General features: G+C 36.7%; 1 protein-coding gene and 1 pseudogene across 2 annotated transcripts; both read right to left on the bottom strand.

Moving 5' to 3' along the window:
- Positions 1-64053: 64053 nt before the first annotated feature.
- On the bottom strand, positions 64054-141230 carry LOC131063708 (mitochondrial import inner membrane translocase subunit TIM22-4). Of its 2 annotated transcripts, none has more exons than XM_057997606.2 (5): positions 141054-141230; positions 139821-139977; positions 88477-88667; positions 88257-88329; positions 64054-64463 (listed from the first exon to the last, which is right to left on the bottom strand). In XM_057997606.2, exons 2-5 carry the CDS (start codon positions 139975-139977, stop codon positions 64378-64380), a joined length of 507 nt encoding a protein of 168 aa, XP_057853589.2. In that variant the 5' UTR covers positions 141054-141230; the 3' UTR covers positions 64054-64377. The 2 variants fall into 2 exon arrangements, with proteins under 2 accessions (XP_057853589.2, XP_057853588.2); XM_057997605.2 differs by having other exon boundaries at positions 140978-141213.
- LOC131858102 (probable galactinol--sucrose galactosyltransferase 5) lies at positions 81978-85193 on the bottom strand (annotated as a pseudogene).
- Positions 141231-144179: the final 2949 nt, after the last annotated feature.

The raw sequence follows: 144179 nt of genomic DNA, 5'->3' as shown, positions 1-144179 counted from the left end.
TGAACTTTAGGACTATTTATGGGAGAAGATAGTTGAAAGGGACCACCTTCTTCATCAAAAAAAATTCTAATAATTGTGAGGATTAGTGTCCACATCAATTACTCGATAGGATTTATGATTGTCATTGTAACCTATAACCATCAACTTCTAAATTTTGTAATCCTTTTTGGCCCTCTTTGAATATGGATTCAAAACATATGTTGATGAACCAAAAACCTTGAGATGGATAATTATCGATTTCCTTTGAGATCATAGCTCCTTTGCGGTAATCTTCTATATGGCCTGTGTGAGAGACTAGTTAAAAAGGTATACTCTAGTATACACTACCTCAGCCCAAAACTTCTTAGGAACATTTCCTTTTCTCCATCATAAAATGGGCCATTTTCATAATAGTATAGTTTCTTTTCTCAACAACACCATTCTACTAAGAGGTATAGGGTGTGGTAAGTTGACGCTTAATAAAATGTTTAGCATAGAAGTCGGTGAAATTGTTGGAACATAATTTTCCCTCATTATCTGAGCTAAGAGTTATTATCTAACATCTTGACTCATTTTCAAATAATGCTTTGAACTTCTAGAATTTATTAAACACGTATTATTTTTCCTTTAGGAGAAACACTTACTTTTCCCTACTAAAATCATCAACAAATAAGAGAAAATACCTGGCACTAGTGACCAATGTAGTATTCATTGCTCCACAAACATCCACATGAAATAGTTGTGGGACTTTGGATACTTTTCAATCTTTTTCATCTAAGAATGGAGTTCTATGCTACTTTTGGGCTTGGCAAACTCTGCTTGCATTGTGTGTTTGTGAAGGAACACAATGGACCACTAAGAGGGGGGTGAATCAATGGTAATGAAAAACTTTAACTTATCAAAATAATTTAAACTCTAATAACATAAATCAATAAGCTATGAGCAGAGATATTAAACTAATGAACACACACACATAAGAGGAAAACCCATAACACATGATATATGAGGAAAACCCATGGTGGGGAAAAACCTCGGTGAGAAATGTTGCTGGAGTCTACTGCTCCAATCCAGCCTCACAAGTAAAATTGATTACAATGTTTAGGGAATCAACCCAAGGAGCACCAACCCAAAGGAGCACCAACCCCTAGATTTATGGGCACCAACCCAAAGGAGCACCTACCCGTAGTCTAAGAAACCACTCAGAGATTTACAATGATTTAATAAACAATTTGATACAATGAAAAGCCTTGTTACAAATATGTTTTGTAACACCATACAGTATTTTTGTCGTCTCATTTTGTTATTTTCACTCGAGATTGTGTGAGTCTTTCATGCTTTCAAACTCTATACTATACACTATGTCTTCTGCTATCAGCCCCTTCAACTAACGTTTTGTTCTCTGCTCTTCTCTATAGCCAACTCACTGCTTTCTGCTCAAATCATTCCTCCACCTACCATGCTATCTTCCTCGTGTCTTCACCTCTCTAGTATTAGGTCTCTACAACTCTCTATGTTCTTCTCTATCTGTTACACCTTCTTCTATAACCTATTCTCACTTATCTGCTTCACCTATAGCTACTCCTCATTGACTTGCACACCCTAAACTCATGGTATACTCTTAAATTTGCATCTCCTTACTTTCTCTACAATTGTCCATAGTTGTTTTGATAATCATCAGCTTGCCTACCTTTTCCAGCTCAGTTGTCACACCTATCATTGTCAAATCTGAACACCTGAGAACTATCATCTTCTCGGCCTCTGAGAAGTCATATCTGCTAGTGTTTTTTACTCTCTCCATATTAAATGCATCTTTCATGTCCTCTGAACATTCCCTATATCTAGATTACTAAGTTTAGTAATCTTCAACTCCCCATAAGATCATATATATTCTCCATAGATCATCTTGATCCGCACAACAATCAGTGTGCAGCTTGGTCGCCATTAATGCATTGTTTTCTCTCTTGACTTGCCCTAAAAAGATTGACAACTGCCTCATTTAAATTCATCATCACCAACTTCTGCATATCAGATTTCTTCTTCAAACAAAATGGATGCCACATGTCTTCAAAATAGTCATCCAAGTCACTCAGTTAACATTGATCAACTACCATGTTGATCCTTGTGTCTATCAGGTTGAAAACATGTCCACATAGTCATCAAAACTAAACAAACTGACCTCAGACTGTCATTGTAGGATAGCAGGATGTGCATCATCTCTCATTTGTCTTCCTCTACAAGGGTTCTATCTTTTGGTCTTTGTCATTGTGAGATAGTGGGGGTACACTATCAACTTTTCTTTGAGGTTACACCACATGATCTTATTCCTCTCATCCATCACATCATGGGATAGCGGGATGCCACCACCACCAAGACAAAAAACCCACATTGCCAACCTAGATGAATAGTTGGATGCCACTTGGTAGCCACATCACATGAAGGATTCAGCTCAACACCCAAATCATCATCCATGTCATCTACTAGAGATCAAATTTCAAAGAGACTTCACTCTTCTCTCATGGTCTGAAAAAGTCTTGTCAAAATGGAAAGTTACATCGAAATCCAATGGGTCCCGTATGAAGCCAACAATTGTTTGCCACTTGTCACATAACTAACATGACCTCTCCATGCAAAAATTTGTTTGTTGATGTGACAGTAAACATGTCACATTAGATCCTTTAGTCAACCACTATGGGCTCAAGTATCGGAGGTCAAAGATCACCCAGAAGTCAGAACAAAGAACCAACAAACTTCAACATTTCCAGTAGGATGTGATAATGTCGATAAGAGGATTTTTCACTGTGTTGCCCACACATTTGAAACATAACCAACCCACAGTTGGCACATGCATAGTTGAGCCTAAAGAGGGAGGTCCCCACCAACAAGAAATAATGATTTCGGTGTAGCAAACAAGATCACAGAGAGGGGAAAAGGTTTCACCAAAAAGAAGGATGTCTCCAAGACCAAAATCATATCACACCAAAAGGGAATCATATCAGCATAAATCTTGGTGTATGCAAAGAGCGATAATATTCATACTGAAAGAAGAGGTTACACCGAAAACCAAACATATCGTCGAGAAACCTTCATTGTCACATCGAAAAAGACAACTTCGCCAAGACAGAAACCTTGTCTCACCGAAAAGGGAACCCTATCGATATAGCATATAAATGAATGCATATCCTGAAATGAGTCACAACGATAGACCAATTTACACTAAAATAGATGATTTCACTAAGATAAAAATATGGTCATGCTGAAAAACTGCCAAACAATGGAGTTTTGCATATTTCACTCTGCAACTCACTTAGATCAAATCTGATGGATTAAACACAATATGAGATCAATGCGGAATATGATCCCAACACTGAAGCATGTGAATTATGTTGTCTTGATGATGATGGTAATGTATTCATCATTTGTTGTCATTGATGAAACACTCTCACACACACATATGATTATATTGATTACCGGTGTAACTTAAATTGTTTACTCTGTCAACCGGTATGTTAGAGGTTATACCAAGAGGTTTATCTCTAACCGGTACTTTGTGTCAACCGGTATGTGCATAAGAGATAGTCTGTGATTATACTAAGTTGGCATCAAGATCAAGATCAAGATGGAGATCAAGCGGAGATCTAAGGACAACGGTTCATATGTTTTATTCAAACCGGTATTTGATTGTTCCAACTAGTATTTGGTAATTTTGTGATGAGTTACCACATTTCGTGATGAGTTACTTGCACTGACTGCTTGGCGGTAATTTTTTAGATGAGCTATGATCACTTGTCCAGATACACTACACCTAGGAAATTGTGTTATGATTGCTTAAGGTCGACATGAAATCATAAGGTCTATATATTGACATCACAATGAATTATTTGAAATAGTGAAAAGTGTTATGTGCGAAAGGAAAAAGAGTTAAGTTGCAGAGTATGCAGAAGAGCAGTGTTGAATATGTTTAGAAGGATCTAATTAAACAAGTAGTGTGCTACTCAGAACAGATCAAACCATTCTTGTTGTTTTCTAACCATTATAGCATAATCAAATCCCCTAATCAGGTAAGCTCTAACAAGCTTCAATATATAAATCTTTTAACAGGGTGATCCATTAGTTTCGATTCATAAATCCTCCACCAAGGTTACTCCTAACAGGGTACTACCTTTAACAGGGTATAAGCTTCTAATCAAGCTTTGGGATCTCTAACAAGATTCGCTCCTAGTAGAGCACTTTGTAGATCGTAACCGGTCAGTTATCTATTACTACAGATAGTTAACTTGTGAGTTCCATCTCACTGTGGTTTTTACCTATTTGGGTTTTCCACGTACAAACACTTGTGTTGTGGTGGATGCTTTAATTTTTGTGGATGTTGTTATATCATTTTGGATTGCATGCATTGTATTTAAAATCTATGTTAAGTTCATTTATCGGTTAGTGTTTGAAGTAGTTTTATTTTTGGTGTCACTAATTCACCCCGCCCCCTCCCAGTGTTTTTCAAGTCCATCAAATTCCACATAATATCACCTCTGCAACTCAATCTTTCCTTCATTCCATTTCATTTAATCTTTTATGCAGCCTACAATATTTGTGTAGCATAACATGACATGTTATGCATGACTGCATAATCTATGTGTTATGCACTTCACCTATTTGCAAATGTTCTCTTGTTGACATCAATCAACTCTGCATGCCTATTGCATCTTCATCTAGTAGGTGTCTTGTATGTGTCTCTACATCTCCATTAACTTAGCTTTGATTACACACATGTTGACATCAATGACAACCTCAATGCTAACAATCTCTCCCTTTGGCATTGATGTCAACACATAGACTTCTCTCACCCCCTTTGACAACAATGGAAAAGGGTGGGATAACCAACTACCAACTAAGCATCTTCTCTTGATACATAGCAATGAATGGAACTTACAATTTTGGTCATGGCACATCTGTAATACATTAGAAATTTCCTTTACAACATCTCCCTCAATGTTCCTTCTCCAAGTTGGTCTTCCTCTATGGCATGTATTCTAGATGAACAATTATTACAATATAAAAGTAGTGCTAATACTACTAACAAAAAATTTAGAACTCCTAAGAAATGCAACTACCATGCTGGATGATTCTACAGATTTGCATAAATTCAAGAAAGTGATATGTATGTTATCTATCTCCCCCTAAATCACAAATCTTCAAATCCTTACCAGTACTTCCAATGAACCAGATAATCGTTCATATATCCACTCTGCCTCCACTTCATCATCTTCAACAATAAAATTTCTCATCTCATCTTCTTGATGTCAACACTTGCTATCAATATCTTGATCCCTATGACTGGATCATCCCCCCCTATTATTTTCCCATTCATTGCACATCCAATTATTTTTGTTGTTTACTTGAGAAATGGTCTCCCCCTAAGGCCAATAACCTTTATGCTCCATCTCCCATGATGCACACACCAATATGTTCCATTTGCACATCTATTTTCTTTCATCTCCATTTTTACCAAGCAAACAAATATCTTCTACACACTACATATCAAGTTATATACATATAAACAGTCACCATGCTCATCAGAGTCCTCTCTGTCACTTAATGTCCTTATTCATTTTAAAGAAAAAATTTGGGGGTAAAAGATATGATCATGTTCATCTCCCCCTAAGATCTCGCATCTCCTTAATCTTGAGGAGATATCACTTGTGCATGGAATGCATCATTTTGGCTCATAGAAACATTCTTCCTTTTTCTCATCTCCTTGGCTGCACTTTATTTTCCATACCCTCATAGACATTTTGTTTTACATATTTGGGGCACTACTCCTCTTGTTGTGTCTAGATGGTCTCATTTGGTTTCTCATGTAATCTACATTCATGTGACCAACAAATGGAGCAAAATAGTTTCTTGGCATAACAAGAACATTTATGATTTTGTCCCATGCATGTCTTTGTTTTTCATATGTTCTACCAACTCTTTCATGTTGACTATGGTTGTTATATCTTACATTTTTGTTGAAAGAGTAAGTGTGGGGGTTTCCATATGGATGGATTGATTTTCTCCTACACTCAAGACTTCTATGACCAACTTTATTGCAGCTATAACAAATGAAATTTACATTTCTTGAGGCAGAAAATGGGCTCTTCCTATCATAAATGGAACAAGATCTATGCATGTGTCTACAATTTGACATACTATGTCCATATACACCACATCTATGACAAACTGCATTTCTATTTCTAGAGACAACAACTTGATCTATTCTAGACCTATTTCTACATTCAGTTGCCTTATGCCCATAACCTTTGTAAGAGTAACAATAACCAGAGAAAGGGGAATTGTAACTTACAAATTTATTTTGCCAAGTGTGTGTAGATCTTGCTGACTGGTTATCTCCATTCCTTCTTCCTTTCTTGATGATCCTAGGATGTTCACTTGCAACAGACATATGTCTTGATTTCTTCATGTTCTCAGTCTTGTGTGCAGAAGAATTGATTGATCTTCTATATCTCCTGCTTGGGTTGTTATCTCTGATGAACCCATCTTTATTCAACTTGCCTTTTCCTTTTGAATCAAAATTTTTCTTCTTTGTTCTGATTAATATGAAAAATGAGTTTTAAGGACCAAAACCTTTAACATAGGAGCATAAAATAGCTCATCAAAAAGCATCCAAACCTGCTAGAAATGGCTTACAAAATGACTGGCAAAAAGGCCAGTTAACCGAATGGATGACAAAAAGAGGAACAACAAAGCGAAACAACCAAAGAAAACACAACACAACTATAAAGACTTAAGGAGATATGCCACCTTATTGACCATTTGGTCATAGTTTGCTGCAGCAGCTTTGAGTTCTTCCATATCCTTGTTTGGCTTCTTCTCCTTCTTTTTGCCTCTGGACCTTGTTCTAGGTCCTTGCACTTCTCCCATACCTTCAATGTCAGGTTCTATCTCCAGGGAGTCCTTCTCGTCCTCTAGTTTGCTGATGAGGATTTTGGTATTGTCGGTTGAGGCCTTCAGAATGTTAAAGCTTTGTTCAACAGTACTTTTGAGGCATTTTTCAATTTTGATGAATTTGTTATCAGTTTCCGCTATTCTTTGATCCATAACATTATCATTAGTTTTTCTCTTTGTCAAGTCCTTCTCAATTTGCTTGAACCTAGGGTTGAAGGAATCTCTGATCTCTTCAGCTCTGGAAACAGTTTTTGTCAAATCCTCAACATATTCCACCATATATTTTCCTCCACCAATACTGATTGTTTCCAGAATCTGGACCCTGTGGTTAAGCTTCTTATTATCCTCCACAACTTTCTTGTAACTGGTAGTTAATCAATCAATGGTGTCCACAAAACCTTTGAAACCCTTAGGGGGAAGATTTGAGGGGGGGTTTTCTCACCAAAATTATCCTATTCCTTTTTGGGGAGGTTGCCACCAGTGATTTTATCAACTTTTTCAACAATCCTCTGATCAAAACCTTTCCCAGTGGTCTCCTCCAAATTCTGGTTGATTTCAGGATCCTTTCTCTGCACTTGTTCCTCTAGCTCCATTACACTATCTTCTTGCCTCTTCTATGTGTTCCTTGACTGAATTGAACTTTTGGTTTCCTTTTTCAGAGGACACTGGGGTTCATCCTTCTCAAAATCCTTAGAGACCTCTTCCTCCAAGGAGGAGCGAATCTGAAAAACTTTTTCTTTAGATTTTTCTTGCCCTTCGAGGATGAAGGCCTGGTACTCACTTGTTTTCTTTTCTTACCAGTTTCAGCTTCAAAGTCATCCAAACTCTCCTTTGAATCACTCATCGAGTCACTTTCAAACTCCTCACCCATAGAAAAAATAGAATCTGACCCTTCCTCCTCAAACTCAGAGATAGAAGGCTGAGGGCAGGCAATTTCATTGGATTTTAGGTGGTCATAAATTAATACCATAAGACCTTGATGCATGGTTGTATCACCCTTAGGGTTCTCTTATTGGTCCTTAATGGTAGCATTCATAGAGCACAGCAGAAAATATGGAATATTAACTTTTTCATCATACCTAAAATGGTTAAGCAAAACAAAATGATAGCCATACACTTTTATGAATCTACCATCCAAGGTAACATAGCGCATAATAGCAAATAAGACCTCCCTCCATGGCTTAACAAATGCCCTAGGTGGATAGTAAGTTTTACTTAGCTTTACCAGGCACTTTTTCTCCTTTGTCGTTTCGGGATATCTTTCAATAGCCTTTGTAGACATATAAAAATGACCATATTCCTAAATAAATATTTTATGTTCATTTCCCTATTTAATTAAATCCAATTTAATTAAATTATCCACATTCTTCTATTTTATTAAGTAAATTACTCAATTTATTTAAATAAAATTCATTATACCATTTAATGAATAAATCATTTTATTCAATTAAATCCCCCCTATCCACTTTTAATTAAATTCAAATTTAATTAAATAGTTATCCTAAATTGAATAAATCAAATTTATTTAATTACAACCAAATTGAATGAATTAAATTATTTCAATTAAATCCTATTATCCCCCCATCCACTTGTAAAATCCCAAACCCCTTCCTAATCCCTTCTAGAATCTTCTAATCACTTCTAATTAACCTAACCCTCCTCTAAACTTTGTCACATCCCTAAGCAAAGGGAGGTCACTTCTCAAATGGCCCAAAGTCTTTGATAACCATTAAAGGTTTTCAACCTTCAACCACCAAAACCCTTAAAGTCTTTGAAAACCATTGAAGGCTTCCAACCTTCAACCACTTAATCCCCAAAGTCTCCAATAACCATTAATGGTTAATTCAAACCCTCCCACATGGTTAAAACATTTGTTTTGACTCAACCTCTACCCAACCCAAAGGTCTCATCAGGTCATTAATGCTTTGACCATGATTATCTCTTAATCATTTGCACAAAGGTTTATTCTTGGATTAATTCCTAATCCAGTGGGTAAACCTAATTTAGACTTGACCCTTAGCCTTTAGATAACCATGAGGTCTTCTCAGGCCTTTAATGCCTCCAACCTCTTCTTTCAACCCAACCCTATGTTGACACTTGTCACTATTTCATTGGTGCCAATTGTGCACATGGATCCCCAACTTTCAAACTTGGCCCTTGATTAAACCATTCAATCTTGACCATCCATTGCCCTGTTTGTGCTATAAATAGAGCTCTCATTCCTCCATTTTTAACAATCTATCTTTCAAATTTGAAGCATCTCACTTATGCTCAAATTCTTTCAAGCTTTTATATCATTTTTTATGCTCATCATTTAGCCTCTTTTAGATCATAAATTAGACTAATATGCATGCTTAGATTACTTTCTTTATCATTTTAGCTCAATCATAGACTAAATATAGTATGCTAGGATAGTATTCATACTAATCTTGTCATCTTATCATTTAGTATATTGCATTTTTAGCATCATACATAGCTTAACATCTATTTCATACTAAATCAATCAAAAGCATCTCTCGTTCTCATATTTGCCATCCCTAAACCATTTTTCTCAGTAATCTGAGAGCAAAAACGTTGGTTTGAGGGACATTGTGAGATAGAGAACCATGGGACCCTCCTTGGGAAGCTGAGTAACACATTGTTACTCCATAGCTTGCATCAAGAAGTCCTCTGTGTGTGTGTGGACTAGTTTTTAATAATATTTTCACATATTTAATTCTATCAGCCCACTTTTCCCGCATACATTTCTGGCGCCCACCGTGGGGCTCGACCCCAAATAACAAATCGGTTTTTCAAATTAATGACTTTTGCAGGTCCGCGGGAAACAGGAATCAGCGTGTCGAAAACATTCCTTAGCGCATCCACCTAACAGTTTAGCACTTCTAGCCTACTGTTTAGCGCGTGGGGTCTCTGCTATAGCGCGTGAAATCATTTCTTTAGCGCATAATTTTGTTTAAAAATAAAAAATAAAAAAAAATTTGTAGGTCTCAATGCAGGAAAAATGAATTAGCGCTTTCAACTCACTGTTTAGCGCATCAAGGAAACAGAATAGCGCATCCAGCTCCCTGTTTAGCGCTTACAGTCTACAAACTAGCGCGTGGAAACATTTTTGTAGCGCATAACTCCCTCTAACACTTTTCTTGTAGGTCTCGACGCGAGCAAAACACTATTTAGCGCATCTAGTAAACAGAGTAGCACATCCAATCCACTGTTCAGCGCGTGGAGGCCATCATCTAGCGCGTGCGGTTCAAATATTAGCGCATCAAATTCAAAATTTTCTTGCAGGTCTCAGCGAAACCATAGAACAGCGCTTCTAACTTGCAGAATAGTGCATTCATTGAACAATGTAGCGCATTGGGAAAACAGCTTAGCGCATTGGGGGCACATAATAGCACGTGGGTGCTTTTTCTTAGCGCATCCGTGCAATAGTTTAGCGCATAGAGTTGGCAGAGCCAAAAATTTATGACAGAGTCAAAAATTAGGCTTGTGGGAGGAATAATATATATGGAATATAACATTTAAGTTATATTCCATATATACTTTCAGGATGTTTGAGAGGGGTTTCAGACCTCTAGGAGTTGTAATGCAAAATCTAGTTTTTGGAAGATCTTCCAAATTTCAGACTTAGTCAAATTTCAGGGCATTTCAGGATCAGGATTGTAAAATTTGTAACCAAGACCAGAATTTAGGCTTGTGTAAGCCCACACTAATATTTCATCACTGATTGTGTGTAGGTTCTAATATTTTTTTGTGCAGGGGAAGGAGTTAGTTTAGAGGGTTTAAGTCTCTTTTTTTACATTCTTTCAACAAAAGTTGGTTAAAAAGAACTCACACTCTTCTTTTTTTTTGCACAAGTTAAAATAAACCTCATCATTTTATTTGGATGCATAAAATGAACTTCATGCCTTCCTTTTTGGTGTTTTAAAAGAAAATTCATCTTTCTTTATTGCATGGTAAAAAGAACAACAAAACAAACCTTTCATTCTTGCAAGTTAGTAAAAACACTTCATTTTGGAAGCTCTAAAAAGAACAAGACAAACAATCTTTATTTTGGCAAAAGTTTTAAAAAGAACCTCACCATCCTTTGGTGTTTAAAAGGATTCACTTCACTTTGCAAAGTAAAAGAACCTCATCTTCATTTTGTGCAAGGCAAAGAGGGAAGGTTTTCCCCTATCGACTTTAATTTTGTTGACCAAACATCACGATTTACTTTGTTGACCAGGCTTGTTTTACAAAAGTTTTGGAAATACACACTTTGCTATGAAAGGTTAAAAAGAACATCATGCTTGTTGGAGCAACATCTCCAAATAGAAGTTAGCAAATCATTGTCTTGAAGGCTAAAAAGAACAACTTGATTGCCTTGTCTCGAAAGTGGAAGGTATATGCTCTCCCCATAACTAGGTGGCCAAAAAGCCAAACCACTCTTAAAGCTTTCTTTAATTCAAGCAATAAATCCTTTAGCAGGCCTGCCTTCCCGAGGAGTTGCAATCAACTCTTAAAGCCGTTTATGGCCGGTGTGAAGGGAACGACCTAAGTGGGGAGCAGCTTTGATGCCAAGAATTCCAACCCACTATAATCAAATGTGGAAAGTGACGAAAGTCCTTTTCAACGGTTGCGCGCAATGATTAGCCATCCCCCAGTATCCTCGAGATACGTAAAGCCTTTGTTCTAAAGGTTGGGAAGCTTCCTGAGGGAGTTTATCACTGACAGCCGAACGGGAAGCCTGATTACGAACCATAGAATTAGAAACTTTGAGTTGAGTCAGTAACCAAACATTTGTAATATCATAGTGCAAGGGTGGGGAAGAATCCGCCCCCAAGATTACTCACCATATATCTCCCAAGATAACTACTCAATAGTGAAGCAATTCACTTTGGGTTAACTTCTGGCAAAAGGCAAAAAAACGGGCGCCCTCTAGGGGGTGACAAGGCTGTTTGAACTGACGGAGTATCGAGACTAGTGGGCTATGATATTGTCAATGACCTTTGAATAAAGAGTATATCTGATGTGTCTTTTGTTGTAAATCAAACCAGTGATAACATCAAGGATTTGAACACATCCTCAAAAGAATATACACTCAATGTTTAGCATTAGGATGATCATTGTCTTCATGTGTGCTATGTATTCTTGTCACAAATGCTAAAATATCTTGCAAAGTATCTAACAATCAAACTCAAAAATCAGTTCAAACAAGGAAAAATCATAAAGTGGAGAAGATTTCTATATCCAACAAAACATCTTTTGAGATGGTTATCAACATTTCAACTATCTTTAGGAAAGACTTTCATCCAACAAGATTAGGGGAATACCAAACCAAGTAATCCTTTCTAGAAAAAGTTTTCAAACTTCTTGAGTATCCTTTCAGGTCCAATATCAAATGGGGTCACAAGAAATCAAATCAAAACACCAGAGAAATCATTTCCAAATCAAACAAGTCAGTCTTAGAACAAAAGTTGTCAAATCCAAAACTAGCTAAAGATAAGACTTTATCCTATCAAAATCAGGTATTATCATCACCTTGATCAAAAGGTCCATCATCTAAAGGATTCTATCAAACAATCATACCAAGTTTAAACCTTAAGTTGTCAAATCAAGTTTCCATATCGGGAGACTTTATCCATATCATTTGACACACTTTGTCGTGAGGGGGCATCTAAACCTTCATTTGATAAAAGTGGACTTAAGTTTCCAAACGAAGTATCTCAATCCAAACATCGAAGGAAACCATTGATCATTCGTGTATGACCACTCCTCATATTTTGAGACGAACAAGTCTTCATCACAAAACTAAGTTAAAGAAGAGACAACCTAGTCCTAGGACCCTTATCAACAGGAGTAAATTTCTCTACATCAAACTATCAAAAACATCAACTTTTATCATTCGTATGACCATTCATCATCAAACCGAGAAAAAGGAAACTCAGTCAAAGGAAATAAGTCCTAGCATAAATCAAGATCACAATATCATGACTTCCCAATCTGGTCCCATTTTTGATCAAGATCCCACCTGTCAAGAATCTTATGATGATCCCCTAAAATTTTGGTATTCCATCCACAATGTCCCTCTTTCATCTCAAGAGTAGAGTCCCATTCAACATCCACCTCCTAAGCAAAATCATGATATTCCTTCCATATCCTCCACTATTCTAATTCAAAATCAAGAGGAAAGCACAAACTCAAATGATCCTACTCCAAGTCAAGATCAAGATCAAGGAATCTCTTCATCTTCCAAATCTATCTTAGGTCCTTTCATTCCAAATTCAATCTCTTCATCCTCCAAATCTTTCATTCCAAATTCAATCTCTTCATCCTCTAAATCTATCTTAGGCCCTTTCATTCCACAATCAAACTCTCCATCCCTTTCATCCATTTTGGCCATTTTGGGTCCTTACTTCCCTCCATCCACGAATCCATCACCTCAAATGATCCATAAGAAATATCAACGAGGAGCACATCTTTGAAATTCTTTCAAACCTCTATCTAAACATCTTTCCAAAATATTCTTCTATCATTTCCTCTATCTAATTTAGGTCCTTATGTCCCAAAATTCAATTTTCCTCCATCTCTTCATCACTTCTCAAGTACCAACACTCATCCTGAATACATTTCCCTCTATCCTTGCACAAATCTTCAAACATTCTATCTATTATCCAACACCTCTTTTCTATCCTTCCATCCCTATCATTCAATCCTTTGCATACATCTTTCATCTGTGAAATAGGCATTTGTGTCATTTTGTCACATACTTGCCCATGCTCGAATCTCATGTTCAATCCTTTTCCTAGATATCTATTCATGAAATGCTTCAGAATCCAAGGTTGTTCCTCTTTAACATTTTCTTTTGGTTGGGATACACACTCAATCCAGAAAAGAACCACTTATCGTATCTTGGTACCAACATCTTTTGATTACTATATCTCATACACTTAATTGATTGCTCTAAATCATTGTGATCTCTTAAATTGAAGACATGGCTAGTGAAAAATCTAAAACCTTGCTTCAGCACCACTGTAATTATCAAACCCATGTAAGTTTCATCACTTACAAGCCAATGCAAGAAAAATAAAGAGCAAAAATAAATATCAAAAGCATGAGCAAGAAAATGAATATCCAGAAAAGCAAAATGCAATAAAATGCAATATCAAAATGATTGGCTATGGGAACATGCAAGTAACTCCATCGGGGCTATGGATGCCTGGCTGGCAATGGAGCAATATTTGTGAGATTACAGCGATAACCTCGTTGGGGCTATGGACGCTCGCTGGCAGCAAGGCTCTATCCAGGATGCTTTTGAAGTTAAGGTAACTTATGTAGCTAGCCATGTTGGATTCTGAAGATTACAATGATCATATGAGCCAGAATGAACCCACTTGCACACACATGGGTAATCAAAGAGCTAAGTACCTTGATCCAGTTTGGGATTCTTCTTCCCTTTTGAGTCTGCTTCCTAGTGGCTAGAAATGTTCAGTTGAATTTTCCAGAGGTTCCAAGTGTGGGATGGGTCTCTATCTTTGAAAAGTTCGCGAACACTTATTCAGATGGTACTAAATACTATGACAATCTTACATATCACCTTTTTGCAAATGGAAACCTCTATGCTTGGGGGCAAAGTTCATCTACTCTATTCTTCCTACCATATCTCCCAAATCCTCTATTCCATATCCCTTATCCTATCTAATCATTTCTTCTATCATCCAATTCTTTCTACAATCTTGCTTCACCTCATCCATATCCTCTAATCCATATCCCTTATCCTATCTATTCATTTCTTCTATCATTCAATTCTTTCTACAATCTTGCTTCACTCTAATCCATATCCCTTATCCTATCTATTCATTTCTTCTATCATCCAATTTTTTTCTACAATCTTGCTTCACTCTAATTCATATCTATCTATCTTATCTATTCATTGCTTCCATCATCTAGTGCTATCTATATCCTATCTCTATCCATATCCCCTTTTTCATCCTTGATCTTGATCAAAACTATGGACCAAAAAAATCTATTTCCACCTCAATGGTTCAGTCATCCATTCATCCATTCCTTGTCTTGATATACATTGGGGCAACCAAATACATCTTTCTTCTAATCCAAAAACTCAAAAAAATCAAAATATCCAAAAACTCAAAAAAATCAAAATATCCAAAAACTCAAAAAAACCAAAATATCCAAAAAACTCAAAAAATCAAAATATCCAAAAAAACTCACAAAAATCAAAATATCCAAAAACAAAAATCAACAAAATCAAAAAAAAAAAAAAAAAAATCAAAGCATGAACACATGGACCATCAATCAAATCAGATCAACAACAGGAAAACTCTCAAAGTCTGCAATCAAACTTATCACATGTCTTGATAATCAATCCATCCATCAAACATCATTTTTCATCAAAGCAGAGTAACAAACAAACCATTAAAACTATTTCTCGAGCTAAATTTGTGCTAAAACAAAAGTTGTCAGAATCCTAAACAAATCGCACGATAAAAGATGTCTATCCTATCATAATACAGAAAATTTCATCATCAGTATCAACAGAATCCTTTATCATCTTATGGATTTTTATCTCAAAAACACTTGTTTAAAATTTTCAAATTGTCAAATCCAGTTTCCAGATCGGGAGGCTTTTATCCATATCATTTGACACGCTTTATCGTGAAGGGGTAGCTAAACCTTCACTCTGATAAAGTAAGATTTGAAATTTTTCAAAACAAGAATCAACTGAATCCAAACCAATCAAAGGAAACCATTGATCACTCATGCATGACTAATCCCCTTATTCTGAGAAGAAAGAACTTTTATCATAACATCACGTTGAAGAAATAACAACCTAGTTTTTTCCAAATTCATCAAGAGAAATAAATTTTTATACATCAATCATCAACCAAATCATAACAATGACATCAATCAGTATGACTGCTGGATTTTATTATAGTTAGCCTTATCTTTATCAATGGATAAGAAATACATGTTTCACAAATCATATTGTACATATCATATCCACCCATCTGAGACATCACCAAAAATTCACAAAATGCTTATCAATCTTGGACATACTTAGTGTAGTCACTGTCCTTGGTTTATCTGAAACAAGTATCCAAATAATATCCCACCATGGCTTGGTGATCAGTATACATATCCATATCAAATTAGTATCAACAAAAAAGGGGCAAAATCCTGACCTCGCTAGGGGCATTTCGCCTTCAATATTTTCAACATCAGACCAAAAACATAGCAAGACAACAAGGATCAAAACAACTAACAAATGACAATCGACAATGCAAGAAGGTTGAACATCACGAACTTGAACTGATTTCAACTGAAAAAAGATCTATTTTGCAAGATGTTTTAATTGACAAGAATACATTTCCAATAGCATGCATGATTACTTATGGTTGTTAATTTTTGCTTATCATATCTCCTGAGCACCTCCAGGATGTCTTACGACTAGAGAAGAAAGGAAGGAATGTGATGTTTTATTTGTCTTCTATCTGTGAGTGAAGTCTTTTACCATGCAAATTTGTCCTATGAAGAAATCCGGTGGCATATCACTGAGGACATTTCGGATTTGTATGGGACAAAGGTTAACTCTTGTATGTTTACGCAATATGCACTCAGGTCGTCCTGGTTCAATTATACCTTGACGCTTGTGCTATCTTGCAAAATCAAATATCATGTAAATTTTTCTCAGGTCATTATGGTTCAATTATACCATTATGCTTGTATAAATTTTCAACATATCCTAAACAAATAAATGCTCAATGATGATATCTACAAAGAAAGCAAACAAATGGCTATATCGAATGGCAAATGCAGGATGAGGATGCTCCACAAAAAAAAAAAAAAAAAAAAGCATTAGTTGCATATCATTTTACAATTAGTTGCATATCATATCATACATCTCATTTTCAAAATATCATTCATCATTGATCATTACATCCCTCGCATGCATATCTATCACATCACCATGGAATCTTTCTTCACTTTCATATCTTCTATCATTCTTCCAAACTATCTTCTATCATTCTTCCAAACTATCTTCTATCAGCTCTTATACAGGCGATATCATTCCTAAACCCAGACGCTCGATCATCCATATCTTATACAGGAGGTGTCATACCTGAAACAAGACTTGCTCTCATTCCAATCAATCTAATCAATCTTATCAAACCCATGCATGCCATCACTATCTACTCTTCCATCTTTCAAACAACATTCTTCTTCTTTCGAGAGATCATTCATGCTTTGTGTGCACGAATGATCTCCTGAGGGGGCATTATCATATCAAATCTCAAAACAAATCCAATATCAGTTTCCACATCACAACAAAGATATCAAAATCAAACTCACATCAACAACATGAAACAAATTTGCTCATCTACATCAAGTTCAAAATCCTATCATTTCATATCAACTTGTAACACAACTCAAGTTCTCAAAAACCATATCAAAACTTGTAAAACAACTCAAGTACCAAAATCACATAAACTTGTAAAACAACTCAAGTTTCCCACCCATATCAGCTTGTAACACAACTCAAGTTTCCAACCCATATCGGCTTGTAATACACATCAGGCTTCCCACATCGAACTTGAAATAGAACACACAAATAAATAATATTTTGATCAAAACAACACATTGATATCTACATAACTTGAAATATCTCACATCAAAACAAGTTATACTGACACTCATATTGGACAACTACATAAAATCATGACAGCACGACACAAATATCGAATCTGGGGCATCACACATCAAATATCGAATCTGGGGCATGACTGGCAAATCAAAAGAGTGACACAAAAATTGCATTTGATCATAAATCATGATAAGACATCATTTTCTTTGAAATAACATGTGCACACACGTCACTTCAAAGAGGGGCAAAATGTAGATGTATAAAAATGACCATATTCTTAAATAAATATTTTATGTTCATTTCCCTATTTAAATAAATCCAATTTAATTAAATTATCCACATTCTTCTATTTTATTAAGTAAATTACTCAATTTATTTAAATAAAATTCACTATACCATTTAATGAATAAATCATTTTATTCAATTAAATCCCCCCTATCCACTTTTAATTAAATTCAAATTTAATTAAATAGTTATCCTAAATTGAATAAATCAAATTTATTTAATTACAACCAAATTGAATGAATTAAATTATTTCAATTAAATCATATTATCCCCCCCATCCACTTGTAAAATCCCAAACCCCTTCCTAATCCCTTCTAGAATCTTCTAATCGCTTCTAATTAACCTAACCCTCCTCTAAACTTTGTCACATCCCTAAGCAAAGGGAGGTCACTTCTCAAATGGCCCAAAGTCTTTGATAACCATTAAAGGTTTTCAACCTTCAACCACCAAAACCCTTAAAGTCTTTGAAAACCATTGAAGGCTTCCAACCTTCAACCACTTAATCCCCAAAGTCTCCAATAACCATTAATGGTTAATTCAAACCCTCCCACATGGTTAAAACATTTGTTTTGACTCAACCTCTACCCAATCCAATGGTCTCATCAGGCCATTAATGCTTTGACCATGATTATCTCTTAATCATTTGCACAAAGGTTTATTCTTGGATTAATTCCTAATCCAGTGGGTAAACCTAATTTAGACTTGACCCTTAGCCTTTAGATAACCATGAGGTCTTCTCAGGCCTTTAATGCCTCCAACCTCTTCTTTCAACCCAACCCTATGTTGACACTTGTCACTATTTCATTGGTGCCAATTGTGCACATGGATCCCCAACTTTCAAACTTGGCCCTTGATTAAACCATTCAATCTTGACCATCCATTGCCCTGTTTGTGCTATAAATAGAGCTCTCATTCCTCCATTTTTAACAATCTATCTTTCAAATTTGAAGCATCTCACTTATGCTCAAATTCTTTCAAGCTTTTATATCATTTTTTATGCTCATCATTTAGCCTCTTTTAGATCATAAATTAGACTAATATGCATGCTTAGATTACTTTCTTTATCATTTTAGCTCAATCATAGACTAAATATAGTATGCTAGGATAGTATTCATACTAATCTTGTCATCTTATCATTTAGTATATTGCATTTTTAGCATCATACATAGCTTAACATCTATTTCATACTAAATCAATCAAAAGCATCTCTCGTTCTCATATTTGTCATCCCTAAACCATTTTGCTCAGTAATCTGAGAGCAAAAACGTTGGTTCGAGGGACATTGTGAGATAGAGAACCATGGGACCCTCCTTGGGAAGCTGAGTAACACATCGTTACTCCATAGCTTGCATCAAGAAGTCCCCTGTGTGTGTGTGGACTAGTTTTTAATAATATTTTCACATATTTAATTCTATCAGCCCACTTTTCCCGCATACAGCCTCCTTGCTCAATTTTTTGTCTCTGTAGTAATTGCTTCCTTCCCTACGGAGACCTGTGACCTGAGTGATGAGGTCTTCATCAATGGAGATTGTTTGATCTCCCATCTTTAGAGTACCCTTTCTCCAGTTTTTGCAGATTAAATTAGTAATGGTGGCGTCCCTCCCATGGAGCCTCTCCATAAACTTTGAAAACCCACCCTTCTGCAAAATGTTCCAAACAACCTCCTTTTGCTTCCACTCCTTACAGTTTCTAGGTTCATAATGGCATCTATTTCCTCCCATTTTTTCACTTTTCAAAACAGAAGGCCAAGAGTTGCAGAGAGATTTAGGCAAGAAATTTCTTGAAACTACCACATATACCCAGAAAGCGTGGGAAAAGGTGGCTTGTGTCTTGTAATAAATGGTACTGAAATTATTATAATTACTCATAGCACTCCTATTAATATGTTTCATCATTATTTTGTCCATTTATGATCTTTGGGGTACTATTGTATCGATCCTTAAAAATGATCGATCTGACGTCATCGGGGAGGCCCTCTTCCCCCTTCCATGTGACCATTTTTTTTATTGACCGCCACGTTGGTTGCCCAATCAGCTGAGCCGTTAGCTTCACGATAAATGTGAGGTATGAAGAATTTCTCAAAAGTGTTGATGAGATCTCTAGCATCCTTTATTATGTTATTGATAGTCCATGAAGGCTTAGAGGTTTCCTTTAGGCATTTGATGATGTTGTTAGAATCCCCTTCAATCCATAGATAGGAACAGTTCCATCTTTTGGACAGGAGAATACCTTGGAGAGAAGCCATAGCTTCCACCTTCTAGTTAGTTTGGCAACCTATAGGAATAGCAATCATTTCCTTACAATTACCATTTTCATCTCTAAGAATTGAACCACATCCCCCAAGGCTAGGATTGTCTTTGGCAGCTCCATCGAAGTTGATTTTGAACCAACAACGGAGGGGAGTGTGTCATCTAGCTTCTAGTCTCTTGTTTAGTTTGGGATCAGCACTACCAGCACTCTTCAGATTCCATGAACTTAAAATGTGAGTTTCCAAGGGGTTGGCAAAAATGCAAGGATCCCCAATGATCCCAATGTTCTCCACAATAGCCCTCTGGATTTTCTGGAAAACAATAGCCTGAGTGAGAGAGGTGTCCCTAAAGATACGGTAGTTCCTTTCTTTCCAGATCCCCCACATAATGTAAGGGAGAGATAGCTACCACAAAGATCTCAAAAAGGGGTTAGACCAATGATAACTCCAGGAATGGAACAATTCACTGATAGTGTTAGGAAACACCCAATCAATGCAAAAATTCATAAGAAAACATTCCCAAATTGAAACAATGAAGGAATAGTGGATAGCCAAAATGTCTACAGACTCTTCATCTTCTTTGTTGCAGCAGTCTTCATCTTCATGTTTTTAGCAGTTGTAGTCAGATCTATCTTCTTCCTTGGGGCATTCCTAACTATGAAGGTTTGTCTTTTACCATTCTCACTAGAAGAGACAATGTGTATCTCCTTCTTAGATGTTTCCTTCTGGTAGAACATTGACCATCATCATATCCAACACCTTTGGTATCCTTAGAGTTCTTTTGTTTACTCAAAATATCATCTAGTGCTTTAGTGGCATCATCATACTTCTTTCCTAGACTGAGTTCATCATTACAACTCTCAAGTTATTTTCTTAGAGACACTACTTCTTGTTCTAGCTTTTGACACTCCTCTTTAAATTGGAAATCAGATTTTGTCACCTCATACATCCTTTTAGCTTCATCCAATTATTCTCTCAGATCTGAAATGTTTTGTTCAGACTCCTCGAGACACTTGTTCAATTTGTCTTGTTCTTCAGCAGTAACATACTTAACATTTTTGTATTCTTTCCTCACCTTTCTGAGTTTTTCAAGTGCACTCACAAGATCACCTTCAAGATAAACCTCAGCTTCAACTTCCTCTTCTTCTTCTTCATCACTGTCAAATAAGTCTCGCTTGATGGAATGAGATTCACTATCACCCTTTGAAGAATCCTTCTCACTTTGAGTCTCTTGTGCCATGAACAATTAAGTTTTATTTGTATCTTTATTGCAGCTACGATTTGATCTTCTCTTATCATCTGCACATTTGTCTACACCTTTATTCTTCTTCATTCTATAGTCCAATCCAATAGTGCTAGGATCTTCTCCATAGAATTTCTTAAGTATGTCCCATATGCTCTTTGTTGATCTATATTTCTTGACTTTTGTAGACTGTACTTGACAACCTATTGAGTATAACCTTTTTAGCTTCAACATTGCATTCATATTCTCTTTTAGTTTAAAATTTAGTAGGAGAACCAGTAGATCCAGAGTATTCATTCTTGATTGACATCTAGACATCATACCCTAAGGAGGTCAAATATAATTCCATTCTAGAACTCAAGATGACATAGTTTGTATCATCAAACTTTGGTAAAATAGAAAAGGTTGACTCATACATCACCATTGTGTTTACACACCAAAATCTACACAAGCTAGAGGAAGCTTATCTAACTAGGAACCTAGGGCTGTAATACCAATTGAAGGAACACAATGGACCACTGAGAGGGGGTGAATCAATGGTAATAAAAAACTTTAAATTATCAAAATAATTTAAACTCTAACAACATAAATCAATAAGCTATGAGCAAAGATATTAAACTAATCAACAAACACACATGACAGGAAAACCCATAACACAAGATATACGAGGAAAACCCATGGTGGGGAAAAACCTCTATGAGAAATGTTTTTGGAGTCTACTACTCCAATCCATCCTTGCAATTAAAACTAATTATAATGTTTAGGGAACCAATACGAGAAAAACCCATGGTGGGGAAAAACCTCTATGAGAAATGTTGTTGGAGTCTACTACTCCAATCCATCCTCACAAGTAAAACTAATTATAATGTTTAGGGAACTAACCCAAGGAGAACCAACCCAAAGGAGCGCCAACCCCTAGCTTTATGGAAACCAACCCAAAGGAGCACCTATCCCTACTCTGAGCACCCACATAGATATTTACAATGATTTAATAAGCAATTTGGTACAATGAAAATCCTTGTTACAAATGTGTTGTGTAACACCATACAGTATTGTTGATGGCTCACTATGTTATCTGCACTCAAGATTCTGTGACTCTTCCCTGCTCTCAAACCCTATTATTTGCACTATATCTTCTTCTATCAGTGCCTTCTACCAACATTTTTTTCTCTGGTCTTATATGCAGCCAACTCAATGCTTTCTACTCAAATCATTCCTCCACCCACCGTGCTATCTTCCTCCCATCTTCACTTCTCTAGTCTTAGGTCTTTGTAGCTCTCTATCTCACTCTATGTGTTCTTCTCTATCTATTAAACCTTTAGTTGCAACATATTCTCACTTATTTTCTTCACCTGTTGCTACTCATCATCAACTTACACACCCTAAACTTGTGGTATATGCTTATCTTTCCATCTCCTTGCTCTACAATTATCCATAGTTATTTTGATCATCATCATCTTGTCTACCTTTGCCATCTTAGTTGTCACACCTACTGTTGTCAAATCTCATCACCTAAGTTTGGTACTTGGTCATCTCTGTACCTATAGGATTTCCCTCCAAGAATTAAATCAAACACTAATCTTTTTCGCCTCTGAGAAGTCATGTCCGCAAGCAGTTTTTACTCTCTCCACATCCTCTTAGCCACCCATATTAAATGCATCTTTCCTATCCTCTGAACATTCCCTGTATCTAGATTACTAAGTTTAGTAATACTCAACTCCCATAAGATCATATATCTTCTTCGTAGATCATCTCAAGTTGCACAACAATCAATCTGCAACTTGGTCGCCATTAATGCTTTATTTTCTCTCTCTTGACCTTCCCTGAAAAGATTGACAACTGCCTCATTTAAATTCATCATCACCAACTTCTGCATATCATATTTCTTCTTCAACAAACACGGATGCCACATGTCTTCAAAACGATTATCCAATTCACTCATTCAACATCAGTAAACTATCACATGGATCCTTGCGTCTATCAGGTTGCAAAAGTGTCCATAGAGTCATCACAACTAAACATACCGACCTCAGACTCTATTGTTGCGAGATAGCAAGATGTGCATCATCTCTCATTTGTCTTGTCCTATAGGGGTTCTATCTTCTGGTCTTTGGCATCATGGGATAGTGGGGGGACACTATCCCCTTTTCTTTGAGGTTACACCGTAGGGTCACATTCCTCTCATACATCACACCGAGGGAGGATGCTACCACTACCAAAACACCGAACCCACACTGCCAACCTGGATGAATAGTCAGATACCACTTGGTTGCCATGTCACATGAAGGATTCATCTCAACACACACATCATCAACCACACCATCTACAAAAGATCAAATTTCTAAGAGACTTCACCCTTCTCTCATGGTCCGAAAAGGTCTTTGCTGAAATGGCAAGTTACACCGAAATTTGGTGGGTCCCATATGAAGCCAACAATCATCTCCCACTTGTTGCATAACTGACATGACCTCTCGATGAAAATATTCATTTGCTAATGTGATAGTAAATGCATCACATCAAAGCCTTTAGTCAACAACCATGGGCCGACTATCAAAGGTCAGAGATCACCCAGAAGTCAAAACAGAGAACCAATAGATTTCAACATTTCTAGTAGGGCGTGATATGTCGATAAGAGGTTGTTTCACCATGTGGACCACACATTCAAAACACAATCAACCCATTTTTTCCACATGCACACTTGAGCCTAAAGAGGGAGGGCCCCACCAAGAATAAACAATGGTTTCAGTGTAGCAAACAAGATCGCAAAGAGCGAAAAAGGTGACACCAAAAAGACTACTTACATCAAAAATAAGGATGTCACCAAGACCAAAGGCATATCACACCAAAACAAAAGCATATCAATATAAATATTGATGTATGTGAAGGCTAGTAGCAGTCATACCAAAAGAAGAGGTTACACCAAAAACCAAAACATGTCGTCGAGAAACCTTCACCATCACATCGAAAAAGACAATTTCACCAAGATAGAAACCTTGTGTCACCGAAAAGGGAACCCCATCTGTATAGCATATAAACAACTACATAACCCAAAATGATTCACAACGATAGACCAAGTTACACCAAAATAGATGTTGTCGTTGAGACAAAACACAGTCATGTCGAAAACCTACCAAACAATGGATTTTTTGCATATTTCACTCTGCAACTCACTTAGATCAAAACCGATAGATAAAACACACTATGAGATAAATATGGAATATGATCCCAACACTGAAGCACATGAATTCCATATAAAATCACCTCTACAACTCAATCTTTCCTTCATTCCATTTCATTTCTTCTTTTCTGCACCTATAACATTTGTGTAGCATAACATTGTTGGCTATTTGGAGGAATTAATTATGTGGTGCATTGATGTTTGTCATTGATGTCAACACTAATTGTTGGTTGTTTATCGGCTTCTGGTAAAGTGGTTGGTCTTTTATGTTGATCTGGAGATCATCTCCGGTATGCTCCAGTTTGTGGAATTGGTTTGGACTGGTTATTCATGTTTTCCTAATGTGTATCTCATTCAATTGGTTTGGGACTTGATGATCTGGATGCTATCTTTTGTTCTAGTAAGCCTTTTGGTTACCGGTAAGGGTTTTACCAACAGGTCATTGTTGAAGAAGAATCTGATAAGTGGTGTTGGTGCGGCTTCTACAAGGTTAGTAGGATGTTGATGGTTGTTGTGTTCATGTTCCATTTGATTAGCATTATTGCATTTGGCTTATAACAACCTATTTTAGGTTTGGTTATATTTTGCTAGGTTATGGACCGGTTTATGTAACGTGTTGTGCGTTATCAGTTGGATTTATCAATTGGTTTATGTTGTTTCGGCCTTAGGCCGACTTGGTTTATCATTGGTTTGTGGGATTATGTAATGGATTTATTGTATTATCTTTTAGGTGGCCGACTTAATTGTTTAGGTCTCAGGTTGGTATATATATGATGTAAGATCTCTTTGTAGATCATGGAAGGGATTATGATTATGGGATTATCTATGTGAAAATAAGGTTGTAATCATATGTAGAGATCTTGGTCAATCATAGGTGATCGAATTGGGTTTATGTAAGAGGTTTTAGGCCTCGGGTATTGAGCTTAACCGGAACTGTACTCAGGCATAGGAGATGGTATTCTTGCAGTTCATTCATCTTTCGAGATTGTTGTCTAGATTTATTTTGTAGTCAGTGAGGCTCCTTTGTGATGAGAAGTGTGTTCTAGGCAGTGTGTCTTCCTGCATGTGCAGGCCCCTCTTATTGTATTCACATATTTACTACAAAATTATTATCTAATTGTGGGTAGGCTTCCCACCGTGGTTTTTCCCTTTACCGGGTTTTCCACGTACAAATCTTTGTGTTATGTGTTATGGATGGATGGTAATTGTTCTGTGATTTATGTTTGCACTTCATTGTTGTATCTACTATTCTGATATTTGGTTTATGCATTCTGGTAGAAGGTTTTGTGTGCTTAAATTTTCATAATCTGTTGACAATTGATTCACCCCCCACTCTCTTAGTTGTCCATCAGTTATCCTAACAAACATGACGTGTTATGCACGACTGCATAACATATGCATTATGTGTTTCACATGTCTGCAACTATCCTCTTGTTGACATCAATCAACTTTGCATGCTTGTTGCATCTTCATCCAGTGGGTGTCTTGTATGTCTCGTTGCATCTCCATCAACTCAGAGCTGCATACACACATGTCGACATCAATGACAACGTCAATGCTAATAATTTTTGACATCAATCAACTCTACATTCCTATTGCATCTCCATCCAGTTGGTGTCTTGTATGTCTCTCTACATCTCCATCAACTCATCTCTGCATACACATATGTTGACATCAATGACAACCTCAATGCCAACAGTTTGCTAGTGAATCTCAAGTAAACCTTCTACCAAATTCTCTCAAGCCAATTGAGAGAGGTATGATAGGTTGAGATGCCTATACCACTAATGACAAAGTGTAATGATTGATGAACTATTCACAACCATTGCATGCTCCTAAGACTCTCCAGTATAACCCAACTTATGCAATCCATGGACTTTGAGCCCAACTATAATAATCTACTTGGACACTTTATAAACAATGTAATGGTGTCACATAATCTGACTTATAGAGAGAAAATTGAGCTCCATGATTGAAACATAATATATATTGAGAAATATGATATTTCTCCCACCAAATGTTATATGAATGTTTCCCTTGCTTACACTTTTATACTCTTCACCAACATTGAAGATCACTAAAACCAAGCTTGAGTCGTGTACTCCATGAACAAATCTCTCTTGTGTATAAAATGCCAAGAAGCCCCGTAATCAATGTACTATTCAAACTATTTGACATGATCTACTAGTCTTTTGGCCATAAAAGCATATAAGGCAAACTCCTTCTGCTCAAAATGCTCTACAACATGGGCTTTTTGTTGAAAATCTCAATAGTTGGATTTCTGATGAGGGCAAATGTCGAGACTTAGAAAAATAAAGCAAATGAGACAACAAAATATTGTTTTATTATTATCTAAAATCTATTTTTGATACATGCAATTAAAAATAGGATGATTAAATCCTCACAAGCTGCAACACATAACAACGTATACAAATTTTGGATAACCCTTTCTCAAAGTCCAACTTTTCCCACCCAAAAACTATCACAAGTTTCCCCAAAATGCATCCTAAATAGACTCCCTTCAATTTTGGAGCCAAAAGTACAATTTGAAACTTGAAATTTGGCGATCTGATGCCAAAACTTGAAATTAGAATTTTGAATTCGAGCCAAATTTGAAACTGGAAACTTTTTGAAAAGTTTTCCAACTTCCAATAGACATAACTTTTGATCTGGTGGTTGAATTGATGTTCTGTTTGAACCAGTTGAAATCTATTGGAGTGAAGAATATGCTAAGAATCTTCTACATCAATTCCCATCAATCTTGGTGATATTTGAGACCATTTAGTGCCTCAAGTATGACTCAAAAGAATTTTAAGGTGATTTTCGAGAAACTGAGACTTGAATAACTTTCAAACCGTAAATGATTTTAACCATATTCTTTTGCCAAAGTGCTTTATTTTCTATTTTGATGCCTCCTAGAAATTTTTGTCTCCATCCACCTTCAAATTTGATAGTTGGAATATTTTATTCATCCAAATGGGTATCCAAAAATGTAAAAACATTAAAGAAAACTAACAATAAGGATTTTTTTTTGGGTGATGCAGGATTGCCCTTACACCACTGGATGCTCCTACATCAAACACCTGAGGTAGTTTGAGAAGTGACCTCATCACATCTCAATTGGTAGACGAAAACCCAAATTCTCAACCTCTACCTTGGACAACCATGATGAATCTTCAACAAGTATTTCCATCCATTTCATCAGATATTCCTCGTACTGCCTATTTCTAGCACTCCTTCCCACATGGCTATCCAAGATTGCTTCGATCTCCTCCTTCTCTAAAGTAGATGCAAGTATTTTACATTTCTCCATTAGTGCTTCCTCATTTATGTCACCTTCATGATATTTTGTTAAATCTGTAATGTTGAACATATGGAAAATATTGATTCAATCTAACAACTCTACCTCATATGCATTCCCTAAATCATGCTTCTTCAAAACCTTACAGGGACCAAACTTCTCCATCTTCAATATATTGTAGGTTCCCACTAGAAACTTTTATTTCCTCAAGTGTATCATCACCTTGTCACCAATCTAGAACTCCTTATAATTCTTTTGATCCACTTTCACCTTATACTACAAATTCATCTTGTTAATGTGCTTCCTCACCTCTTCATGTAGATTCTTGATGTGTTCTGCAAAGTCTTCAGCTTTGACACTTGTATGCTTCTCCTTGTCCATATTCCTTAATTTTGAAGCGGTCATTGGACTACCTCCATAGACAATTTAGAATGGTGATCTACCAGTGCTCCTATTGATAAAATTATTGTAAGAAAATTATGCTTGTGGTAAGATCAAGTCTGATCCCTTGGATTTATATCCTACCAAGAATCGCAATAGGTTACCCAGACTCTTGTTTACTACATGTTTATGCCCATCAGTCTGTGGATGGTGTGTAGAACTAAACTTCAACTTTGTCTTCAATTTCTTCCACAAGGTCCTCCAAAGGTATCCAACAAATTTTGTGTCTAGATCTGAAACTATACTTTTTGTTAGCCCACGTAGTCTTACCACCTCTGTAAAAAAAAAATCAGCAATATGGACAACATCATGGGTCTGTTGGCATGGGATGAAATGTGTCATCTTTGAAAACCTATAAACTACCACAAATAGTGAATCATTGCCTCTCTATGTCCTTGGTCAACCAAGAACAAAGTCCATACTTATGTCCTCCCATAGCCTTTCTGGTACACGTAATGGCTAATATAGTCTTGTATTCTAACTTACTCCTTTAGCGATTTGACATACTCTCCAACTTTGCACAAATTTCTTCCTATCCTACGATAACCGAGGCCAATAATTATGCTCAGTAATGATGGTAATGGTCTTATCTTGACCAAAATATCCTACTAGTCCTCCATTGTGCTTCTCCTTTATCAAATTCTCCCTCATGGAGTTCCTTGGAATACACAACTGGCTCCCCCTAAACAACATGCCATCTTGGATTATGAAATCCAACCATTTTGTCCTATCCAAAGTAATAGGTTCTCTGCAAGATTTCCAAGCCTCTGCAAAATCAAGATTCTCGGGACACAACGTCTTGAGTTCATTGAACCCTTCCACTTAAAAATGTATTTTTATCAATAAAATCTTCCTCCTCCTTAAGGTATCTGCAATTCTGTTAGACCTCCCACTCATGTGCTTCAAAAAAAAAGTATTACTTTGCAGATACTCCACCCATTTCAAATGCCTTTGATTATGTTTTTCTTGGCTATTCAAGAACTGTAATGCTTGATGATCAGTATAAAAAACAAATTCTTTTGGCAACAGATAGTGCCTCCATTTCTTCAATGCTTGAACTATTGCATAGAATTCATGATCATAAACATAATAATTTTTCTATGTATCATTTAAATTTTCACTAAAATATGCAATGGGCCTACCTTCCTGGCTCAAAACAACTCTAATGCCATTGCCATTCGCATCACAATCCACCTAAAACACCTTATTAAAAAGGGATAAAATAAGTTCCTTTGTCACCTTCTTCTTCAACATGTCAAAACATTTTGTTGCTCCTATGCTCCACTTGAACTTTTTTCTATCCCCTCTCATTGTTTCGGTTAGGGTTGTATAAATACTATTGAAATTTCTAATAAACTTACTATAAAAGCTGGCCACACCATGGAAAGACCTCACCTCAATAGCAATCCTTGGGGTATGTCATTCCAGAATAGCCTTCACCATCTCTGGGTCCATTTTAAGACTTATGTTGACACAAGAAAACCCAACTACACTAACTCCTTCTTCACAAAACTACACTTCCTCAAATTAATCAGCAGTTTCTCCTCTCTCAACTTTGTAAAGACTTTATGAATATGCATTAAATGCTCATCGAATATCTTACTAAAAGTTAAAATATCATCTAAATATACAATAACAAACTTGCCTAGAAATTGATTTAGTACCTCATTAATGAGTCACATGAATGTGCTCGGTGCATTAGTTAGCCCAAAAGGCATGAATAACCACTCATACAAGCCTTCTTTGGTTTTGAAGGTAGTATTCCATTCGTCTCCTTCTCTAATCTAGATCTGGTGATACCCACTATTCAGATATATCTTTGTGAAGTACTGAGATCCACTCAAATAGTCCATAAGGTCATCCATCCTTGGCAGGGAAAATATGTACTTGATTGTTATCATGTTTATGGCCCTAGAGTTCGTACACATCCTCCACTCCCCATCTTTCTTTGATGCTAGTACTACACATACCGCACATGGACTCGGGCTCTCTCAAATCAATCCCTTCCTCAATAATTCTTGAACTTGTCTATTCAACTCCTCATTTTTTTTTGGAATCATTATGTGGGTTTCCTTATTTGGCAAACTGACTCTAGGGATCAAGTCAATCTAATGATTGATCTTTCTAACTAGTGGTAAACCCTCATGTACATTACTAGAAACAATGTCCTAAAACTCATTCAACAAACCTGAAACTTCTACAAGAACATTTTTACTATCTTCTCTATCCACTCTAGAATTAAAGCATAACACATAGGTTTGTGTTTCATGCCTTCCAAAAAGTATTCCATCAACAAAACATATTCTAGCACTGTTACATACCTTTTCTTCCACCTCCTTCAGAAGGTTCAACTTATGGTGAATTTCATCCTTCGTTAAGGTACAGGTATTAGCACGACCATCATGTACAACATACCTTTCAAACTGTCAGGACTTTCCTAAAAACATATGACATGCATCCATGGGTATGATGGATGTCGCATAGTACCTCATCACGGTAGTTGTTGATCTTGAATTTTACTAGGCATTGTTCATTGACCAAAACTTTGTGGTCCTTCTACAACCAAGCTATCTGATATGGATGTGGATGCCTTTCCCTCTTCAACTTCAATTTGTGACAATCTCTTCGGACGCCAAATTATCAATGCTTCTGTTGTCAACAATCACATCACAACACTTATCCTCACATTTGCATCTAGTGTGAAATAGGCTCTTCCTCTGTTATGTTTCTTTCTCCTCATTTAATAGGTTTCTCCTGACAAATAGGGCCTCTCCCCTTTCAACATCATTAGAGTGCTCAAATTGAGCTTTTGCATCATGTGTATCTCGTGCATGGCCTTCATGCCTTTGTTTGTCCTTACTTGGTGTTGTAGACATTGATAGGCTTGATCCTCTTCTTCACCATATTGGAAACAAGTTCATCTAAAACCACCTCTCTCAGATCCTTGTCCAAGTCTTCCTCTTACTCTTCTTCACTATTCACCATTGCTTTGATAATGGGGGCAATAGAAATTATCACTCTTCTTATTTCGACCGATACCCACATCTTCATTTTTTGTTTGATCCTCATTTCAAATCCCAAAAGATCTTCCACTACCCCTTCCACCTTGACCTTTCCCTTTTTGCTTGCCTTCAAATCTCTTATTCAGCTTCTCTTCCACCTTCAAAGAAAATTGATATGCATCTTCAATATTGGTCATTCTGACCAGGCTTAGCTCCTCTTGAATACTCGGCCTTAACCCATTCAAGTAACATGTGACTTTCTCCTTGTTGGCCTTTGCATGACCTATTCTAATAATCATTTTATAAAAATCCTCTGTATACTCCTTGATAGGCTTGCTACCTTGCTTTATTCCTCTTAATTTCTTCAACAGATCCATCTCGTAGTCAATTGGAATGAACTATTTCTTCAACTTCTCGACCATCTGATCCCATTTGGTGTTCTTTCCCTTTCTTATTTCTTTCTAGTTGGACCTCCTTCCACCAAATATTTGTATGACCCTTCAGCTTTGTTTTTTAAAACTTGACTCAATCTGAATCCTCTATCTCCTAATACTCAAAATATTCATCCATATCATTTATCCAATCAATAAGCTCTTTCGGGTTCAGATTTATGGAATAATTAGAAACTTCAATTATGCATCTCTTCCCAATCCTAGAAATGGCCCTTAACAGTCAAACTTGATTTTGATCTACTGCTTCTTCTACTTCCTCCTTAGATGTATCTTCAATTTCTTCTTCATCTTCACTCTCTCCTCTTCTTGGATTAAACCATCTTCTAAGCTCCTCTTGAAATGCATCAATTTGTCTTTGGAGGGCTCTAAAACCCTCGTCTGCCAAAGCCTTCCTTCCACCAACATTTTTTCCGTGAGCATTTTTGCCATTGTGCATCACTCTTAGAGGCATCTTAACCTTGAGCCCACAAACACAAGTCTTGGTACGAACTACCTCACAATCGGTGATCTATCAGTTGGAGCTCAAAATTGTAGGATGCCAAACTCTAAAGGTATACCAAGCCTTATGCTCAGGCTTAACACTCAATTATGGCCAACTATTCTCTGTACTTTAGGCTCTGCAAGACCTAGACAAGTGTACCTCTTTTAATAAGTAGATTATAACTATATTCTTCTAACTGAACTATTATCTATTCCAAAATGGCATGAATATCTGAAACAGATTGATCTAACTTCTAACTCTACTCCTATATCCTACTTCCATAAAACTGAAATTGAAAGTAGATATAAATGTGATTGTTTTAACTGATTAGTGCCTCCTATCTACTGGGCAATAGAGTCAATATTTTGTTTCTTCACTGGTTGTATACCACTTTGTTAGACAATTTTTAAATTCACAACTTGTATAAATCTATCAATTATTTGGCTCCTAATATATTCAATGAGTTATCTTATTATTATGATCCATCCACACAAATTTAATCTCTCCTTGAGAGAACTGAGCAAATAAATCATACAAAGATGTTTAAAGATTCTTTGACCAATTTGGAATATCCTTATAATATTCAAATAATATAATAAGAAGTTCACAACATACAGGAATCTCCAAATAATCTTGACTGCTTGAGCCAATTAACAAGTGAAACCAAATTAGGAAACATTCAACTGTATTCACTACACAGTATTAAGAAATAACTGAATACATAAGTTATTTTGTGATGATATATTACAAGTGATGATATGATATTCTATTCTCCCCGTGGTCTTGATATCCCTTCTATAATGTTAAGGGAGACCGTTACATCTTTCGATTAACAAACCATTTATTTAAAATAAAAATTCATTTGACTAGCCATCCAAACCAAGAGAGACATAATAATTAATCACTCAAAATGAATTAATTCATTTTCTCTTGCCTGTTTAGTATAAACTAATCAATTTGTATTCATGTTTTAATGTTTCTTTCCTTGTCTGTCTTGTGTGAAATATATCATTTTGCAGGTTATTCTTAACCATAACTACTATTCCCACAAAATCATTCTCCACATAATGAAAATGTTTTCACCCCATCGATATTCTTTGTAAAAACCTCTTCACCCTTTTGAGTGCAAACATTTCACCTAGCAACTATATTTTTACCTATCAAAACCCTTATAGAAGTGTCTTTACTTTCATCTGAAATCATTTTTTCTGGATGGAAATTATTCTATTATAAGTCCACTTTTACATTTTGATAAAATAATTTCCCACAAAAAAAAATTCTTACCCATTCATTAACAAACACCCACTATGAAAGTATTTCACACATATCTTCCAATGCAGATTTACCTTATTATCATTTTAGTAAAAAATATTCTCATTGATTACCTTCTCCAAGAATAATTAGTTTTAGTGTGTGTATATTTACTTGGATGAAAATCATTACCCACTTCTTTGCCATTACACTTTCTAGATATATTGTAATAAAATTTCCTTCATAAGAGCGTAATGTCCATAGTAATATCTCTGTGAAGCCTACCATGGCAACCTCCATCCTTATCGAGCCAAATGACATGATTCATTGGATGTTCCTTCCCTTTTTAAAGTTTGGTAGTATGTTATTGTTTAGAGTATGATAATTAGCTATATATAATAGTAATCTTGGCCTGGAATAGCAATTTTGTAATTTGTAAGAATTTTTGTTAAGCTTCAAGGGTGGGCCCCTACACAAACCCCAGCTATTCTTTGTAAGAAACAATACTCCAACTTTACCAAACATATACATCAATAAATTTGTTGTGTGAAATTGAGGTCCATATTAATTAGTGCTACGGAACTTCATTACACATGACCAAAGTGGCATAAAAAACTAGTATCTTTGAGGTTGGCCCATGTTGGGTGTATGAACACATTTAAGTATGTTCCAAGGTTATCTACACATAAGAATAAGGCCCCACACCTTGCCCTCCATGATGTTTGATGCAATCCTTAAGATCGCCTGGGAATCAAATTAATGTTTTGCATTAAAGTTCAAGAAAATGTGAAACTAAGAAAGATTCTCCATTTGAACATGGACTATCTTGTACACTTCGCCCAAGCAGCATGGGGCATATGGTATACACTTGTTTTCCAACATTTCTTGCTTGATTCCAAAGACATCTTGGTATCACAGATGTTACTAAAGTCTTTTAATTCATTTCATTTCACTAAGAGGAAGAGACAAATGTTAGAAAGACAGGAACAAGAACTGACTTGATATATAGTTATGTAAGCATGAAAATATTTTTGTGTGAGCTTAGAAAGGGAAGTAACTTCAGTAATATTTTAACAGATTGGAAGCCTCTAAATTGAGTTATGCATTCTATAGGATGACATATCTTTGATATTGTTAATAGTTTTTATTTGTGATTTCACATTTTGTGTGCACATCTATTAGAGAATTTTAACCAAAATGTCCACCAAAATGTCCACCAAAATAGATTTCCTTTGCGCCATTTTGCAATCATTTTGTTTATGCGACAAAGTCCTTCAAACATTTCATATACATTGTTTAAATGTTCCTATTTGCATCGTACAAGAAGGAAATTGATAAACGTTGAATTCATTATCATCAGGGTATGATCATTTGAGATGTGAAACTGGTAGATGGAAGGTCTCCAAAGAGGACTTGGAAGAAAGGACGTGCATTTTCTGTAGTAAGAAGGCAGTGGAGACAGAATGGCATTTCATCAAAGAATGTACAGCATATGATGATATCTGCAATCAGTTTGTTAATGAATTAAAGGTGGATAGCTTGAATGATCTTTTTGAACAAACAAGAATTCATAAAACAATGAGTTTCCTAATAAAGATCCACAGTATGAGAGCCAACATAGAAAAGAACTTGAAAACGGGCTAGCATGTTTCATCTTGGTCCCTTGGACTGTTGGGTCTAGTGGACGTCATTAAAATTCTTTCATTCATTCATTCATCTGTTTGGAAAATCATGAAGCCTATTCATCGAATCCATTTTGTTCTTATCGGGCAATTCCATGAAATATCGTTGCCACTATTCCCAACTTTCATTATAGTCAAGCCGGTATTACTAGTAAGTGTATACACCTAAAAATGGTCTGAAGATAATTAATTAAATAAGCAATTATTTAATTAATCGCCCTCCCCAATTTAATTGAATTCATTAGCAATTTGATTAAGATCTCCCTTTCATCTACTTATTAATAAATCTAAGGATTTATTTAATAGGTTCATTTCAATAGTCCCCTTTGATTAAATAATTCAAATTAATTAATCCTCCCCCTTTAAATTCATTCCTTATAATCCTCTAATTAATTAAAACAAATTAATTTATGAGTTGTTGAAAATTAATTAGTCTTTTCCTATTATTTGAATTTTAAAATTCAAATTAACCACATGCCTCCTAACGTCTAACCACCTAACCTAAACATCCCTCTAACCTAACCCATTTCACCTAACCTTTTGTTTGCCTAACCCTATCATATCTTGCACATCCTAACCTCCTTATCCTAACCTCCTATTGTGTGGATATTCTTCCCTTGAGACACATGGCACTTAGGCCACATGTCTCCTCTCTTGGACACTTGCCCTCTTGTGAGCAAGGCTCCTTGACACTTGTCACCACAGAGATGACAAGTGTCCCTTCCTCCAACCTCTTCTCCAACCTCCTCCAATTTCACCCTTGATATCTTCAGACTCAATCTTGACCGTTGATTCCTGCCACCTCATACTTGGCCTTGGAAATCCTATAAATATCCTCCATTTTGGAGCACAAAGGATCCCATCTCATTATCAATTTAGGCATTGTTACTATAGGCATATCATTTGAGCATTGTTATTATAGGCAATTGCATCTTAGATTTAGTTTAATTTGATCATTTCCTAGCATAATTGTTGAATCATGTAGCTTAATCAATCTCTTTTCTAGCTTAATTGCATCATCATCATAGCTTAATCATGCAAATCATTAGCTTAATTAGTCTCTTGGATCAATCTAGCTTAATCAATCTCATCTTTGCATATCATTATCATTTCAAATCCTCCATCTAGGTGCAATCAAGTCACTGGGATTGCTTATCCAAATCTGAGAGTAAATCCATACTCGCATCTCTTAGGAGACAATAGGTCACTTTGTCATGGTTTTATCTTTCTTTTGCTTATAATTTGCTAACCATGCTTGTAATGATCTATTGAGTGTTTTGTGTTGCAGCTGCAGGTATCACACTTCACAGGCACGACAGTAAGAAATGTAGTTTTTGATTTTGCATTTATCACTTGTGTATATGTGAAAATCTTTAAATTCTTCTTTGAACCACTCCATATCTACAAATCTCATCATATTCAACGCAACCACGTCTTATTGTAGGCTTACCGCACACCCGCAATATTTCTAGGGTTTCCTCAATTTTTTTTTTTCGGTGAGACATTTCATTTCGGGAAAGTCTTTTTCTTGTTCTAAAGAGATACCTTGCCTTGTCGAAAGATGGTTCTCGCTTGGAATTTTGGGGTCCCCATAGTGATTTAAATGAGAACCCCCTTTTTAAAAAATATTACATATTTGTCAGCATTATTTTAATCAGTGAGACACATATTTATTATATCCTTGATCCATTTGATATCCTTGAGAGTCATAATTGGGGTCCACGACTTTTAAAAAAGCTTTCGCGATTTTTAAAAATTACTTTATTAAAATAATATTTAAATCTTGTTCTAAATCATTTAAATAAATGATTCAAATCTTTTTGTAATCTTTATATTTCCATTTCCATTGGTGTATATCTCTTTTATCAATATATACTAGTCCCCTCCATGGCATCGCCCCATTGTTTTGAATGACTTTATAAAATTTAATGACTTCATATTTGTGTTCATCACTGCAACTTCATACAACTTTACAATTAAAGTCCACCTCAAATCTGAACTATATGCTAGGTTCTACCCTTATGGGAGCTGCATTTACCCCATATAGTGCGAAAATTCATAATATTAAACTCTGGTAGCATTTAAACCGTCTCTTCATAGTGAATTCAATTTTAGGGTTTTATTGATTTTTCTTATTTAGGAAACTCTAAATTTGCAAAAATTTAGGGTTCCAACACTATCCACAAGCTCAGGAACAACCTGCTCTAATACCACTTGATGAGGGTTGATCCCAAGACTTACAAAAGTACAACAAATGAGAGAATAAACGATTATTTCAATATTATCTAAAATCTATTTTCAATACATGCAATTACAAATAAGAGGATTAAATCCTATTAGGCTACAACACATAACAACTTATACAAATTTTGGAGAACCCTTTCTCACAGTCCAACTTTTCCCACCCAAAAACTATCACAAATTTCTCCAAAATGGGTCCTAAATAGCCTCCCTTCAGTTTGGAGCCAAAAGTACAACTTGAAATGTAAAATTTGGCGATCTGGCGCCAAAACTTGAAATTGGAATTTTGAATTCAAGCCAAATTTGAAAATTCAAAACTTTTCGAAAAGTTGTCCAACTTTTGACATCCATAACTTTTGATCTAGTGGTTGGACTAATGCGCCATTGGAACTATAGGAAACTTCTCGGAGTGAAGAACATGCTAGGAATGCACTCTCCCGATTTCTGCCATTTTCGGGGCTATTCGGGACCGTTTCGTGCCTCAAATCTAACTCGGAAGAATTTTCAAGAGATTTTCGGGAAACTAAAACTTGAATGAATTTCAAAACATAAATGATTTTAACCAGTTTCTTTCACCAAAGTGCTTATTTTTTTGTTTTGAAGCTTCCCATAAATTTTTGTCTCCATCTACCTTCAAATTGGAACTTTCTAAAAATGGCATGTTGGCTAGAAAAAACAGCTGGACAATTCTGACAGTTAGAATTTCTTATTCATCCAAATGGGTATCCAGAAATGCAAAAACATTAAAGAAATCTAACAAAAAGGAAAGTTTTTTTTTTGTGATATAGAATTGTCGTTACACCACTGGATGCTCTTGCATCAATTGTCGATCAACCAATCGCATCCTACTATATATTTTAGGTGACCAAGATTACCACAATAATGGCATGTGATATTCTTCTTGGAACTCTCCTTAGATTTTCCTTGCCTTTGCCTTTGTCTTTGGCAGTAAAAGTCTATTTCACATTGGTTGTCTTGCTATTGTTCCCAAACTACTTCTTCCACCTGTCCTACTGCAAGAGGTTGTTGCACCATTCATCAAACTTCAATTCAACATTGTTGGATGTAATGTTGATATTTTTTATGAAGTGCTCATACAATCATGGTAATATTTTTTTATGTAATAACCACCATATCCTCTTCTTCCATCTTGTGACCAATGGCCTCTGATTGATTGTGAATTTCTTTGATCTTCATGAGATGATCGTGCAAAGACATCTTGTCCTCCATCATAATCAAGAACAACATATTCATAAGGAAGAATGCTCTACCCTTGTCTAATGTTTTGTACAAGTCTTTCAAGTGAGTACAAATTTGTGTAGCAGACTTGCCAGATAGTATTTCTAGAAGTATTTCATCAGTCACATATAACTTGAGCAACACAATAGCCTCACAATTTTGGTCATCAAAATTGTCATGGTCTTTAGTCGCAATTGTGGGACAAGTGTGTGAACCAAGAACAATCTGGTCAAAGCACAAGTACTAAAAAATGGTGAGAATGTGTTGTGATTTTTACCATAGAATCTTTAATTCTCATGCAGTGTGATGTTGGTCAAAGATGTCATCCCTCCCATTTTTGAAAGACATGAAAAAAGAGGTCAAAGTCAATTTCAGCAATGGACTTAAATTTTATATTGAAAATGTAGTCACATAAATCTGTCCAGTTTAATTAAATGAATATTTGCTATTTATTTGATTAAAAATCCACTAAGCCATCAGTTAATTAAATTAATATTTAATTAATTCATCTTCAAACATTCTCCTATTAATTAAATAAATTATTCAATTTATTTTAATTAATTCATTAAACCAAATTCACCCTCAATTAAATGAATAAATCATATTTATTTCATTTAATCCCCTTTTCCTCTTTTAAATAAATTAAATAAAATATTTATTTAAATCATTTATCCCCCAACTTGCATTTTCCTACAAATGCAACTTGCACACATTTATTGAAATAAATTAATTTATTTTAAATAAAAATCCTATTTTCCCTCACCCACCAAAACTACTTACAAGCCTAAACCTCTTCTAGATTCTTCTAAACCCTTCCTAATCAGCCTAATCCATCCCCTAATTATTGTCACAATCCTAAGCAACTTAAAGTCACTTCTCAAAGACTTCAAAGTCTTTGAAAAGCATTAAATGCTTTGTGTGTTCAACAATTTAACCTCCAAAGTCTTCCAAAACCACTAATGGCTCTTACATGACCATTTATGGCTCTTACATAACCATTTATGGTTATTTCAACTTGCACTCATGTGTCTCCTCAAGCATTTATTGCTTTGACCATGGTTATCCCTTTTGCCTTTGCACAAGAGTTTTTTCTTTGGATAAAAGCTTTATTCTTGGAATAAAGATTTTATTCATTCAACCTAACCTTGACCTTAACTCCCAAGTTAACTCTCAGGTCATGTCAAGCATTTAATGCTTATTCCCTCTCGTCTCAACCTATCTTGCATTGACACTTGTCATCTTGGGATTGGGTTGAAAGCCTTCACATGCATTGAATATCATTCAATCCTGACCCTTGTTGAGATTACTCAATCTCAACCATCCATTGCTCCATTTTTCCTATAAATAGAGCTCATTTCTTCATAATCCAGATCCTGAAAACTTGTATGCATCTAAGTTATAGAGAATTTTAGAGAGCATTTAGCATAAATCACTAGTATCTTGTCATTTTGGTTTAAAATAAATCATTTTAGCATCATAGCATCTAGTATTAGCTTTTTATTCACATTTAGAGCAAATACTTCAATCTCAAACCTCCATAAGCATCCATAGTGCAAAAAGTTGTTGAGAGCTACACTAGTTTGGAACTTGGAGAAGAGACGAACAAAGGAGAAGGAGCTAAGAGCATGTTAGGAGGCATTTGGAGATGCCTCATCATATTTACTTTCCTAATTAAATATTCTCTCATGCTTTTAGTATCTCTTTTGATATGCCTGTTTAGAATAATCTTTTGTTGCTAACACTAACGTTTTTTCTCTTGTGTGTATGTTGTCATCGAACAGATTTTCTAACCCTCTTTTTGCAGAGCATCATTTGGTGAACCCGACGTGAATCCAAACACCTAAAAACATTTTTTTTAACACAACTAACATGTTTGAATGTTGGGTTTGACACACAGGTTGCGCTTTAGCGCTTTTGATCGCGTTGTAGCGCTATTGCAACTTGACATTCTAGCGCTATTTTTTTACAATAGCGCTTTTGTCTCACGTTTGGTGCTATTGACCTTTATTTAGCGCTTTTGTGCTTATTTTGGTGCATTTGTGCTTGTTTTGGCACTTTTGCATTTGTTGTTAAAGTTTTACTTTTAGCGCTTGTGTCTTTGTATTAGTGCGTTTGTGTTAAAATAGCGTTTCTGTTTGCACACAGAATGGCGCTATTGTAACAGAACATTGTAAAAAATGCACCATGTAGCCGAAAAGAAATTTTTCTTAGGCTTGTGGAAGCCCTCCCTATTTTGGATTTTACTAACCACTTGTTCCTTGTGCAGGTCTAAACTAACTTCATTTACTTGTTTAAAAAATGAAAATTTTACATTTGGTGCTATAAAATTGAACAAAAACAAACTTTCATTTCCTTGCAAGTTAGGATCACTTCCTTTTGGTGCTTTAAAATTTCACAAAAAACAAACTTTGTTTTCTTGCAAGTTAGGCTCAATTTTCTTTTGGTGCTTAAAATCAACAAAGCAAAATTATTTCTTGCATCAAACTAAAAATTCACAATCAACACTTCCATTTTGGTGCAAATAAAAATTCACAATCAATTTGTCTTACCTTGCAAAACGATTTTTACTTCATGCAAACGTGTTTTTCATTAAGTTGACCAGGATTTCAAATTCTAGTTTACTCAAACATATTGCCTTTGAAGTTAAAAATAACATCATGGTTGTTGGAGCAACATCTCCAAATAGATAGAAAATCATTGCAATGACAAGTTAAAAAGAACAAGTGAATTTTGTGTTTGGCACGCTTGTGCAAAGTTTGTCGAGTGGTCCTACTTCTAACACACACTATCCTCTCCCTTGGCTTTCGTGGTCCTAGGTGCAAGAGAAAAATGTTAGTAACACTCAAATTTTTATCTTTTTAAGAGAGGCCTGCCAAGAGACACATCACTCTTGGGAACAACCTTGCACTACAGAAATCAGGTGGGAGCAAAAGTTGTAGCCTTGGGTATAGTTGTTCCTACAGTGTAACTTGCCGAAAGGACAAATGGGCCCTACCACAAGTTATAAGGCTCTTACGTGAGTCACTGCAGAATGAACTTATGTCCAAAGACATTGAAAATTACTAAACACCTTTAAGTAGTAGCCCACCTATTCTATTGATTGAGGATATTTGTGATATAATTCAGTGCAAGAGCATAGATGGTTTTGCTCCCAAGATACTCACCATACATATTTCCTTAAGTAGAAACATAGCTTTTTGAAAAGTCACTTGTGGCTTGATGAAAGTGGTGACTCCCCCATCATAGGGATCATCTATTTGTTATGCTCGTGCATGACTTGGTATATCACATCAATACCTGCCACGGCGGGATTCATAAGGTATGTAGTACCAAAGTCAAAGAAATATCAAGATGTGGGCTGAATTTATTGCAACTGACCATTTGACCTTAGGGATAAAAAGTGTTTGAAGTGTTTTCGTTTTAGTCAAGTCCAAGTACAAATTGAGTCGACTTCAGGCTTTGGAAAGAAAACACCTATAAATAAACTTAAAGGAAAGGGTCATAAAAAGGTCAAGGATTGGGTTGATCTAGACCCATACTTATTTGTTCCCTTTGATGCAACATTCTTATGTTTGTGTGCTTGCTTTGTTTTCTTGTCAAAGAAACATCCTAAAATCCAAAAATCAGAACAAGTATTCATCCAACCAAACATTTTTCAAAACAACCAAACGATCAAAAACAAAGAGAAGAGTATCAAACTATATGACCATTCTACACATCTTGAGAAAGAAGAATCTTCATCAACACATCAACTTGAAAATAAGACCATTGAGCTCAAAGGCTTTGATCAAAAGGAGGAAATTCTTCTATCTAAATAGACAAATATTTGTCTCTCATAGAGCTTTTTTATGTCACATGCGACTTTATCTTCAAGGAAAATCAAACGAACTTGATCAAGAGTCATTAAACTGCAGAGCTTTTATACAATATAGAGCTTTAAGTTATCACAAAAACCAAGGAGGCAAGATCAACCCTAACTTTTTTCCAGACATTTTTATCACATACAACATAGCTCGAGAAATGCCACCAACTCCCGAAAGAGAAGAGGTAGAATTTGTCCCATATGTGACACAAAAAATTTATTGAAGTTAAACATTTTATCCATTATCTCATTCACACATCATCTCATTCATTTTCAACTCTCAAAACATTAAGAGGTTCTTGTCATAAGTTCTCTTTTTAGATATTGCTTGAATCAAACAGAACAAATCACTTTTAGATTGTTTCTACATCTAGGATAAGCTCATCCTAAGAGACATATCTACGCAGGTTAAAACTTGTCTATGAGTGAATCCTCTCATTACTAGGTAGTTAAGTCTGTAACACATCTCAGATTTCTCTAAACCTTATCACATCAAACCTTATCAAAAACAACAAGCAATTCAAGAAGAAATCTTTGGTAACATCCACCTTTAAGTGCTAGAGATCCATATGCAACACACCACACCAACCATAAATCTTTCATTTCATCAAACAACTCATCATCATTTTCACCCAACTTCAACAAAAATGCATAAACAAAATGGCTCATACCCAATCACGGTCAAGGCAACGAGAAATAGAAATTGAAGAAGAAGAGGAGGAAAATACCAATGAATTTCAAGGAGCCCTTGGAGGAAACGTCAATGATGACAATCCCAGCACTCCTACTCCTGTGGCAATAGAAAGGGCACAACACAACCCTCTCTTCAATAGGCTTTTTGATGAGATACTCAAGAGTATTGTTGATGCTCACTTTTTAAAACTTGCTCAAGAAGGAGCCAAACTACCCTCTAACTTTGACCTGGCACAACTAAGACAAGCATCAGAACGCCAAAGTTGTAATGAGGATGAAAGAGGTCGAGAGCACATTAGATACAACTTTCATCAAGTTAATCCACCACCTCCTCCTCCAAATGAAATAGACATGTTGCGGCAACAAGTCAAAAATCTTGCCCAACAACCTCATAGTGGTGTGAAAACTAATCAATTTTCACTCAATGGCATTTGTCCCTATCCCTTTGATAGGAATCTTCATATGCCACCTTTCCGTGAGGGTTTGAAACACCCAAGTTTGAAAAGTATAGAGGAAAAGGATATCCTCGTGATCATGTCAGAGAATTCCATTCAGCTTGCCTCAAAGTGGCATACGAGGACACATACCTAATGTGACTTTTTCCCCAAAGCTTGGGAGGAACAACCACATCATGGTTTTCCCGATTACCAGGTGGCATTAGGACCTTTGAAGAGCTAGTTCAGAATTTCTTGGCACATTACTCTCACAACATTGAACGTGATATCACCATGGCTAATCTATGTAACACTAAACAAAAACTGGGTGAGCTATTTTCAGTCTTTCTGCAATGATGGTGTCAAATGTCTAGCAGAAATTCTCTTCAGTTACCTGAACAAAAACTAGTGGAAATATTTATTTCCAACTTAAACGAAGAAATGGAATTTCACCTGGACGTCAAAGACACAGACTCTTTCAATGACATGATCACAAAAAGCTTAAAATGTGAGCGGGCTCTCATTAAGAAAGGACTTATCAAAATCTATAATGAGCCAAAGGATTGTCCTCGCCCACGCTTCAATAGTGACAAACCAAGCTTATGGAACAAAAACAAAAATATTGTCAACAACGGGGTTGTGGATGCAAGAACTATCAAAAGTGCACAACCTGTAGTTCAATTTGCAGGACAGAATCCCCCACCTCAAACTAAGACAGTTGCTCCTCAAGGCTGCATCACATCTCATGAGGAACCCAGACCGCGTCAACAAAAACCAAAGCGAACATACACTCCGTTAGGGGAACCCATCGAAACAGTATTATGACAACTGGTTTCTCAAAATCTGGTAACCCTACCCAAAACATCAAATTATGAACCTCAAGTCAAACCTTCATGGTGGAGGGATACTGAACATTGTGATTTCCATCAAGGGAGAGGACATAAGACAAGCAATTGTCATAGATTGAAAGATCTTATTAAGGATCTTATTGACCGAGGTGAAATTGAAATTGAAGGACATGACCCTAAAACAATAAATAATGATCATCATATGTTTAAAAATCCACTTCCATCATAAGATCAAAGGGGTCCTTCTACTTCAAGGAGACACACAGATACCACCAATTATACGCAAGCTGCGTATAATTATACTGTGAATCACCTATACAATGCCAGTGAACAAATTACAACTATAACCATCAAAATTCCCAGCTCAACTTGCAATGTTGTTACACGTCACGGCAAGATTACCATAAAAGTATCTCCACAAGGTACCCCATCAATCCCAAAGCAATATAATCTTGTGGAACAGTTAGACAAAATGCCCACACTAATCTCTATCTTAGAACTATTGTGCCTATCTCCATCCCATAAAACAATCTTGGATCAAGCTCTCCAAGAGGCGTCAGTCCCTGCAAACCTAAATACAGATCAGTTCCAAGCCATGGTTGGAAATCTAAGGTCATCACCTTGTCTCACTTTCTCTGAAAGTGACAACACATCCTTCCAGCAACCTCATAACGCCTCATTCCACATTGAAGGGTTTATCAACCAGCATAGGATCAAGCGAGTCTTGATCGATAATGGAGCAGGCCTGAATATCTGTACTCTACAATTAGTCACAGGTTTGGGATATGCAATTGAATCAGTGGATCCCTGCAAGAAGATCACAATCAAAGCCTATGATGACGTCGAGTGTTCATCCAAAGGAGCTGTGGTACTACCAATCTAAGTGGGCCCTGTGGCGAAACACATTATCTGTCAAGTCCTGGACCTTCCTCTGCCATACAATTTATTGTTAGGAAGACCTTGGATACACGCCATGCAAGTTATTCCATCCACCTACCATCAATGCATCAAGTTCCTGCATAATGGTGTAGAGATCACAATCCTAGGCGATGCAAACCCCTTTGCATATTGTCATAATATAAGTCATCTCCTAACAATAGAGAAGCCATCTCCTCCACATCATACGTAAGTCCAGCCTCTCTTTTCAGTTCAAACACCACTATACCCAAGCAAGAAAGGCTTAAGATGAAAATAACAAAGGAAGGTCCTAGGGAGTACAATTTGAGCGAACTCTTTTATGTGGGACAAATACCTACTTCTCCTAGGACACATGGTAAACCTCAATGGTTACTTCAAACACCACTGATCAAGCCAGCATGTACTTTGACGCCTTTCATCCTTGGAAAGAGTCAAGAAGAAGAAACCAGGGATGAGGACTTAGCAGAATGGATCTATAAAAATCCCATCACCGTAGATATTCCACAAGCTAAGCTTCCCACAAATCAGTATGGCAAAGGTCTTCTCATTATGCAAAGAATGGGTTATGAGGGTCATAGTGCTTTGGGACCTTGCAAACAAGGAAGACATTAACCGTTGCAGCCAGAATTAAAGCCCAAGGATAATACAGGACTAGGCTTTCAAAAGGAGATCCTTCCTAAGCTCATATTCAAAGGAAAACCCAGCAAACCACTATATCAACCTATTACAAAGAGGTCACCTTTGATTATAAAAGCAGCATCAAACACCATCACAACTGTCCCATTGAGGCTAAAAATCCCAGCACGACCATCTACAATACCCATCATCCCACCAATCAAACCAATGATCCCATCAGCAGCAGCAATAACATCAATAGCACCATTAGTAGCAACAACTATATCAGAACCCACAACAGTATCTACAATACCAGCAGTTCCAGTAGAAGCAGCAGATTCAACACTACCAATACTCCCCGTATCAGATTCATTGATCCCCATAATCCTTCCTGCAGCACTGATCATTTCATCTACAATGGTACATCAACCGATCACACCTACAATATTTAACTCAAAGGATATCCCAGTATGGTACAGTAACCGATTACTGGAAAGTGACTCAGAAACTGACTCACATGAGTGGGAATTTGATTCCATACAACTTAATACTTCAGATGAGGAAGACACATCACTACCTCCACCTCGCAAAGACATCCCTATTTATGGAGAAGCACAGATAAAGACCTCTTGGGTTCCTAAGCTGGAAACATCTTCCATAGACCCTACATCACATCCTACGCCCGATTCTGATAGGGAGAGTACCATCAACGACCTTCACCATAACGTCTTAACCCTCACTGACACATCTAACGAACTTAACCTAATCGATGAGGTAATGCCCATTATCCATCCTAAACTCATCGATTGGAACCAACCTAATCCCCCATGTCTTGATCATTTCCAAAATGATGAGGTGATCATTGACTTTTTGGAACTACGGGATAACATACCAAGTTAGGATCACAAAGCTAGATTTGCCATAGAACTTAATAACGCAGCATACTTTGGGGTGGATGCCAAACCTTTCAGCTGCAAAAATATAACAATAAAACATGGATCTTCCAATGAAAACCACACGTTGGCACTGTTTGATCCAACAAAAGTAAAAAGAAAGAGTGTATCCAATGGTGAAAACCTCTCAGAGGCGCCGGCGGATGAAAGGTTTAACATTCTCCCTACTAGTACACAACGGGAACGATCAACGATTCTCATCAAGGAAACAAAAGAATACAACGTGGGGACTCCTGAAACTCCTCACCACATACATCTGGAACCTCTTCTAACTTCAGAGGAACAGCCTAAATTTATAGAGTTCTTTCAAAAGCATCAGATCAACTTTGCATGGTCATATGCAGACATACCTGGGCTTGATCCTGATTTAGTCATGCATCACCTCACCATAGCAGAAGGAGCCAAAGCTGTCAAGCAAAAGCTTCGTAAGATGCATCCTTAGATTGCAGTACTAGTCAAAGAAGAACTTAAGAAACTCTTGGATGTTGGTTTCATTAGACCAATTGATTATGCGGATTGGATATCCAATATTATGCCCATCGGCAAGCCAAATGGGGGCATCTGTATTTGTACTGACTTCAGAGATCTAAATAAGGCATGTCCTAAGGATGACTTCCCCCTACCAAACATCGACATCATAGTGGACCCAATAGCAGGACATGCCATGCTTTCACTCATGGATGGCTTTTTAGGATACAATCAGATAAAGATTGCACCAGAGGATCAACATAAGACAGCCTTCACATGTCCATGGGGCACATACTGCTGGAATGTAATGCCTTTCGGTCTCAAGAATGCAGGAGCGACCTATCAACGAGCAATGACCACCATCTTCCATGACATGATGCATACTATAATGGAAGATTATGTTGATGACTTACTAGCAAAATCACTCACCAGAGAAGGTCATCTAGACATATTAGATAAAATCTTTGATAGATTGGAACAATATCATGTTCGACTCAACCCAAAGAAATGTGTCTTTGGAGTAACCTCAAGAAAACTTATAGGATACATTATCTCAAGCAAAGGTATTGAGGTCAATCCAGCAAAGGTCAAAGCAATCATGGACATGCCACCTCTAAAGAACATCACTCAGCTAAGGACATTACAAGGACGGCTACAATCCATCCAAAGATTCATTGCACAATTGGTAGATAAGTGTCACCCCTTTACACATCTGCTACACAAAAACATCCGCTTTCAGTGGGATACCAGATGCCAGTAAGCATTCCAGATACTTAAAGACTATCTCATGAATACACCATTGTTGATCCCATCAGATCCAAGTAGACCTATGTTACTCTATATTTCAGCAACAAGTACAGCATTGGGGTACTACTGGCTCAACACAATACAGAAGGGAAAGAGTGTGTTGTTTACTACATCTCTCGCACACTGGTTGGCTATGAACTCAACTACACACCTATTGAGCGAGCTTGCCTAGTAGTAATCTTGGCAGCCACTAAACTGAGGCACTATTTGTTAACACACAAGGTACAACTCATTGTGAAGATTGATCCACTCAAATACTTACTCAATAAAGCAACATTGATAGGCCACTTGGCCAAATGGGTGATGATTCTCAGTGAATTTGACATCGAGTACGTGGACCGTAAAGCTATCAAAGGTCAAGTTATTGCAGATCAGTTGGCTAATGCACCACTCATAGGTGATCATCCTCTCATTTCCAATTTTCCAGATGAAGAGATACTCATGATCACAACAGCACAACCATGGAAACTGTACTTTGATGGTTCATACACTAGGCATGGCTCGAGGGCAGGCATTTTGTTTATCACACCTCAAGGTGACAGCATCCCAAAGTCTTACAGGCTCACATTTTCATGCACAAACAACATAGCAAAGTATGAGGCCTTGATCACAAGACTCAGGCTAGCCATACAATGGAAGTTACAAGAACTACAAGTATATGGCGACTCCCAACTGGTCATTCGACAAGCAACTGATGAATATCAGACTAAAGATGACAAACTCATGCCATACAAACAAATGGTGGAAAAATTAAAGGCATCATTTACTACTATCACCTTTGAGCAGATACCAAGAGATCAGAATCGAGTTGTTAACGCTATGGCTACCATCGCATCTCTCCTAGATCTTCCACAGAATTCAACACGCTACGAGTTCTTGGTAGAACAACTTTGGATCCCCGCTTATGATATCCCCGAATCTGAGATGATATGTCACCTTATCAGTTCTGAATCCCCATGGTATAGTGAGTTCTATACCTACCTCCACAACCACACACTTCCTCCTAACCAATCGAATAATCAACGTAAAACCTTCATTCGCCAAACCGCTCGATACACCATCATTGTCGAAACCTTATACCGACACAGTCTTGATGGTACTCTCCTTCGATGTTTGGAACAGGATGAGATAACAAAGGCCTTGGAAGAGGTACATGAAGGAATTTGTGGAACCCATGCAAGCGGTTCGTCACTAGCCAAGAAACTCATGCGCACTGGATACTACTAGCCATCTATGGAAAAAGACTCCTACTACTTTGTCAGAAAGTGCAAGAAATGTCAAGTTCATGGAGACCTAATACATGCACCAGCATAGGAATTGCAACCAATCACAACACCATGGCCTTTTTGTCAATAGGGTCTTGACCTTGTGGGTAAAGTTCATCCATCTTCATCCAATGGCCACAAATTCATTATTACCGCCACTGAATACTTCACAAAGTGGATTGAAGCTGTTCCACTTACCCAAGTTACCAGCAAGCAGATCGCCTCATTCATCCTCAATTACATCATCTATCGGTATGGTGTACCCATGTCCATCATCACAGATAACGGACTTCCATTCAAAAATCAGGATGTCCGTGAACTCTGTGAGAAGTTTCACATCCAACACTGCTTTTCCACTCCTTATTACCCACAAGGAAATGGTCAGGCCGAAGCATCAAACAAGAACATATTAAGAATCCTCAAGAAGACAGTCAATGATGTCGGTCATGATTAGAATGTTCAATTGAATCCAGCACTATGGGCGTATTGAACTAGCATTCGAACCCCTACAGGCGCAACTCCCTACTCATTGGTCTATGGTGCAGAAGTTATTTTACCTATTGAGGTCGAGATACCATCACTACGGGTTTCCTTACACAATCTCAGAGATGATGAAGCATACAAAGTATCCCATCTCCAAGACTTAGAGCTACTTGATGAGAAGTGACAAGTTGCATACAATCACCTCAAGGCCTATCAACAGTGCATGAGCAGAAGCTATAATCATCGAGTTAGACCTCATACATTCAAGGTAGGTGATCTTGTTCTTTGAGAAAATCCTCGTAACCAACCCAACCGCGAACATCAGGGAAAGTTTGAATCAAACTGGTTGGGTCCATATGTTATCATTGTTGTATTTGGGTCAGGGGCATATCAATTGGCTACTTCAGAAGGAGAACCGCCAGCAGATCTGATCAATAGCATGCACCTCAAACGGTTTTATACATAAGCTGCACAGAGCATCAAGCTCCCATATATACTGGCAAAAATACCAAAAACATCCAGTTAAAGGTCCTAAGGAAACATATAAAAACATCAAAATAGTAAAGAAAAATCATGCATCCAAACGGTGAACAACCACTCTGGTGGCACCTTAGGTAAGTGCGATGGTGAAAACTTGGCGAACAGGCGCCACTCGTAGCAGCTATGGCTCCATTTTCTTTTAGACTTGTTGCGATCACATCCACTACATTCATTCATCCATCCATCCAAACCATGGCTCGTTATTGATCTACAAATAAGGATAGTCCTTCATGCGTCTTGCATCCCACTTTTTCATTGTCATGTCTAAACTAGGGGCAATGCCCTTAACCTATTGATGGAAGTGGATTCTACATTGTTTTGTGATTCATTGAGATCTTCATTCAAAAATATCTTGCAAAATACCAAAAACCTTCAAAAATATCTCACAAAATCCAACAACATTCAAAACAATCATCACAAATCCAAAAACATTCAAAATGTCTCACAAAAATCCAAAAACATTAGAAAACATCGAAAATCAAACAAAAAAACATGGCAACACATTGTACATACTCATCCGAGCAGATACCAAACAAGTACTGAAAAAAATACTCACATGATGATCACTTCTCAAAATCAACCAAACAATCAACATCAACACTCAAACTGTCTTCAACAAGGATGCATCCTTCCTTACCAAAACAAAGACAAAATGACGTTTTCTTTGACAAGAAAATTTTGTTTAAGCTATCAAATACTTGGTTGATTTGTGGGTTATTTATTCAAATCAGGTTCCTACAGCATTGTTTGTGTATCTTCAGCACATTATTCTGATGAAGTTTTGGGGCATGTACTAATGGTGTCTACGTGGGAAGTTCACTAAGCTACATGATCTTATGCAAAATGCAGTCATAGATCACTACAGCTTGCTGACTATAGTGTATACCTCGACCATATGAGCATGAACCATTACCAAGGATCCATATTCTTTATTCTTTATGTATATACTATCTACTTACAGGTACAATGCTCTTTCTTTGGTTCCTCCTACCTCATCCAAATTCGATAAAGGTTTTTGTCTCTTATTACGGTATGAACTTGTCTCAGGATATGATTAGCCCAAGATCAAGGAGGATGATCCAAGTCATGCATGAAAGGGGACAATCCTTGTCTATTCCGCAAGCAATACTCAGGTCAACTTGACCCATTATATCAAGTTGTTTGTATTAACTTGCTATATAAAAATCCATGTAAGGAATACTCAGGTCATCTTGAATCATTATGTCAAGTTGCTTGTATTTTCTTACAACATTTTAAAGCTCGATGATGAAAAATAATGTACTATGGATCGTCATTTCATCTCATATGTTTATATTGCATTCCCTTGCATACCGTCCATCCATTTACTCATTTATTTACATAATTTTGCATGCAAGTGTGAACAAAGTTAAAAATGAGCAGTTATGTGAAAATTGCGTTGGTTTTGGATACAAATTGTGACGGAGTACTCTGATACGTCATCAAGTGCATCATGCAAAGTCTAAACAACCTTGCATTCATCTATCATCATCATTTCATTACATGTTAGTTGCATTATTCTTTAGCCATTCATTAGCATGCATTTATTCTCATTTAGTTGCACTTACCCCATCTAGTTCATTCTCATTTTACTTGCATTAATATCATTAAATCTTACCATGATTAACCATTACCTATACATTCATTCAAACATGCGTTAGTGATCATCATTTATCATCATTCCCACACTTATGTATCATACATTTGTTTAGTTTTCCATAAAAATTGCATACATTCATTTATCTATTCAAATAGTTAAAGTGCATTCATTCATCTATTTTATCTCACTTAGGATTCATTAAATTGCATTTATTATCCCTACGGTGCAGTTATTTTATTAAACATGAGTTGCATTATCATCACATTATCATTTTTCCTTCATCATATTTAGGCATTTAGAATCGTAAAAGCATTTGTCTCAAACACTGGCTCATACATTATACATATGCATTCATTTAAACATTTGTACTTTACATTTGTTTATCCACATATACATTCATTTCTTAACCATCTAGATGCATATCCATAAATAAATCATTCCTTCAAAAGCATTACATTAACATCATTGCATATCGTTATCATTATCCCATCATTGTGCTAATATAAAGTACAAACTACTATCTATTTTGTTATGCATACATAAAACATCATGGCATTGCATACATCCGACATTTTTATCCCAAATACTTCAAAAGCACACATACATTAACCTACATCCACATGTTAGTATCCAACATCATACAACATGCATATAGACATCATGTAAGCATAAATCATCATAAAAACATGCATATAGGAATCATCTCATAAACACATACATATAGCAAAGTACAAATATCCATCTAAGCATAAAACTCCATACATATCAAAATGCATATCATCACAAAAATATGGGATCTCCTCATATATATCATCTCATGTATCAGAGTACAATGAAGTCTACAAAATCGGCTACCAAGAGCCATCCAAGACATAGTCCAAAATGACAATATAAATACATGCATGCAAAATGCTCTCTCAGATGCCACTCTGACCAGATGCTGCACCACCATCACCACCTACTCCCCCACTAGTCCCTACACCATCTGACCTATCTCTCTGTGGAGGCCCCATCAAACCCCCACTAGCTCCTACACCCCCTGACCTATCTCTCCGGAGAGGACCCATCGCACCCCCACTACTCTGCATCCTCTGAGATTGCTCTGATCTGGCCTACCGCATCTGTGAATAGCTCAGTGCTTGCTGACTAGCTGGCACCACCTGCTCATATAATCCCCGCCACTACTCTATCTCAGCCTGTGCCCGTCCAAACTGTCTCATCACCTCCCCAGTAGGACCTTATTCTCCTACTCCAACCCAGACTCTCTCTTGCAGCTCCACTAATCTCTCCACCGCACCATCCCTCTCCCGCAGCACTACAGTCAGCTCTGACTCTCGTGCAAATAGCTGCACATCTCTAGCTGCAACCTCCGCCTCCAGATCCTCTACCTGTGTCTTGGCTACTGTCAGTCGAGTCTACAAATATGCTAGCATATGATCCCGAAGATCACCACCTCCTATCGCTCCCTCCCTTGTATCCATAGGTGCCTCACTTGTAGCTCCCTCTCCAGTGGCTCCCTCCCCTCTCTCCATCAGTATCTCCCTCTCCATACCTCGGCCACCTAATCTGAGTCCTCCCGACATCAACGGTCCCTGTGATATCCGCAGTGGCAAACCACCTCTCCCTCTCCGCTGGACTCGACCACCTAAGCCACCTCCTCCGCCACCTCCACCATCCCCCTCTCCTCCTCCTCCTCTGCCACCTCCTCCATCTACCATCGGTCCTTGACCTCCTCTCCTCCTCCGTCTTCGTCCCCTCTCCTCCTCAAAATCGGTAATCGACTCTGCTCGATCTAATATTTGAGGAATCGGATGAGCCGCCGTATACTGCGTATACTCCTCTGATACCCCTACATCTACCACCCTCAGTCGTATATCCCATGGTCTCGCCTGTAACATCTAGAACTTTGTCAATGCCTGATCATAGGGTAGTACTAGCCCCCATGCATATCTCTCTCGCACCACCCTAGCATACTCCCTTGATCCCCTAAGCAATCCCTGCTACCGCCCAAACTACCTCATAACTCTGCCTGGCACCTGTCTTTCTACATGGTAGCATGTCCTCCCAATAAGGAATCGGGTCATGAATATATACGACAACACCTCCACATCATCCTCCCAAGGCTCATACTCTATATACGGTCTCCAAATAACTACATCCATGTCATCCAACACCCGCCGCCACCACTCTAACTTCCCCAGGTGGGGCTGACTCATCATACCATTGTACATGAGCATATAGGGCTGGTCAACTGCTTGGAATCTAAGACTCACTAGTCACGTAACTGGTAAGTGCTCCCATGCCCATATATGCAGCAGTGTCACTCCCACTGTCAAGGAGCCTCTCTCGCGGTACACTACCTCATGCAGCTCCTGATACATGTGTGCTAACACGCATGATCCCCAGGCAAATCGGGTCCCCTCTATCATCATCTACTCTATCACCTGCCCCCAACCAACAGCCAGACCATGTGATCGTCTATCCAGACACAATAGCCCTCCCACGATCCCAGACAAAACTGCTAGTAATGGCTTGTACAAAGCAGCGATATCCTCCCAGGCTATCGAACCGTCATCAATATACACATCCTCCTCGAAGAATCTCTTCACCGCTAGAGTCCCCCATGATCTATCATATGTGACCAACTCACCCCGAATGGGAATATGCAAGATGTGCCACACATCCTCTAGTGTCACAGTCATCTCCCCCTGCGCTAAGTGAAACATGGATGTCTCACTATGTCAGTGCTCTGCCAAGGCTATAATCAAATCATGATTCATCTGAATCACGGGCATATGCATCACATCATACAACCCAGTAGCTGCAATGCAATCAATCTCGGCCTCTGTCAGTTGATCACGTAGCCCCTGTGTAGCCGGATGTCTCTCGCGCAACTATAAGATGCGTAGATCCTCCTACACACGTGCATCAATCAATCATCATTAGTTGTTTTGTTTCAAACTTTCTAAAAGTTTAAACCTAGACTATCAACAGATACTTTGATCAAGTATCTTTGGGTCTCAATAGGTAAGCAATCATGGCACACCTAGACTTCAACATGCATTTATCCTAATGACCTAAGTTTCATCAGAGTTGCTATGGTTCAAAACAACTCTCACTTCACATCCCTATCCATCTATCATTGGCATCAGAAGATTTGTGTTCACACAAACTGGGGCATCTATTTTCCTAAACAAAAGCGGTATCTTGCAAACAATAGCACTACTTTCTAAACAATAGCGCTAATACCTTAACAAAAGCGCTTAATCAACCATACAAAGCGCTCAAATTGCAAACGTGCTACAACGCCTATGCGATAGCGCTGCTTCACATCAAAAGCATTCAATTGACCCCTCAAAAGCGCTAAACACACAATAGCGCTCAAACATGCATACAATAGCGCTCTTATTTTCACAATCGCTCAAACAATAGCGCCATTGCAGCACAAAAGCGCTAATTCATTGGACAACAGTGCCAAAACATAGTTTCAGCGCTATTGTCCTGACTCAACTTGGACTCAGCAAAAAACACATCAAAAATGCATAAAATTCAAAATTTCAAATTTCCCTACCGCTGGTTCGTAGTCCTCTAGCCGCTGGAATCGATGGACTCGCTCAAATCGGTGCTCTGCAATGGGTACCGGCATCCTGACTGTTGCTCGCTCCTCCAAAATGTCACTATCAGAGCTCTAGTTTCACTATGGTCGCGGATTCAAATGACTGTTTTCACCCCTTTCTCCCCATATAAACCCTTCGTCGTACCCCTAACTTTCCCCCACTCACCATCATGGTCCCCATGAACTTCCCGAGCCTCCCATTTCTCCATTTTATTCTCGATTTCTTCTATTTTTCACCAGCATTGTCAAATTCTTCTCTTCTATCACCCTACCAATTTTCATTCTTTTTTGAGAGATCGCCCGATTTTTCAAAAAAAATTGGCCCATCTCTCGAGGGGGCATACCACCCATTAAATTATCATTTTATGGGGCATTTCTTCCCACCTATTTTTTTTCTTTGAAACGACGCGATAAACCGCACCGTCTCAAAGAGGGGCAAATGTAGTCACATAAATCTGTCTAGTTTAATTAAATGAACATTTGTTATTTATTTGATTAAAAATCTACTAAGCCATCAGTTAATTAAATTAATATTTAATTAATTCATCTTCAAACATTCTCCTATTAATTAAATAAATTATTCAATTTATTTTAATTAATTCATTAAACCAAATTCACACTCAATTAAATGAATAAATTATATTTATTTCATTTAATCCCATTTTCCTCTTTTAAATAAATTAAATAAAATATTTATTTAAATCATTTATCCCCCCACTTGCATTTTCCTACAAATGCAACTTGCACACATTTATTGAAATAAATTAATTTATTTTAAATAAAAATCCTATTTTCCCTCACCAACCAAATCCACTTGCAAGCCTAAACCTCTTCTAGATTCTTCTAAACCCTTCCTAATTAGCCTAATCCATCCCCTAATTATTGTCACAATCCTAAGCAGCTTAAAGTCACTTCTCAAAGACTTCAAAGTCTTTGAAAAGCATTAAATGTTTTGTGTGTTCAACAATTTAACCTCCAAAGTCTTCCAAAACCACTAATGGCTCGTACATGACCATTTATGGCTCTTACATAACCATTTATGGTTATTTCAACTTGCACTCATGTGTCTCCTCAAACATTTATTGCTTTGACAATGGTTATCCCTTTTTCTTTTGCACAAGAGTTTATCCTTTGGATAAAAGCTTTATTCTTGGAATAAAAATTTTATTCATTCAACCTAACCTTGACCTTAACTCCCAAGTTAACTCTCAGGTCATGTCAAGCATTTAATGCTTATTCCCTCTCGTCTCAACCTATCTCACATTGACACTTGGCATCTTGGGATTGGGTTGAAAGCCTTCACATAGATTGAATATAATTCAATCCTGACCCTTATTAAAATTACTCAATCTCAACCATCCATTGCTCCATTTTTTCTATAAATAGAGCTCATTTCTTCATAAGCCAAATCCTGAAAACTTGTATACATCTAAGTTATAAAGAATTTTAGAGAGCATTTAGCATAAATCACTAGTATCTTGTCATTTTGGTTTAACATAAATCATTTTAGCATCATAGCATCTAGTATTAGCTATTTATTCACATTTAGAGCAAATACTTCAATCTCAGACCTCCATAAGCATCCATAGTGCAAAAAGTTGTTGAGAGTTACACTAGTTTGGAACTTGGAGAGGAGAAGAACAAAGGAGAAGGAGCTAAGAGCATGTTAGGAGGCATTTGGAGATGCCTCATCATATTTACTTTCCTAATTAAATATTCTCTCATGCTTTTAGTATCTCTTTTGATATGCCTGTTTAGAATAATCTTTTGTTGCTAACACTAACGTTTTTGCTCTTGTGTGTGTGTTGTCATCGAACAGATTTTCTAACCCTCTTTTTGCAGAGCATCAGAAAACATTGATAAAATAGTAAATTTTCTATAAAAAAAAATCAATCAAACCCCAGACTCTCAACTGGCCCAAAACCCTAGGCACAGATCAGAACATAAAAACCATTGATTTGTCAAAAATTAGTCAAAAAGGAGCTACCAAAAATCAAAATTTTTCAAATCAAAAAATGGAAACCTTACTTGTGTGGCAAAAATCAAAGATAGCCCACGATTTTCAAAAAATCGTCCAAGAAAAATAAAGAAATATGGCAAGTTGGAGAAACCCTCGTCTCACCAGATATTGAAAAATGGAGCAAAAACCCTTATATAGAAGGGAAAATGGGCCCTTAACACGGCCACTACATCAAAAAAACCCTATTTGTAGGACTTCAAAAAACCCACAAAAAATTCAAAAGAACACTTTGTCATCACGCGGGAAAAACACAAAACCAGTTGCATAAAAAAAAATAAAGCATTCGTGAACTATTATACCCTTAAAAAAACCCACATTTTTTCTTGAAAACCCTTGGCATGACGATTTAGAGCAAAAAATGATGCAAGTTTTAAACACACATACCCACGCGATCTTGCAAACCTAAAAAATGCAATTTTCACACTAAAATAAAACCTACAATTTTTACAAAATAGGTTTTGAATTTTTAAATGAAAAAAAGCTCTGGATTTTTGTTAAAAAATGATTCAAAATATTCTGGAAAAAAATTTCCAAGTAAATCACAATTTTTATTGAAACAAAAATTTCGCCAATTTTCTTTTATAAAAAACCTCTACTCTGACACCATAAAATGGTAATTGCATATTTTACAAAGGAGATGAATTCTCCTTCAATGAGCTACTACAAATGATCTTTCTATAACATAAACGATTGACAACAACGAAAGCAAATAACTCAAATAAAGTTTCTAAATACAGACTTACTATCTAAAATGGCCATTATAGATTAAGTATAACAAAAAAATTTAGTACATGTTAAAACAGAACAGGTTCTCAACCTCTTTAGCATAAAAATATTCAAAAAAGGAATATGTCATGCAGTTCCAAGTTTCCTACAAATATTACAAATATCCATGCTAGAAGAGGCCATAAGACAAGGTAACTTTTGTAAAATAAACAATCATTTTAAACATGTCTTTTTGGGCTCTAATACAATATACCACAAAAGCTTGAAAATATTGGGTCATTGTTTATTAGACAAATCCAAATTCCAACTATTATTAAGAAAATAAATTCATAGATAAAACTCCTTAATTAACTTATAATAATGTGAATATAATTTCACACTAACCCCCCAATAAGTGCAATAGGAAAGTTACACACAAATTAAAAGGAAAGATGAAGATGGGTATTGCTAATAGGACCTCATCAAGTATCTATTTACAAGAAAAAAATCTCTCATAATACATGAGAAAAGGAGAAAACCTAGTGGTAGAAAGAGAGAAAACAACATATGTGTACAACCCCATAAAAAAAGATGCATAGAGAAGGTCAAGGCAAGCTCCCACCCACTCCCCCACAAAAGTGAGAAAGATGAATGAAATATCCCAGCCTCGGATAATGCTTCATATCTAATTTGGGTTTTCGTTTTTGCTCATGTTTTGTTTCATCAAAATATAATATTGCGACATGAAAATTGAACATGCAAGATGAACAATATAGATTTTCAAGGAAATCAATCAATGAAATATAGAGTATAAATAAGCCAATGGAATTCTTTTGATATAGAAATGCATTGTTGCTTATGAATGCATGTTGCTATTACAAATTAGAAAATACCTAATGTCATCAAGACATAGCTAGAATGCTTCCATGAATAAAATAACAAACCCTCTAAAAAATCTGTGAGATAGATCGTCAAATCTCCATAAAAAAATAATCAATGATGGGGAACTATGAATCCTTAGATGAATTCACTAAGTGTGTTGATCTGGGTTTCCATCCAAATAGTCAAAACCTCCAAGGTTTTCATGCTAGGGTTTACTGAACATGCAAGCTAAGCTCTCAAGCTCTCAAGCCCTCAAGGAAAAGTTTCTTTCAAAATAACAACTCAAGAATGAATTCTCATTGGACATTTTCCTCCTTTTATAATACTTTCCCTTTTCGAAAGCAATACTTTATTTTATTTCTTTGTTAATTTACTTTTCCCCTCAAAAGTGACTTCACTTTATAATTTGTCATGACATTATTATAAAGTTACTTTATAAAATAAAGTATGTCCAGCTGCTACTTAATTAAATTTAAATAATCTCATAGGACTTCGATCTATTTAACATTTAATTAATCAATTATCACTCGAAGAAAGGGGGGCATTACAAGGGAAGCCAATGTGAAAAAATACTACCTCAATTTCTATGACATTGATTTTTATTAATTTCTTTTCTTAAGAATTTTTAATTTGACATGGTCTATGAGAAGCCTTAAAAGAGCAATTTTATAATGATTGAAATGTCTTGAACAAAGTATCAAACTTTTAATAACAAATACATCAAAAGTTGATTCTGAATGGTCATATTTATTTTTTCAGACTATGTTTCTAGTTCATTTTATCGATAATTAAAATCAAATCATTCATTTTTTCCTTTGGGCTCCTAAGGTGTTGTCTATATCTCCATTTTATAAGATTCTCACAATGTTAAAAAGGGTGCTCTTTGAACAACCATATATTTAATTTTTTCAAATTCAACCCCAAATTTATTGGATTCAAATTTGTATTTCATACTTTTAGTTAATAACTAAGACACTAAAACCTACAAAATTTGTGTTAGTTTGGGTGGCTTCATTTCAAAAAAAATTACTCTACATATATTTCTTGCTCCGAATGGAGACAGGGCAACGTTGGGGGCGAAGCCACCCAAAGGAGAGTTGCGGGGGCTGGGGGAGTTTCTTTAGAAGTGGCGGCGGGTAACACGGGGCTCCCCATAGGGGTCGGCAACAGCTGAGCCTTGTGGGTCACGACCCACAGTGTGGTTGTTGCTACCCACAAGGAACGGCTGAAGCCATTACCCCTACGGGTTGTAGCCCACAGTGCGATTGCGGCCGTCGCAGTGGGACGCCGCCCACAAGGAACGGTTGAGCCGCTTCCTCTATGGGTTGCGGCCCACTGCGCGGGCAAGCCGCCCTTTGGGTCTCCCCACAGGGGCCGAAGCTCCCAACGCTGCCCTGTCTCCATTCGATCGCCACCTCAATGGCCACTGTACCCTGCAACACACGCACAACACACACACACACTCAAAAAAAAAGATAAACCCTAACCCAGTTTCGGGTTAGGGTAAAGGCATTACAACAAGATTAAAATTTTAGTTAGATAAAATATGCAACCCTAATCCAATTCCGGATTAGGGTTTGTATTCAAATAAAAAAAAAGAAGTATTAGGGTTAGCATATGAAAATTATAAAATAACGGTTGATATTTTTTAAAAATAAAAGAAAGATATTAACTCTACCCTAATTAGAGTTCGAAAGTTAAAATAATAATTATAATAAGAAGAGGGGGAAATTTGTTTTTAAAATTTAGAAAAAAATTTCCCCCCATTTAATTTTAGCTATATGTTATTAATTTAAAACTCCTTATTTGGTTAGGGAGAAAATTAATTTTAATATAGTTTTTTTATATATATAGGATTTAAAATGGAGATTAATGTTATATAGGTACATTAATCGCATAATTGATTTAATTTATTTAACTAGGGAAACTATATAGTTTTTTGTTATATATTCAATTAAATATAGACGTTAAGTTAAATTTAATTTGAGGGAAATTTGTAAATGAAAATTATTAATTATTTTATATGCACTTTTAGCCTATGAGACCAATTTTGGCCAAATTATTTAATAGTCGAAATTTGAAGGTTTAAGGCAAATTAAAATTGGCTATAGTATAATTTAGATTTATTTGATAAATAACATTATTGAATTTGTAACCTTATTGGTTAAATTTAAATAATGAATTTGCATGTGCCCAATTAATTAATTTTAAATTTAAGATAGCATTATCATTTGTTTCGACCTGGGATGTCTCAAATGCTATTGAGATATTTAAATACCCCTCGACTTTAATTAGCGGCAATTTAATTAGGTTAATTAAATTAACTAATTAAATTGCGATAACCCTCCTGGGAATAATTAATCTTCATTGATTAATGTCACTTAATTGAGTTAGTTAATTAATCCAACTTTAGAAAACAGTTGTATTTACATCCTAGTTAAGACAAAACTTATTTGATTCCACTTTAAATGTAGATTATTTTGTGAGTTTATGTTGTTCAAAAAAATTTGTTATTTCGTTTTTGCCCAAAAGTTTGAGCACGACATTTTGCAAACATGGTACATGAGTATTGTGAGAAGAAAAGAAATACAATAGAAGAATGTATGTTGAACAAAGTTTTTTATTTGAAACTTTGAAAACTCCATCAATTAAAACAATTTTACTTTATCAATGGCATCAATTGCTTAATTATTCAAACCCAACATTTGTAGACATCTCCTAACAAAGTTTTTTATTTGAAACTTCAAAACATCAATTAAAACAATTTTGCTTTATCAATGGCATCAATTGCTTAATTATTCAAACCCAACATTTGTAGACATCTATCACCTATTACTTCGTTCAGAGGTTCCAATGCTTCCTTGCAACAAGATATCTTTAGTTTTCTAAATCTATCACATTGGGACACATTTCTACAATACATAGCATGCATGTTTATAAAATCACACTCATCTTCTCTAGATGTGATTGGTCATCATCCTATTTTGTCATTGTTTGACAATGGATTGGTCAACAATTGGTAGAACCTTTGTTGTTCTTGCATTATGTACAAAATTCAAAGATATCAATCCTTCCTACATGACATTCCTATCTAGAAAAGAAAGATATTTTGCACATGCAATTTTGTTTCTTCTCAAGGTGTAGAAATGTTGTTTGGCATTCATGGATCATCTTTAGCATCTAATGTCAAGCATCTACCCATATTGTAGAAGGCATCTTGAAAGATTGTTACACGGTTGCTTTTCGTATTCCCATTTTAGGAGGGAGCATTTCCTTCCATAAGGTTCCATCATCCTCACTTGTAGGGCAAGGACGATGGGGGTGTGAGGTGGGGGTTGCCACAACCACCTATGTGCATCCTCTTTTGTGAGGGGTTACATACATGGTGTCCTCTCTCTTTTGGAGATGACTATTATCCCATTAAATTCTTTTTTTCTCGTTGTATGATGTATGAGACATTCTTGCTTATAAATGTATACTTAGATTATACCTTCTCGTCAATACTTATATTCATATTCATCTTTCATTTTTAATGTGAAATTGTATTCATGTTACCATAAATTGATTATGGGTCTTATTTAAGAATTTATTTTCCTCTTATATAAATATAAAAAATTACTTTTTCAATTTTATGTGGATTGTATTTAGCATTGTAATTACTCATTTGATAATTTAGTACACATGATTTGCAGTTATTACAAATTTATCCTCTTTTTGATTATCAATTTTGTAGAAAAAATATTACAAAGAAATCCTATTTCTACCCATTAGCATTGTTGATCAACCTCATCATGAACCAAGGATTGTTCCTGCAACTAAAATAACCTTCCACACAGTAAAATAGCAATGAGATTGCTCAGTAAGCTAAAAAATCATTAAAAGTAAAAAAGAAACAGAAAATCTCGTCATAAAAACCAAAATGAAACTCTAATATACTAACATCATGACAAGTATTTTTACCTTGAGTATAGAACACAAAAAGTAAAGAAAATCTCGTCATAAAAACCAAAATGAAACTCTAATATACTAACATCATGACAAGTATTTTTACCTTGAGTATAGAACACAAAAAGTAAATAACCTAAGTATGTATATGTGAATAGGACACCAGTTGAGTAATATATCATGTTCACAGCAACAAGAAAAATCCCTTACAATTTTGTCTTTATCGGAGGGGTAATCTTGACCCAAACAGGTCATAAGCCAAATCAAATCACACAGTGTCCCCACTGACTGGCCGACTCAAATCAAGAGTAATCATCACAAACAAGATAAGCCAAGAATCGCATAGGTTGATAATTTTCTTTAGCAATTATGGTTTCTTTCTCTTCAAATACATGTTGTCAAATGGTACAGAAGCAAAATTAACAAAATACGAGAGGATATCTGTAGTGTGCGGGTACAGATAAGGCATTAAAATTAGGATAGGTGGTAAATGAATAAGGTTTAGGTTATATTATCTATAAATGTAATCACCAATATGGAATGAGGTGATGGTTAGGCCTACACTATAGAACTGCTACAATGGCTAATATTTCGTGGAAATTTTCAAAATACTTAAGCAAGCATTTCTGACACAGCTAGTTCATATTTCTGAAAAAACACGTAATACAAAATGCATATCATATGAAAAAATTCAATTGGAAAAAATAAAGAGTTTTAATTGTAAACAAAGAAATAAAGAATTTTTGTTGTAAATAGAGACACAGTGTCAGACATAACAAATTGACATGAATTACCTGTCCTTTATTCCAAACATTAAAATGCAAACAAATATGGGCAAAATTTTGGAAGGCCCAAGTTTGCTGCATTCAATATAAATATTGTTGGACTCCTAAAAGCTGTGAAAGCAACACTTCCTCTGCATGATATTGGTTCAAAGCTTCAACCAAAAGAAACTTTGCAACGTAGGAAAAACCAACCATTCCATCGTAATAGCATAAAAGAATAGTGAATCCTCAAAATAATTAATAAAATAGAACTGAAACTTGTGAAGTCATATTTAATTCTACTTCCAACTCCATAAGAAGAACAATAAACATGCAGCCCCTAGTCGGTTCTATCCAAGAATTTCTCAATCAAAACTGAGAAGGCAGCAAAGCCTGCACACCCAAGGCAAGCAGCTTGTGGACCACCTACAAGCAAAAATACTGAGTTAAGCAACAGAAAGGGGTAGGACCATAAACACTTATAATCATAAATATCAAACGTTTTTTTTTCTTTTCCTGCAAAGTTTAATGACTTTATATCAAAGGTCAAATAATCATATTGAAATTCAAAATTGAGAAAATAAAAAAGATGCTGAAATATTTGCTTGAATGAAGCCAAACCTTTGCTAGAATCTAATGTCAAAAGCTCCATTTGAAATAAAGAGCTACAGTGTTCTCTAATTCTTGTGATTCTAGGTTTTACACATCAAAAGCTGCTTAAGAATAAATGTACACTCCACAGATGTATTAGACATTCCACATGAATTGGCTTACTTAAACAATAGATCTTTCAACTCCACTATAAATACACGATGCTGAGTAAATGGACAGAAATCAAAATAAGCAATTATATTTTGTAACATATATTTCCGCTGGTTGAAAAACCCATTCCCGAAATTCCCCTATAGTTTTCATGGAAATTTACAAATATATTTGTAGAATTTATTGATGTAAGATAAAATTAATTGTTGTGTGTACATTTTGGTGCATATTTAATATTCTCAAATTAGTTTTCTCAATATTATAAAGCTAACAATAAATGCCTTTTATGATTTATCCATAATAGTCTTGCAGTTCTATATTTTAATGCACTAATAAATCTCTGTTTGAAAGATCTCAAAAGCATAAAGCAATATTAAAGCTAACTATGAAAGTTATCATGGCATATTAGAAAAACAAATAAATTATAGACATTTTATTGAGAACAGAATAGATTTTTTATTTGCTCAATTTGTAATTCTTGTATGAATAACTTTCTATACTTCAACATCACATTTTTCGTTAGAAAGCATATTTTGGTGGTTGGTCTATCATGCTTTATGTGGCATACAGGTTAAAAGATTATAGAATATATACATGCACACGACATTGATTGCACTTAATTCTAATCAGAGAAACGGGACTCGCTCATGCTTGGCGAGTCCGAGTACGAGTCATGCTTGGCGAGTCCTAGGAGCTCGGACTCGGACTCGTCCGAGTCTAGAGAGTAAAATCGCCAAACTCGCCGAGTTGGTGAGTTTGGCTCAAACTCGCCAAACTCGGCGAGTCTTGAGCCCCAAACTCGGCGAGTCTTGAGCTTAAGTAAAATGACAAAAAAAAAAAACATTTTAAAAAGTTGTTTTAAAATGAATGGTCTCGTCTTTGTTCACTACAACCTCCGCCTGAGAATGAGAAAAATTAGGGTTACAAAATGTCAGCCAATAGAAAAATAACACCCGCTGCCCCTTGACCCCGCAAGGGGCATCGCCCCTTGACCCCATCTTGGGGGCACTGCCCCCAAACCCCCATCGAAAATTATGGGGGGAAACTGCGTCGATAGAAGTAGGGAAAATTTAACCTCCGAGTCTGACACTGATTGAATCGACCAAGTAGATATAGAGGCTGAGACTGTAGCCATGGCAGAGGAGGAGCGGAGAGCACGAGCACAGACTAGAGATTCAAAGGCAGATAGTGACGCGAATGTTCCTGATGTTGGTGAGCATGGCATGGTGTCACAGGGACCGGCCATGGCTGTCCAATCATCCAGGACCTACCTTAGATGCCTTCGCAAGGGGTCGGGGCCGGAGGGTGCTGCCGTGCAAGCTCCTCTGAGCCATAGGCTTGTAGTTGTATTTACCTTTGGTATTTGTATGAAACATTTGATGATGATCATATGATGACATGCATTTTTTATTCCATGAGTTTTGTAACATTGTATACATTTGACAATATTTATATATCTATGTATGTTATTTTCTTCAGCTACAATTTGCGTTTATGCTTGATGTATACTTGTGTATGTAATCAAATGAGCCGATTTTGATGATGTTATTGTGTCTTTAAGGTGTATTCAATAAAGGGTGTCTGAAACAAGTTTTAAATCTTTAAAAATCTCTAAATTTCTTGAGTTTTTCACTTTCCCGAGTCCAGTCGAGTCTGGAGCCGAGTCTGAAGCCGAGTCTTGAGTCCGAGTCCGAGTCCGAGTCAGCCTCGCCGAGTCCAAGTCCTGTTTCTTTGATTCTAATCAAGAATTGTCATTAACAAGATAAACAAAGAGAATTACAACATTCCCAAAGGATTAACTGCACAGTTTTATTTGGTTCCGAACTTTTGGGCCACACTACTAGACCAAGCATCAAGGAAAAAGGAAAATTGATAACACAAAAACTGACTTGTAAGGGTAGGACAGTTCCCACTAGAAACAATTCTTAACAAAGAGAATTACAACATTTCCAAAGGATCAACTGCATGGTTTTATTTGATTCTGACCTTTTGGGCCACACTATTGGACCAAAAGTATCAAGGAAACAAGAATATTGATGATGGGAAAATTTGACTTGCAAGGGTAGGACAGTTCCCACTAGAAACAATGCTTGACAGGATGGGCTAGGTAGGGCTGTTGGACGAGGAGAAGGGGGTCTGCTCAGAGACTTAGTTTTCCTGGTAGGTGGAAATGCGGAAGGATTTATGACTGAAGCAAATCAAAATCAGGATTGGAGATACCTTTCTTTTGATCACCTCTAGCGTATCTTTTAGAAGCTAGCTTTCAAATCAAAATAAAAATATAGAGTCGCCAACCTTCCTCTAATTATTTGGGAGAGGATTTGGTTGATTATTTGGCTGGTCTCAAGGTGGTACTTGGTTTCTTCTATGGATTGGGTTTCTCAATACAACTACAACAAGGTATCTCCTTGCTCTACGCACTACCAGTCTAGGGTTTTGGACTAATTGTTCTTCTTCTTGTAAAGCTCAACCGACACTCCTATAGTCTTCGATGTTTCTCCTACACCTCCATGCCAAAGAACTCAATTGTGTGATTAGGTCTTCTTGTTCATCTCGCCAACCCAAATTCGATTGAAGGACTAGAAAGACATCCTCATGTGGTAGTACCATCTTGATTCATCACAGACAATAAATTCATTAACATCACCATGCAAGAATTTTCCCTAGTAGAGTCGCCAAAAATATGTTAGTTCACAAATTTGCCACTTTAACTCTGTATTCTCACACTCTAACAAATGACAAATGAAACTACCAGTTGAGACAAATATAATGATATTTCATATTTGCTCTCCGGTTATCTTACAAGGCGCAACTACCTTCTAATAAGATGCAATGAATGAAAACCATGTGTGCTTTTAACCATAAAGCAAATGAAAGTTGTAGGTTTTGAAAGAGAAAAAAAAAACTAAATTTAGAAAGAGATATAGTACAAATATTCTATACTGAAATAACCAGATCACAACAACTTTCAATTAAGTAGTTGTTATATCATCAACACTCACCGAAAACTCGCAGAGTTTTTGGCGAGTTTTTTAGCCTGGCGAGTAGATTTGACTTCTACTCGCCAAATAGGTGTGCTGACAACTTAGGATTTAGCAATGTAGTTCTGGACTTAATTCTTACTAAAAAAATGGGCCAAAGGAATAGGTTTCAAAAAATCTATTCTAAGCCTAAGAATGTAGGAAATGATGAACAAATTTAGTGGAATCAAACTAGGCACGGTCTCACAAACAGGTATTGACACAAGCTTAGTGCAATCATCTAAGGTATACTTATGGATTTTCAAATTATTACCATCAAACATTGACACCATCCAAGTTGACGCTTGTCAAGGGATGCATAATAATTGAAGTTAAGCTTACTCAAATTTCCAGTTGACCACACAAGGTGCACTTACGAACGGCAAGAAGCTAGTGGTATGGATTAAAGATTCCACACAAATATATTCAATAAATCTTCCACTCAATCTAACAAACATGAAAACAAATTATAATCTAAAATTATAATCTAACTTGGAGGAATTGAGAACCACGAATGCAAAGACAACATTTGAAGAGAAAAATCACCAACAAATTGAACAATGATTTAGATTCAAATAGCTGCAGCATATACCAACAATTTTACAAAAATGCTCTTACAAATGAGAGACAATGAGGTATATATAGAGTCTCATACAAAATGGATGGCCAAGCTTAAAACTAAATCAAGGGCCAAGATCATGCCAACAAAACCCTAGAATTTCCCTAAGTAGGGTTTACATCAAAAATGGTGCCACCAACATATGGCCCAATAGAAAGATACCTAGTCATCAAATAGAGAATCTTCTAGAAGATTCCTCCCTACATCTCTCTCTCTCCTAGCATACTCCAAGAATCTAGCCAATACAGAATCTAACTCCCCCATGGAAATGCTAAGTAAGGTATCTTGTTGCAAATCAATCACGTCCAATGTATCCGAGCAAGCGTCCAAAGTGTTCTCCCAATCTAGCATGAGCTTCTACAAACTATGAACATGAATCAACAAAGAGACCAAATCATCCAGCTGGCTCTTCTTCAAAGAGTCCAACTGACAAAAATACATAAGTTTCATCTTGTCTCTTAATTCGGCTAAGTGTAAACCACTAGCATCACTAACATCAACACCCAATAACTCCTCAATTGAGGCAAGGATCTTCAACTGAATACCCTTACTCTGTACAACTTAGGTGGGCGTTCTCATAAGTTGATTTCTTCATGGCCAATGAACAATAACAGCCATGGAAATCGTATCTGTCTCCACTATGCACAATATTCTCCCTGATCAATGTGGACTTGGCAATCTTCTTCAAAGCTTTGAGGTGTGGAATAGTGCTCTCCTGGATAGGCCGGAATTCCTCCCAAACTCCCTCCAAATACTGGATTCTAAACATGAGCCATGTTGTTCTATCATATGCCTAGAGAAACTGAGTAAGGAAATCAACCGCCTGTTTTCTTGCACTTTCATTCCATTTCTCCACCTCCGAGAGTGTATCTCTCATTGCCTCATAGTGTGAATGTAGTCCATGATCAACTGCAATAGCGAGAAATAAGGGTGGGATTCTCACGCCTCATCCCTGCAATGTACTCTCTAAGTCTAATATTTTCTTCTTTGTACTTCTCCTTCTCTTCAATCTCTCTATCTAATCTTGCGTTGATCGCCCTAAGGTTATCACCAACCTCCTGAAACTCTTGCTCTCTTGTAGTACGGCCAAGGGCAACTGAATTAATCTGGAAATCCATAAGAGTCGCAATGTTCGTCGTCACACCTCCAATAAGAACAGCCACCTGCGCAACCCGCATTCTTGTCTCATCTCTAGCTATATGTGACAAGATCTCATCTCTCTTGGGTTTTTTCCCCTTACTACTCCTAACTAAGTAGCCATCAATGTTATTGTTATCACAAAAGCTTGCACCCTTGCTGAGCTATCAACTCGGCAACCTTGTGAAACATGGAAGCAACCCCGAAGTGTGGGACCTTGCGCAAGAGGGTTGAATCTCCGGAGAAGGCAGACTTCCTTCTCTATCTAGGTGCAGGTGTTGAACCAACTCAACACTTCAAAGCTAATTCCTAAGCCTACCCTAACAACTTGCAAAGGAAAAGAGGAGAGAAATTGCTTGAAATAGGGGAGGTGATGCACCAAGAAGAGATAGTTCCTCTCCCTACCGAAATGACACAAGGGATTAAGTGAAAAACCCTGGAAAAGCACAAACTTCAATTGCATAAGTGGCCCAAAAGCATGTATGGAGGTTAGAATTTTGTAAGTGTCAAGAGGGGAGAAGTATTCCCACAAGTCACACTCATAAAACAAGTTAACACAGCACATATGGAGAGAAAAGCCACAAGAAATGCACCTATGATGAAGGTAAGAAAGCATACACAACATATATAAGTTGAAAGAAAGCAAGAATGGTGATCTTCAATTAATTCAAGGCCAAAAGCCAATCTTACAGTTGCAGAAATGCAAGAGATTACAAGTCTTCAAGAGAAGAGAAGAGCATAAGAAAACTCAAGGCAGCAGGGAGAGAACCCTTTACAATGAAGCTTAAAAGCCATTATATAGAAAATGGTCACAGGGGTGATCATGACCCCTGCATGTCGGTCTGGAAGTGCAGGGAAGTGCATGCACTTGGCTTGTACATGCAAGCAACCTAGCCATACCTCCAAAGGCAATTCTGAGGAAGATAGATTGACTGACCTTCCAAAGTCAAACATGACAGTCATGACACAAGCATGGCCCCATACCTCCCTTGATGGAAATCCTACCAAAAACATTAAATGCACCCCTGTGGCTCCACAAAAAAGTGCATAAGTCACAAAACTGTCGGAGCATTTAAAGCCTTGAGTGTAAATCACGCCATCCGGAAGTGTTGCAAGTCAGAAGTAGTTTGGAAAACTTCGGAGACCGGGGTCTTCGTAGTTGGACAAGGAACTTCAGAACCTGGGCGTTCTGGAGTTCCGGGGTTGAGGGACTAGGAACTTCGTAGACTGGGGTCTCCGTAGTTGGGTAACTTCGAGGACCGGGGTTTCCATAGTTGGACAAGGAACTTCGGAACCCGAGGGTTCCGAAGTTCCAGTGTTGAAGACTAAGGAACATCGGAACCTGGGGGTTTCGGAGTTCCGAGGTAGAAGACTTAGGAACTTGGGGAACTTCGGAGACCGGGGTCTCCGTAGTTGGGGAACTTCGGGGACCGGGGTCTCTGTAGTTGGAGAACTTCGAAGAACGGGGTCTCTGTAGTTGGACAAGGAACTTCGACACCCAAGGGTTCCGGAGAGGAGAACAAAAGAAAAGCTAAGGGAAGGAAGGGAACTTCGGAAACTTGGAGTTCCGGAATTCCGGAGTAGGAAAGAAAGAAGCTAAGGCAAAGAAACTCGAAACCTCGGGGTTCCGAAGTTCCGAACTAGAGAAAGAGAGGGCTAAGGAACTTCCGACAAGACAACACTTCAAACCATGATTTCACTGCTTTTCTCCTTGATCAATTGGGCAGCGCTGGTCCATAGAACATATCTCTGATCGGTTCTCACTGATGGACCGAGGGTGTCATAAAATGACAACAGTTATCAATAGGTTGTACCTCTATCATCTTCTTACTTTTTTCCATACTCTTCATCAGCCAATCAGGAATAGCGGATATCTCCAAACCATCATCGAGACACATCTCTCAATCAAACCCTCTCAATGCCAAGATAACCTCATCATCACCAGGATTGCTCCTGGTCAAATCATATACCTCATTTCCTAAACTAACTTCTAAAAGGACAGTAGGGGATCCCGACTGATCATCATTCTCATTCGATGGAGCAGATGTCGATGTGGCATGTAAATCCTAAATATTCTCCGGTAATATCATTGTGTTGGAACATTGTTGGGTCTCCTTGTTCTGCTCTGTCATTTCAACTTCCTTAATTGATGAGACACTGAGAGGGGGTGAAGGAATGATAGTCTTTTGTTTCTTCTTCTTGACCTCCTCAATCTTCTTCCCTCTAACCTTGACTCCTCCTGGTGTGTTTATCCTTCTCTTGCAAGTTTGACTCTCTTCATCCGCATGAATCATGACATCATTGATAGTCCTCCGATCATCCTCGAAAGCAGATTCTTCCGGCTTCATCTATTCATAAGTGAAGCAAACACCCATATCAACTAACTTATTCATCTAAATATCCACCCATGCACGGGAGAAACTCAAGACCTCTCTCATCAATATCTTCAAATCTATCTCTTCTGATTATGACAAATTAGGCAATAAGATTGCCTTCTTCATTTCATTTTCATAATGTGGATGCGTATGATCTCTGTCGTCTAACACTTAAATCAAGAATGAGGAAAAGCCCACACTTCCTCGTGAAATCCACTGACATCCTGGACAACATTCGTCTCTTCACTGCATGCTCATCCATCAGGTTGCCCCAATTATCTTTTATGTCTGCCTTGTGGATGAACTTCTCTCCCCTGATCCTTCCAACTTTCTTATCTGGATCAAATCTTTCTCTTTTCTTGAAGGTTGCAAATCGATAGAATGCAAGCTCCTCACTCGCAGTGTTGGCAGCTTAGGCCAACTGGCAAACCTCCAACGTCTACCAACTAAAATAGGGAATGTCATGCCTATCCTATGCTTCTTTTTTTGAATGGTATCAAACTCTCGGAGTTGTCTCACCACTTCCAATAAGATCATTATGTCGGAAGGATACCTAGGAAGCCTATAGGGTTCAGATTGAAACCCATGAATCCTAAGGTACGTGAAAGTGGGAAACTGTATATAACACGATCCATATTTCTCTATCAGCTATGTTGCCTCCTTGGACAACCTTCTGTGGATTCCGCCTTCCAGCATTCACGTGATGTACATTGTGAATACATCATTCACTCTCATATAATCTTCAATTCTATACATGTTCAGTTGGGGATAGCACTCATAACTCCTGAATTGTCCTTGCCCATTCCCGACTTCACCTCTGCATATCAAACCTTTGTATGTAACAAACCGTGCAAGCAGGTACACCAAGTAGGAAGTCATGGCGAATGACGTGGACCGCTCCACATTTCTCAGCTGAAAGTCCAGAATGTCACCTATGATTCTAGACCAATTTATCAACGTTCCTCTTAGACAATCCTAGATGAGATAGAACATACATCCATTGTATATTGCACCCTACGCCATCCCCATTACTCGGTTAAGTAGGAATACTAAATCACTATATTCCTCTTTGAAGTTTGTGCACGTGTGTCTTGGGAGCCTTGGAATGATGAGGCCTAGGCTCCATCATCCACTCCTTATTCACCATGGTCTTACACGCATCCATCTTCTTCTTATATCGATCTTTATATTCATCTTTAGTTACATCCTTAATGTCTGCTCCATGTGGAATTCCAAACACTTCAGCAATCGCATCCTCAGCAAGGTAGTCAATGACGACGCCCTTAGGAGTCTTCATCATTCGGGAGCGAGGATCATAACATCGTGCACACTCCAAGATAAGCTCACTACACTGTATGGACTGTGGAAATCCAGCGGCTTGTAAAATACCACTCTTCATAATGTTCACATACGCTGGGGAAGGAATCTGGCTTCCAATTCCGAACATCCGTCGCCGCATCTGGTTCAGGTTCAAGAAATGCATGTTCATGTCCGTTATCTCCTTCCCTCTGGATGACATCTTGGATTCAAGATAGAATCTAGTCTCAACAATCCTCTGCTGTTCTCTCCTTTCCTTAAGTCCGGACTTCGATATCGCACTTGTACGAATCTTGAAGTTAGAACTTAGAAAAAATATAATATTCTTAAAAAAAATTCCTGACTTCTTAATGATGTAGACTAATTAGGGTATGGAAATCAAGAAAATAATCAACACTCTAGGTAGATTTCAACAATTTAAATAGAAAATGTGACAAGGTTAGGGTATGAAACCCTAATGAACACCTCCTTATACTCAGAAATTTCGTGCAAATCAAAGTGCAAAGGAGTATACTGGATCAACAGTGACTAAGAAAAGGCATGAAAGATTGTGTTTTCACACAATTATGTCTGAGGACACCTTCCGCAATCAAATTTGAAGACAACCTGCAACTAATAAATTAACCTCTCAAAACATGTTGCAATCATTCAAAATTAGCACAAATTCGATGAAAATCAATCATGATGATGGAAACAATCAAACTAAGGAACATAGGTATGGCCGGTAAAAGTTAAATTTATGAGGACAAGCAGCCAAAACGAAGTTGCAGACCTGTGACAGCTCTCAAATGGTCTGAGGATTGACTGAAAATGATCCCCAAAATGCCTCCAAGTGTAAATTGCTGTAGTTGTGGTTCGCTGGGCAATAAAATATAAGTTTGGAAATCGATGATCAGCCAACAATGGAGGTCGAACTAGCTGTAGTAATGGCGTCAAAACTCAGATCTGAAGTAACCACAGCGAATGGGAACAATGGCAGCCACCAAACATGAAGGGAATCCACCAAAATATGGCAGCAAACCCTTGCAAAACCTAAATCGAAATTTTCCCGCTATAGTGTGAACTCACACAAGTCTGAAAATGTCATCAAAGGTATTCCAATCTGCCAACCTAGGTCTGAGAACAGCAAGCAAGGATGGCAGCATCAATGAAAATCGCCCAAGTTGGAGAAAGAAACTCCAAACACAAAAAATCGCCCTCCTTACCAAAATCGCTACCTCACCAAAAATGGCGAACTTCACCAAAAATCATGGCATTCAATCATCAATGGCAGCCACCAAACATGTCGCCAAGCTGGAAAAAGAAATGGCAATGAGGAAAAAGTGGCAGCAAGAAGAGTCTTCAATCAATCACTTTACTTGAACACTTCCTCCAAAATCGCCAACTATGGAGAAAATCGCCCTTGCATAGGCACACTTGGCAAACTAAATAATAAAATAATGCTGGCTCTCTCCCTATTTCAACTCACTTTCATCATCAAATCTCATCACACAAGCAATGTGGGATAAAATGCTTGTTCTTATTCTTGCTTGGTGAAACCAATTTGCTTCTAGAAGGTTGAAAACATTAAATGCTCATTGCAAATCATTAATTGCTTTTTATTTATTTTAAATAATCATTGCCTTTCATTAAAAAACAATTAAATGGGGCTCACTTTATTAAAATATTTCAATTTAAATCCAAAAATGGCCAATTGGGGAAAATTGATCCCAGTAAGGATTAAAAAATCCTCACAAAAAAATCACTTGAAATCATAAAATATCCCCTTAGGGGAAAATCGATCCCAATAGGGATGGGAAAATCCCATTGAAAATCATCAAATGTGCATGAAATGGGGGTCTAGGGGAAAAACGATATAGGTGTGGAATGAAAATTCCACTTAAAACTAAGTCATCACAAAAAAATACCCCTCTGGTGGAAAAACAACCCTAGTCTGGATGAAAATCCGGACTCAAAACATTAGAAATCTCTCTTAGTGGAAAATCGACTAGAGTCGAACCTGAGAGTCTACACAAAAATCCTCAAAACTTGTCACAAAAGACCTGGTGGAAAATCGACCCAAGTGTGGAATCAAAACAACTGTCATTCGCAATCCCATCCATACTCCCCGATGGAACAACGTGAGTAGTCATGATAAATCCTGACACTTAGTCAAAATTTAATGCATCCAGGGGAAAAAAGACCCTAGTATGGATTCACAGTGGTGGAAAAATGGGGCATGTATAGATTTCAAGGGAAATCCATGTCCAGTCTGGATTTTGAGTAGGGAAAACCATGGGTAGTCAGGAATATGTGGGGAAAAGCACCTCCAATATGGAATTTTGACCTTTAAACCCTTAGAATATCGATTTTCATTCGGAAAATGATGATTTTTCCACTCAAAATCACTAGGAAACTTCGAAACTCAATAAAGCTCAACTGGAATCAAGGAAATTCATCAAAAATTGGAGCGTAACACAAGGAAATCTATCGGGATAAAGTGTGAAATCAACTTGAATAACTTCCTAGGAGCGAGAAAACAACTCCAAAAGGTTTAAAAACACCTTAGCACTTAAAATCATCGACAACGACATTCAAAAACACGTTAACGCTCCAAAGGGTCTACACTCAGACAAAACTAGGATCATTTAAAATTCTCAATTTTCACAAGCTTGATCTTATAACCTCAAAAATCCTAGAAGACACTGGGCATGACCAAAACTCCGAGACTCGGGCACAGGAAACACAAAATTGCCCACTAAGCTGCCAAAATCCTAACCTAAACACGCGAAAAGCAAGAAAAGAGGGGGTCCCCGTTGGCAATGGGGCGATGTGTGAAAAGGTCACAACATCTGGCGACGCCACGGAGGAAATGTTCCACAACATTTCAAGAATAAAGCTCAATCCGACTCTTAGAATCTTCAATTAATCCTTGCATAACATAGCAAAAGTTAGAAAACACATTTGAAAGGATGGAATCCAAGAATTGTATCAAGTTACTTAGTTATTGATTATCCACGTGTGTGCAATTGTATTCATTACCTTCACGAGAATATTGTCAAGTCAAAGGATCCAGTGAGACTAGCTATGTAAGATGTCCATACTTCGCAAGCGGCCTATTGTAACCTCACGAATATTGCTCCACTGTCGGCCAAGCGTCTATAGCCTCGATGGAGTTACTCGCATATTCCCATTAGCCAATTCAGATTTTTCATTTCTTTGCATTTCTTTCTTCTTTCTTTCTTTTTGATGATATTTCTTTTCATGTACTTTTCATATTCCGTCAATTCCTTTGGCTCGTAAGGAATGAAACTTACTAGGGTTCGAGAATTACAATGGCATTGAAGCAGGAAATAAAATTTTTAACTACTCACAGATTCACTTGAAAATCTACAATAACTCGAACAAAACTAATGTGTAAAATTTAATAATCAAATGATGTCAACATCAAGGTACAATAAAAGTTTTCCAATCTTGTCAAATACGGATTCAACCTATGATATACTATACAAAAACAATCTCCAATTCAAAGAACTTCATGAGGTATCATTCAAGAAAAGGACTGAACAAAACCTAGTGAAACGCAGAGTGTGTCTTAACAACAACTCCCACATCACAAGCGGATATCCCTCGGAACTAACATCTAAGCAAAGCCGACCTAAAACCTAAAGCAGAACCGAGAGCAAACCTAAACTAAGGCAAACCAAAGCAGACCTATTCTAACTATGATACAAGGGGTAGGCTTCAGAAGAAGCCTAAGGTTGGAAGTAATGCTTGAGGAATTGTCCATTGACAGGCAACGGGACATCCTCACCAGTTAAGGTTCTCAGCTTGAATGCATTTTCTCCTAGTATCTCAGCAATCTGATAGGGGCCTTTCCATAATTTGTCAAATTTGTTGTGATCTCCCCTTCTCTCATGGGCTTTGTCCCAATACAGCACCAGGTCAGAAATCCTAAATGCGTTTGCCCGTACTTGTTTGTCAAACCATCTCTTAACTATGCCCTAATGTTTGGCGAAGTTCTCTAATGCTTTTATCTCTCTTTTCTTCTTAGTTCATCAACTGTGTCAATCTTGTTTGCACTCTGTCTTCGCCTTCCATGTAATTTTGGATAAATCTCAACGTAGAAATTCTTAATTGTACGAGGAAGACAGGCTCTTGGCTATATACCAAAAAATATGGGGAAGTCCCCAATGAATTCTTCACTCTCGTTCTATCTGCCGAAAGGGCGAATCTCAATTGCGTGTGCCAGTCTTTTGGATTTTTCTCTAGCAACTTTTTAGTCACACTCAGCAAATTCTTATTTGCCAATTTGGCTAACCCATTACCCTGAGGATAATAATTCGATGAAAACTTAAGGGTTATACCATATTCAAAAGCCCAATTCGAAAATTTCAATGATGTAAAGGCAAAACAATTATCACAAACAATAGCATGTGGACAGCCAAACCTGGTAATGATGTTCTCCTCTAAAAATTTAATCACAGCATCAGTTGTACATAACTTCAAAGCTTGAGCTTCTGACCACCGAGTACAGTAATCAGTCGAAGTTATAATGTACTTGTGTTGCGCATGGGAAGGTGGATTGATCATACCAATGAAGTCGATACCCCACATAGCGAAAGGTTTGGACTCAATCACGCGCTGAAGCGGCATAGCTGGATTCTTCTCTCGAACGGAAGCAACCTGGCATGTGTGGCAAGTCTTCACATGTTCATGAGTATCTCGGAACAAAGTAGGCCAGTAATAGCCTCCTCTCAAAATTTGGTGCGCAGTAGCCAAGCTTGCACCATGACCTGTCCCAAATCTGTTGTGAAAATGTTCCATAATCTATTTAGCTTCATCTTTGCCAACACATCTCAAATATATTCCTTCGTGATTTCTTCGATATAAAACCGAGCCTTGTAACATAAAATGTTGACACTTCAATCTTAATGCTCTCTTCCTAGCAGGGCTCATACGTGCGGGGCATTTTTGGTTTAATAAATAGCAAACAATATCTCTATACCATTCATCTAGAGTGACATCCTCAATTGCATAGACTTGTTGGACCAATCCGGGTGCATCAACTGCTAAAGTCTGCACTAAGGCTTGACCTCGAACAAGTCTCATTGGTTGGATCTCGATGTCATACTCCTGGATAGCGGCAACCCACTTTCCTCTCCTTTCTCCTAATTCGTTCTGCATAAGGAGCATCTTAACTGCTACATCTGGGACTATGGCATAAACTTTTGTCCTCAAAATGTAATGTTTGAATTTCTTTATTGCTTTCACTAAAGCATAAGCTTGTTTCTCTACATTTGGATATCTTAGTTCCACATCTTTCAACGGCACGCTCATAAATGCTATAGGATGTTCATCTTTATCTTCGTTCTTCTGTGTAAGGACTACAGCACAAGTATGTTATGAAGCGAATGAATACACATAAAAAGGTCTTGCATAATTTGGACTGACCAAAATGGGAGCCTCGGCGATGATGGACTTGATCTCTTCAAATGCTTTCTTTGCTTTTGTCGCCCATTCCATCTTGGCATCTTCCTTCAACATTTCATTCAGTGGTTGTATTATCTCAACAAATCCAGAGATAAATTTCCTCACAATGTTAATTTTAACGAAGGACTTCAGTTCTTTCTTACTGCATGGGAGGCTTATCTTGGATATACCTTCAACTATTTTTGGATCAATGGATATTCCTTTCTCTGAGATAATATGTCCTAACAATTTAGCTTCTATAACCCCGAATATGCATTTCTTGGGATTAAGAGATATCTCATACTTTGTGCATCTTTGAAATACCTTTCTCAAATCTTCAATGTGATCTTCTCTTTTCCTTGAGAAAATTGTGATGTCGTCCATGTAAATAATGATGCATTTTCCAATCAAAGCTTGAAATGCAATATCCATAGCTCTCTGGAACGTGGCTTCAACATTGATTAAGCCAAATGGCATCCTTCTGTATGCAAATGTACCCCACTTTGTGGTGAAAGTTGTCTTTAATCAATCTTCATATTCTACCATCACCTAATTGTATCCTGAATATCCGTCCAAAAGGGTCATCATTTGCGATCCATTCACAATCTGTAAAACCTCGTCCAATGACGGAAGTGGGTAGTTATCTTTCTCTAATGCTCTATTCAAATTTCTAAAATCAACACAAAGCCTTATCTCTCCACTCTTTTTTCTAACTAGGACCAAATTGGCGACCCACGTCGAGTGTCGCACCGGAAAGATAATCCTTGCTGACAACAATTTCTTCACTTCTTGATATATGAGAGGCTCCAGCAAAGGGTTCACTTGCCTCTGTCTCTGTCTAAATGACTTATTGTCTGGTTTCAAGGGAATAGTGTGTGTAATGATTGATGTATCATATGTCTTCAAATCATCATATCCCCATGCAATCACATCGGGAAAATCTCTCATGTTCTTCGATATGCCTTCCCTTTCACTCGGCGTGCATGCTTTCCCTATGAATACATTCTTAACTTCTTCGTCATTTCCCAAATTCACCATTTCATAGGTACTTCCACTTGAGTCATATGATCTTTCTACTTTCATTTTATCTCAATCAAATATTCTTTCTAGCTCTATCATTCCCTTAGAAATGAAGTTTGCCTTCAAATCAAGGATACCATCTGAATCATATTCTGCTTCTTCGGCTTCCTCTTCATCAATAACCTAACTCGAGAAAATATCTGTATTTGTCAGAAAATCCAATATATGCTTATCATCTTCAAAAACTTGGAAATTGGTGACATTATCTGGTACGGATGGAACTGGTGTGAGTTCCACTATAAATTTCTTCAATCCTTCCATGGCGATGGGTGCCAAGGAACTAGCAGCCTTTGTAAGTGCATTTGCCACTTGGTATTGTGATCTGTATATTGACTTGATATTGAAAGCATCAAAGCTTTCGATGAGATCCCATACTCTATTGCGGTATTTTGTCAATCTTTTGTCGTGGCAGACATACTGCTTCTGCACTTGTCTCACTACAATCTATGAATCTCCAAACACATGTACAATCTTCACTTTCTTCTAAATGGCTAACAGCAACCCATGAACTAAGGATTCATACTCAGCGACATTGTTTGTACATTGAAACTGTAATCTATGAGAGGCCAAATAAGTTTCCCTTGAGGGACTGATCAATTCAAATCCGGCTCCTGATCCTTTCTTTGACTTTGAACCATCAAATCTCAATGTCCAAACTTGATTTTCGTCATGTATTTCCTCTTCTTTAGTTGTATCTTAAATTTTATCTGCAATTTCCTCATCTAGCATAAGAGAGGCCTCTTTAATCTCTTCAAGTGTCAAAATCTCAAGAATTCTCGTGTATCTGATTCAAAGCTATCTTGCACATCATGCAACAGAATTCAGAATGAGCAGCATTGTGAATTTGGCACCAATTAGGCAACAATAAATCTTGAATGCGAGCACAGTTGCCTAACTCGAATCCCTGCTGAATATTCTAGAATACAAATCTTCTGAAACTTTCAAACATATCAACTTCTTCATCTGTATCATGATCACTCTCTACTACAACTTTTGTGGAATTCATAATCTCATAGCTAGGGAGACCTTCTCAAGATCCGAGATACATGGCTGCTCATGTTCTTCAATATGAATTAATACCTCCTAATAGACCTCAAGTCGGCCATATACTTTTAGCGCCAAGGATAAGGTCAGACCTATATATTACAAGTTACATATGAGTCTCCCTTAGTTGCATGTTACATTTAACTTAATCACAAGTTACACACAAGTGGTCCGCCCAAATAGGGCCTGACCAAAATTAGACTCGTACAACTAAGATATCCAAATGCTAAGGCTGACAGGCCACTTCGCATTTTTGTGCACTAGGTCGACCCTAGAAGGGATCCGACCTAGCTACACAACAACACTTCCTCTTAGCTAGGGAGGATTCCTTTTGAATAACCAAGTCACATAGTGACTACCACCATGGCTACTCCCATGAATAATACGTTCACCATAGCTACTCCCAGAGGGTGAATAAGCACATCATGGAATTTCTTTCATGATACCCACCATACCTACTCGCAGAAGGTGGGCTCACCATGCCTATTCGCAGAGGGTGGAAGAGGGCTTTCACCTCAACCTTCTCCCAGAGAAGGGTGCATTACCACCATGCCTACTCGTAGAGGGTGGAACAAGGGCTCTAACCTCAGACTTCTCCCAGACAAGAATGCATCTCCACCATGCCTACTCGCAGAGGGTGGATCCACCATTACTACTTGTTGAGGGTGGAACGAGGGCTTTCACCTCAAACTTCTCTCACAGAGAAGAATGCATTAACAAGGGATTGCACCTCGAACTTCTCCCTCACAGAGAAGAACTCATAACACAAGGGATTACACCTCGAACTTCTCCCTCACAGACAAGAACTCATTAACAAGGGATTGCACCTCAAACTTCTCCCTCACAGAGAAGAACTCGTTAACAAAATTTCATGACGACATGGCTCCCTCTGAAGCTGAAATGTCAGGCTCTCTGTGAAGCTGAAATGTCAAGCTCCCTCTGAAGCTAAAATGTCAAGCTCCCTCTGAAGCTAAAATGTTAGGCTTCGTCAAGCTCCGTCTGAAAATGAAATGTTAAGCTTCCTCTAAAGATGAAGCGACAAGCTCCCTCTGAAGCTGAAATCAATCTTCTGACCTCTTCGTCCAAGGTTACTTCAGACGATATGTCAGAATTCCCCTGAATACTGATTCTTCCTCTACGAAGAAGTGCAAGCAATCTTCCTTCCTTGAATGCAATCTCTGATTCGTCCAACACGACCGAGAGTGATCTGCTCAGTGCCTAGATACACAACGTCGTTGCAGTGCTCCATACTAGCAATCACTCCATTTCCCTTGAAGTACTTCCTCACGGACTTGCTCAACCCATTAAAATAAGCCTTAGCCAATTCCACCCCCCCCCCGCCAAGACCCTCGCTTAGCAACTCCAAAATATGAATAATGTCGCCCTTCACGCCATCGATCCTCGCCCGGGACAAATATGAGTGCAATGCATCATAAAGTTCTGCAGCACGCTCTGGCGGAACGAGGCCCACACCATTGTTAACGATCTTATCAACAGCCAGATCTTCCATGGTAGTTTCCAAACCTGGCGAAAGCCTTGGGGTCAAAATTTCAAACAACAATTTTATACTCCTAGGGCGCACACCGCCCTAGTAACCACAAAAAGCGTGCCAGACATACACATAATCCAAACTATGAAACTCTATTTTCAGATCCCTCACAAAAGCCCCCATTCCCATCTCCTTTTCTTCCTCCACGCTTTCCTGAGCCTTGTCACGCAACGACCCGCCAACATAACCAGCAATTTTGTAATTCTCTTTGAAGCTCGTCAACCGGCAAGGCATTTGTTTGCCTGCAACAGTGAGAGCCATGGCTTCTTTTGACAGATCGGCATCATTAGAAATTGACTGCCATCTGTCATCAATGAGCACAAGACCAGGCGGGCATCCACCATTAGCGAGCGTCTTCACGCCTTCCCACACACCAAAGGGTGCAACAGTTAAATAAAATGTATCCTAATTTATCCACAATGCCAGGCAAGGTCTTTTCCTCCCGTCGGCGGAAAGTTTTAAGATGGACCTGCAGAGCCTGCAAAGCGTCCTTCATGAGATCGTACAGGTCTGATTCGGCATGCACGTACACATGCACAACACTCCTGAAGCTCGAACCTACGACGCCTTTGACACAGCTCTCCACACAAACATCCACGATGTTGTCCTCCCCTGGCTGCAACGAGGCCCTAAATGGGCCCTCGATTATGGGAAGCAAGAGGACGTATGGGTGGGGGCTAAACCCTCACTGGCCGATTTGGATGGTGTTTCCAGAAGCACAAATTGGGTCTCGGTCTCCATGTCGGAGCTCGTGATTCCAACCCAATGTGTCATCCACCAGACCTTGAAGCAGAAAATGCTGCAGAACCTCATGTCTTTCAGCTTTCCCAATGAGGTGACAAGGCGGCTTTGCGAGGTCTCAGTAATCGACTTTTGCCTGCAGTTAGATTTCTCAGTCTGCAAATTACTTTGATTGAACTCCCTCAAAAGCACAGGATCTACCTTCAAGCGGTTAGGCTCTATAGAAGAAACCCGCTCTAATACCATGTTGATTTTATGGTAGTGCTCGTTAACCACAGGCAAACATCAGATCTGTTGCCTTCCCAACCATAGACGATAAGCTCTTATCGTCACCCCTGAGCACACTACATGTCCTTCATGTTATTCAATTCATGACCTTGCATATATATGAATCAATACCTCCTAATGGACCTCAAGTCGGACATATACTTTTGGCGCCAAGGATAGGGTTAGACCTATATATTACAAGTTACATATGAGTCTCCCTTAGTTGCAAGTTACATATGATGCCCAATTAGGGCCCAACTATTAATGTCTTCTAAGGCCGGCAAGGCCACATGCATGCTAGGCGAGCTAGGTTGGCGCTAGAAGGGCTTCAACCTAGCTACATACATCAACATAATCCAACACAAAGATCTTGTAATATTATAGTATTTGACAAGGAGTTGGGGAAGACAGCCAAGGAGCATTTCCACATCTTTGGTCACCACTAGTTATTCCAAATTATATCCTACACTACTTGTTTAGCATTTCCACATCTTTGGTCACCACTAGTTATTCCAAATTATATCCTACACTACTTGTTTAACTTCTTTGCAAACATTTTCTCATATAGATACATTCCACATATACCAAAAATACCTTGTGAGCCTGTCCTCCCTTTCTTGGTTATAATCTACTACTTTCCTAACTGCTTATCCTATTTATATTGCCATCTTCTAAGGTTTTACATACCAACACTAGCACTTGCTTAAACCCAACCCAACTTCTTAAAAGGAAATTGTTTACTCTTATGAAGTTCACAAATGCATACAATAGTCGACACTAACACAAATAGAACAACAAAATATCATGTAATAGAAGCTTTATTCAATAGAATTTTCTTACATTCATGTTTATTGGGGAACCCCAAGCCAAAATTAGACACCTTCTCTATCTATGAGAGTTCATTTTATAAAGCGCAACCAACAGTTGTCAGATCAGACAAGCCTGTCAGAACTACTATAGTGACTCATATTAGATCATGGAAGCCCAAGCCAAGATTAGACAACTTATTTTTCAATGAGTTCAATTTATGAAGGGCAGCGAACATTTATAATTTAAGACAAAGCTGTGGATACCACTACAATGAATCATAATAACTACAATGAATCATAATAACTAACCAAAGCTAGATCTAATGACTCCATCAGCCATCTTGAATCTGAAGATGATTGTATTAAACATTTTTGCTCCAGACAATTTCTTCAAATTGTCCCAAATTTCCTTAGATGATAATCTATATGATGTAACTCAAAATCGTAGAGAGAAAGACCAATTATGGCAATAGCTTTATCATCTTTGCTTTGCCAATTTAATAATTTATTGGCATATGTAGGTGGTTTCTTGGTTTCTTACTCCCATTAACTAGTACCCACTAATTCCTGTGCATCAACTGCATCTAGATTTTTACTTTCCATGTGTGGAAGTTGAGGTTTGAATATTTAACAAATGGAATTTTTCATTTCCAAAAAAAAATTCCCAATAAATTTGTGGAAAAGTTCAAACCCTGATAAAATTATTGGAAAGAAAAATAATAAATTGGTGGCAAAGTTTTTAGACTTTGAAAGGAAATTTAAAACTGAGAATACCTCCAAATAATGCACTAGCCATGACTAAAATTCACAGCCTTTGTTTGCAGCCAATAATATTTGTGTCAAATGACGTAGAAATGCAAAACAGAACCAAGAAGCAAATCATGCAAAATCATGACCAGAAGCATGACAGTTCAATAGCAACCCACAACCCACGGTCATCCGCAAACTGCAGCATGGCTTCATTCCTGTCATACTGCTCCTTCATTGATATGTTGCAGTAGAAATGACAGCTCCATCCTACTCTAAATACCATTTTGAAAAAGACAACACAATATTAAATTATTTGATATTACAGAGAGTATTACAATGAGGTTCATCCCAGTATTTAGAGTTTGAGTGATGTAACCAACAATACATAAACTTGACACTCGTTGAAGATTCTATATGCTAATAATGGCAACACTGACAAACCACTAAGCCTTATATCCTACCACAACATACATTGTTGATCCACAACTTCTAAACTTTCTTCTGCATGCAGAGCTTCAACATTTCCTTATGAATCTTAAACAAGCCATCAATGCCTTGAAATTGCAAAGGATCTATGACACCATGACTGGTTAGAGAGCTTGCTTTTGAACTTAAACCAAAGAGGCAAGTTATATTTTTGTTATTCCTACAATAGGTGCAAAGAAAATGTAATTTTCATTTATGCTACAACCAGCAGAGTCAAATGATACCAAGATTGCCACTTTCCATGCCCAGAACTTTTTTATCCAATTTTTTCCTTACTTGAGAGGATCAAACCTAAAGGATGGTCTCACTTCAGAGATTCACTGCCTGCATTAATCTCTTCCTTCCATTGCATTCTTATAAGAAGGGCAATATTTCAATGATTGAAGCAGGTGGTTCACTTACAACTTCATCCTTGACAAGCTACTTATTCACATGCTGATAATGATGTGTGCAGATCTTAGAAGAATAACTGTCTTTGGAGGACTCCAGACAGTAGAGGTGATTTGATTCTTAAATGCTCTAAATCTATTGCAAAGAAGGTAGTTAAAGCAAGTTTAACCGAACTTAAGTGGCAATGGATACAAGTTAACAAACAGGAGAACATCACCGAAGGATCCAAGTTGTGATTTCATTATTGAGATACAAAAATATGCTACAATGGAAAATTCATGAAAGCATTTGGGATAGAGTCCACCATATGTGTGAGGTTTATGACAAACTTTAACTTTGGGGCAAAACTAGAGCTAGTACTTTAAAGTTCAACTTTCAGTTTTGGACTATGTTACAGGACCCTTCATATTTGACCCAGGTACACATGTGGGTCCAGTAAAGGTCCTGGTATGGTGCAGGTTCATGCCCAGCAGGAGCCACGCAGCAGTCTAAATCACAGGGCTCGCCGAATTTCAACCATGAAGTTCAAAATTCGGCGAACTCCAAAACATGATTAAAAATTCATTCAAATTCGCCTTAGATTTGTAAGGCTGAAGGGCATAGTTTTTGCTTTCCTGCCTTTGTCAATAACAAAACCCTAAATGTGGAGCGGGTTGAACTTAGAAACACCGCGCAGAGAGGAAAATCAATGTATTACAGTTTTTTTCGTCTTTCCTTCGTGCCATGGTTACTTCAAATCTTTCCTTCACACATGATTCTTTCAATTCTTTCCTTCGCAAATTTTTCAGGTTCTTTCCGTTGTGCTCGCGTGCTCCTTCCTCTATCGACCTCATCAAGGATTTTTGCAAATGAGCCTTTTATATTTAAGTTTTGTTTTTATTTTGACCTTCTGTTTTTTAAAATAAAATTTAGTAACTTTATATTTTATAAAAATAACCAATGACATTCGTTTATTAATTTTAATTTTTATAATATATTTAATTTGATTTTTAAATAATAAATAATAATTAATAATATATTTATTATTATCTTTAAAATTATTTAAATTAAACTTACAAACATATTTATATTATAATATTTTAAAAATTATTTATAATTTATTCAAATAAAATATAATATTAATTATTTTTTAATTTATTATTTATTTATTAAATTTATTCATTTTTTTTAATAGAATTGTATAAGGCAAATTTAATGCCGATTTTTTTTTCAAATTTTTTACCCTTGTCGAATTTCATCCAAATTTCATTGTTGTCGAACTTGAACTCGAATTCAAACCTTGTGACTTAGGCAGCAGTTACAAAATCAGCCCATGAAAGAAGTATGACGCCATTATTTACCAAATATGATATTGTTTTCTAATGAATTCCTGTTTAAAGTTAAAATTGTCTTGGCAGATTGAGAATTTATAACCATCGTTTAAAAAAAATTAGGGCTATTGTTTTCAATTAAACATGTTTAGATAGCATTAATTGATCCTCAAGAACGTGTTTTTCCATCATTCACTCTCTCATGTGTAGGAGGGGGAAAAAGACAATATTTGGGCCAGATTGTAAATCTGACATCATTTCTGAATCAGCAGACCAGACCTTCAAAATTGACCCTCTACACCTGCTCCTGCATTAACCCTTGTTTGATTGACTTTTCCTAAATGTGGTTATCTGACAGTGTTGACCAAAGAGCTCTGCTATATTGTGACTGCTGACCAAAGAGCTCTGCTACATAGACAGCATAAACTTCTGTAACACTTACATTGACTATTTTGAATGCTGATTACGCTGCATTGAGTGCAATATTCTACTTTTCACTGAATCATGATCAATATTGACCAGGAAACTAGTAAGGTAAGCAGGCTTCTTTGAGCTTTTATTTCTCTATTATATTTTTAAAAAGGGAATCTATTACTGTACATATGAAGTGATCACGAATTGAACTGTTATAACTTACTATGTTAAAATTATGCTGTATTCTATTTATAGGCAATTATGGGTATCACTGTGCTTATAATTTATAATTTTGAACATATTATTATTATTATTATTATTATTGTTATCATATGCTACCATACCCATACCCAAGGGAAAAATAAAATTGTTGTCCGTCATACCAGATTCCCAAACCTGTACTCAAACCAGTGACTTACGTTTTGGATTTATGTATCTTAACTATTTTGGTACAATTCATGTGGAGGTTTCACAGGTAGGTATGTTTACCTCTAGCTTTGTCTTTCCATAATTTTTATTAGTATTAATAGCTCCCAAATCCTTTTCAAAGGCTACAATACATGTAAAAGGTTCTCTACATGGACCATCTCTCTGTCCCAAAAAACAGACCAAACTAAAAGCCCAAAATTAACAACAAATAAACTCAAGCTATATTCTAATGAAAGTAGTAATCTCATAATGCTAAAAAGAAAAATTACCTTTTGCAGATAATGCTCCTCCAGTAACACATCCAGCAACCATGGTGTTAGTAGTATCATGTTTAGCCCTTGCCTGTGAAAAAATTTAAATTGAATATTTGTTTTGCCCAGTATAAAAAGTATTGCTTCAATATGAATTCAACCAATGCACAATGAAATCTTAAATCAATGCGCAAATAAAGAAAAAGATATTATTTTCTTTTCTTGCATTTTAGTTCACCTTCTCAACAACACATTCTACTCCTGAGAAAATAACTCCCATGATTGCGAATGCCTTGGCTGAGCTCAAACTCCTGCCTCCCATCTGCTTTGCCGTATAAACAAATTGTTGCCTAGCTGTCATTTGTTCTTGCATAAGTGGATTGTCCAGAGCACCTAAGAACAAACCCATAAAAACTCCAAGTCCACCTCCTTCAAACATGCAACAACAATTATGTTAGGTACAATTCACGTCTAATAGTTTATATCAAGATTTGCATACCATGAAAAGCATTAGGCACAATTGTGAGTAATACAAACTTTAAATTTAAATGGGCATTAAAAAGCAAAACATAGTATTGCTGCAATTCTAAGATATCAGCAAATTGTTGAAGCCATTAATATAGACTTGAAATGTATATAATGTTTGATCCATATAATGATACACATATGCGTTCATATAGGAGTAGAAAGCATGGACTCAAAAGGCTGTACTCAAAGAAGCGCGCACGCACACACATGCACGAACGCGCACGCGCGCACACACACAGTAACTTAATTAGAATTGGATATAAACAAAATACTTCAAAAAAAATTGAAAAAAAAATCTGTATAGAAATGTGAGTCAGTATGGTGGTGTGTAAATTTCTATATGCATGTTCAACTTTTCAAAAGAATTGAAAAAGTATGGTAGGTAGTGCATACACCAAAAATGGGTACTCACAAATATTCACGTTATTTGGATGAGTTGGCTCTCGTTGCTGCAGACATGGCAGGAATTGGTCTGGTGGAGGGAAGAGTATACAGTTGATTTAATTGTTTTCCTCTCTAGGGAGTAGAAGGTAGATGATCGGCAATAAAGGCACTGTCTAAACAAGCTATGGGGTTCTTGTGATCCATTTAAAAGGTGATGTTTTTGAATGGACAAAGGATGTTTTCTTGTTCGATGTTTTCATGGCAAATGATTTCTAAGATGGCTTCCTATTTATGGATTAGAGCAAGAGGGTAGGTGGAGTCTCTCCTAAGATCTCCCTTACTAGATGGGGATGCAGCCCAGGTCATATGCAATGGAATCATAAATGGTCCCACAAGAGCATTCGAGTGAGTTGACGTTTTAATAGATTGCTTTATTGTTAGATTGTTGGTTTTGATTGTTCAAAGGCTGGTGTAGAGTTTGGCAAATTGTTGGATTCGTTTGGTTTTGTTGAATGTTTAAATGTTTATTTGTTTATGATTTTTTTTGTGTTTTTAATTGTTTTGTATGTTTTTGTTCTTTTGCAATTTTACATGTAACAAATAAATTAATCCAATTAAATAAAGCTTACAAATTTATTTTTGGGGTTTTTTTAAAATTTTAATGAATGAATAACTTATTCAACAGATTGATTTAATTATTTCAATAATTAAATAAACTATGTTAGAGCAATTAGATTTCTCTAATTTATTTAATATAACTAAATAAACAAGTAATACTAATTAATTGATACAATTAATCAAACCTTGCTGCAAAAGTATAACTTCTTTTGAATTCCTTTTCCAAAAATAAATGAATAACATGAAGCAGAAACAATATTTTCCGTACAAGCTTATAGGTATGTGAATAATGTATTGTTTCTTTAATGATCATCTAGTTGTCTTATTTAGTTTAGGAAAGTTTACTTTTCTGCATTCTGTTAGAAACATCGTCTCTTGTAAATCTTTATATAGAGCTTTCATCTCTATTGTTTAATAACATCGATTTACCATAACAATAGGCATACAGAGAATTGAAATTAATTTGCTCTTTGAAAATGACAAAATGACTGAATTTAATGCTTTTAATTTTTGCTTATTGATTAGGGAAGATGCTATTGATTTTTGTTATAAGGAAACTGTTGGAAATGTTGTCATTGATGTCAAAGAAATAAAGACAAAGTTACCATTGATGCCTCTATTACCATCAAGATAAATGTTCCTATTATGTTCAGCTACCATCATCATTGAAAAGGTTGATTGTATTGTCTAAACTAAAGATTTAGACAATCATTGGTTTTGTGGTTGATCCCATACTTATGACACAAGAATACTTTATGAAGAAGAAGACATACTTTATTAAGAAGAAGACATTCACAATGTATATATGTGCGATTCATAAAAGATGAAGTTGTTATGACCAGAGAAGCAATAAGCTGCAAAAAATCACGATTATACCCGATTAATCCTAAATCCTAGAGCCAGCCGATTTATTCCTCGAAAAAATCTCGATTAATAAAAAAATCGTTGACCCAATTTTCAATGATTTTTTGCATTTAAATCACGTTAAAATCATGTTAAAAAACCCCAAAAATGGCAAAAAAAGTGAAAAAAATCATTGTAAAAACTTGCAAAACCCTAGAAAAACTCATTAAATTACTGAATTGCTTAGAAATAGGGTTGATCTGAGATGGAGTCAAAGTCAATGTGGAATCAACGTTCAAAAAGTTAATTATTTTGTCCATTTTGGGGGGGTTCATCATTCCCCACACTTCACTTGTTCAAATCCACGAGCTTAACGATCCAACAAACCCAGAAAGCCCGCGAACTCAATGGCCCAACAGGGGTTTGAACCGTGGTGGCTACCTCACCAATGAAGTGTTTCTACCACAACAATAAACGTCTGAAGACGTGTATATATATATATATATATGATTTTTTATTTTTAATTGATATAGTTAATTTTTGCTCAAACAAAGACATACAATTCATTATGTGAGCAATATATCCAAAGTGCTCCACGAAATAAATTTGAATGACGACAAACAAGCTTCCACAGTTGTAATAAAAGAGCCTCCAGCCACAATCACTAAAATTTGTCTCTACCTAAAATAGTAGTTGCAAGCTAGGTATTGCCAAAACCAATGGCTTGCTAATCTTTTACTTCAGCTAAACAAATGCCTTTTATTGAATTCTACCCCATATAAAAGGCTTACCAATTGCCATCAAGGAATATAAAGCATTGCGACTATGGAATATGATTTGATAAGCCTTCTCAAATATTGAAATACCCCTAGAAAACTCCTTTCCTCGATCACAATGAAAGACTTGGATCACTTCAAAATGGCTTCCACTTCTACGAAATTCCTAACAATAGCTGGATCTCTGTCTGATAAATTTTGATCTCAGCACTTCATAGACTTAGCTAATTTTTTATCTCAGACTTAAGACAACTATTTGGTGGATTTGGTGACTGCCTTTTTAAAAAGTTAATGAATATTTGCCTATGTGATCAGCAATATGAATATAAACAACAAAAATCTATTTGCCCTTAAGTTTTAATAAAAAAAATAGTTTGTGTCTATTTTTCTATAATTTTTTACGATTTTTTAAAATCCAATTTTTGTAGCTATGATATAAAACATCACAATTGTGGAATATGATTTGATAAGCTTTCTAAAATATTGAATTAACCCTACAAAACTCCTTGCCTCAATCAAAATGAAATTCTTGGATCACTTCAAAATGGCATCCACTTTTACTATTTGTCTGTTAACTTCTCCTTGCCTCAATCAAAATGAAATTCTTGGATCACTTCAAAATGGCATCTACTTTTACTATTTGTCGATTCCATAAGAATAAAACGATTAATACTTGTCAAAAATAAAAAACGGTATGTCAATTAAGTGTACAGCGATTTATATGATCATAGTGGGGATGTTTATTAAATATCAGCGATTATATTAATACAGCAAATTTGAGACAATGATGAATCAAGGAAGAGTACAATCATCACTTCGAATGTTATATCCAGTGATCACAATGATTTATATGGTTAATATAATAATATATGAGTATCAATACTTATATGAAATGTTGGGCATGATCAATAGAGTTCTTAAAAAATGTGGTGATTTGTTTCGAACAGAAACAAAGACTAACAATGTAGAAAATGAACAGCAATTACAACTAGCACCAGTTGAATACAGCAACTATACTAAAAGAAGAATCACGGACGGATCAAAGACTATATTACACAGATATAATTTCCAGCTTACCTTCAAAATTAATTAAGTAGACAACAAAAATTTATCCATTGATTTGACATGGAGGATACCGATGCTATTAAAATGATTGGAAGTCGATGAATAAAGAATATGAAAATGTTTATTGATAAGCATACGTATATACTAGCGACTTTACCAAAGTCGATCAAAGTGGCTGGAGAACAACACTTCTTTAAAGAGGCATTTTCATTTGTCTAAAACAGCGGCTCATTATTGTCAATATCTAGTCGAGCGGGATCATCAAAAGTAAGCAACTTAATGACTTTGGAAATTTCTGAATAATCGATCAAGAAAAGTTCTAGTCACTGATGTAATAAGCAAAGAATTGTTAATGATTTGTCATAAAGACATTACTGACTTCAACAGCAATTATGAATTGTAATTTACAAGAGCAGTGTTTTGAGTTATACAAGGCAGCGATCACAAGTGAAAACATATTATAATCAAGAAGCGAAGTTCATAACAAACAATATATTAATATTATTAATTTTCTAAATTAAGAAACAGCGATCTCTTCCAGAATATCGATTTGGACATATCAACTTCAAGAATTTGACCACTGCCTGTTGCCAAAGACTCGTAAAATTATATAGTGCGTAAAGTTTATTAGAGACAGAAGAATCGATGGAAATTAAAAGATAACAAATAGTAAATGACCTCTTTCAGTGATATATTAAGGAAGACAGTATTCGCCGACTCTTGTTTGGCTTGGTCAAAGAAATATGAATACATATGCAGACGATAAAGGAACAGTGATTGGTTTGATTTAAAGAATAAAGGAATTACAGTGATTCATTGATAATGTGCAGCAACTTCATAATCAATATGGGCGACTTTATAAAACAGCCACTAAAAAGATGACTTCATGGTACATATTGATCAGCAATATAGGATAATTTGTATAAGACTTTAAGAATATGAGTGCAATCTGGTATGAGAAGAAAGGACAGGGAATTAGTGAAGAAACAATGACACGATTTGATTAGGAAGACGTGGTATTTGAAATCATAATAATTCGAAATATACGTGGCCAAAGAATGAATAAAACACTTGGTCTATTCAAGATAACAACTCATTATGATAAACAAAGAATATCTTGTTAATAGCCAAAAGGTGCAAATTAGAAAGAAGACCAATTATATGAGTTGATTCATATTAATTACAAGATATTAAAAAAGATATATAAGGTACGGTTAGAGAAGCAAGCAGATCAATTAGCAACAAAGAGATATGATTATGGTTTAGAAAAATCACAACTAATTGGTTAAAAGGATACAACCTTTCATAGAAAGGTTACGTGAGAGATGTATATGAGGACTGAATTTGTAGTAGCTGTGTGTGATCGTGTGTGTAGAGTATGGATTAAAAAGGGGAAGGAAGATCTTTGAGATGTAAGTGTGCAGTATATGAAAATTTTATATCAGATATACATATGAAGAAATATGAGCAGTTAGGATAGATCTCAAGGCAGAAATGTATATGAAGAAATTGCCATATTTATAACAGAATTGAGAAGGGAATCGCAGCAGATATTGAAGAAGAATTTGTAACAGATTTATGAAAAAATAAGTGCAGATTTGAGAAGACCAAAGTGTACATCATCAGTTGTTATAGCAACATTGTCAAAGTGGAAATTCAGAATTATATGAAGTGGGTTGGTGCTCACTAATTCTGGATTGAGGAGTTGGTGCTTCCAGTGGGTTGGTGCTCACAAAATCAGATTTGGGAGTTGGTGCTTCCAGTGGGTTGGTGCTCACAGACAAACTTAGGGGTTGATGGCTCTAGTAGGTTGGTACCTACAAACATTGTAAAAGAAGAATTATTTAAAAGCATTGATTTGCCGTGGTTTTCTCCCGTAAGTGTTTCCACGTATATATCTTGTGTTCTACTTATCATATTAGTTAGATTACATATGAATGATTGTTTGCAATGAATATGTTTATGAGATAAGTTATATACTTATGATTTAAGTTGAAAAAGTTAAAATTGGTAAAAGATTGTTGTTATACTGATTCACCCCCCCGCCCCCCTCGCAGTATAACTGTGTGCTCTTCAGAAACTAAATCCACTAACGAAAAGTTAGCGTGCTTCTTTAGAAATTGAATATGATATTTCTTTTTATTGTTTATTCTTAAATTCTTTAAAGATAACTGAATAAAGAGATTTGAAGAAGTAGCAGCCAACACAGACGATAAATTAAATCTAATCCTTCCACTCAAGTCGTAAACCATAAATTGTATCCGATTACCACAAGCAATCTTTAGCAGAAAATTCTAATCTATGAAAAAATATATCTAACCTATAAAGCAAATAAATGTCCACACCTGGGGCTATAAATGCTACAGATGTGGAGCAGAATTGAACTTTGTCTGCAGTGTCCCCACCAGTAGTAAATCTCCAAGGTAGTAAGACGAGTAAGGATTTCTAGAATGGAAAAAAGAATGTGGAGGATTAAGCAACAACTAGCAATGGTGGTTGATGGCAAGCTATACAGATGATAGAAAAGATAAACGACGAAATTGATCTCAAATTCTTCAATTTCATGGTCTGAATGAATGATTCTAAAAATTTGGACCCCTAATCAATCAAAAGGAAGGCTAGCTGGAACTAAGCCTTTTGTGAGTTTCAGAGATTATTTTTTAAATTTGAATTGGGTAAACCTAGGCCCAGAAATTAAAGAGGAACTTGTGGATTTGAAAAAAATCAATGGTTTGCCACTTTGGCAAGGAAAATTTTCATCGGGGCAAACTTGTAACTATTGGTAGAATATGTCATTTCTAATAAAATGAAAAGGTAAACACTCGTAATGAAATAACTTGCATAAAACAATCATATAATATGACATATGCTACAAATGCTTGAGAATTGCAGCCACTTTGAGGAGGCAAACCTCCAAAAGCATCCAATAAGAACACAATTTGCAATATGATGATAATAACCAACCACTAGCTCCTATATATACCTAATTAGATATGTGTTGATGCATCATTTGGCACACTAACACATAGGGACAAAAATCATTCCTCTGCTTTTTAACTTCAAGAGTCTTCTGTATGCATTTGTAGGCAAGCAATTTGGTTGTCCTATTCAAGGGACTCCAATGGAATACTAAAGGACACCTACAAGGTCCTAAGTTGTTTGGCTGCGAAATTACCCATTTATTGTCCAAAAGTGCATGCAATCACAAGAAATTCCATTTTTATACTACGACAAAAATTCCATTTTAGACTCAAAGACTAAATAGAGTACGTAAATTTCAGATTATAATCCCCAAGTAATTTGTTAATTTACACAATTTTGCCAATTTCCTGACAAAACCATCTTCTATATGTTTAGAATAGTGAATAATTCAAGAAAAAATATTTCAATTTGCTGATTTAAACATGGATATACATTTTTTTTAAACTGATTGAAGAAAGATTTGTCATTTGCATCCCAAAATTGTTCATAATTAACACTGATCTAATAATGTGATAAAAAAAATTAAAAAGAAGCATGAGAGAGAAAAGATAGAAGAAAACCTAAGCTTGTCAACCGTATGCTCCAATTATCATTCAACAAGTAGACAAATCTGATACATCCATTCTTTGCTTGACCCAAAAAAATTGCAACCAACACAAAAGAAAAGGCAATCACCTATGGAAAGAAAAGTGCAAAAATAATAAATAATAGCCACCCTATTCTAGGCACAGATTGAGGATATGACACCCATAGGCAAAGGTGCGAGACAAATATTTCATGTTGCAACTAAACTAAGGTGCTCAGATTGACCAAGCAAAAAAAATTGCCCTCGGCAAATTCTCAGTGGTAAAACACTATTCAAATTTATCAAATGCACATGAACCAAATGCAAAAGTACAAGAAAACAAACTTGGTTATTGGAACCAGCCACAACAACAATAGCTTCCACGGACATTCTTTTAGTGGGATCATTCTCAAGCATTCTAATTTTAAAGAATATGAGAGCATCATTTACCCTCTTAAAATGCTTTGAACTTTTCTTTAACTCAAGTTGCAAATAAAATGCATAAACCTTATATTGCCCAATACCCATGCTTCCCTCTAGCTTTAATCCTATAAACAATCCTCTGCTTGCCAAAAAGTACACTAAGTATGAGGTCATGTAGAATCTCTTTGATTCATTGACATTGATAAGTTGATCATAGAGGCAATCACTAACCAATGTAGCCCAATCCATATATTATTTTTCTTCAAGGATCATGGCCACACACTGAAACATCCAAGAGTGTTTCCATCTCCAAGGCCTATAACCCTGTTTGCGAAAATGATGATATCATTGATTTCTTTGTGAAAAAGTCAATCCTAAGCGAGGCCTTTGAAAGTGTAGTTGTAGATGTCCTTGACTCTTTCAACCAGTTCCTATTGATTATAAACAAACATTGATCTAAATTAAGCTCATAAAATTGCTTAGAAGCATTGGTAGTGACATCTGCATATCGATCCTTGGCTGTCATGTCCAACATTTCCTCAATCTATTGTGGCAAAATTTGTAAAATTGCATGTATTTTTTTAATTCTAATATCCCTTGTATAAATATTATAAAATTTGGCACACAAGTCATCATTAGGTCCATTGATTGAACCAAAGCGGGGAACTTCTATGAGGCCACTCTCAATCAATTGTCTTGCCTTTATATTTCTCTTCTTGCTCTTTGCAATTCTCTTGTGGAACTCCTCTAGGTTAACATGGCCTCAATCTATATCTAAGATGTTCGTCAATTTAGAGAAAAAAATTGACTGAAGAACCACACTTAAATTCATACTTCATTTTAGCAAGAGAAGATAAAACCTTTAGTCTTGACCTTTCACAAGAAAATAAGACAAATTAGTACCAAAATACCTTATAGACAGTCCTTCAAAACCTTTTAACTCTGCAGCCTTGTCTAACCAAGAAAATCTTATTAATTAGTCAACTGGCAAGGATTTGGGGTTTCGGAACAGCTCTATGGGATTGCAAGAAAAATGAAAAATTTTGCTCATTATAGGTGCCAAAGCTTCAAGATTTTTTAGCAGCTCTACAAGGTTGCAAAGATTGTTGCAACTAGACAAACCTTACAAGGATTTTATAAGGGTGAGCAGCACCGGTTCCCTTATCAAGCACCCCACCCCAAGTTGGATTTCTTGTGGGCCAAGAGGCCGAATGACTCAATGGCTCATTTTGTGCCCTTGGGCTTGGTTAAGGAGAACAGTCTCCAAGGCACTGTATTATGCTTTCCCATTGCATTCCTAATATGGTTGGCTGATGGAAATAAGCTATGAAATGGATCCATATGAATTTAGAATATTTTGTTTTCAAAAGCGATTATTTATGATCATAATGCTTGGTGTTATTTACAATTCTCTCTAAGTTTAACTGCAATTATGTAATTTATTTATAGAATACTATTTATGAATAAATAGTGTGGTTGGAGTTGCTATTTTGGGCAAAAAACAGGTATATTCCCAAAAGGGGACATTAAATGTTACTGCAGTCTGATCTTATTATCAGAATATTATATCAGCTTGTTTCAGTAGTGTACTTGTTAATTTACTATATTGTAATGCATCTCATGCATGTCTTGCATACGCAGATGGTAATACCGCCAAAGGATCATATTTTTGTATGCATTTCATTTTGTAAGATTGGACGGTTTAGTGCAAATTGCTATAGCTTATCATTCAGCCTGTTTAGGCATTGAACAAGTTGGCATTATTGACCATTTTGTTTTGAGTCAAGTTTAGATGTTCTACCAATGGCTTGCATTGCATCCATGCAGTCCATCAAATAAGTGTTGATAAGGTTGGCTTTTCCGTCTACATGTCATTTTACATAGCCCGCCAAAGAGGTGTTGATTAGGTTCACTCTGTCACCTGTGTATTCTAGTCAGCTTGCCACCATATCATTTTGTAACTGCATTCATTTAGAATGGCTGTACGATTGGAAGCACCATAGCTCTCACCTTGCCCATTCAGATCTCAGTGATTAGAAAGTGTTGAAAACATTGCATATACATTTTCTATATTGTAAAAAAATAAAAATGAAAAGGTAAGGTGGGTTGTTACAATTTTCCATTACAAAAAACTAAAATTGATGTTCAACTTGGGCGTTTCATTTCTTAAATATTAAATGCCAAGCTGACTTAGGATACCAACCCCTAATTTATGTCTTCCTCCAAAGAAGTGCACATCTGAAATTTGCCAAACATATGGTCATTTATTTTCCACATCTACCAAGTTTAAGAGACCTCAAGTGGCAAAATTGTCTTTCAAAAAGGTTTTAAAATTACATGGGTTGCCAAAAAACATTTAAGTGATAGAGATAGTTCATCAACCTGTTTTGGTAGAAACCCTTTCACTAAACAGAAACTAAGATATCTCCAAGTACCCATTACCATCCACAGACTAATGGACAAACAAAAATAGTCAACAAATGAATTGAAGGCTATTTGTGAAATTATGTAGCCAAACCTCAAATAGCTTAGATAAAATGGCTTTATTTGGCAGACATTGTTACAATGCTACATATCATATGTCCATTGGGATGACACCTTTCAAGGCCTTATATGGTTATGATGCTTTAAACTTTGTGGATTTGCTTTATAATAAAGCAAAGTCAAGAACTTTTGGAGTCTCTTCATGAAAAACTACAAAGAGCACAACGTTAGACAGCTCGAATAACCAGAGGACAACTGAGAGGGGGGGGTGAATCAATTGTCACCGCATTATAGAACTTTAAGCATTCAAAACCTTATTACCGGAACACATATACTCAATACCGGAATGCATAAACCAAATACCAGAATAACAGATATAGCAATTAAACATAAATCACAAAACAGTTACCATCCATCCATAACACATTACACCAAGATTTGTACATGGAAAACCCGGTAAAGAGAAAAACCACGGTGGGAAGCCTACCCACAGTCAGAAAATACTTCTGCAGTAAGTATGTGATTACAATATGAGGGGCTTGCGCATGCAGGAAGGCAACCAACCTAGAGCGCACTGCTCATCACAAAAAGGAGTCTCACTGACTACAAAAACATTGGACTACAATCCGGAAAGAAGAGTGAACTGCAAGTATAGCATCTCCTATGCCTGAGTACAGTTCCGGTTAAGCTCAATACCGAAGGCCTTAAACCTCTCTTACAAACCAAATTCGATCACCTATGATTGACCAAACCTTCTGCATATGATTACAACAATATTCGCACACAAATCATCCCATAACCTTTTCCTATGATCTACAAAGAGATCTTACATCATATTTATACCAACCCGGGACCTAAACAATTAGGTCCGCCACTAAAAACATAATACAATAAGTTCATAACATAAACTCGCAATCCAATGATCAACCAAGTCGGCTTAGGCCGAAACCAATGTAAACCTATCCTTAAATCCCGTCGGTAACACATCAAGAACATCCTCCAACACGTTACAAAAACCGGTCCATAACCTAGATAACACAAGACCCAAAATAAGTCACCATAAACCAAATCCAACACCACCGATGAACTGGAACACAAACAAGATAATCAACAACATCCTGAAAGCCATTTAGAAGCCACACCAACACCACTTATCATGTGCATCAAAAGATATCTTGATACAATACAAATTGCATTCATTATATCTAGTCTAGTCTGAGTCAGATATAACAAACCACCAATCATAGACTTGTACCTAGTAGGATTTACCAGTGTAGATGCATCATTCTTTGTCAATTTCTCACTTGTAACCATCAAAGTACTAACCGGTTTACAATTTTCCATACCAAATTTCTTCAACAACTCTCTAGCATACTTAGTTTGAAAGATGAAAATACCTTTATTAGTTTGAGTAATCTCCAAACCTAAGAAAAATCTCATCTCCCCAATCATAGACATCTCAAACTCATTCTTCATATTGTTAGAGAATTCCATACACAACTTATTTTCACCTCCAAAAATGATATCATCAACAAAGACCTCAATAATCAATGTCATCATCAGTGATCTTATAATATAAATTACTGTCAGCATTACCTTTAGTGAAATAAATATTCAAAAGATATTTATCAAGTCTTGCATACCAAGCTCTAGGAGCTTGTTTCAATCCATATAAAACTTTCTTTAACCTACAAACCATGTTTTTGTCATCTAAAAGAGAAAATCCATCAAGTTGCTCAATATAAACTTCCTCTTCAAGATCTTCATTCAGAAATGTACACTTAACATCCATCTAATAAACCTTGTAATTCTTATGAGCAGCATAAGCAAGAAATAATCTCACAGCTTCAATCCTAGCTACCGGTGCAAAGGTTTCACCATAATCAATTCCCTCCTTCTGAGAATATCTTTTACAAACCAATCTAGCTTTATTCCTCACAACTTGTCCATCATCATTCAATTTATTCCTAAAAACCCATTTAGTTCCAATAACATTCTTATTTTTAGGCTGAGGAACTAAAGTCGATTTGTTATTCTTTTCTATCTGATCCAATTCTTCTTCCATAGCTTTCATCTAACTTTCATCTTTACAAGCTTCAATTACTAATGTCGGTGCAACTCGAGAAATAAAACATGCCTCATCAATTGTCAATCTTCTTCTTGTCATCACTCATTTGCTTTTGTCTCCAATGATCTGATCTTCTAAATGATTCAACCTTACATACCTAGGAGTCTTATGATTTTTTGTTCCTTTGTCCTGATCTTCAGTTACAATTTGTAAAATTCCCTAGCTAGGATTTGATTGCAATTAGTTGTATAACCAGTATTAAACAGGAACTTGTTTATACAGCACAGCTAATGGTGGGAATGAACATCTTTACACAGTTTTAATTTGGAATCTTCCTTGTTTGTTCAACGCATAGTGTTTTAAATTCTATTTTTTGTAAGCACTGATAAACATAGAAAACTTGAACATTCATTATTCATAAACATTGATACCAATTAATTAAATATTCCATCAAGGAGCAGGAAGGGAATATCTTTTTAAGATGCACCTGATAGGTGAACTATGACTGTCAATGGTAGACTTCACGTAACGCTAAACTTGTTGTAGAATACTACCCAAGGACCTTCAAAAACTCCCCATGCATAAGCCAGAATAAGATACTCCCGGGTGCAGACGATTCACCAAAGCTTTGTACTATCGGGACACCATATACGTCAATGCTGACATTCTGAGTTTTCCACGGTGTGCGGAATGCTATCAAATACTTCCCAATTCCCGCCCATTGTAGACAATCTATACTCCGCAGCACAACCAAACCACGTTCTTCGCGCACCGCCGGCTCTACACCACATTGTGAACATCACAGTCTTCATGTTACAACCCGATATCGGGTTGCAGGGCCACGGTAGGTGGTGCTCGTTGACGCCATGTCTCGGGTTTCAGAAGCACGGGATGTGTGTTGACACTATAACTATTCCTTCACACTTCGTTGAACGCATTTGCAAACTTGCGTGTAGGTACACGCTTCCCGCAACACACACCAAGGGATCTGCCGTCGGAACTACACTCTGGTTTATTCGATAATGATTCTTCTTCAGAATCGAGCAACCAATAGGCCAATTCAATGATTGACGAAAGGCTAGTTAACTTCGTGATGTGTAATAACACACACATGGGAATCCAATCTTCTCTTCCAGGCATACTCGTTCCATCTAACGCCATCCTCTTATTCACCAAATAAGTTGGTTTTATTTCCCGTAGGAAACTAAATAATAGTTAAGAACTATTAAGTAAATAATTACGGTGTTTATTATAATGCTTTAATAATATTAATTATTTATATTAATGAATGGAATATTAATATAAAATAATTAATATTGTTTCAAATTTAATTTTTGGCAACTTATTTATTAGGGGACATTACAGTCTCCGCTGCCCAAATGTTGCTTGCCCGCAAGCAACATTAATTTCGGATGCTAAAGAACCTGCTAATTTTCCTAAGTAGCATCATCTAATGGTAAATTTTGCCATTTAATGAGATATTCCCTAATTGTCCTATTCCGAAAATGCCTGTCTCGGGTCTCCAAAATCACTTCAGGTATCATCGCTAATTTCCCCTCCTCAATCAGTGGTGGTAGATTTTCTGAAACTTTCACCTGTTGACCCAAAGCTCTTTTGAGACAAGATACGTGGAACACATTGTGTATTCTGCTTTCGGCAGGTAACTCTAATTCATATGCCACTGCACCAACCTTTCGAAGCACCTGGTACGGCCCATAAAACCGAGGCTTCAATTTCTCAGCCCCACTACGCTTGAGGGATGACTGCCTATAGGGTTGTAGTCTGAGATACACCAAATCTCCTATGTCAAAGTGTCGCTCAACACGCTTCTTATCTGCATAAATTTTTTGTTGATTCTGTGCACATTGCAAATTTTCCTTAAGTGCTTTCAATATATCTTGGCAATTCCTGAAGTACATCACGAGATTTGGGTGCATTACTCTGATCAAAAGCAAGATCAATAAAAGATAGTGCATCATACCCATATAATGCTCTGAAAGGAGTCATACCCGATAGATATATGATATGTAGTATTATTGCAGTATTCTCCCAAATATAACCAACAGGCCCAGGCTTTCTGATGTCCGGATACATAATTACGAAGGTATCCCTCAATCCACTTGTTTACTATTTCTATTTGTCCATCGGTTTGTGGATGATAACTCGTACTGTGATTCAACTCTGTACCTAGCAATCTGAACAGTTTCCCCCAAAATATACTCAAAAATCTGCTATATCGGTCGCTGATTATATTTTTTGGTAAACCATGTAAACAAAACACCTCTCGAAAGAACAATTCTGTGAGCTGGACAGTTGTGAATTCTGTAATGATAGATAAAAAATGTGCAAATTTAGTTAATCTATCAACCACAACAAAAATGCAATCTTTACCTTGAGATCGCAGTAGGCCTGTAATGAAATCCATTGATATACTTTCCCATTTTTGTTCTGGTATAGGTAATGGCTGCAATAGACCCGCGGGATAAGTATGCTCTGCATTATTTTGTTGGCAAGTGATGCATTCTTTGACATAACGAAGGACATCGTTTTCTAGTCCTTTCCAGGTGAATCTTTCCCTTATCTGCTAGTAAGTTTTGAAGTATCCGGGGTGCTCTACTAAAGGAATATCATGCACTGATTAGAGGATTTTCTCTTTCAACTTCGATCCTGGAATCAAGTAAATCATGTCCTTGTAATAGATAACATCATTTACAACCTTATATTTATCATCTTGTGTATTACCATCTAGCAAATCACAAGCGAAAGAATCCTTAGAATATTCAACAGGCAATAAAGATTTCCAATTAGCTGTTACTACAGATAATGCATTTATTTCAGGCCTTCTAGATAGTGCATCTGCAACAACATTGTTTTTAACTTTCACATATTCAATTTCAAAATCATAAGCTTGGATCTTACTGATCCATTTTTGCTGCTTGTCATTCAAATCTTTCTGTCCCACGAAATATCTCAAACTGTTATGGTCAGTTCTGACTACAAATTTGCCACCAACCAAATATTGTCTAAATTTTGTCAGTGCGTGCATGATTGCCAACATTTCTTTGTCATAAATAGAATACAATCTCTCTAGGTTATTAAGTTTACTGCTTTCATACGCTATAGGATGTTTACTTTGCATTAAGACTGCTCCTATTCCCTCACCAGATGCATCACATTCCAAGACAAAAGGCTGATTAAAATCTAGAAGCGCAAGTACTAGGCAAGAACTCATTACCTCTTTCAGTTTCTCAAAAACTTGTTGTGCCTCCTCTGTCCATCGGAATGCCCCCTTTTTGGTAAGATCTGTCAACGGTGCCCCGAGCTGTGAAAAACCTCTGACAAATCTTCTGTAATAACTACATAATCCAAAGAATCCTCGTAAATCTATAAGATTTTGTGGCAGTGGCCAATCCAAAATGGCTCTTATCTTTTCCTGATGAGCTTGTACACCTGTAGCACTGATCATATGCCTTAAATACAAAATTTTTGTCATTCCAAATTCACATTTAGAAGCCTTTGCATAAAGTGATTGAGATTCCATTATACCAAGAACTATATCAATATGTTTCAAGTGATCTTCCCAAGTTTTGTTGTACATCAATATATCATCAAAGAAAACTAGCAAAAATTTCCTCAACTGTTTGTTAGAAGTATGATTCATACAAGACTGAAATGTTGCCGGAGCATTTGTTAAACCAAACGGCATAACCAAGAATTCAAAATGACCATAATGAAAACGGAAAGCAATTTTGTGGATATCTTGATCTCTTAACTTAATTTGATGATATCCTGACCTTAAATCAATTTTAGAAAAATAGACAGCACCATGCAATTCATCTAACAACTCATCAATTCAAGGAATTGATACCTGTTTTTGATTGTCTTCTTGTTAAGAGCATGGTAATCGATACACATGCGAAGAGTTCCATCCTTCTTTTTGACCAGTACTACTGATGATGCAAAAGGACTAGAACTTGGCCCGATATGCCCCATATCCAACAATCCCTTAATTGCCTCTTCTATTTCATCCCTGAATGTTTTAGGATGTCTATAAGGAGTTGTGATAACGGGTTTGACACCTTCTTCTAATTCAATGGTATGTTCAAATCCTCTGTCAGGCGGAACTCCTGGGGGTATATAACTGTAAACCAAATTATGTGAATCTAATACTTTTAACAAATCATCTTGATAATGTTTAAATTCAAATCCTGATACATTGTTAGAGATTAAACATTGTGATGACCATGCCACATCTCCATGTATGAAAATAGCTTCCATTCTTTTAGCACTAACGATCCTGGGACCACCGTTAGACATACCACGAAGCACTACTTTCTTTTCATCAATCTTAAAAGAAAATTCCAATCTTTTAAAACTCTGAGTGTACTCATCTAATGTTTCCATCCATTGAATGCCCAAAACAACATTAGTATCAGCCAAATCAATCACATAAAAATCATCAGTAACAGTATAATTGCCAAGAGTAATACTCAATTTAGGAACTTTATGAGTACTAGACAAATTAGTTCCACCTACTACTCTAAAATCAAAACCTTCATGTTTTTCAGTTTGCAATCCACGTTTTTCCACAAGAGCTGCATCTATAAAATTATGAGTAGAACCACTATCAAGCATCACAACCACACGCTGCCCATTCAAAACTCCTCTTAACTCTGAAAATATTATTATGAGGTGTTCCTCTCATAGATGCTATTACCCCTTCTCCATGTTTAGTACCTGTCTCCGATTCTGTGTTTTGTGGCGCAGGTTCTATGTTAGGTTCAACATTCTCTTCATCATCACTGTCTGACATAACCTCAATGTAATGAATTTTTCCTTTTCCTAAACATCTATGTCCTGGTTGCCATGATTCTCTACAGCTGAAACGTAGTTTTTTCCTTCTGAGTTCTTCCCTCTCTTCTTTATCTAACTTGTTTTTAGGGAAATTATCTTTATTGAAAAGTTGTTTGTCTTTTTCAGGTTTAGGTGATGGTGCTTTATTAAAAAATTTCCCTTTTGAAGATGGTTCCAATTCCCTTGCTCTTTTAATAGCTGTTTGTAAAGTAGGAGGGTTCAAGGACTTAACCCAACCTTTAGGTGAATCAGACAACCCATCTATGAATATCACAATTTTGTCTCTCTAAAATTTCAGTTACTAAAACTGTCAATTTTGCAAATTCAAAAATGTATTGTTCAACAGTTCCAAATTGCTTAAGCTGAGTTAAATCTTTTAGATGAAGTTCAAGACCTTTAGCATCAAATCTGTCAATAATTTTCTCAGTGAATTCAAATCTGATTATGACCCAAAGTTACTTGCCCATGGTGCCACCATTCGTGTGCTACACCATCAAGATGTAATGCTGCATATTTGATTGCTTCATCTTCCAACATAGGATTTAATTGAAAGTAGGTGTCAAATTTTCGCACCCAAGCCCTAGCTGCAGTTTTCCCTGACCCATCAAAGTAAGGGATAGACATCTTACCGATTTTCCTCTGTTATTCCCTCGTTGTTCTCTTGGCCTATGTTTCATTCTGACATCCAAGTACTCTCTAAATGTCATTGTTGACCTAAAATCATCCCCTGATAATAACCAATCGTGGTGTATCTCATCTTGTAATTCTCTAATTGTCGGTTCGTTTTCTGGTTGCACATTCCTAACAGTGAAAGTTGGCATAAAAGGTCTAGTTGTTCCTGTTCTTTCCGACTGATTATTATTGACTGAATGCTCATCTCTACCCCCATTGTTTGCTCCAACATTATGGTGTTGATTATTTCCATTATTTTGATGTTGATTAATAAATTGGGTCATTAAATTAGTCATTTTGTTGACATTGTCCTGCATATCTTGTTGACTTCTGATTAAAGCAGTTATGAGATCCCTATTGTTTTCAGGGTCTCCCATATTGTTTGTTTCAAAAATAATCTCTTCGTCAGTTACTATATGGTTGTCTTCAATTTCAAACTGGATAGAAGAGCTACTTTGTGCTAAAGGCAAGTTTTGATCTCTACACATAGAATTTTCAACTCAAAAACACCCTACAGGGTGGCAAAATTTCTAAGCTCTGATACCAATGTAAAACTCCCTAGCTAGGATTTGATTGCAATTAGTTGTATAACCAATATTAAACAGGTACTTGTTTATACAGCACAGCCAATGGTGGGAATGAACATCTTTATACAGTTTTAATTTGGAATCTTCCTTGTTTGTTCAACGCATGGTGTTTCAAATTCTATTTTTTGTAAGCACTGATACACATAGCAAACTTGAACATTCATTATTCATAAACATTGATACCAGTTAATTAAATATTCCATCAAGGAGAGGGAAGGGAATATCTTTTTAAGATGCACCTGATAGGTGAACTGTGACTGTCGATGGTAGACTTCACGTAATGCTAAAATTGTTGTAGAATACTATCCAAGGACCTTCAAAAACTCCCCATGCATAAGCCAGAATAAGATACTCTCGCATGCAGACGATTCACCAGAGCTTTGTACTATCGAGACACCATATACGTCAATACTGACATTCTGAGTTTTCCACAGTGTGCGGAATGCTATCAAATACTTCCCAATTCCCCACACGTTTTAGACAATCTCTACTCCACGACACAACCAAACCACTTCCTTCGCGCACCGCCGGCTCTACACCACATTACGGACATCACAGTCTTCATGTTACAACCCGATATCGGGTTATAGGGCCATGGTAGGTGGTGCTCGTTGACGCTATGTCTCGAGTTTCAGAAGCACGGGATGTGTGTTGACATCGTAACTATTCCTTCACACCTTCGTCGAACGCATTTGCAGACTTGCGTGTAGGTACACACTTCCTGCAACACACACCAAGGGATCTGTCGTCGGAACTACACTCTGCTTTATTCGATAATGATTCTTCTTCAGAATCGAGCAACCAATAGGCCAGTTCAATAACTGACAAAAAAGGCTAGTTAACTTCGTGATGTGTAATAACACACGCATAGGAATCCAATCTTCTCTTCCAGGCATACTCGTTCCATCTAACGCCATCCTTTTATTCACCAAATAAGTTGGTTTTATTTACCATAGGAAACTAAATAATAGTTAAGAACTATTAAGTAAATAATTACGGTGTTTATTATAATGCTTTAATAATATTAATTATTTATATTAGTGAATGGAATATTATATAAAATAATTAATATTGTTTCAAATTTAATTTTTGGCAACTTATTTATTAGGGGACATTACACTATTGAATTTTCTGATACTGCTAAAGTAACGGGTTCAACATTTTGTTACGATGTAAGTGTTATCGGTTCAGTTATGATCATTTCCACTGTCGGTTCTCTCTCAGAGGTTCTGATTTGACTTTTGTTTTGCTCATCCACTTTGACATTTCTCGTCTCCACAATTCTCTGCAATCCTTTGTTATAACATCTATATGCTTTGCTTTCAATAGAATAACCAAGAAATATTCCTTCATCACATCTACGATCAAACTTTCCAATATCATCTCTTTTGATATAGCATTTACTACCAAAGATTCTGAAATACTTAACTATCGGTGTATGACCAAACCATAACTCATATGGTGTCTTATCGGCATCTCCGTCTTATCGGTATCTCCTTTGATATGAATTATGTTGATTGTGTATACCATAACGCTTATAGCTTCTCTCCAGTAGATATGAGGCAGATTAGCTTCCATCATCATAGTTCTAGCTGTATCCAAGATAGTTGTGTTCTTCCTTTCCACAACTCCATTCTATTGAAGTATCCAAGGTGCAAACAACTATCTCCTAATCCCATTCTTCTCACAATAGCTGTTAAATTCACCGGAAGTGAATTCTCCACCATGATCTAACCTTAAACATTTAATTTTCAATCATGTCTTTGTCTCAACTTTAGCTTTAAAGATTTTAAACTTTGCAAATGCTTCAAACTTCTCCCTTAGAAAAGTAACCCACATCATTCTAGAATAATCATCAATGATTAGCATGAAATATCTATCACCCTGAAAACTTTTGATTCTAGCAGGACCACACAAATCAGTATGAATAAGATCAAGAACATCATTAGATTTGTCTTGTATACTCTTAAAAGAAATTTTGACTTGCTTTCCCATTTGACATTCCTTACATACCGGATTATAGGGCTTTACAATCTTAGGTATATCTCTAACTCCCTTAGCAGAACTGATCTTCACAATGCAATCAAAATTCACATGACACAACCTCTTATGCCATAGCCAACTCTCATCAATTTGTGCAATCAAAAATGTCTTCTCACTGGAGTTCAAATAAAAGATATTACCTTTAGTCTGTGTACCGGTTGCAATTTCCAATCCAGATCTGTTGATAATCTTGCATTTTCCATCCTTGAACTGTAACTGAAATCCCTTATCGACCAACTGTCCTACACTCAAAAGATTATGCCTTAAACCTTCAACATAATAAACATTATTAATGTTATGCTTACCATCCAATGATATTGTTCCTTTTCCCTTGATCATACATGCTTTTTCATCTCCAAATCTAACTAGACCACCATCAATTTCTTGCATAGATAAGAATTTCCTTTTATCTCCAGTCATATGATGTGAACATCCACTGTCAATTATCCATTCATCCTTGTCTTCAATTTTAGCGGCAAGGGCCTTCTCTTCAAGTACCGGATCATCTTACTTGATAGCCAAAAATACCCATTCCTTTCTATTGCCGGATTCACTAGCTGAATATTGTGTCGGTTCATCATCAGAGTTAGTCACACCTTCCTCATCTACATAGTAGCATGATTTGTCTTTGTTTTTCCTGTACTTTTGCTGGTTCTGGTAATCATGGTTAGGCCTAAAAGATCTTCTAGCTCTTTCTTCGAATCTTGAATTCCTTTCAGGACATCTAGATGCAAAATGACCTATCTTATTACATGCAAAGCATTTGAAAGGTGATTTTCCTTCATACTTACTTCTTGTCCATCCTTTAGGTACTCTTCTAGCAAATAAGGCTTCAAGTTGCTCAACCTTTTCATCTTCTTTCTTCATATCATCTATTTCCTTTGCATATAAAGCTTTCCAATCACTTTTGCCAGTAGATGATGTAGATGCATGAAAAGTAGGTTCAAATTTCATAGCATCAGAAGGTCCAAATTCCTCAAGCTCAAAAGCAGATAACTTCCCAACCAAGGTATCCCTATTAATAGAGGTGTTTGCTATAGTTCTCAACTCATTAATTGCAGTAACCCTCATCTTATAAGCAGGTGGCAAAGCTCTCAGTACTTTAGAAACTATTTCATCTTCGCTCAAAGATCCACCACAACTCGAATTCTCAAAACAACCTCATTAACTCTCTCAATAAAAGCAGTAATCCTTTCATCTTCTTCCATCTTCAGGTTTTCAAACCTCGCCGAGTAACCATCAAGTTTAGCAATTTTAACAGTAGGGTCACCTTCATTCAGAGTCTCCAATTTGTCCCATATAGCTTTTGCAGTTGATTTGTCAATTAGTCCCATTATTTGTTGATCAGAAAGTGCACACAAAAGGGCTTCTCTAGCTCTATAATCATTCTCAAGCTCTTTATCCAGATCTGCTAGAGGAGGATTGCCAAATGTCAAATTAAATGATGTAACATCATTCTCGATGATCTCCCAAATTTCTTTTCCAAGACATCTCATGTGAGTCTCCATCGGAATCTTCCATACCCTGTAATTTGTTCCATCAAGCCTAGCATCCTCTTTCCGGAAAACAGCCACAGATGTACTTAATGAACTTGAAATGCCAGATGCCATAGGATCTTCCTCAAGCGGTTAAGTTTCTATAAAGAGGACCAAGCTCTGATCCCAATTGTTAGATAGCTCAAATAACAAGAGGACAACTAAGAGAGGGGGGTGAATCAGTTGTCACCAGATTACAAAACTTTAAGCATTCAAAACCTTAATACCGGAACACATAAACTCAGTACTAGAATGCATAAACCAAATACCGGAATAACACATATTGCAATTAAACATAAGCATAAATCACAAAACAGTTACCATCCATCCATAACACATGACACGAAGATTTGTACGTGGAAAACCCAGTAAAGGGAAAAACCACGGTGGGAAGCCTACCCACAGTCAGATAATACTTAAGCAGTATGTATGTGATTACAATATGAGGGACCTGCACATGCAGGAAGGCCAACAGCCTAGAGCACACTGCTCATCACAAAAAGGAGTCACACTGACTACAAAAACATCGAACTACAATCCGGAAAGAAGAGTAAACTGCAAGTATAGCATCTGCTATGCCTGAGTACAGATTCGGTTAAGCTCAATACCGGAGGCCTTAAATTACAAACCCAATTCGATCACCTATGATTGACCAAACCTTCTGCATATGATTACAACATTATTCACACACAGAACATCCCAGAACCTTTTCCTATGATCTACAAAGAGATCTTATATCATATTTATAACAACCCAGGTCCTAAAAAAAGTCGGCCACCAAAAAGATAATACAATAAGTTCATAACATAAACTCACAATCCAATGATCAACCAAGTCAGCTTAGGCCGAAACCAATGTAAACCTATTCTTAAATCCCATCGGTAACGCATCAGGAACATCCTCCAACACGTTACAAAAATCGGTCCATAACCTAGATAACACCGGACCCAAAATAGGTCGCCATAAACCAAATCCAACACCACTGATGAACTGGAACACGAACAAGATAACCAACAGCATCCTAAAAGCTATCTAGAAGTCGCACCAACACCACTTATCACGTGCATCAAAAGATCTTCAACAAAGCTCTGTCGGTAAAACCCTTACCGATGACCAAAAGGCTTACTAGAACAAATGATAGCTCCTGAGTCATCAAATCCCGAACCAACTGATCGTAATACACATCTAAAATAACATGAGCGACAGATCCAAACCAATTCCACAAACCAAAGCATATTGGATCATTCCAGATCAATATCATAAACCAACCACTCTACCGGAACCAACCGGAAACCGGTAAACAGCCAAAACAACCAGTGTTGCCATCAATGGCAAAACATCAATGCAACACAATCAATTCCTCCAAATTGCCAACAATCTCCCCCTTTGGCATTGATGGCAACACTAGATGTGAAAAACATCCAAGTGCCAAGAAATGTCAAACAAGTCTCCCCCAATGGAAGATAGCCAACAATCTCGCACAAAATGATATAGCAATGAAGTTATGAACCAAACTCCCCTTTGACTGATATTTTGTTAAGCTTTGTTTTTCACATATATCTCTCCCCTTTTGACATCAATGCCAGAAATCTGACATAATCATCAAAGAAAAGTCATAAATCCTCTAATTCTTACAGCTGACTACTCCCCATGAGTAGTAGCACCACCACATCAATCCGGATTGAATAATAGCTCTGATAATTCATACCGGACTGATGCCAATCAGCATCACTCAAGTCTCTACCGGAGGGGTAGAAACCCTCAATCTGTCTCTAAAGTACTCGAATGATTCTTTAGGCAAAGGTTTAGTGAAAATGTCTGCAATTTGCTCTTTAGTGTTCACATAAACCAATCTGACTTCATTTGCTTCCACCTTCTCCTTCAAAAAGTAATACTTGATAGATATGTGCTTTGTCTTAAAATGAAATACTGAATTCTTTGATATATCAATAGCAGCAAAGTTATCACAGTGAATAACTACCGGTTCATTACAATCCACCTTTATATCCTTCAACATTTGCTTCCTTCATAGAACTTGTATACAGTTAGTAGCAGCAGCAACATACTCAGCTTCAACAGTAGATAAAGAAGTGCATGACTACTTCTTGCTGATCCATGAAACAAGTTTCTTTCCAAGAAAGGAAGCTCCACAGGATGTGCTCTTCCAATCATCAACATCTCCAACCCACTCTGCATCTATATATGCACATAACGTAAAGTCATCATTTTTAGGATACCACAAACCATACTCAGGTGTTCCCTACAAATACCTGAAAATCCTTTTCACTGCACTCTCATGATTTTCTCTAAGATCACTCTGATATCTTGATACAATACAAACTGCATTCATTATATCCGGTCTAGTCTGAGTCAAATATAATAAACCACCAATCATAGACTTGTACCTAGTAGGATTTACCAATGTAGATGCATCATTCTTTGTCAATTTCTCACTTTGTAACCATTGAAGTACTAACCGGTTTACATTTTTCCATACCAAAATTATTCAACAGCTCTCTAGCATACTTAGTTTGAAAGATGAAAATACCTTTATCAGTTTGAGTAATCTGCAAACCTAAGAAAAATCTCATCTCCCCAATCATAGACATCTCAAACTCATTCTTCATATTGATAGAGAATATCATAAACCAACCACTCTACCGGAACCAAACGAAAACCGGTAAACAGCCAAAACAATCGGTGTTGCCATCAATGACAAAACATCAATGCAACACATGATCAATTCCTCCAAACTATCAACACACAAACCAACAAAACTTATATGCTAATCAGCATAGAACTAAGAGAACATTCGAAGTAGGGGATATGGTCTTCTTAAGGTTACAACCTTACAAACAATCTTCCTTAAAGAATAGTGGAACAAAGAAGTTGAAACCACAATCCTATGGCCCTTACAAATCATACAATGTATTGAGGAGGTAGCATACAAATTGGAATTATCAAACAACAATAAGATTCATAATGAATTTCATGTCTCTTGCTTAAAAAGGGCATTAGGTATAGTTAAATTGTTCCTTCAATAGAGTTACCTCCACTAGATGATGAAGGGAAACTAATTTTGATTCATAAGGCTATTGTAAATTTTAGAGAAAGAAAGCTAAAAAGTAAAACAATGATAGAATATACTGTTCAATGGAAAGATAACCTTCAAGAAAATGCTACATCGGTGAGTGTAGTAAATTGTATACCTTTACAATTTCACACTCTTTGTACTCACTTTGGTGGTTGTGCCTAGTGTACCTAATTCATGTCCGGTTGTGCTCAGTTTTGGGACCATTTCTAGAAGCTTGGTGCAATCCCCTACTCAACTACCTTTGTTCTAGCTCAAACTGTTGGGACTAGGGCACCCAACACCCTTGTCTTGGTGGACTAGGGCACCCAATGCCCCTATCTAGAAAGTTTGGCCCCAAATTTGAAACTACAATGGTCGGCTTTGTAAGTTACAAGAAAGTGTTCCCTAATGCTAGCCTTCCTCAAAAATTAAATCCAAAAAGGTGTAAGTTGCATATCAAAACAAATCAATCTCACTCCTAGTTATCATCAAACAATTTCTATTGAGAATTCAATCAAGCATAATTGAGTACATACCTACAATCAAGGATTCAAGATTTCAAGAATTCAAGCTTCAACAATCACGATCAAGTTTTATGTGTTCCTCCATGAAGAAGGCATATGCATTAAAATTAATCAGGCAACATGAAGCCTTATGTGCGACTTCAAGCCGAGGGTTTCATATCAAAGGTAGCATTTATCATTTCAAGCATTTCCATTTAATCCTTTCTAAGGACAAGCTCTCTTTACATCAATCATTGTTCTAGTGGAGGTGGAAACACCAACACGGGGTTTGACTTAGGCAAGCCCCCATACAGCACAACATTTTTCCCATTTTCATGTGTGCAAGTTCAGATCCGACCAAAAAGAGTGCTATAGGTGTGCAAAGCAGGCAAAGACATGCGATCTTAGACTTTGTACAAGTGGAAACACTTGGACTAGGGCGTCCTCCAATAATGTCTGGCACTTTTCAGCTGGTTTTTGGATAAAGAGATCTACAAAGCCTTCTGATCAAGAATCTGGAACTCATTGTTAGATCAGACACCCTCAGATTGGGGCGCCCTCCAACCCTATTTGTCAATTTTTGCTCTAGATTGCAGTTACATGTTCTTCTCTGTCTCCTATTTCCAGATCTGAGCTATTGTGTTGATTTCCAATCTTGTATCTTACTATTAATACTAAAAGTTATCATTTTGCTATTATTTTACCTATTCTATTCACAATTTCATATACATTGCAACACAAAAAGGAATCATAAACCCACAAGTGCTCAACTCTCCTATTAGGACTGTAGCTGAGCCTAGTTTAAGGCTCCCAATGTTATGTAATGGCCATTTGAGATCTTAGTTTGTATTCCTAGGCAAGGATCTCATTTCCATAGAGTTCAATGGGAGAATGCAAAAATTCTTCAGCATCCAAATTTGTGATTTATTCAGGACCAGCAATCTTGAGAAGGGCAGATTGTAATGCCCCCTCTGTCATGTCCTTGCCAAAACAGAACACAAACCTACTCAAAAATCGCAAGTTTCACATGCAAACTGCTTCATCTTTTTGAATCAGTGATGCACTAAATCTGAACAGCCAGTAATTTAGATCAGTTCCAAAACTCAAGGATCTCACAATTGTCAAGAACATATTTGCTCATGCCTCTGCCCAGTACCAGATCACAACCCTTCTGAATATCTTTCTAGACAATTAGGAATTAATAAAGGTGGCAGCAATTCCTAGAATAAAAGAATTTAATTAAAATTCAATTAAGAGTTTTAAGGGCAGCAATTGGTGTTGAAAACCGATAGCTAGATCGGATTATATGAGCAAATAAATATGAACAAATGTATCTACATTGGGCTGGGCCCAAATTTGTTTTATTGTAACTTGTAAATAGGGTAGGCCCAATCTGGGCGGTAAAACACATGTGTATTTGAATTGTTTTTGGCGACAAGATACAAGGCCAACTTGGAAGATAAGAAGACTTATGTCTTGTATATAACAAAGGCACATTGATGCATTACAACACAATCACAATCAGCGAATGATCTCTGCATATATGCGATCTGCCATCAGCGAATTCCTTTCAGCATATAATCACCAAATTATCTCTCCAAAAGCAGCGAAGCATATACTTAAGGCAGCGATCCAATTTCATGAACAGCGATCCAAGTCAGGGGGCAGCGAATCACATTCTTGATCAGCAAATTTACTTTCATGATCAGCGCATGGTCTGCAAGATAGTGAACAGTCTTCTTTGATATTGCAGATAAGTTTATACTATTGTTCGTACCCTAATTCAAAATCGTCATACTGCTGTTTCTGATTTACATGCTGCTTCAAGTGGTAAAAACAAACTTGTAAACTGATTACCGTCTAATATAGATTAAGATTTGTTCCTGGGTTTTTCACCTCCAAGAGGGAGGTTTTCCCAAGGTACCCTTGTGATCTATCTGTTCATTGAATGGATTTTGTTATTTGCTATCAGTCTGATTAAAAATTAACATGGTATCAGAGCTTTAGGTTCATTATAAAGTAATCAGATTATTGGTTATCCTTCACTTTCAGTTTGCTGTTTTAGTTTTTGCAAGATGGTTACAGGACTGAAGGTTGAGAACAGACTTGATGGTGCTCTCAACTTTACTTCTTGGAAATTTTGTATTCTTCTTGCCCTTGAAGAGATTCAGCTGTTACAGTTTGTGGAAGACAAGGATCTGCCTGAACCCTCAAATCCAGATGAGTTAAAGCAGTTCAAGAAGAATGCTCTTAAGGCAAAGAAGTTTTTAATTGATTCTATGAAGGATCATCTTGTTCCAGTCATCTCCAAGTTACCTTCAACCAAGGAGATGTTCAAACACCTTGAAGAAATGTTCGAAATCAATAACATCAACCGGGCTCTTACTCTCAGGCAGCAACTTCTTCAAATCAAGATGAGCAAGGAAGATTCAGTCATGTCCTTCTTCATGAAAATTTCAGAATTGAAGGACCAGCTCAGCTCCATTGGAAGTGAAGTAGTGGACAAGGATATTGTCATGATTGCATTAAATGGTCTCCTTGATTCTTGGGATCCATTTATTCAAAGCATAAGTGGAAGAGCTGAATTTCCCTCTTTTGATCGCCTCCGGTCTGATTGCATTCAAGAGGAATCTCGCCTAGCTGCAAGAGGAATGCTCAAAGGCACTCATGGAGGTGACCATCATATGCTTGCATCTCAACATGTCAAAAGAAAGGATGATAATTGGAAAAAGAACAACTTCAAAAGAGATAGAGACTTCAGATCTCTTTTTGCTTACGATTCAAGGAAGAAGCCAAGGGATCTCTCACATGTCTGTTGCTTCAAATGTGATAAGTTTGGATACTATGCTATAGAATGTCAAAATCTGTCCAAGCAAGGAGAAGCAAACCTGAATGAAGTTGCAGCTTTGAAAGATAACGAAGACTTCCTCTTCATTTCTATCTTATCTAGCCATGTGCCAACTGATAGCAACATTTGGTTGATAGACAGTGGTGCATCCAGACATATCACGAGATACAGGGAGCACCTCTCAAACTTAATGGAGAAAGAGTCCAATCTTCATGTGGTAATTGGTGATGATGCTCAGTATTTGGTAAGAGGTTTTGGCAATACTTCCTTAAATTTGGAATCTGGTATCTCCTTGCATCTTAGTGATATTTTATTTGTTCCTAGAATTAAAAAAATTTAATCTCTATTTCTGCCCTAGAAGATAAAGGTTATCAAATAGCATTTTCTGAGGGTAAAGTACTTGCTTGGCCTAATAAATCTAGTTTTAAATCTGTTCGTGTTATTGGAAATAGATATGATAGTTTGTATAAGCTTTCAACTAATCTTGTTCGAGCACTCATCCATGAAGCTCCCGAATCTAGCGAGCTATGGCATAGAAGGCTCGGCCACCTTCACTTCCAGGCACTTCCCTCACTTGAAAAGATGGTTAAAGGTATGCCTAAACTTAGTTATTTTCATGATGATACTTGCAAAGGTTGTGCATTAGGTAAGAACACTAAGAGTCCATTTCATAAAAGTGAAAGTAGAGCTAAGGAAAAATTAGCACTTGTTCATTCTGATCTATGTGGACCCATGTTTGTTCCTTCACCTAGCGGATTTCTATACTATGTTACATTTATAGATGATTTTTCTAGAAAGACTTGGATTTACTTTCTAAAATCTAAAGAATTGGACGAAGTGCTAAGTAAGTTTAAAAAATTTAAAGCCCTAGCTGAAAATATGTCTGATAAAAGGATTAAAGTGTTAAGATCTGACAATGGAGGTGAATACACCTCAAGTAGTTTCAATGATTTTTGTGTAGAGACAGGAATTAGGAGGGAGTTTTGTGTTCCCTACAATCCTCAGCAAAATGGTGTGGCTGAACGAAAAAATAGAGCCATTGTTAAAGCAACTAAAGCAATGATTCATGATCAGGATCTGCAGACTTCCTTATGGGCCGAAGCATCCAAGACTGCAGTATACATTCAGAACAAATGCCCTCACCGTGTCCTGAAGAACATGACTCCTGAAGAGACCTTCACTGGAGTCAAACCGGATATCAGTCATCTAAGGATTTTTGGAAGTCTTGTCTATGTTCATGTGCCAAAGGAAAAGAGAACTAAGCTAGAGCCATCCGGGAAGAAAGGTATCCTTGTTGGATACATTGAATCCTCCAAAGCATTTTGTATCTACATTCCAAGACAAAGGTATATTGAGGTAAGTAGAGATGTTACATTTGAAGAAAATATTGCTTTTAAAGGTTCCCTTATCAATAATGATAAAGAGGTTAATGATGATCAAAAAATGGATATTGATACTAACCTTGAGATTCAGAATGAGTCTATTGAGCCTCCCGAACCTATTGAGCATGGTGATCCTCCTGAGCCTCTGGATACAACTGATGGACCTAAAGATATTGAAGTTAGCAAGAAAAGGCCACTTTAGGTTAGGAGCACAATTCAAGAAGCAGAAAAGTTTGCAGCTCCTAGTGGCACTTTCAAAGAAAGTAGGAGACCTCAAAAATTCTCCAACTATGTTGCAATGATGTGCAACATAATTGAGACTGAACCATCCAGCATAGAAGAAGCTATGAACCAGCAAGCATGGAAATTAGCTATGGACGAAGAGTATCAATCCATCATCAAGAATGATGTCTGAGATATTGTACCTAGACCTAAAGGTAAATCTGTTGTTTTTTCTAAATGGTTGTTTAAAATTAAACATGCTGCTAATGGTAGTATAGAGAAATATAAAGCTAGATTTGTAGCTTGTGGCTTTTCTCAAAAGGAAGGCATAGATTATGAAGAAACATTTGCTCATTTTGCTAGATATACTTCTATTAGAACTATTATGGCCATTGCTGCAGCTAAGGGTTGGAAGTTCCATCAGATGGATGTATAGACTGCTTTCCTTAATGGTGTCATTGAGTAAGAAGTCTATATTGAGCAACCAGAAGGATATGAGACTCATAATAGAGAATCACATGTATGCAGATTAAAGAAAGCTCTTTATGGCTTTAAGCAAGCTCCTCGAGCTTGGTATGAAAGAATTGATAAGTACTTGGTTAGTTTAGGGTTTTGTAAGAATGATGTTGATCCTAACCTTTACTTTAAAGTACTTAATGGTGAAATACTAATTTTGGTTTTATATGTGGATGATTTATTCCTAACTGGTGGAGATAGTCTCATCATTAGGTGTAAGAAAGAATTAGCTATTGAATTTGAAATGAAGGATCTAGGTCTAATGCATTACTTTCTAGGGTTAGAAGTGTGGCAAAGGCCTAATGAAATTATTCTAAGTCAAGGAAAATATATTGTTGATATTTTGAAGAGATTTGGAATGTTGGATTGCAAACCTATGTCTGCTCCTATGGAAACTAACTTGAAGAAATTGAGTTTATCTGCAGCTAACTCTGATTTTGCAGATCCTTCTGAGTACAGGCAATTGATTGGATCATTGATGAATCTAGTTAACACTAGACCAGACATATGTTATGCAGTGAGTGCACTCAACCAGTTTATAAGCAAGCCAAAGCATGTTCACCTTGTTGCAGCCAAACATATTCTAAGATACTTGCGTGGAACGGTTGGCTATGGGCTAGCTATGGGCTAAAGTATCCAATCAACACTACAGTTACCTTGGAAGGCTACTCAGATTCTGATTGGGAAGGAAGTGTTACTGATAGGAAGAGCACTTCAGGTATCTGTTTCAGTTTGGGTTCTGCTATGATTTCTTGGGCCAGCAAGAAACAATCCTCAGTAGCCTTGAGTACTGCAGAAGCTGAGTATATTGCATCGAGTGTTGCATCGAGAGAAGCAGTGTGGCTTCGAAAGCTTCTCGCTGGGTTGTTTGGACAACCTTGGGAACACACAGTTATTCATTGTGATAATCAAAGTTGTATTAAAATGTCTGTTAATTCTGCGTTTCATGACAGATCAAAACATGGGGAAACTCACTGTCACTATGTACGTGATATGGTACAAAGAGGTGCCTTACAACTGAAATATGTCAACACTGATGAGCAGGTTGCAGACATTCTCACCAAGCCCTTTGCTCGTGTGAAATTTGAATACTTCAGAGATAGGCTTGGAATTGTGGAGAGTCCAGTTATGACTGAGAGGGAGTCTCAATCTCAGCGATGCATTAAGTTGCATCTTCCACCCTCTGTGGGCAATGCATGGTGGAGTCACCCTCTGTGGGCAATGCATGGTGGAGTCACCCTCTGCGAGCAATGCAAGATGACAATATTTCCTTCTCTGGGAGAAGGTTCGGGTGAAAGAACTCTTCCACCCTCTGCGGGCAATGCAAGGTGGATCCATCCTCTGCGGGCAATGCAAGATGGAAAGTTTTGTTGTTTTCTTGCAGGTTACATTTCATCCTCTACGGGCAATGTAAGATGAAGTCCACGATGCATGATTACACTATTTGCTAGAATCCTCCCTAGCTAAGAGGGAGTGTTGAAAACTGATGGCTAGATCGGATTATATGAGCAAATAAACATGAACAAATGTATCTACATTGGGCTGGGCCCAAAATTGTTTTATTGTAGCTTGTAAATAGGGTAGGCCCAATTTGGGCAGTAAAACAAATATGTAATTGAGCGATCATTTATGTAATTGGGCCAGGCACAAACTCATGTAACTTGTAAATAGGGTAGGCCCAATCTAGGCGGTAAAACACGTGTGTATTTGAATTGTTTTTGGCGGCAAGATACAAGGCTGGCTTGGAAGATAAGAAGACTTATGTCTTGTATATAACAAAGGTACATTGATGCATTACAACACAATCACAATCAGCGAATGATCTCTGCATATATGCGATCTGCCATCAGCGAATTCCTTTCAGCATATAATCACCGAATTATCTCTCCAGAAGCAGCGAATCATATACTTAAGGCAGCGATCCAATCTCATGAACAGCTAAACAACTCAGGGGGCAGCGAATCACATTCTTGATCAGCGCATGGTCTGCAAGATAGCGAACAGTCTTCTTTGACATTGCAGATAAGTTTATACTACTGTCCGTACCCTAGTTCAGAATCGTCATACTGCTGTTTCTGATTTACATGCTGCTTCAAGTGTTAAAAGCAAAGTTGTAAACTGATTACTGTCTAATATAGATTAAGATTTGTTGCAGGGTTTTTCACCTCCAAGAGGGAGGTTTTCCCAGGGTACCCTTGTGATCTGTGTGTTCATTGTGTGGATTTTGTTATTTGCTATCAGTCTGATTAAAAATTAACATAAAATTAACAATTGGAAGGTTGTGAGTTAAAGGCAGTGATCCATTGGTGAAGAGTTGTATCCCTTACAAATTGAAGAGTTGTGACTCCTACCGTTGAAGGTATAAAAGGAAGGAAGCCTCATTTGTTGAAGGCATCCATGAAGGATCAATTAAACAGAAATAAGCATTTAATCTGAAATCAGAAAATAAGACAAATATAAGCAGAATCTGACCTAATATTATCAGCCTGAATTTAGTAAGTTTATGTATGGAAATGTGGTATGAGTGTATTAATGCAACATTTATATTTTGCTGAAATATATAGGGGCAATCAAAAGGGAATAAGAACAGATCAGCAATCCAGATTATTAATAAACTATGTTACCCAAAGTTTTCAGGTCGGGGACGGCAGGGGATGGGGGTACGTGTTTCCAGAACTGATTTTTTTAGGGAAATTTAAAATATTCATATGAAAACATGGATAAAGCATGCACATGTACATTATAGAACCTTAACATATATGAACTAGCAGAGTTCTTATGCCAATTTTTTGTTAAATTGAAGTCAAAGTCAAATTGCTTATAGAATTCATTGTCAATATGCAGAATTTTTGGGGACATCCCCTAGGATTCCCCTGTCTCCAGGACGTCCCCGGGACGGGGACGCATCCCCGGGTAACATAGTTAATAAAGGATTAATCAATAGTAATAGTTTTTTGCCTTTTTAATCACGCTTTATTTATTCTTAAAATATATGCATGCCCTGCAAAGACAAACCTGGTTTTTAAAAAAAAGACAGCAACCAAACCAAATCCAATGGAAAGTGGACTGCAAAACCCAAAACCCTAATCCACTTGATATCAAATACACAATTTCGGAAGCAGCAGCTTGTTTTCTTGCTAGATTCAACAGTTTAAACTCATTTGCTGGAAGATTCTCTCGACAGCGATCAATTGACGGAAGAGCTGAAACAAAACTCCAAACAAAGGCCAAAATAAAAGAAGCCATAGGAGGTATGTTAAGTTTATAAAATCCTTATCCTTCTAAAGTTTCAACAGCCTGACCCCCCGAGTGTCTGGAAGTATGAAAAGTTGTCGAGAAAGTATCAGGACTGTAATTTTACAGAGAGAATGATGTCTGACTCGCTATCAGTTGCTTTTCTTCATGCATATTGTTATATGATTAGGCTCTGATGATCAAATGAACAGAATTGTGATAGAACAGGTGTTTTCTTAATTTTTAATTTTAATTTAGTAAACTGTTTTAATGCCCTTTACAGGTTCATCCAAACTTGATATCAAGATTTTGTATTGTGGCCCTTGATGTATTTTTCTACTCCATGTATTCAAACATGCTCAGTTGATCTTTTGTAGAACCACATTGTAGCAAAGACAAGAAAAATAACTGGACACAGATAAAACATGAAATGTAAACGGCTATTCTTTTCAACAAAATTAACGAGCTGCAAATGATACCATGAGAGACAGTATTTCATAGGTCAAAAAACCAACACACATCCAGAATAATTCAAGCATCACGATTGTTATCATTTGAAGTGTTCATAATACGCTGCTACTTTTGGCAATTATTCGCTTTTAGGTATGTTTATTGCATTTCAATAATCAAGAAATAACTCAACTGACGCAAAGCAAACCTGTGAATCTGCAGGAGAAGGATCACCCAATAGCAATGCATTGGTGCCTTCTCAATCTTACTCAATCTGGCACTCTCCTCACAGGACAAAACACTATTAAACATTTAACATGGCAGATGTCAAAAATGCATATTTATAGCGCTAGCAATTATGTGCTCTAAATGTCATACCTTTTCTGTACATGGGCTCAATTTTCTTTAATTTTTAAAATGAAAAAAAATAGAAGGATAAAGTAAAAAATTTAAAAATCCTAAACTAACCCTAGAGGTAACAACCTAATTATTTCTGCTATCTATCCTATCTCAAGTTTAGGGCATATTGATGCGATTTCTCCAGGAGCTTGGTGTGCTGTGCAAGGGAATCGTGGGTTCTATTGGCTTCAAGGCATGAGGCAGACACCTGTGTCGAGCTGGCTGGAACCATTCTTTTACAGCATCTAATGTGTTCGCAATTGTCGGTCATTGAAGAATAGAAGATTTCTGTGCGTGGAATTCCCATCTTCAGTAATTGTAAATGTCCACTCAGGGCTAAAGGAGTATCGATTGGATTTGGTCTGCAAACAAGAGTATCTTCAGATATTGCTGGCTCTGCGAAAACAATTCTATCCTAGCTTGGCGACTTCCAACACCAAGGATTCATCTCTGTACACCTTCAGCAGTGAACTAATTAATGCAATCTGTTCAAGGCATGAGGCAGACACCTGTGTCGAGCTGGCTGGAATCATTCTTTTACAGCATCTAATGTGGTTCGCAATTGTCGGTCATTGAAGAATAGAAGATTTCTGTGCGTGGAATTCCCATCTTCAGTAATTGAATATTTCCACTCAGGGCTAAAGGAGTATCGATTGGATTTGGTCTGCAAACAAGAGTACCTTCAGATGTTGCTGGCTCTGCGAAAACAATTCTATCCTAGCTTGGCGACTTCCAACGCCAAGGATTCATCTCTGTACACCTTCAGCAGTGAACTAATTAATGCAATCTTATTTTCTGGTAAAAACTGTGCAAGGTCAGGATTTCAATTGTTTCTGTGGCAGTGTCATTATTTATAAAATCCTGGTTGAATAAAAGATTGCAGATTAGATTATTTTCCTATCCTGGTTTGTTGAAATTAGCAATCTTTACTTCCTAAACTAAAAATAAGAATGCACATTGGAATGATTAGTTGAACTCGATGCAAATTACTTGTTTGAATTTCTGAGAATATTGCTGTATTTTGAACAGACTGTTTTGATTTACATGAATTATCAATTATCAGCCTTCTTTTGAATTTAGTTTTGTATAATTTGTGCAAATTTTGGCTAATTTATTATTACTTTTAATTTATATGGCTGTACCAAGCTGTACTGAACTGGGGAAAAAATATATTGGTGAACCAGCACAACCCGATGCTGAACATACACGTATTGCCAACTTATAATTGCACTTGCACTATTTATTTTCTTGTCAGACATCTTTAAGACAGCTTGATTGGGAGCTCAGATCAGTACAACATCACAAATATTTCTGTTTCAAAAAATATTGCAAAGGCTTGGAAAAGATTGTAAATTTTACATTTGGGTGGACTGAGGAACCTTTTGACCCTAATATGAGGTTTTGTTCCAACTCTTAAGGTTTGTAGATATAAGTAGGGTACCAATTTAAAACCACCTTGGATTCTGGAATAACATGCAGTTGAGGGCATATTTAATTTCTGTGCACGTACTATTCTCTCTATCTAAGAAGTGACATATTACAGGGTTCCATTTATGTATCTCTGATGCATAATAAGAGAAGGAAATAGCAAGTTTTGATGGTTCTTCAACTTCACGTGTTCATGAAATGATTGAGAATGCCTCTTTGTAGAGGTAGGGATATGTGATAGAGGTCTCAACTATGAAGGTGGTGAACTTAAGAGAGAATGATTCTACAGAGAAATGTAATGAAATGTTCTTTACACCACAAATTTTCTTTTCCTCTTGATTCTTTTGTTGATGTTTTAAATCATCCATCTAAGCATTATCAGTACAGAGAATGGAAGAACCTATTTATTGCATTACACCTGGTACTGTGATTACTAGCTGGGAATGGGTCCTACTTATAATGTCCCCTTTTCCAATGCCCTAGTTTTTTACCCTAAAATTTCAATTTCAAGTACAGTAAGGAATGAAATAGTAATACCATTTACCAATTATATCCTGGTTGAGACCCCTCAATCATGTTAGATATAAAATCAATCATTCCTGTCAGAATTTTCGTCATTGATGTCAGGATACCTGAACTTTGCAGAACCTGTTGACTGATAAACATAGATTGATTGATAATGAAGGATCAGTTGTTGCTGTGTTGATACCTGCATTTTCGTTAGAATTCAATTGAGATTAACAGAGCATGTATTGTTTCTAGGAAAATAAAATCTTACCTTCTGTTGAACATATTATTTTCCAGTTCGATGTTTGGTCTCCTGTTTGATGACATGATTGATCACATTGTAATATGTTTGTATTCAATCTGTTTTTTTAACTTAAGGTTGCATCAGTTATTGGTTTAAGGTTCGGTTGGGAGGTAGTAGTTATTAGATTAAGTTTTTGTTTGAATAACACCAATACAACTAATCACAACCGATGCTCTCTTGAAGACTATTTCATACTTAATTGTTTATTTGTTAGTAAGTGGTTATTGCTACAGTTGCAACTGTCTAATCAATTGTAACCATTCAACCATAAGTTTGTGGTAATTTAAATATGAAGGTCCCCGATGAAGTTTTCGAAGAAAAAAAAAAGAGGCGTACAAGAGAGATCCACGAGAAAGAAGGTGTTAATGTTTAAGTATCAATTTGTTCAACGCGAAGGCCTGGAGATAAGTGTAAAGTGTTTGAAGTTCTGAAACTGTATGCGTATAACAAATTTGTGCTCACTAGCTGTTGAAGGCTGCTGCATGACGAATGAAGGACAGTAGAAAGGAATGATATGTATGTAAGAGAGGGAGTCCGTATTAGGTATTGTTGAATGTGCTTTGTTTCAGATACTCAGGTATAAGTTTTACAGATGTTCATTTTGTGATTGATATTTCTATTGATTTCCAGTTTGGTCTATTTATTTCTAGTAAATCATCCTTGTAATTATCATGGTTAGTTTGTTAAGGCAGCGTTGTAAATAGAAGAGGAAGACTTTCTTGACTAGTCGCCCCATTTCATAGAGTTATCTCTCTTAGTAAGAGTCACCTCTATACAACAAAGAGAGACAACTCTATGATATTTTATACCTTATCACCCCTTAGTTTCTCTTATTTGCTGCCAAGTTAACTAGAATATTAATTGCTGTATGCTCGGTGCAGATTCAGGAGTCATTGCTGCTCATTACATTGTAATGAATCGCTCTATAACTTGATTTATTTGTTTGATATAAACAAATCCTTTATGCGAGCATCTTCTCTTGAGAGAAAATCACAAAGTATCATAAATGAGATGATTTTCTGATATATATATATATATATATATATTCTTGAATTTTATTTATTATTTTATTTATTTCTGATTTTATTGACATGTCAATGAATATTTTTTTCATATTTTATTTGCCTAAATTCATTGTGACATGATTTGGGGCATGACACTACCCTATGATGGGGCTTAGCTGGTGCATATAAGGTTGTTGGGTATCCTTCTTTAGCAAACATACATGGAATGGGTCTAGCAATTAGAGCCTTACCTAACTGTACAAAGGAGATGTTTGTGGAGAATAGCTAGACCTGCAGTGGAGTTGAGCCCTCGAAGAATATAGATGGGTGAGGTGCCTCAAAGTTCTTTGGGATAATGTTGCCCATATTCTTCCTCAGCATGCCTGCCCTGGAGATGGAAAAGGGCCAAGGTCACATTGGTAAGTTGGAAAAACAATCAACTCAAGAAAAGCTGCAACCTTATTGAAACACACCACATTTTCCAGACATTATAGATTTACAAATAAAACATCTACAAATCATCACTGATGGACGGTAGAGAGTGCAATCCATTTTGGGAAATCAATTTCAAAAAATTTCAATATGCTTAGAATTTTTGAATTTCTCGAAGTCTAAGCTTTCATTTCAAATCAAGAGAGTTAGCTGGGTGCCAGAGAATAGTTATGACTCCAGTTCACAGGGTTAGAAGTTTCAAACTTTGATTATTTTCCAAGATTGCCTAATTGAGATTTAATTCACAGAGGACATTCTCAACCTTCAAATGAAAACTAAACAAGAAAAGGAATCTACTTCGTAGATCTAAACATTGCACACCATCAAAGTTGTGCCCAAAAATTAGCAGCGGTATATATATAGTAAGTATGAAATTTATTTTTCAATCTCTCTATGAATAGGGTTTTGATGATAGATTTATGTACACAGCATAACCAAAAAAATCCATCACACTTCCTATTAGCCATGATTGTTCTCAAAGGAAAGACAATACACTATGTGCTTTAACATAGGGTATTACAAAACGGTATAGATGAGGAAATGATAGTAGTTGTGAATCCTTTTTTATGTTATGGCGGGGATCCAATTGAAACTTATTTTAGGTCCTCAATAACTACTCTCAAGGTCTGGCTCAGAAAGATAATTTGCATTGAGAATGGTAATGTACAAAATTTTGTAAATAATGGACTGGTTTAAAGATCAAACATATTTCACAAAGATGAACAACAAAATTGATTTGTGTATCATGCTATAGATTATGTTAAAGTTTTCGTGAACTTGATCTCTGTTTGCTACATACATGTTAGACATTTTTGTTTCTCTTATTTGCTTTCCATGAAATCTTTAAACGATTTTGTTTTGCTTCTTTAGTGTTTCCCTGATGGTATTTGTAGCCCATGGTGTTTTTTTATTAAGATGTTTTTAGAATCATCAAATTTTAGTATTTTTGTAATATACTAACAGATGTATATATATTCAGATGGCTTCACAAGGTGACCCCACAAACTCTGCTTCCTCCAATGAAAGGTTGGTTGTTCCACGCTCTTGGGCTTAGTTGTGAAGAACTAGTATCCAGGCATCCACCCCTCAATTAAGTAGCCCACCCCAAGTCGACTAGCTTGTGGGCCAAGGGGTCAAATTCACTTGGTTGGTCATTCGAGGCTCTTGGGCTTACTTGTGGGGAATAGTCTCCAAGCGTCCTCCTCAAAATTAAACTCAGATTACATATTTAGAAATGTTATCAAGACAATTCGAAATGAGATGCAGCTGCAAATAGCCACTACAAGACAAGGAATAGGACAAAATCAAATAAGACAAAAGCAAATGAGACAATCAAAAAAATTAAAGTTTAATTTTATCAAAAGTCAAGGGGCATTATGAAGGGTTCTGTCCATGAAGAAAAGAAATATATAAGAGAAAGAAAAAGGAAGAAAGAGGCATCATTGGATTATATTTTATATCTAATTATTACTCCATGTGGAGTGTGGACTATTGTTCAGCAACATGAGGACTCGAGGTCTGAAATTAGAGGATGAAAACCCCCTTATTTCCATTGCTAAATTAGACGATAGAAACCCCTAATTCAAGCAGATTTGGAGACAATTCAAAGAAATTTTAGTGAAGATAGATCACTGCAAAATTGGGATAAACAACAGCAGATACAAAAGGATAAGTTCCCTTATTTGTAAAATATGTCCTAAGTATTATATCTGAATTAAAATGAACTGTCAAAAACTGCAGTTTCTGAAGCTCCTATAATACTTATAATTAATTATGCTGCTATAATTGTGAGTCAGATTTTATTATTTAAAAGAAAATATGGAAAATTAAAGAGGGCGTTGCACTTAGCATATTATATGGGGGATATCTTGTAACGTAATGTAAGCAAAAAACAATATTTGCAATAGCATGCTCAGTTTTAAATAATCCAGAAAATAAAACTTTTGCTTCAGAGGTAATATTCTTGTTTTGAGAAGGCAGTCTCAGGAGATTCTAAACAAAACGCTTTTTAGAGGAGTAAATCCAACTCAGCAGCCTTTGCCATCATTCTCCCAGTAAAGAATATGAGAGTTGTGTACCTGGGTATGGAGATTCATCCACATAGAGAATTAACTCTTGTTAGTGATTGAAGTTGTGATTGTCCCAATTGACTTGTTTAGATATGAATTTCAACCTGACAAGAACTTGTGCAAAAGGTGAATGCATACAAAACTCAGGTGAACAAATAGGCAAAGAGTTGCAATCAGTTGTGACCTCATGGTTCACAATCAGCATGAGAGGAAGGAAAGCCTTGAAATTTTTTGTGAAAAAACAATTTGCAAAACCTAACCTTGACAACCTTATCTAGCTCCCCCAACTTTTGAGCTAGAGTTTCTTACCACATTATGCTTATAATGGATTGCAGAATATATTTTTTGGTTCACCTTTTTGGCCCTACAGATTCCAGATAAAGGCTAATATTGAATGATCTTTAGCAGATGATATTTCTCAAGTCACAACAATGAAGCTGGCTAAAATACATGTTGAAAAATAGGAAACAGACATCCAACAAAAATGACCAAAAGCTGAAATCTTGTTATATATAGTTCTGAGTACCTGACAAATGCATGTGCAAAATCTGGAAACTAAAACACTTTCACAAAATGCCTCATTGAGTTGTGCTATCATGCTCTATTGCATTTGGTGGATATGTACAAAATGGGCTTGCTTAATTAGCCTTTTTCAAATTGAACAAGGTTTGGCAGGAGTTCGATTTGGCATAGGAGAGTTTGGAATCTGAGTTAGTGAAGATTCTTAGTTTCAAAAATGTTTAGCAGAAGCCCAAGTCAGCTCTAGGAGTAGGCTATGCAAAAAAAACTTTGACATTTTTTTTTGCCTGTTTTTGGCTCAGATGAGAATTATGCTTTCCCATTTCAACAAGGTTCATATGGATATCTGGCTTGACAGTTAGTAATTTAAGATTTCATTTATTGTCTTGCCAATGGTTTGTTTTTTTGGTCAATGATATTGGCTACTCTTCTTCTTTTTCTTCCTGTTTTTCTAAACCAGGGGTATCAAAGCTCTGTGACCAAGAGCACGGAGCTCTACTTTCAGCAGAGCAAACCACTAGTCTACCAGGCCAGCATGAACCTGCAACCATTGGCAATGTTTTTCAACTGCTCAACTGTCTGGTCTCTGCCCGAGGGCTTCTTGGCTAATCTTAAGATTCATTGGAAATATTGTTATTTTTCAGGTTTGGACCCTGCTATTTGAATCCTCTTTCACCTCCCAAAAGAAGAAACAGCCCCACTATAGAAGTAGAAGGAAATGTGAGTCCTGTCAGAAAAACTATTGTGGTAAGTTGGCAAAGTTGTTTATGTTCCAACTCAAGTTTTTGACTCTACTTGGCCATTCTGTAAATTGAATTATTTGAAAGATCCCTTCTCAAACTGTACTGAATTTTTTTCTGATTTTTGTTTGTTCTCTTGTCTGCTTTTTCTTTGACCAGCAAAAGGAAGTGTTAGGTTTGGTTTTTTTTCGAGTTTTTCATGCCAAATGATAATGCAATGCTTCAAAGGGAAATAAACACAACAATGACACTTTTTTGGACATTTTCTACTATGAAATTGACTGATTAAGAAATCAGAATTCTGATTTTTATGACAGCAATTTATTAACATCAGAATATAAAGAATTTGATTCTAATAAAATAATCTGAGCATACCAGGAGTCCAACGCTTAGCCAGAATAGGGGTTTATTTGAATTAACTTGAATAGAACTCAAAAGATGAGTCTTCAACATGGTCCAAAGGCTCCAATGGAGTTTATTGGCAATAAAAATAAATACTGAAAACAATTGGGATGAATCTACTGAGAAATGAGCCTAGTTCCCAGGCACGATTATTGAAATTCCTCTATTTTCCACAAAGTAACACTGATCTAGACCCTGTCTAATAACTGATGCCTGTAAAATGTATCTAAACCCTCTAGGAATGGGCAAACCATTAAATTTGAATCATCTCCAGCCTTCCTCTATGCAATTTGACCCAAATAATGAAATCAATGGCCTGTAGGCTGTACGGTCAGCATGGGAATGGTACGGCTGAGCTAGAATGTAGTGTGGCTGCCTTGAAATGTTCTCAAATCCTCTGGATCTGCAAAGCGTAATCTGAAACCCTTGAACAAAATCTGAAATAGCTGATAAAATCCTCAGTTGAAGCACAAACAGGAATTCTATGTGAATTCCCCACAATCTTGAACTGGGTTGGCGTCCAATTCAGAGGTCCCCAAGGAGTTTTCGTTTCATGGAAGCTGGTATGCTACTGAAATCCATTAGCAGAGCTCAATTGTCCAAATTGCTGATATCAAAAAATGAGTGAATGAATCAATAATGGATGCCAAGCAATGACTCTACCAAGCCTCAACCCTAGCCGTACCAAATAGGGTTTATTTTATTAACTTTGTACAATTTATTAAAATTAAACTCTTCTCAAAAGAATTTGATCCTTTATGAGGATCTTATTCCACATTCAACTTAAACACTTTTTAAGTTGCAACTTAATGACTTTATCATCATATCTAATTTTAGCATAAAGTGACTTTTATGAAATTATAACATAAAGTGCTTATGATTATAAGTCATCTAACCACAAAATTGGCTAAGCGTAAACCTCTTGCTAGCACTGACATCTCATGTTCATTAAATTCACCTGTCTCCACAGGCAAAAGTGATCACTGGGAAAGTGGGGACATTACATTATTTCCATTGTGATATCTTTCTCATATACTAGATTAAATTTAAAGTCAGCCTGATTTTGCAGCACTTATGCTAAAAGAGAAGATTTTTCTTTCCTCATTTCTTCATGTTTCCTGGATGGTTTTCTGTTATGTCAAACTGTATTCCAATTATGCAGCTTGTTGCTTCCATTAATCACTCATTCCAGCAGTTAACCGTGTAGCTTTGTCATCATGGTAGACAAATACAAAAAAAACTCATACCAGAACTCCTATCCACAACTGCATCACTATGTATGAGTATGCACATATATGGATTTAAATACTATACATGAAGGTGTGTGTATATATCATAGATGAACCACATATATTTCTTTCTGATGGGTGGACAGATGGCAAGAACCGCACCATCATTAATTTTTTGGTTGCTTGCAAGGACAATGTAGTGTTCTTGAAATCGGTTGATGCCTCAAGTAAGTAAGGTGAAAAATGCAAAACATTGGCTGGAATGTTGGAGCACGTTGTCATGGAGGTGGGAGTAGAGAATGTGGTGCAAATCATCACAGATAATGCAGCAACATATGTGGCAGCAGGTAGAATCCTTTTGAATTATCACCTTTAGCAATATTTTCATTTGTTGTGGCTTTGTTTTTCTTGGTTGCAACTTTCTTAAGAATAACTTCTTTTGCAGGTAGAATCCTCCAAGAGAGGCACCCCGCTATTTTTTGGACACCTTGTGCAGCACATGTCCTTGACCTTCTTTTGGAGGACATAGGGAAACTTGAGTGGGTGACTCCAGTTATGGAAGATGAAGGGGGATCACGAAATATATTTACAATCACCCTTGGGTTCTACATTTGAGTAACGTATTCACACATCGCCCCATTGCAAATGGGGACCCCTGCTTTTTGCTTTCTGGGGTTGGTTTTCTTGGCTTAGTCTCTTAGGGTTTGTGCTATTAATCTTTGCATTGGAGAGTTTCTAGAGAGCTCATTAGGATAGGATGGTCTGCTTAGGCTCAAATGGGTCAGTAGGTGGTCCAGGTCAAGGTCTCTGTTGACAGTTTCCTTTTGGTTAGGCCTGGGATTTGTTTCTAGGGCTGAGTCTTAATTGAGTTTGAGAGAGTCATTGCACCTTGTCAAAAGTCTAGGAAGAAGCCTTAATGTGGTCTTTCTTTTGAAGGGCTGATAACTTAGTTTGAGTGAGTCAGGGAGATGAGTGAAGAAGATGAACTCTTGGAGTCAGTGCCGTCAAGGACCACCCCCCCTCCCCCTTAAGGATTTGGATTGATCAGGAAGCAGTAATCAGGTGCAACCTCGAAGTTTGAAGGAGAGAATGAAGAAAGGTGAAGGCAATTAAGAGTAGAACATCAAATTCGCTCTTGTACCTCTCTGAGGGACTAGAGCGAATTTCTCAAGGAAAAGGTCATTGCCTCAATTTTGATAGAAGTCTTCATTTTATGGCCTTGTTTGATGCAAACTTCATTCACCCATCCCTTTGGAGAAGCAAACTAAGTGAATTAGACTCGGAAATTTGAGTAAAAATTAAGAATTTAGGCAAAGACCAAATTCGCTAAGGTACCTTCCAAAGGTACAGTAGAGAAATCTTCCTAAACTCCCTTTGCCCTCCTAGTTTGGATGAAATCTCACTTTGGAATGATTAATTAGGGGAAATCAACTTGACTTCACCTTTGAAAGTGAATTTAAACACACTTGAATTTGAAGGTTTGATGAGGAAGAGAAGAATTTGAGTTAAAAGAGGAATTTCGCTCCTGACCCTTCCAAAGGGTCCAAAGCGAATTCTCTTAAAAAACCTCTCTTGGTCCTAACTTGGACTATAACCCTTGCTTCCAGGCCTTGACTGGATGAAGAATGATCGATCCATGCCCTTGGAATGAGTTGCAACAGTGTTGGATGAAGAATTTGAGGTCAAGAAGCAAAATTCACTCCTGACCCTCTCAAAGGGTCCAGGGCAAAATTCATCTAAGCTCTTGACCCTTCCAAAGGGTCCATAGAGAAATCCTTAGAAAGGCCCAATTTATCACCAAAAGCATTGAGTGGACATCACTATGAGAGCAAATTGGCTTAAGTATGGAAAGGAAAGGATCAAAGAAAAAGTCTAAGGCAAAGTTATAAGTAAAATGAAGTGTGAATTGAGCCTAAAGGAGCAAATTCGCTCCTGACCCTTCTAAGGGGTCCTGAGCGAATTTCTTCAAGAAGCCTTGTACCTTGCTCAAACCTTTGAACTAATCCATTCCCAAGCATTTTTTAAGGCAAATGACTTGATCTTGATAAGGTGAGGGTAAGAGATGGAATTCTATGAAGGAAGAATTGAGCAAAATGGCTATTTCGCTCCTGACCCTTCCAAAGGGTCCAAAGCGAATTTCATCTAAGCTCTAACCCTCTCAAAGGGTCCAAAGCGAAATTCCTGGAAGGACTCCCTATTCCGCCTAATGCACTAAAAGGACCTTGTTTTAAGCTAAATTGATGGCGAATTGACTTGATCATGAAGAGAGTTGGTTTGATAAGTTAAGTTCAAGGCAAAGTAATGATGAATGGAAGATGAATGGCGTCTAAGGAAGAATTTCGCTCCTAACCCTTCCAAACGGTCTAGGGCAAAATTTCCTAAACCTCTATTTGCTCCTTGTTTGGGGTCAAAATCTTGGTTCCTAAGGCATGGTTGAGAGAAGATTAATGTATACTTGCCTTGAGAAGTGATTTGAAGCAAAGGAAATGATGAATTTGAGACTAAAATACAAAAATCGCTCCTGGCCCTTCCAAAGGGTCCAGAGTGAATTTTCCTAAGACCATCCCTTTTGCTTCAAAATGGACTAATGTCATGCCTTGGAACCTAAACTAGGACGTTATCATGCCTTGGAAACAATTGAAGTAAAGAAAATGATGAGAAAGTGAAGGATTTGAGTCTAAAGGAGCAAATTTCACTCTTGACCCTCTCAAAGGGTCTAGAGCAAATTTCACTTAAGCTCCTGACCCTTCCAGAGGGTCCAAAGCGAATTCTCTTGAAACCTCCTTTGGCTCCCAATTTTGTATCAAGCCTAGCGTTGATTGAACTTAGAGGCATCCTTAGGCATGCATTTGAGTGAGTTGTGGTCACAAAATGTGAAGAATTTGTCCAAAAATGCCAATTTCGCTCCTAACCCTTTCAAAGGGTCCAGAGCGAATTTCATGTCCTTGGAGAGGGTCCAGAGAAAATTTCATTATAGGGCCTATCCTTGGAGAGGGTCCAGGGCGAATTTCATTGTAGGGCTTGTCCTTGGAGAGGGTTCAAAGCGAATTTCATTATAGGGCTTGTCCTTCTAGAGGGTCCAGAGCAAATTGATCTTAATGCCTTCTTGTTGATAGTTTGAAGTGAGAAATACCATGTTGGGATGAGTATATCGTATGTGCTTGACACCATCTTTGTTTGTTTTGCAAATCAATAAAATCAAGTTGGAGGAAGATCAGGCCAGGACAAGGGTGACCTCTTCAAGTTTCGTCATCATCAAGGATACTTCAAATGCGTGAGAGAGGACTCAAAGTGCTACTAAGTTGAAGGAATTCAAGTGTTCAAGGAGTTGCAAGCAATGGAGCTAACCATAGTTTTAAAACTCTTTGACTCGCCTCAGACTCGCCACGGACTCGCGAGTCCTTTGGCGAGCCGAGTCGACTCGCCTAGGACTCGCGTGGCGAGTCCAGGCGAGTCCCTGCGAAAGACTCGCGAGTCTTTCGCAAAGACTCGCGCGAGTCTTTCGCTCGGACTCGCGAGTCTTTCACAGGGACTCGCGGGCCCAGAAAAAATGCGCCCGTGGGGGTTAAAACCACTTTTTTTTTCATTTTTTTGACTTCAATTTGGGTTTTTTTTGGCTGGAGCAGGTTAGAAGGGTTTGGAGGAGTAGAGGGAAGAAGGAAAAATCAGCAAGAGGAAGATGTAGTCTTCTCTTTGGTTTGTTCATTCACATTGCTGTTTTTCACATTTGCAGTTGGACTTGGACATATCATTATATGTAATTTTGTGAACATTTATATACTTATGCTGCCATTATAGTATTATACATTTTAGAGTTGAAACTTGAAACTTGAATATGCTGCCATGAATGATGAAATTTCAAATATTGCGTGTTTGTACTTTGTAGATCATATGACATGTGTAATGTTTCAATTATGGCACTTATGTTCTCTAAATGCATTAATTTCTTTATGTTTTTTTGTAAAACTACGGTTTTTTTTTTTTGCCGAGTCTTTGCCGAGTCTTTCGCGAGTCTTTCACGAGTCCGAGTCCGAGTCCAAAATTTTGGTTTGCCGAGTCCGAGGCGAGTCCGAGATTTTCAACTATGGAGCTAACCATCCTCAAAACCCCATTCTACCACATGGAAAAATCACAAGATGGCAAAGAAGAAAGATCTTACAAACACTTCAAGGCAAGGTGAGCTACCAGAGGAGGAGTAACTTGACAGTGAAGAGGCTTCATCAAACACGAGAACCAAGGAAAGGTGCACCACTCATCAAGTACATCAAAGACAATGGAGGATCGACCAAGGTCATCACAGAGCAAGTACCAGACAAGGTGGCATCTCAAGTCACTATTCCTCCAATCAGAAGACTCCACATCAAAGTGTCCAAATTTAGTGAATCATGCCTATTCATGAAGGCACAAACTCCGATGTACCTACCCCTATTTCCTATTGGTTCTCAAACATTGAATGTAATTTTCTCATTGGCTAAAGGAGTTTGGTGTAACAAACCCTAATTAGGGTTTTCTATCTTGTAATCCTAGCCATTCATTCTAAATCAATCAGAGCCATTGAAATGTAAAGAGCTCCCTACATAAGGCTCTGGCTCTTCCTTTGTAAAGGTTAATAGGGGATTAATAGTTAATATCTAATAGTAAGTAGAATAGAATAGCAAATAGAATAGAAATTAGAGTACAGTAGGAAGAGAAGGCAAGAAATTGTTGTCTCGGTTGTAAATGAACTCCATTTTCATTGAAGTTATAGTGAAGTGTGTTGTTTCTTTGCAATATGCATGGTTTCTTGTTGAATCTTCATTTTAGAAAAATAACACCATGTCAGCCAATAGAAAAATAACACCTGATGCCTTTACTAAATAATAAAAGGCTTTTTGGTCTCGTGGGGCACTGCCCCTCAACCTCGTTCTATATCGTGACAAGGAGCGTGCAAGGGGCGCTGCCCCCAAACCCCCGTTGAAAAATATGGGGGGAAACTGCATCGATAGAAGTAGGGAAAATTTAACCTCCGAGTCTGACACTGATTGGATCGACCAGATAGATATAGAGGTTGAGGCTATAGCCATGGCAGAGGAGCAGAGAGCACGAGCAGAGACAGGAGATATTGATAGTGACACAAATGTTCCTGATGTTGGCGAGCATGGCATGGTGTCACGGGGAGCGACTATGGTTGCCGAATCATCCAGGACCTACCTTAAACACCTCCGCAAGGGGCCAAGGTGAGAGGGTGCACGCTCCTCTGAGCCATAGGCTTGTAGTTGTATTTACCTTTGGTATTTGTGTGGAACATTTGATGATGATCATATGATGACATGGGTTTTTTATTCCATGAGTTTTGTAATATTGTATACATTTGACAATATTTATATATTTATGTTTGTTATTTCCTTCAGCTACAATTTGCGTTTATGCTAAAGTGATTGATGTATACTTGCGTATGTAATCAAATGAGCCGAGTTTGATGATGTTATTGTGTCTTCAAGGTGTATTCAATAAAGGGTGCATGAAACAAGTTTTATTTCTTTAAAAATCTCTAAATTTCTTGAGTTTTTCACTTTCCCGAGTCCAGCCGAGTCCGACTCCGAGTCCCGAGTCCGAGTCGGCCTTGCCGAGTCCGAGTCCCGAGTCCCTTTGATACCAACAAAGCTTATCCACACGTAGAGACCCTACATATAAGAACCTTGGAGTTATTTCGATTGATCCTTAGGCAAATCTTAAGCATTCGAATAACTTTGTTCAAGAGAGGATGAGATACTTTGGTATTTTATTCTATGTTCGCATGTGCATAAAAAACACATCAACACACACCCAAGGGAAAGATTTGGTGAGAGTTGGTGTCACAAGGTTTGCAACGATTTTCTTGACGTTGCAAAGCACTCTTACTACATTGAATTCTTTGAAACAAAAGTTTGTAAGTGAAGCATGGCTAAACTCACCTTATTCAAAGAAGGCTGAAGGAGAGGTTGTCGAATGCATAGTCTTCGATAGCCAATTCGCACAAAGGGCTGCAGAGATTGTGAAGGTAACTTCAAAACTTTAATTTTTAATTATTCTTGATTCAAGTCTCTCATTACTAATTTGTAACTTCATTAATTAATTATTAATCTTTTTGTAATTTGTATTTTTCAATTGTAGGTGTCAGAGCCCTTGGTTAGAGTTCTCCGCTTGATGGATGGGGATAAAACCCCAATGGGGTATATTTATGAGGCCATGGATAGGGCCAAGGAGTCTATCAAAATTTACTACAAGGGGGATAGACTCAAATTTGATTCCATTTGGGAAATTATTGATAAGACGTGGAACAATCAGCTCCACCAATCCATTCATGCAGCAGGGTACTTCCTCAGCCCTCGTTTTAAGTTTGGGGGTTCTTACTCAAAACCTAATGGAGAGGTCATGGAGGGCTTCACTGCATGCATTCAAAGGATGGTACCCGATGTTGAGAGAGACCTCATTGTGGGTGAACTCCAAAATTATGAGGAAGCAAGGGGTAATCTATTCTCTTTAGAGCTGGCTAGGAGAGGAAGAACCACTCAAACCCCAGGTTTAACATTTGCCATTTGGATTTTGGGATCTAAAGTGATTGATAAATTGATTAATTATGTTTTCTCTTTTCTCTTTGCTTTCTAAGTTTTCAAAAAGAAATTATTTTGCAAATGCTTGGTGGCAAAATTGGGTGGAAACACCCCACATCTCAAAAAATTTGCTCTCAAAATCTTATGTCAGCCTTGTAGTTCATCCAATTGTGAGCGCAATTGGAGCTTGTTTGAATCAATCCACACAAAGAAGAGGAGCAAGTTAGCGCAGAAACGCCTCAATGACCTTGTCTTCGTGCAATATAATCTTTGATTGCGCATAAGGAAGGTAGAAGAAGTAGAAGGTGGTCCAATTAAATTGGATGATATAGATCCTTACAATGATTGGACATCACAGGAGCAACCTCCATTGTTTTCTAAGGATGACATCACTGATTTAGAGAGGTGGGCTATGAAGGAGGAGGGGGGTGGATTTGGTTTCACGCTAGATGAAATTGAGGAGGAAGAGGATGAGGAGGAGGAGCAATTGCCAGTGCCAAAAGCAAGTGGAGACATAGCTTCATCCAGGATGGAGGGCGAGCCAACCATACCGAGCGAGGAGGCACAGTCACACCCACTGTAGGCTTCTAGGACTAGACTCTCTAGTTCTACCTCTCCCCTAGTTTTTGCTAAAGCTAGGAAGAGGAAGTTAAAATTGTAATAATTTATTTACTTTTGGTTTTACAAAAACTATTTACTATTTTGCTTCGAGGCTTCCATACCGAGCGAGGAGGCACGGTCACACCCACTGTAGGCTTCTAGGACTAGACTCTCTAGTTCTACCTCTCCCCTAGTTTTTGCTAAAGCTAGGAAGAGGAAGTTAAAATTGTAATAATTTATTTACTTTTGGTTTTACAAAAACTATTTACTATTTTGCTTCGAGGCTTCCAGCCATCAGCATTCCTCACGAGGATGCGATTTTGTACACTTTGCATTTAAATATATCTAGAATCAGCTAGTTTCTTTTGTGTTCTCATTTATTGACTCATTGGATGCATCTTCTCATTAAATTTTGCAAAAAAAATGCATTTTTAATTAAATTTAAGCATGTTTTTAAGTTGTCGAGTTATTCCCGAGTTTCTTTTTTCAGGCCTTGGTGAGTTTTGTCGAGTGGCGAGTAGTTCAACTATGGTATATATAAATGTATATTATTAAATTTATAGAAAATTAAGCAACTTGCATAGCATACATACATGAAATATAAAACATACAAATACATATAAAGTCTTCCCTCGTAGGTTATGACAAAATAGATTCCTCACCCAAAATACCACTGACCACACTGCGAACTGCACAGTTGTTCCAAATATCTTGACCCCGAATTTCTTCAAATGTAGGGAGTGTCACTGGATCTATTTTTTTTTCAAGAGGCCTTTCATTGGAGGAAGCAGAGTTTGTTGGGTCACCTTGTGAAGCCATCTGAATATATATACATCTGTTAGTATATTACAAAAATACTAAAATTTGATGATTCTAAAAACATCTTAATAAAAAAACACCATGGGCTACAAATACCATCAGGGAAACACTAAAGAAGCAAAAAAAAACTGTTTAAAGATTTCATAGAAAGCAAATAAGAGAAACAAATGTGTAACATGTATGTAGCAAACAGGAGACAAATATGTGTATCACCCCTTAGTTTCTCTTATTTTCTGCCAAGTTAACTTGAATATTAATTGCTGTATGCTCGGTGCAGATTCAGGAGTCATTGCTGTTCATTACATTGTAATGAATCGCTCTATAACTTGATTTATTTGTTTGATATAAACAAATCCTTAATGCGAGCATCTTCTCTTGAGAGAAAATCACGAAGTATCATAAATGAGATGATTTTCTGATATATATATATTCTTGAATTTTATTTATTTTTTATTTTATTGACATGTCAATGAATATTTTTTTCTTTTTTTATTTCCCTAAATTCATTGTGACATGATTGGGGGCATGACACTACTCTACGATGGGGCTTAGCTGGTGCATATAAGATTGTTGGGTATCCTTCTTTAGCAAACATACATAGAATGGGTCTAGCAATTACTCTTCCATTTTCGCAATAACTGTAATGATTATGGCTGTAATCACAATATAAAATGGCAGCGTGATTTGAAACGAAATCCTCGACGACATAGTAGAAATGACATTACATTATCATGATAAAAAATGAAAGGGTTCCGAATAAAATAAGACATGAATCCAACATTTTGGCATTTTCTGTAATGATTAATGCATTATAATGTGATAGAAATCATGAAAATGAAACCAGAAATGCATCATTCATCAATAAATTAGAAATCATTGATCATGAAAATGATTAACAGAAATGCATCAGGTGTGTACGTATGTATATGCATAACGTGTGTATGAAAGGAAAAAAAATCATTACAATGAAACCCTCAACAGAAATGATGAAAAAAATCACCGAACGTGAAGCAGGAAGGGGCATAAATCCATCATTGAACATGAAAATTGAAGGCTGAATGATGCGCGACCGTTACCTGGTGGTTCGCAGCGGAGAAAATGAGAGCGGAGGGTTTGTGAAGGATGAGAAGCAACGCAGGCGGGCGAAATAAACCCCAAAATGGCTCGACGGATGTTTTTTCACTGTGCCGACGTGGTCCCAAACGTGTGTGCCACGGATTCCTTGGCCACACAACCCTAACATTAACGTGACAAATGTATGCGGGCCCATTTTTATAATGGGTTGAAATTATAAGTTTTTTATTTATTTTATAAAAGCATTTTTAATATGTTTTTTTTTGTTTTTTTTTTATTTAAGTTTTGGTGGCGATTTCCACAACGCGCAGCATCACTACCCAAAAGCTGGATCAATAGTTATAAGCAGTTAAGTTGTTTTTTCGAATTTTTTTATAAATAGTCTACAGCACAGCAACGTCTCTCAGCTTTTATTTCATTGTTGAAATGTGATTTTCTTTTATATATTTTATTTAACACTAGTATATCTATATTTAAAATATATATGTAAAATATGCCAAGAGATATCTTATAATAGAAAATAATTATCTATAAAATAAATGTTATTCTAAAACACTAAACACCAATAATAGAAATCCATTAAAGTCATGCATGCAAAAAGCTAGGAATCTAGGTGGAGACAAGTGGCGAGGGTTCTATTTTATTTGGAGTAATAAAATAACTCATTTGCATGTCATTTTTTTTCAAAAATAGATTTTTGTTTACAGACATTTTGATGTCATTGTAGATGCCTCTCGAAATAAATAATTATTTCTTCAAAAAAAAGTTTTAATTTGAAGCTTTAAAAAAATAATTAAAAAAAAAAAATATTAAATCAAAAAAAAATTAAAGAACTAATGTTAAAACGAAATTTATTTTTTTTTAAAGATATTTATCAATGTTCTTTAGATTTTTTAAAGATGTATATACTAGCATATGTATATTTAATTTTAAGATGGACGTTTAATTTTTTCATTCAACTTTAATATAAAGTAGCAGTGCGACCTCAAACATGCAAGAGAACTATACTAATACTAGCATACCTATATTTTAAAAAATCTAAGTAAAGTACACCGGTAGATACCAAGTTTGGAAATCTGCAATAGCAATTATTGTCAAAACAACATCTATACTATATTTTAAGCTTTGAATTTAGCCATAAATACAATGTGTAAAAAGTTTTTTAAGATGATGTTTGCAATTTAATGTTAGTTAAATTTGAATTATTGATAATCAAAATGAGATACTTTTTAGAGCTATGACAACAACATTTGTAAAATGTTACGTAAACTAAAAATTTGGAATGATTTATCAAAATGATATTTCAAAAATGAATTAAAATCAATTGGTTAATCATTCATGCAGTAGTAATAACTGTCAAACAACATCTATACTATATTATAAGCATTGAATTTAGTCATAAATACATGTGTAAATAGTTTTTTAAGATGATGTTTTCAATTTAAAATGTTGGTTAAATTTGAATTATTGATAATCAAAATGAGATAAAAGTAATATCATACTTTTTAGAGGTATGGTAACAACATTTGTAAAATATTATGGAGATTAAAAATTTGGAATCATTTATCAAAATGATATTTTAAAAAGGGAATAAAAATCAATCGGTTAATCATTCACACGGTAGTAATAACTCTTAAAAAACATGTATACTGTATTATAAGCACTAGATTTAAACATAGATACAATGTGTAAATAGTTTTTCAAAATTTGTAGAAAAATTTCACTTTGTTAACCATTTATGCACTAGTAATATCTATTCATATTCAATATCATCAAGAAGAGTCTGAACTTTGATTGTTGGGTTGGACTTCATGGCATATAATGTAGGTATTCCATATTTAGCATGTAACAACCTGAATGATGGCATGACCTGATGCATTGTGAATTTGATTGAATAATCAAAATTAAGAGTAGCAAGCAACCATTATTCACGTGGTCATGTATGATATTTTATTTGTGATTGTCCCTTAAGAAATCTCATAAACTTCATACTGAGTTATTCGGATAGGTTGTGTTTTTTGATTGTCATTATTGGCTTGATAGTGACTTTCCAGATACATCTAGCAAGGTAAAGGTCTTAAAGTTCATGGTATCGAGAAATTGACCAATCACATAAATCTATAATGTCAAATTGTAGATTATAAAACTTTACATCTAAGTTCATTTTGATCTTGGAACCATAGAGGAAGTTAAAGTATAAAGCATAATTTTTAAATTTTCTATGACTATTTTTTGGTCCATTTTTGTCAATTCTATTGACCATTTTTTGTCTCAACCGGAAGCGAGCATTTAATTCCTCTATACAAAAGATGACATTGAATGGAAGATGATAGTGGTACTTTGTCAACCAAATGGACATCCATGCACATGCATTATGTGACATCTTGCTCACCTGCATGGAAATTATTTTTAGCTTTTGAATCAATATTGAATAGTAGAAGATAATTATTTTAAACTTAAAGGCAATATATGTTAAGGTGAGTTTATTAGATAAATTTATAGAAATTTCTTCATTTGAAGTAAATGTATGTTGTTAAATGGGAAATAGAATAGAGCAACATATATGTAGCATTTCTCTTTATCATAACAAAAAAATGATGCAAGGTTACATGAAGTATCTTCAGAAAATACTATATATTTGGAAATATTTTTAGCTTCTAAATAAATATTGAATAGTAGAAGATAAATATTTTAAACTTAATATAAAAGATGAATTTATAGACATTTTCATTTGAAGTAAATATATGCAATTAAATAAAAAATAGAATAAAACAACATATATGTAGCATTTATCTTTATCATAACCAAAAAAATGATGCAAGGTTAAATTATGCAAGGTTGCATTAATTTTATTTATAAAATGATGTGATTTGTGAAATAGAAATAATCAAATAAACTTGAATTTGGTCAATGTTAAACCATTTTTAGTTAAAGCTTTTTCCATTGACATTGTGAAAGCATATGATTGTATATTAATTTCAAATATTATTAGTGTGATAAAAATAAAACATTTGTTAATGATAATTTGTTTCATATTAGTTTTAATTTTTTTTATATTAGAAAACATAAAAGTCATGGCAGCAAATTTGAAGAAAAATAAATTACATTAATTTTTTAGATTTTTGAAT

The sequence above is a fragment of the Cryptomeria japonica genome, chromosome 9 (genome assembly GCF_030272615.1).
Source record: "Cryptomeria japonica chromosome 9, Sugi_1.0, whole genome shotgun sequence".
Taxonomy (NCBI): Eukaryota; Viridiplantae; Streptophyta; class Pinopsida; order Cupressales; family Cupressaceae; genus Cryptomeria; species Cryptomeria japonica.
This window is presented reverse-complemented; position numbering and strand designations above follow the sequence as displayed.

Excerpts from the sequence above, each read along its gene's own strand:
- LOC131063708 (XM_057997605.2), bottom strand. The coding sequence starts at position 141,019 with ATGTTCAATGATGGATTTATGCCCCTTCCTGCTTCACGTTCG. Across the intron at positions 88,330-88,476 it reads TAGAATGTGTTGTTGAGAAG|GCAAGGGCTAAACATGATAC; the intron begins GTGAACTAAAAT and ends ATTTTTTCACAG. Across the intron at positions 64,464-88,256 it reads AGGAGCATTATCTGCAAAAG|GTGGTCCACAAGCTGCTTGC; the intron begins GTAATTTTTCTT and ends TTTTGCTTGTAG.